The sequence below is a fragment of the Diabrotica undecimpunctata genome, chromosome 9 (assembly GCF_040954645.1).
Source record: "Diabrotica undecimpunctata isolate CICGRU chromosome 9, icDiaUnde3, whole genome shotgun sequence".
In the NCBI taxonomy this organism is placed as follows: domain Eukaryota; kingdom Metazoa; phylum Arthropoda; class Insecta; order Coleoptera; family Chrysomelidae; genus Diabrotica; species Diabrotica undecimpunctata.
Window position 1 is genome coordinate 36,020,106 of NC_092811.1, and position 124,547 is coordinate 36,144,652.

A 124,547-nucleotide genomic window follows, 5' to 3' on the forward strand; every position below is an offset into this window, starting at 1 on the left:
GATTACAAATTGATGACACAAGACTTACTCATTTCTATTTACTGTCTAAAGTGATCCACCATCCACAAGTGATATGTGAAACATATAATGTACAAGTTACCGTTAACCATTTTTTAATTGTATGCCCTCGTTTTGCCAATTTTCGTATCGCATTTAACATACCTAATAGGATAAGTAACTTTTTGGGCACCAATTTTTCAGCTGTAATTGTAATTTTTGTAAAATTAGAGGAATATTTTATAAAATTTAATTTTGTATGCAGCTATCTACAATAAACACATCCAAAAACCTGCTTAATCATTGTAATATATTTCCTAATAATTGCAACTACAAATCCATGAATGGTTTATAAAAGATTTATAAGTTTTTGTAAAAAATGAAATCAGAATTTATATATTGTATTATACAGCCTTAAGCTACTGTTACTTTTATATTCAACCCATTAATCATGTGAATATGTGAATGTGGTAATAAGGTTATCTTAATTCTCAAAAACAAAAACTATTTAATGTTTCTGTTGTAAAGTAAATTGTAAATGAAAAAGTGTAAACATTATTTATAGTCACGAGTTTAAAATAAAGTTTAAAATGAACTGTTTGGAAAGTAACACATTAGTTAACCATCTTTGTTTAGAATCAATATCTGGATCTATCGACAAAATACATAAAATCCTGACGGCTTGTGATTTGACGTTTCTATTAGCTTCCATCACTCTATTTGTAAGATAATTTATATAAACAGCGTACTAAAAACTTTATTTTTGTTTCTTTACAGTTGCCTTTATTTTTAACTGGATAGGATTCTTATTGTTAATGTGTTTCTGCCACACGATCGCATCGAGGTATGGAGCTCTGTCGGGCTTTGGACTGTCCTTGGCGAAGTGGACTTTCATCGTCCAACATTCAACCGAGTTGGCTTCAAAAGACAACAGTTGGTTGTGGTGGCTGATCATGACTTTTGGTAAGTACCAATGTTTTCGTTGCTATGATTGATTCAGAATACTTGAATTTTTATTTTTAGTTCATCTTTATTGGTGGAAAATATTTAGTAATAAAGGACCTAGTAATACACCAAAAAGTTAAAACAACATACATATGCACTAATCGAAACAAAAAACAGCATAAAAATAATTTGCCATTTTGATTTGAGCTTCTTTCTATTCCGCAACTACACAGTGGTACCGTCAGGTACCGTTCTTCACGACGGTTTCTCACAGTCGTTCGACAAACAGCCTTCTACTCAAGAGATGGGATTAAATAGGATAGGGAACACCCTGTATATTACTGTGTTTTTATAATCTACGTAAAACTTTGGACATATTTTGTATAAGATACTAGAAAAATGATTTTGAGTATTGATAGTTTATTGATATTCAGATGAATAGCATAATGATAAGAATGTTCAAGAAAGGAGATAAAGAAGACCCCAACAATTATAGAGGTATAAATCTAATGAACACCGCACTTTAACTTATCACAAAAGTCTTAACCAACAAAATCAATAAACTAACAACTTTATCAGATGAACAACAAGGATTCGCATCCGGAAGATCCTTTGTAGACGCTGTATTTGTATTAAGACAAATCACAGAAAAGGCCATCGAGTACAATAAACCAGCATATCTATGTTTTATAGACCTGACAAAGGCTTTCGATCGCATCCAAGACGTCTTACACCTACTGTATAAAAGACACATACCAATCAATATTATACAAACCATCGAAAACATCTACTTTCATAATCGAATACAGGCAAAGATAAATGGAAAATTAACACAGTGTATACCAGTACAAAGCAAAGTCAGACAGGGTGACTCGATAAGCCCACTTCTCTTTAATATAATAATGGACGAAATAATACAAGTAGTACGTAAAAGTCATGGTTACAGAATGGGGAACAAAGAAATCCAAATATTATGTTATGCAGACGACGCCGCATTAATCAACGCGTCTCTTGAAATTACATTAGGGGTTGAAAATAATATACAGGGTGGAAACCACTATAAACAGAATAAACTTGTTTGTGTCTTTATTTTCGAAAATTATAAAAAACGGTGGGACCAGTCAACTTTTAAATTCAAAATGTGCGCTTTTTAAACATAAATTAATTGTAAAAGGTGATTCACGAAAGTCTAGCAAAGTCCTTCTTCTTCTTCTTCGCGCGCCATATTAGAATTATTCGACGTTGGCGATCACCATTGCGAAGGCTTCTCGATCTGCTGCAATATGGAATAATTGTCCTGTATTTGATATTATCTGAGTCCATTCAAGAATGTTTTTAACCAAGAAACTTTTTTTTCTACAACTCTACGGCTCTCTATTTTGCCTTTAAGGATTAGTTGTAATATTTTATATCGACTTCCCTTTACTATATGTCCCAGATAAGACATTTTTCGATGTTTAGCAGTTCTCTATCTTTGTTGACGCTCCTTAGTACTTCTTCATTAGTTTTCCTTGCTGTCCATGGTAACTTCAGCATTCGTGTATCAACCCACGTTTCCAATGCTTCAATTTTGTTCATGATCGATACTTTTAGCGTCCACACTTCTGCACTATACAAAAGTACGGACGAAACATAGCACTTAACCATTCTTTGTCTTAGTTCTAAACTGAGATGATTATTGCAAAGAAATGACTTCATTAGCAAAGTCCATATATTTTATTTTTAATGAAACACGATGTATATTTTTGTTTTTAAAAGCTTCTTAACGAACTGATCTCAACGAAGTATATCATGTAGAATGTATTATGAATAATACAGGCGAAATTTTGAAATTAATAATTTATCACGCTTAAATAATGGTATTTTTTAAAATTAGCTAAATATAGACATTACAGACATTGGATTTTGTGAACATTTTTTTTTCATGAACAGCTGAAAACTTATTTTACAGTCCCCAATAAAGACTACTTCATAGCTTGGCAACCCTGCCCCCACGCCAGCTACTGTTTCTCTCCTAAGCTTCCCTCCTAGGAGAAAACAGGTTCCAATCCAGTACTCCATCTAATCCCCATACATCCTTCCCTTCCCACACCTCGACCGGAAAGTCGTTAAATATTCCTAACGAGGAGTAGCAGCGATCGGCAGTACCAAGATAAGGCGCATAGTAAATCATCCTGGGTCTGCTTATCATTGGATTTTTATAAGCGGAGCTATTTCAACGGAATCGTTGTGATACTGGCATGCAATAGGGCAATAGCATATTTAGTTCTCTTGCGGTGAGACCCAAAACTATATAGGTGTTGCCATTCTGGTCTCAATCAAGATTACAAAAATCTGTCATCGAATTCAAAGCTGTGGGCGATAGGATAGTTTTCCTTTAACGGGAAGGTAAACCACAAAAACCCAATATCGTGCAGGTTTGTGCGCCAACCATCACAGCAGATGACATAAAATTCGAGGAATTCTGCGAAAAATAGGAAACAAAAATTGCCAACATTTCAAATAAACAGTCGTTAACACTACACAGACTAACAACCTAAAGAATGTACTGGGAAAGTTCGGCACATGTCAGAGAAACGAAAGAGGAGACATTGATTAATTGGGTTTGATATCATAAATAACTATTCTATTATGAATACTCATGTACATTGACTTTATACTTAAAAAATTCCTGGAGATAGATCTAGAAATCAAATTGATTACATCCACACCAACACCAGAGGTGACGGCAAACGAAAAAATTAATATGGAGGAGGAAGAGGTAAAATAAGCATTAAGAAAATTATAAAACAGAAAATCACCAGGAAGGGGCAGAATACCGAACGAACTCCCGGACCAGATCTGACCAAACAACTATTAAAACTAATCCAAAAAATAATAGAACAAAACAAGAATAGAGATCAAGCATCCTAATAGCTCTCTTCAAAAAGGTAGACAAATCGGACCCAGATTACAGATAAATTAATTTATTAAACACAATACTAAAATTAACAAACAAACTGATAACAAATAAACCGAATGAAATTATAACACTAGCAAGTGCAAGAGAAATCATTAGAATACAACAAACCGGCATATCTATGTTTCGTGGACCTTAAGAAAGCATTTGACCGGGTCAAATTAAGGATCCACTTATTGAGCGCAAGAGAGATACCTTTAGGAATAATCAAAACGATCGAAAATATCTACCAAAGCAACATGATAAAAGTAAAAGTAGAAGAAGAACTAACTGACATGGAATAAGACAGGGGGATTCCCTGAGTCCTTTTTTATTCAACCTGATTATGGATGAAATAATCAAAAAGTAAGAACTAAAAAAGGATACCAAATGGGAGAAAAACAACTTAAAATAATCTGCTATGCAGACGACGCAATACTACTCTCTCAAAGTGAAGATGATTTACAACGTATGCTTCACCAATTTAATATAACCGCCAAAAAAGACAAAATGCATGGTTATAACAGTAAATTTAGTAAGATGTAAATTTGAGCTGGAAGGTCAGATAATAGAACAAGTGATGAAGTTTAAATATCTAGGCATCACATTATCTAGCTACGAAAGGCTCGAAACAGTAGAGGAAGATCGAGTTAATAGAGCAAACAGAGCCGCATGTTGCCTGAATGAAACAATATGGAGAAATAAAAATATCGGAAAAGAAATGAACGACAGAATTTACAAAACAGTCATCTGACAAATAATAATGACATATGCAGCAGAGAGACGCCCTGGCACAGAGAGGACAAAAAGGATGTTAGAAACAGCAGAAATGAAAACACTTAAAAAATCTGGTGGTAAGACACTATATCAGAGCTAGAAGTACAGATATACGACGTAGATATAGGTTAAGAACATCAAGAACTGGGTAAGAAATAGAAGAGTAGAATGGAACGATCAAATAAGCCGAATAACAACAAATGGAGTAGTAAAGACGGCAAGAGACGGTTCCCTGATAGGAAGACCACAAAAATGATGGAACTACAACCTACTGGAGGCACATTGAAAAACAGACAGAGTCATATCTACATAAAAAGAAGAAGAAGAAATCTGTAACAAAAATTATAAATTAATTTCTGGAACGTACGTAACGTGGGGTTAGATTGCAGTATTGCAATATTTCGTTATTGAAGTGTATAGAACTACTTAGTGTGTTTGAACTGAAACGTTTTCTTATGGCTACCTCTGCTCCTACACGTCGTAAATGCGAAAACAGCTCCAATTCGTTTTGTTATAATATGTGGCAGTTTTACCATTCCCAGTCAAAGGACAAACATCAGTACATTTGAAAGAAGAAGAGGAATACGGATATGGTGCAGATGAAAGCGACTCCAACGATGAAGATTTCGAAATTGAAGATGACTCCGTACATAAGGGATTCGAGCAGCAAGAGCTAAATGATTTGGTACGAGATTTGGAACTATCCAAAAAAAGCTTCAGAGCTCTTAGCATCACGACTCAATGAGAAACACTTGCTTGAAAAGGGAGCCAAGGTATCCTATTTTCGAACACGAGAAAGGGCATTTCTGCAATACTTTCAAACTGATGGTGGATTTGTGTTTTGTCATAATGAAAGTGGTTTAATGGAAGAATTGGGAATTTCAAACTATAACGCAACTGAGTGGCGACTGTTTATAGATAGCTCAAAGCCGAGCTTGAAGTGTGTTCTCCTCTACAATGGAAATTTATTTGATTCAGTTCCAATTGGCCATTCAGTTTGTTTGCGTGAATAATATGACGACATAAAGAAAGTCATTGATCTGTTGCAATATCACATGCACCAATGGATCATTTGTGTTGACCTTAAAATGGTCTGCTTCCTACTTGATCAACAATGTGGATACACAAAGTATCCCTGCTTTTTGTGTATGTGGGACAGCAGAGCTCGTGCGCAACATTGGGTGCAGTCGAATTGGCTGCCAAGACCGGACTTAAGACCTGGTAATTCAAACATTTTACATCAGCCACTGGTCGACAGAAAGAATATTATATTTCCACCTCTTCGTATAAAATTGGGTCTCATGAAGCAATTTGTTAAAGCTTTTCCAAGTGAAGGAGACTGTGTTAAGTATCTCGTGTCGAAATTACTTAGCCTGTCATTTGAAAAGATAAAGGCCGGAGTTTTTGATGGTCCACAGATTCGGCAACTTCTTGCAGATGAACATTTCGTGGTAACATTGTCAGAAAATTAAAAGAATGTGTGGTTGGCATTCAAAAACATTGTTAAAAACTTCTTGGAAATATAGCATTGAATTACGCCGACATTGTATAGCAACAACTCTTGGAGAGCTTCCAAAAGCTAGGTTGCAACACGAGCATTAAAGTGCATTTTTTACATAGCCACCTTGCTAATTCCCGGACAATCTTGATGCGGTGAGGGATGAGCAGGGTGAGCGTTTCCATCAAGATTTGAAGGTCATGGAAGCATGGTATCAAGGTAGATGGGACCTACATATGATGGCTGACTATTGTTGGAGCATAAACTATAGCTATAAACGAAAATTTTTGTCTTAAGTCTGTAAGTACTGTTCATTAATTCAACAATTTTATTTGTATGAACTCGATTTAACTTACATTAAATGTTTTGTAAACTGTAGATTTGTTACATTTTTATTTTATGTTTCTTTATATGCATAATTTTTGAGGATATCCTGTAGTTTAAAAAGTTGACGTGGTAGACCAAATCTGAGGTTATTCTCAGATTCAGACGACAAAAATTAGTGGAAAACAAGTGGCAGATCTAACTCAACAAAAAATGTGTTCCCCAGTGTTATGGTTAATTTCAAACAACAGAACTTCTTTCCAATGTCAACTGCAAAGTAACAACAACGAGAACTGATCATCGCCGATATCCAAGAAATGAGTATCGCCACGCGCAGAAACAGTTTTACATTGTTGCCGGTTGTATCTACATATAGATACAATGACAAATGATTAATGTCACCCCGGTAGACCAAGCTCACCACATTTTTCGGTAGTTCGTTGAGATCAGGTAGTTAAGTTGCTTTTAAAAACAAAACTATACAGGGTGTTTAATCAAAAATAAAGACGATGGACTATCCTAGACTCGCGTGAATCACACTACCGGGTGGTCCAATAAGATCCAGAAATAGGCCTAAATTCTGCACAAAGGTGTTCAAGTACTTTTTTTTTTATTTTTTCAAATAAATGGTGGGGGAGAGTGGAAAAGTATTTGTGGATAAAAACCTATAACTTTGGTTTGGATCAACCGATTTTAACGAAATTAGTGTCATTAGAAAGAGTGTGGATGAATTAATTTACATCTACTATAAAATAATTGCATTTAGTTTTATTTGTCATAGGTAGAGGGTATTTTCGAATAGAAAAAATTAAAATTTGTTTTTCTTCAAAATGTTTAATGGAAACACCTATTTATTGTAAATTATAATGGAACTGGATTAAATTTGTAACAAAATGGCGCAAACAGCATGTTAATAGCTTTTGTGGAATTCGAGATATGAATAAAAACGCATAAACATAAGTAAGTATAGTATTGACTCACCCTGTATTATAAATTAAATTAAAAAATAAGTCTAAAAAACAGAACAACAATATTTGTTGTTTTGTTTTTTAGACTGCATCCTTATCATGTAGTTCTCCAATAAGCTTTACATGAGAGAGATTTTGATGCAAGGCTGGATTACTGCAATTAGATATTAGGTCTTCTAGAAGAACAACCGCATATCATATCAAAGATTTTGTGGACAGACGAGGCTACGTTTAATAGTACGGGTGGTGTTAATCTGCATAATATGCATTATTGGGCTGAAGAAAATTCGCACTGGATACATGAGGTGGTTCAAGGTAGATGGAGTCTTAATGTTTGGTGTGGTATAGTTGATGAAAACATCGTAGGTCCATATTTCTTTGATAGAACTTTAAATGGCGAAACATATTTGGATTTTCTGGAAAATCAGTTGCCTGTTTCATTTCAAGATATTTCCTTACAAACAAGAAGAGATATGATATTCCAACATGACGGGTGTCCTGCGCACTTTTCCAGACAACCGCATGTCATGATGACAGTAAAATTCTCCTGTTAGTGATTCCATAGTAAATCATGAGAAGACCAGGAAAAAACCTCATAATACTATCCAGACATGGTAAGTATTTGGTCTAATATTTAGTTTACCCTCAATAAACACCAAACTCTGATTTTATATGTGTGTTATTTAAAAAACATAAATGATAAATCCTCGATATATTACTGGCTTATTAATAGAGGTATTTTCCTTTTATTAACTTTCTCTTTTAATATGGGTAAGCAGATCCTATTGCATTCTGCCGAGGAATTTGCGACACAATTGGTCTTATTTACATAATTAGAGCCACTTATTTAATTTTTCTTTCTTTGATATATGATTGAAGTTTATTTCGAATGTCACCAAAATGCCGCTATTGCCTGACGTATATATCCTGTAAGATATCCTGACAGGAGACATTATGGCAAAGAAGTATTTGAAAGAAAAGCAAGAATATTACGAGCAACTGGTAGTTTTCATCGTCCTTGTTTTAAACGACGTAGTAGAGGTATGACCGAAGATAATTAAATCAATGTTCTTGCTTTAATTCAACAGAATCCACATATAAGTAGTCGGCAAATCTCAATAGAATTCAACATACCCAAAACTACTGTTCTAAGGATTTTAAAACATCACAGGTTGGTATTTCATATTATAAAGTGAACGTTTAGGTCAGAAACTTGGAATTTCCTTTAACCTTTAGATTCAACTATTATTTTAATATTCCGATAAAAACGGTAACACGGCGCTTTTATCCTTTTATCCGTTTATTAAAAATACTTATGCACGATTTATCTTATGAAACAATTTGTGGGATTTTTCAAGATTTTTTGAGTATTAGTAAATATAGTGGTTTCTTTTTCACCAATATTTGTTGTTCTGTTTTTTAGACTGCATCCTTATCATGTAGTTCTCCACCAACCTTTACATGAGAGAGATTTTGATGTAAGGCTAGATTACTGCAATTGGATGTTAGGTCTGCTAGAAGAACAACCGCATATCATATCAAAGATTTTGTGGACAGACGAGGCTACGTTTAATAGTGCGGGTGGTGTTAATCTGCATAATATACATTATTGGGCTGAAGAAAATCCGCACTGGATACATGAGGTGCAGGAGTTCAAGGTAGATGGAGTCTTAATGTTTGGTGTGGTATAGTTGATGGAAAGATCGTAGGTCCATATTTCTTTGATGGAACTTTAAATGGCGAAACATATTTGGATTTTCTGGAAAATCAGTTGCCTGTTTTATTGGAAGATATTTCCTTACAAGCAAGAAGAGATATGATATTACAACATGACGGGCGTCCTGCGCACTTTTCCAGACGAGTTCGAGATTATTTGTATGCAAGTTATCCAAATAAATGGATCGGAAGGGGAAGTATATTTTCACGGCCAGCTAGATCTCCAGACTTAACATGTCTGGACTTTTATCTGTGGGGAAGCTTGAAGGACTTAGTGTACCAAACTCAACTAACCACGCGAGACGACATGAAACAGCACATTATAAACACAATAAATAGTATATCAACAGCTGAGATTGAAGCAGCTGTTATGTCTACGCCCGAAAGATTACATCTTTGTATGGACAACGGTGGAAAACAATTTGAACTTTTAATTGGACATTAAGTTTTAATGATCGAGATATTTGTATGATCTTTCACATATTTAATTTTAAGTTATAATAAAGGGTGAGTCAATACTATACTTACTTATGTTTATGCGTTTTTATTCATATCTCGAGTTCGACAAAAGCTATCAACATGCGGTTTGCGCCGTTTTGTTACGAATTTAATCCAGTTCCATTATAATTTACAATAAATAGGTGTTTCCATTAAACATTTTGAAGAAAAACAAATTTTAATTTTTTCTATTCGAAAGTACCCTCTACCCATGACAATTAAAACTAAATGCAATTGTTTTATAGTAGATGTAAATTAAATCGTCTACACTCTTTCTAATGACACTAATTTCGTTAAAATCGGTTGATCCAAACCAAAGTTATAGGTATTTATCCACAAATACTTTCCTACTCTCCCCCACCCTTTATTTGAAAAAATAAAAAAAAGTACTTGAACAACTTTATGTGGAATTTAGGCCTCTTTCTAGTTTACTTATTTAACACTCGGTATAATTGGGCATATTTCACAAAAAACTGGTTTTCAAATTTTTCTTCACAGGTTACGCCCCTAGCGGTTAACCCAGAAACTTGAAAGTTATTTCCAGCGATTTCTCTTGGCCACTTTTACTAAGGAATTTTTTCTCCTAAAGTTATAACATGAATAGTTTCTGATATATAGCCGAGAGATCGGCTTATTGGACCACCCGGTACATTTAAATAAGTGTTTCCACACTGTACAAATATTTATATTTATAGCAAAAAATTATGTACTAACATGTCTAATGTATTCATTTTTTATTTTTTAGGTCTCATCATTTGCATTCGCGCCATACTTCAATATCTGAGTATAAAAAGAGGATGGCACATGTTGTCGGCCAGTCACCAAGAGAGACTTTTATTTTTTTATTGAGCTTTAAAGAGCATGTAGATGTTTTCAAGTATATCTTTTTGTATACTTGTCACAAGTCTTTTATTGTGATTAGAATTGATTATATCAAGTTTTTCATTCCTTTTATCTACGGTGTTTTTACGTTATAAATTAATCGGCGTTGAATAGAATAGGTTGAACTGCTCAGTGTGCTCTTTCGTTAACACAGTAAATGTAGTAGGTCGTGAAATTGTTTACTATAGTTTATTTAATTTGCGTAGAAAAATGTAGTTTTAATAATTACTACATCCGGTTAAGAGAACAACATGAAAAATTGTGTAATAGTTCTAAAAATTAGTGTTTTTTAAGTGATTAATTCTAGTCCCGCTTTAATTTAATGTGCTTTGGCAATTGTTTCTCCGATAATGGCATATTCCGTTCCTGAAATACGATTTTGGAATGTTCTCATCAATTTATCGCCATTTTCATTTGAAATAAAAGTTTTTATGGAATGCAACCTTTAAGAATCTCTAGAAACCCAAAAAACTAGCTTTCCAATTGCTGTCTTCACTTTTTTTCATTCAAAGCTAGTGGTTTGTATAGACTTTTTTCTAAAATATCTGAAACATCTTTAATCATTGATCATCTAGGACCGTATTGTTGCAGTTAGTCGTCCTGACCGTAGATAAGGCTCACTCTATGTACGACCACATTGGCTTTTTGGATTCAGATCACCTTTTTTTTATTGTTATTTAAGAAGATACGGGCTCCGTATACACGTTTTCCAATTTTAGATGAATGTCTAATGGTGGGAAACTACCCACAAGAAATATTTTATGATAGTTGTTTGGACGTTTATTATTTTTTTTTTTCAAATTACACATGTTCTTGTTTACATTGGTAAAATAAACTGTTAGTCTGGTTACATTTAGAAATAAAAGTATGTGAATCTAAAAAATGGTAATTCAACTTGCAACAGTGTCATCTATTGATTAGTCCAAGAACTTTTCCTCTTACTCTCGTATTTCTCCCTACATCTCTCTATATCCCGACTCGAACTCGTAAAGCTCTCTATATTTCAGTTTAAAAATTTAAATTTAGATTTTTTTTAATTAAAAAAACTTTCTGAAGTTCTGAGATCAAGTTGACTTCAGATGAACTTGTCAAAAGCTTAACACAGTTTTTCTACTGATCGTCAAAGTATTTACTCGAATATTTTACTCGAATCGATTTGAAGACATGGACATTTTATTTATTTCCAATAATCCATAATTATAAAACTGTTCTTAGACAACTGTCTTAGCCTATTTAAAAATCATAAAATCAATGATTTATCAATTAAATGGCAAATGTAGTACGAAATTGTTTGCAAGTAATCCAAAATAGAGTAAATTTAGTGCCACTGAGGGAAGCCTATGACCAGTAGTGAACATGAATTATTGATTGGTTGGGAATATTCGAAATGTAATGTCTACCGTCATTTATATAAAACGATGAACACGTGAGGTTTTCTGTCATTAATAAGTAACAAAATGGTTTAGAACTCTCTAAAAATTTTGTATCTTTGGATGACTGGTATATTTATTTATTTTATTATTTCTGGATCAAAGAGCATGACGTCAATAAATTTGTAACGTAAAAATACTGTAGAACTGTTAAATAGTTCAATATTACAAGAAATTAGATAAATATGGATGCAAAAACGGTGTCAAAATTTAGTTAAACATTTTTTAAGAAACTTATTTGGATGTTATAGAGGGATATTTGCTATAGTAAATTATACTTGATTTACCGTGACTTGATATAGAAGGTAAGGTTTTTCTTAAAAATTGACATTTTTATCTTTACCATTCTGTTTGTCCTCTTTTTAGAAGTCTAGATAATGACTTTTTAACAAAATTATTTCTATAGATCCTTTAATTTTCTCTCATTTTATTTAGAAACTCAACAGATATTTTGAGCACAGTTATTATTTGTACTGAGTGATCAGTAACTATGTGAGCATACGTTGTTCTCTAATTATAAGTCATGGGATACGGCAGCTTCGATTTTTACTACTTTGTCATCCATAGTCAAAGGTTTAGCACAGCAGAGCAAGTAATGGTAAAAACGATGTCTGACTTAAATTGAAAAATAAATATTTAGCCAAAGTAGTAGATAATAAGTAACTTAAACGCACAATATAATTTGACAAAACCATAAAGGTAATCTAACATGATTTAGTAGGAAATATGTCCCCTTTTGGCTGCAATTACTGCTTTTACCCATTTTGACATATATTTTACGAGCTTCTGACAGTTCCCAGATATCTGCTATATCTTGTTGGAGCTTTTGGCTTGTTTTTCTTGGGTCCAATTTGCTCTTTCGAAGTAAAAATCTTTCATCTGCTGGTGTTGTTTTTCTCTTTCTTCCGCATTTTCCTCACATTTTCACGTCCATTGATCCCGTTTATCGTTTACGCTTCAAAATCTTTCTTACTACTCACTCCACAGGTTCTTGCGATTTTTCTTTGACATAGAAGTGTGTTCACTTAACGTCATAATTTTTTCACGCTTCCTAAGCGTAATATCCACGATGGAATTAAACAAAACAAACGCATTAACAACAAAATAGTACAAAACAACACAAACTTAGTGGGAAATGTCCTAAAACACCCTCAAATAAAAGGCAGAGAAAAGTAAGGTTATGTTTTCAATGCTTGGTCAGTTGGAAATGCCACTGCCGTGTACAGTGTTGCCAACTGTGAATATTGAAAAATGTCACAATGATCCGATTAATTTGCACAATGAAATTCGACATAAAACGTGACATAATATGTAACATTTGACATAAAACGTGACATCTATGGAACATTTCACGTATGTCAAATGTCACGTTTTATATAAAATGTCACATGTTGTGTGCGTGTGGAAGCCGTGGAGGTCAAAGGTCAAAGTGCGTTCAAGTGGCTTATTATCTACTCAAAGGAGTATGTGAGAGTGGAATAACTCAGATGAAAGTATAAAAACAAATTATGTCGAGTATTTTTTTTTTATTTTTCAACGTAATTTCCCATAAGCCCAATATATTTTTCTAAACGTTTCTCCAATTTTGTTCTAGTTTTAAACTATTCAACACGTGTTGGAATGGAATGTGAACAGACATATGTTTAGGTGATGACTTTCTCGTTTAACTTCAATGGTTGTCTGCTGAGACATTTTTTCAAATTTGGAAATAAAAAAGTATTCTTTTGTAGCTACATCTTTCGTGGACCCTTGTCTGCTCAATAATTTTCTTAGATGCTCAAAAGAGCACGTTTACTGCACGTGGTAATACCTGTATTGTTTCGGTATCGAAGTCTTCTTCGATATCATCTGTATTGTCTTGGCATTACCTTTTTACATTTATGTATTGTATTGTTAGGTTGCTTATATATTTGTTTGAATTGAAAGTTAAACTTTTTTCTTCAGTCACCATCATTTATCTGAACCAGTATCGCAAAGCTTACCATTTTTGAAAGCTCTCTATCATTTCATAATCTTTTTTTTTTTTTTTTTTTTCATTGTCAAAGTTTATGCTATCTATGCTAGGACTGGAGGTATTCGATGTAAATTAAATAAATTCCAGTTACTAAATATGAAGATGATTTTTTCCTTTTTCAAATGAGGACATTTTTTCTCAATTTTTTCCTCAACTGTAGCAACTTTGTTACTTCTCTTTCATCGCCGTTTTAAAATATTAAAATATTTGCTTTAAACTGCTTACACTATCAGGTATGTCAAAGTAATAGGCCAATAAGCGATTTTATAAATATTTTAGTTATACTCTAGATTAGGCAAATATTGTTGCTTCATTTTGTCGTAAAGATGTTTACGGTTCACTATTTTTATGCCAGAGGCACCAGATGTAGCTAAAATAAAGAAAATAACACCTTATTATAATCCCCAAAAACTTACATCGGTCAAACTGGTAGAATTTTTAACAAATGTATAGCAGAACATAAAAGGTCTTTCAATAATAGAAAAACAGGTTCAACGTACGCACTTCACCTTTTAGACCATAATCATTGTTTCAATGACGAATTTGAAACTCTTCAAATCCAAAATACAGGTCTTAAGCTATCTTTATTAGAATTTGTGAACATTCTGAATGACCAACTTGAGACAAACAAATTTTGTGGAAGTTTTGAAAACAAAGTTGTCAGTGTTTTATTGTTATATAAAATTAATTTCCATTAAGTAACGGTCGAATATATCACTTATTATAATTAAAAGATTTAAGTACTTTTCTTATACTACTTTATAGTTTTCTTAATAGTTTTCTAAATAATGAACACCCCTATATTTCGGGTATCTGCAGTAAATATATGTACTATACTATACAATCAACAGTGTTCTCTGGGAGACGGAGAGAAAATAACTAAATGTCTTAAAAACATAAAAATTAAATACAAATGTCACTAAAAATCGGTTTGCTTTTGATTTTCTAAAAATAGTATAAAATAACAGTAAACATTCTTTAAATATTTCAAGAAATATTTATTCTTAGCTGAATTATTCGATTCCAAAAGACCAGACTTAGAGACCAAAACGCTATTAACAGCTACTCGCGCGCGCATTCGAACGTGCACATGTGCGCGGTGAATAGTAAGTTTTTGTTAAGAGAATCCATCATCTGTCTCTAGGATATTTCTTGAAGTTTCACTTTTGGCCGGTTAATTATTTAAAATCTACGTGTGCGCGTCGTAACACCAACTCATTGGTAATGACATGCTGTGTTTACATCACACAAAACTTTGTGATAAAATTACACATGGCAACTCTGGAAATAATACCAACAGTTCCTATCATTTGTAGTCCATAAATTAAAAGTCAATTACCTGTTTTGGGTCTTCATAGCCTCCTTGATAATAATAGGATGTACTGGACAAAGATGGTCACTGCTTGGTAAAACTAAATTGAGTAATATTTTATACATTTTTAAAGCATCATTGTTGAATCCATATAAGTCTGTTACTGTAATAATGAACCATTTAACAGTTCTACACATGTGTATATTTAAATTTACTCATATACTATTTTCCATGTACATTAATGTTTATGCAATTATCTGTAGTTGTTAAGCACTTTTGGTATACAATGATGTAATATATTCTGCTCTAAAGTGTATATTACTACATATTTCTGTCCATGCCCAAAGCAAATTTGTTGCTATTTACTAGTTTATCGTGTTTTTATAGTTAGAGAGTATCCTAGATGTATGTTACAAAGGTAAAAAGTAAATTTCTCGGGATAATAGTGAACACATGAGTTTTTTATTTAAAAAATAAATTTATTTCTTAATTGTATATTATCTCTTTAGTTTAATAGATCCCGTTCCTTCAAATACCTGGTTATCTACCTCGAAGGTATTTAAACTGTTAACAATTCATACTTCAAATTCTAATTTCCTCCATTTCAAATCACTAAATTGAACTATGCCCGAACCATTCCAGCAATTGCTTTCTTCGGTATCGAGTTGTTAGCGTCTACTTACTGCTTGAACTATTCTTCTGAAAATAATATAAAAATGTGAACCTGGTTTTCGCCATCTTAACAAATCAACAGACAGACTGAGGCTTTACTTACAGTTCATAATATTTTAAACGGAGATGTAGACTCCTTATACACTTACTTCAAATTTGAATTAATGTAGGTTAACTATAAATCATTCAAAACGAATAATTTGTTGACGGAACGGTATTGAAGTTTATTGATTGTCAAAAACACATAAAACATAAAATTGTTTTAAATAATTACATAAAACAAGCTATCTGTCTGATCAAATTCCATGTGAAACTAATATTTTCAACATATGTGCCAACATAAAACAGTGATTTTACTCGTAGCAGTGACTAAGAAATTTTGCCCTTATCTTAGAAATAACCAATAGTTCATGTTACAATATTTATTAGCAACGAATGCAACTACTTCTATGGGCTAATAAGTTAACTCTGGGACGGTAATGTTACTGTTAGCTTCAGTGAGAAATTTTGTCAACACTGGGACTCTTCAAACCGGCAAAACTATCGGACGTTCAGCATTCATTCAGTGGCGTAGTTACTGCAAAGTTTTAGTTAGTGCTATCTATATTTAGACAGATTTACTCCAATAGTACTACTAAAATAGGGCTATGCTAGCCTTTTAATTGGACTATTATATCATTTTAAAACTTGACTGTTTAATTACATACTGAAAAGTTAGTGGATTGATAGAATTTTCAATCTGGAAGTGACAATGAAAACGAATAAAGAGCAGTTTAGATTTTAACCGTTATAGAAATATGCCGTATATTTTGTTCGACTTTTATTTTTATTTTTCAACGTAGTTTCCACTACAATTAACAGTTTTTCCATCTCTGTTCCAGCATTTCTATTGCTTCTCTGAGGAAAGGTTATCCGACCTCTGCAAACCTCTGACTTTATTGTTTGAAGAAAATCTTTTAACACGCAAGTATTCTTTCACTTTTGTAAACAGTCGGAAATCCCTTGGAACTAAATCTGGAGAAAATGGCGGTTACTTAACTAATTAGAAGCTTGCTTTAGCGATGCCGCTGTTGCAGTGGTAAATCTCTGACAGAGTACATGATTTTTATGCAACTTCCCACTTCCTTTTTCTTCTATAGCTGTTAAAGATTGCGAACATCAGCAACTCAGCCTACCAACCGTTAGGATCAAGCGAACTTAAATTTTAAACAGCGACTTCAGCACCGACGGCCTTGAGATGTAGTTGTTTTGCATATTTCGAGCTTTAAGTGTATATAAACTTCAACTCAGAATCGTATGCATTTCATCACGTAATTTTGGAGTTACATTGGCAAAATAAGCACTTGTAACCATGGCTCCCTTTTACAGGAAATCTAATAAAATTACTCTTGTGGCTTTTGAATATTTCGAATTCAAAATTGTAATTGTGTCAGAGCAATATCGTAATGTTGTAATTATGTCTGAGCAACGATCGACCTCTATCCACTTGTCCACTCCTTACTCTGTATTTTGGTCTCTATATCCTAGTGATGTATCCAAGACTCATTTATTGTCACTAGTCTTCCAAGAAAGTTTTCTTTTACTTGTGTATACCGCATTAAAGGACAACTGCAAATAAATCTCTTTTCGAGTCATTTTTTAATATTCGTGATACTTATCTTGCAGATAATTTTTCATTGCAAATTCAACGGTAAGTATATTATATACCAGATGGTGTGGCAAAGCAATATCTTCAACTATTTCTTTTATAGTCATCCGTACATGTTCATCTGTACACGACTGTACCACATTTAAACTCACCTACCACTTTTTCAGCTGTTTTAATGCTGAGCTATGACTCCCTCAAATCAGGCAACTACTTCAACAGGTTCAGGCTGGTAATTTTCTAGCGTGAGTGTATACACAGGTTAGTAGGTTAGAATGCAACGTGAACATAAATATTTATGTGCGCAAATGTATCGATCTTCCTATATTCAGGATACACGTATCAGGAGATGCTTCAACATTAATAATATTGGTACAAAATTAAAGACACTTCAAATAAAAATTGCAAACTTCCACTTACTAATGTGAATCATCGTAACTAAGAAAATGTCCCTAACTGTTTTGTCTGTTTTCTCATATTTATTTTTTGGAACTAGTTTAATTGATATATGTATATATATATATATATATATATATATATATATATATATATATATATATATATATATATATATATATAAGTAGTTAGGTATTATTGACTGACACGTTATGTAAAATAAAGTTTTATTTTGGGGTTGCAGTCATTAATAGGGCAGGAAAGTGAAACTCTTTGTTCTTTATCTAGCTTTCGCAAGTCTGCCTATCTAACATCACATAAAAGTGACCTTAGAAATAATAAAAATACGTGTGCATTAATAGATCATGCAATTAATAAAAATCATTCATTTAATTTCAATGAAACTAATATATTAAGACGTGAAAACCAATTAAATAAAAGAGAATTCTTAGAAATGGTATGCATAAATAAATATCAATGCGTTAATAAAAAAACTGATATTGATAAACTAAGCAATATCTATAATTACATTCTGTCTTACGAAAATTAATACTATAATTTTCTAATATTAGATTTTCTGACTATAAATACTATAATTTAAAAAAATTTAAATATTCATATTTGGCGCCACTTTGTACGTAACCATAATAACAATCAAGAGCTAGTTATCAACAACAAAAAATATAATAAACAGAAACGAGTGTCTTTCTGACATAAATCAAACATCAACATAATCAATGTCATAATGAATTTGTACAAAATTAAATAAAATTAAAATATTGTACTTACATAACTAAATAATTTTAATAAGTTAAGTTTTAATGTTTTGTAAATTTGAAAATTAAATGGATTAACCTCATGTTGTAAGTTTTTATACTAGTTTTATACAATGCTATTTAATTTTAATTTCATTGTATTTACTGATACCATATTTTAGCATATCCTGAAGAAACAAATAAATTTTGCGAAAGCTAGATAAAGAACAAAGAGTTTCACTTTCCTGCCCTATTAATGACTGCAACCCCAAAATAAAACTTTATTTTTTATATATATATATATATATATATATATATATATATATATATATATATATATATATATATATATATATATGTATATATATATATATATTGATTGAGCGTTACGGAGTTACTTGACCCACTCTTTAATCGCACTCATCGATCGACTGAATTGAATTACGTGCACATTCAAGTTCGAATCTTCAGATCTATTTAGATTTTATACTGTTGCGTAGAAATCAAGTATCTCCTTCTCCTCCTCTGTACCATCTCTATTGAGTACGGCAAAGTCTTGTCTCTTGTGGGCTTGGTGTATGAGAGCATTTCCTTCAGTTGTGGTCCAGTCTCTTATATTACTGAGCCACGATTTCTTCTTTCTTCCTATAACACGTTTTTCTTAAATGTTTCTCTCAATAATTAGTTGTAGTTGTTCGAATTCCTTGTGGCGCATATGCCCAAGATATGAGGTTTTTCTAGCTGACGATCTTCAACAGTTGTGGACGATTATTCATCCCTCAACTTCTACGGTAGTTATTTTCGTAGTACAACATGTTCGCAACATTCTTCTGTACAGCCGCATGTCAAATGTGTTTAGCTTGTTGATGTCGGTTATTTGAGTGTCCATGTTTCGCAGCCATACAGAAGCAGAAACTATATATTTCATTGCTGTCAGTTTTATTGGTATGGTCGTTCATGAATCCTGCTGTGGCCATTTCAATAATTCTTATCTGGATTTCCTTTAAATGGTCTAATTGGCAATTTAGTTCTCTACCTAGGCATATATATTTTTGAACGGTTTTCAGATAGATTCCATTGACACTAACATTACTAACTTTTTTGTTTTTTTGTTATTAATTTCCAACCCATTCTGGTGCTCTCTTCTCTAAGTATATTAATTAGTCTCTTGAGCTGTTCTTTATTTTCTGCTATGATCTCCTCATCATCTGTATACCTTATCTTAATAAAGTATCTGGTTGACTCGAATTATAAATCTAGTAAACAATTCACTTCGGAGTCTGTCAGTAAGTTAGTGTAAACCTCTATTGAATTAGAAGATACTAATGACAAAATATTGTATTAGAAAACAATTTTACAGATTATGCGTAAAACTTAGCTTACTATAGGACTTTTCATCAGCCGCCATGTTTTTCGTACAGACAGATTTATAAAGAAATATTTATTACATTATTGCTTATAAAGAAGGCTTTAGAAAATTTATAAAATAATATATGTATTGTCTTTAAATGATTCGAGAGCGTGTATCACTCTTACCTATTCCATAACAACCACGCTGCGTTGTTCCTTTTCGTATAGGTATCAGAATAATCGATTTAAAAAAATGCTAACTTAACTATGCTAATGAATACTAACTTAACCTGTTAGTTTACAAAATGTCTGTTCGAAAAAAATGACTGACACTATTTTTTGATGAAAAGTCCTATTGCAATAGCATGGATGAGTTTCAGTTTGATTTATCAACGACAGTTTGCCTTTACTTTTGAACACTCTAAACATTCGACTGCAGATCTTTTACATCTAGCTAAATTTTCTTTTATACTGAAGCTAACTAAACAGTTCTTGTTAGCTTTCCATGCTAAGTAAACATTATGTTTAAATTTAGGTGGTTTATATGAAAATTTTAACGAGATATATCCTGGATACTCAGCGAAAATTATCTAAAGCTCAAAACTATGGACGAATCATGTAGTAACCGATAATAAAGTAATTTTAATGCTTGGTCACATATTTGCTATATGCAATTATAATTTTCAAATAGTGTTTTGGCACCAAAGATAAATGTTTCTTGAAACTCAAGAAACTGACGTAACATTTGACATCAACATCCTATTTCGAATGATTCACTAATTTTGTAAAGAAAAAAACGTGCATGAAGTTACTCTTTGGTTGTAAATAGCAACTTACGGTTCTTTATTTCAAATAGTTATACGTAAATGATATACTAACAATAATTTGTTGTCCATGTTTTTCTTATTAAGAGAAACAGCAAATCGGATCGTAGTATCTTCTGTAGAGAATATTACAAATACATTTTTCCTCCTCTACCAACTATTGACTACTGAACAGATTGCTATTTTGTCTGCGATATCATGCACTATTCTCAAATTCCGTCGCAAGTAAGAATGGAATCCAAATTGCTCATCGTGTGCAATTTTCATTTAGCATTTTGGACACACCTTGTGAAAACCAGTGAATGAAAGCTTAACCGTTACGACTAAAACTGTAGCAGTTTCCGAGTGGAAGGGATGTAAAGAGGAGGACCAAAGTTAGGTACATGTCATTGTTAGCAGTCCTTTAGTAATACAAACGAAAGTGGTCGATATATTATCAAAATTAATTGAGCCAAATGTTATGTTATGAATTTCACAATTTATAAAAAATTTCATAATTTAATATCTAGAAAGACGTATTTTTGTAATGAAAAAGTCTAAAGAGCAGATTTACTGAAATTTTTTATAAAAATTGCCAACGATCACTTTTTTAAAACTGTTTTTCTGGATATAGAATATAGTTTATTAGGAACTATGTTGTATGGCCAAAGGTAGGCTAAAACATATAAATATATTGTTCCACTGGATCTGAATAAATGTAATAATTAATAAACAAAATATTAAATTATTGATGTATTTTTTTGTTTGTTTTAAATTTCCAATTTTAGCTTCTATGTTCAGTTTATTTGTAGGTCATGTGTAATTCTTGGAGGATGGCAGTGACACAATAGTAGCATTTAAAAAAAAAAAAAGAAACCGGAACTGAACGAGCTAAGTTCTGTGTGTGAAGTACTGCAATTTTCTTAATATTTCCGGGTATAATCAATCAATCAATAATGTCTTTTTATTTCCCATTAAAAAAAAATACAATTTTCTCTTTTAGTGACATTTGTTCTCCTTGGCACATGCCATCAGGAGGGTTGGCAAACTAATATTATTCCCTAATTAATATACAAAAAATTACACTAAGGCTCATTACATCTAACAAGTTCATTAAAATTAATAAAAAATAAATTAAGTAAATATTCATATAAATGTAAGTAATAAACTAAATGTGTATATCCTACTAAGTAGCACTTCGCCCTAGACTAAACAGTAATAACAAAGTATAACAGTATAACAAGTAAGGTATATATTGCATTTAAAATGATTGAATGTGTCCCTTAGAGGGGGTGAAAGCTGTTGATATAATAATAATAATAACAAGATAGTCAAGTTAGACAAGACAGATAAAAAGATAATAGCTATTCGCAAACAAATTATTAATACTAATTTTAAGTATTTTTTTTTTAAGTTTTTAGTAATTAAATAGGCTCACTAACTCATACCTATACGCCCATGCTTCCCTACAATAACCTGCTAACTCAGCCTTTCCCTGTCTCATCATTGTAACTACTTCCACTCTACTAAGTTCATGTCTACCCAACCACTTTAACCTAATATGTCTCAACACCGAACATTTTCCCAAAAAATGTATCACATCTTCCCTTTCCTTCGTGTTACACATTGAGCAAAACCTTCTTTCATCATTTCTGCCAGGTCGATCATTCAAATATAGAACTCCACATCTTAATTTGAAGAGCCATCGAATGTCCCCAAAATTTTCCATTTCCAGTAGATAATGCATGTTTACTCCTTCTTCTCGCAGTTCTTTGTAGAGTCCGCAAAAATTTGATTCGAGTGCCCTATTCTCAGCCTGACGCTGTATCTCCTTCTTTTTTTCTATCATATTCTCAATCATACTAGGCCAGCTTTCTGTCCATTCCCATTCACACGTTACCTCAATTCCAAATTTTTCCCCCATGCTCATCCAATCTTTCCACCAGCCACACCTTGCTCTTATCATTTCTTTCAAAAGAAATTTTGGCAACCTATCACTCGAATATCCTAGTATTTTTTTAACATATTTTTGATGTAAATTCATTGTATATAGGCTGACTCTAGCAATACCTGTCTCCAAATCTAACATAAAGTTAGGACAATACCTTGGACAAGAGAACATTTTTTTTATATAAAATCTTCTGATTATTTCCACCTCATCGTACTCAAAAATACCCCATACCTGAGACCCATAAGTCAAAATTGATCTTATCACCGACTCATACACTGTTACTTTAGCCAAAAAGGATATATCAGCCTTAGACGCTAACCTACTCCAACCTACTCTATTATACCCTATTTTCGGGTATAAAGAAAACTGTTATATTTAAAATTTGAACCATATAGTTGATAGAATACATATAGAATCGTGAAATTATGTTATAACCGCCTCAAAGTGAGTTGTACATTAGTTATTTTACTTTATATTATCTTGAAGACATAACCAACAAAGACACTATTTCCGTCAATTTCAATAAATATTCTTCCCTTGATACGAGCGATTAAACTATCAGATCCCGAATTTCCTGGTTCGTATAGGCAACCATAAATATTAGCGACTAAGCCATTATCGCGTCTGACTATAGGGGCGAGATGAAATAAAAAAATATAAGTTCTTCAACTGCAAATAACAGTAATACGACTGAAAATAACAGCCTTCCAGTTTCATATTTGTTGCTGCCAGATCTATACCTAAAACTAAGTACCCAAAGTAAGAGTGTTCCATATCACTGATAACACTCTTAAATCATTTGATTACGTCAAATCAATTGGAAATATTATTTGACCGAAAAACATCAACTTCGCTTTTATCTCGAACAACCGATTGTGAATTTACCTAAACAATATCGAATTTGTGGACCTATTACTCACAAATAATCCTGTTGTTCGCATAGGAGACGTAAACCACATTATAAGAAGACTAGATACACCAAACACAGCATAAAAAAGGCGGCATTAGAAGCTTTGGGGAAATTTGAGAAAAGAAATACCCAACACAAAGTAAAAATAAACAAAGAAACCAAAAAATGTATTGAGGAGAAGAAAATTCTATATATGAAAAGTATGAGCACCCAATCCCCAGAAGACACACAGAAGTACAAAGAGAAAAACAGAGAAGTAAAACGAAGAAGGACAAAAGAAAAGAATGAAGAATGGGAAGAAACATGTGCACAAATTGAACAACACATAGGAGGAACAAGGAATTCGGAATCCTGGAAAATACTGAAATCTTTAAGGAAGAATAACAACGAAAAGGTCCAAATACAATACATATCAGAAAAAGAGTGGGAAGACTACTATAAAGAACTACTCACAGAAAATCGCCCAGATTTCATAGAGATAGACACAGAACAGGAACAACAACAAAATCAGAATGAAGAACAGATTGAGATAACATTAATCGAAGTAAAGAATGCCATAAAGACTTTAAAAAACAAAAAATCAGGGGGCCAGGAGGAATCGTTAATGAATTAATTAAGTACGGAACGGACAAACTACACAGAATTATACACGAAATGTTCAGTAACGCTATAAACCTGAACGAAATACCAGAAGAATGGTCCAAAGCATATATAACCTCGATACATAAAAAGGGAGATAATAAGAAATGCGGGAACTACAGAGGCATCAGTGTGATAGCATGTATGGGCAGGTTATATGGAAAAATACTGAAAGAAAAACTGGAAAAATCTGTCTCAAATAAAATCGGAGAAGATCAGGCGGGGTTCACGGCAGGAAGATCTTGCATAGACCACATTTATACACTCCAACAATTAATTGAAAAAAAAAGTGGCAAAAAATAGACCAGTACACATGGCATTCATAGATGTAAAAAAGGCATATGACACGGTTCCCAGAAAACAACTATGGAACACGATGAAGGAAATCGGAATAACTCAGAGGTTAATAGAAGCCGTAAAAAACCTTTACAAAAACAACAAGGTAAGAGTTAAAACCGGCAATAAATACTCCAACGAATTTAAGACCACAAAAGGCTTATTGCAGGGATGCTCTACATCTCCGACACTGTTCAAGATATTCCTCCAACAAATATTAAAACCATGGAAAAGGAAATGTGAAGGGATGGGAATACCAATCCGGGACAACTTCTTGTACACATTAAGCTTTGCAGATGACCAAGTGGTAACGGCTCAAGATGAAGAAAATCTGTGCTATATGCTCCGAAAATTAGAAAAGGAATACACAAAAAATGGACTGGAAATAAATCTAGAAAAGACCGAATATTTAACAACAGAGCAAGAACCAGTGAGAAACTTGGCAATAATAGGGAAATTAACGGCACTGACAATTTCAAATATTTAGGATTCATACTCTCAAAAATGGAACCTCCGAGCAAGAGATAACCAGCAGATTAGCACAGACAAGAACATGTATTAAACACATGAACGGGGTACTGTGGGATAGACAGATTACCAGAAATACAAAGAAGAGAATTTATAACACCTTGGTACGTAGTATAATGACCTATGGAGCAGAGATTTGATCGCATCAGAATGAGGAGATAAAACGAAGAATGGCAGTAGAACAAGACATACTCAGCTACATCGAAGAAAAACGTTTAATTTGGTATGGACATGTGAGAAGAACAGATCATACAAGGTGGATAGCAAGGATTTCGGATTGGAGGATAGGAAGGAGTAAAAGAGGTAGACCCCGAAAATCATGGAGGGATGAAGTGGACGAGGCCATGGAAAGACGAGACCTTAGAGATGGAGAATGGCAGAACAGAAAGGACTGTAGACGTTGGCTGAAAGAAAGAATGCGGCGACAGCTGTAAAAATCCTTGTATAGATAGATAGATAGTTACACCAGCTAAACGTCTAGTTTTATTAAATATATGTCCATCTATTCCATATGAGCTTATCGGGTCAGCACTAAAAGATTATGGCCTACAGATTGCTTCACCCATCTTGTTCCTGAGGGCAGGAATTCCAGGGGACGAATATAACCAAATTTTTTTCCTTCCGTAGACAGGTCTACATAGTTCCACCGAATGATAACTACGAGATCCAATCTTCATTGGTCATTCTATTTGAAGGTAATGCACATCGCATATTTTTGTCTACCGATAAGATGCTATGTTTTCATGCAAACAATCTGGACATGTAGCTAACAATTGCCCAAATACAAATGTCCCTTCAGTTTCAACGGAAAATCCATCAACAACCGAAGAAATACAATCCTCACCTGTCCCTGGAATGAAGTCTTTTCGAATCCAGTAGATTCCAACGTAATAAACGTGTCAGAAACACAAGAAGAAATTTCGCCTGCAATGCCTCCTCCTTATCAAGAGACAAACAGAAAACCAATGAAGCAAGCTAGGAAGAAGTTAAAAAAAGCTTTATCTGATAGTTCCAAAATCACGGATGCCTCAAAAGAAACAATAAAAGACCGTGTTAGTACGTCATCACACTCTTTCTTTACTTCTGTAGACAGTTCTATAAGTTTTCTTGAAAATAGTTACGTTAGTAGTAATCTATTATCTGAAGCACAACAGTTTACACATCAAATCATTACTCTCTGTCCTTTTCTAGTAGATAGGTCACTAAAATACAGATCTACAAGAATATCAAAAAAATTAAACACGATTTTCAGTCTGACACAGCAGACACAGTGAGTATAAATTCTCTGTTATCACTGGAACCTCAGGATGAACAATATCTCTCAGATACCTCCCTACATTCCCAAAAATCCTCATTTTAGTAAACTTCAATCTAATTCAATGAAATTGTGATGGGTTTTACCCTAGACATGAACACCTTCAAAAGTTAATTTGTCATTTTGGATATCATTTCTTGAGAGCTGACTATCTTCGAACTAGCGGTGGAAGCTATGGAAGATATTCTTATCCAATGATCTTTACTCCACACATGTTCCCATTTGCACAAACCTAAAAGCTATCTTCTTCTTCATAAACCATGTCCTTTCAGAACGTTGGTTACCATCATAGCTATCTTAATTTTATTCATTGCCACCCTAAATAGCATGCTTGTATCAACACCATACCAATCTCGCAAGTTCTTCAACCATGAGGTTCTTCTTCGTCCTGGACTACGTTTGTCTGTTATTTTTCCTTGCATGATATTTTGTAGCAACCTATATTTGGGACCTCTCATTACATGTCCGAAATACTCCAGATTTCTCTGCTTGATGCTTTTTATGATCTCAGTAATCTTGCTGAGACGTTCTAGTATTGTGGAGTTTCGAATCTTCTCCACACAGGAAACTTTTAAAATTCTTCTATAGCACCACATTTCGAAAGCCTCAAGGCGATTTAGATCGATTTTATTCACAGTCCAGGACACCATAAAGTAAGACCGAGAACACGTAGCAGCGAAGTAGGCGGATCCTCCTACTAGTGTTTGCAGATCTTCTTGACTAGAAGCTAGGAGTACTGTATCGTTCGCATATCGCAAATTATTGATGACTTCACCGTTCACAATTTGTTTTTTGTTCACATTTGTTCTTTGCTGGGTGAATTATCTTCTATGTCTTCTAAGTGTTCGATTCTTGCTTCCACTTCCATACATTCTCTTTGGTTTGACTTATTATGACCAATTAGTAATTCATCAAAATACTCTTTCCATCTTTCGACTATTTCTGCTTATATTATTTCCTGCTTTGTTTTTAACGAATATGGGTTTTTGTTGGAAACCCCTTTTTTCATTTCTAGCCCCTTGATATAGGTTTTTTATTTCTTTATCTCTGTAATTCTCTTCTATTTCTTCTAGCTTATTTTCTATGTGTGTTGTCTTCTTTTCTCTCAGCACCCTCTTTACTTTTTGTCTTTGCTCCATATATCTATTCTTTGTCTGTTGTTTATTTCGTGATCATTTCCATCCTTAATGATTTTCTTAGTTCTATTTCTTTTTGGCACTCTATGTCGAACCAGTCTTTCCTCTTTTTATTCTCTTGTTTATTACATCCTTTTGCTGCTTTGTTCATTACTTGCTTTATGTTTTCCCATTTGTTCTCAGTTGGCTCTTCCATTTGTATCTTTTTTAGTTCTCTTTCCATTGTTTCCTCGTACATTTCTTGCTCTTTCTTTGTTGCTAATCGAATTAGGTTATTTATACATTTCTTTTCTTTTATTTTTGTTTTCTGGTATTAGTTGCTTAATTTTGATGACCACCATGTAATGATCTGAGTCAGCGTCTGGTCCTCTGTATGTTCTTATCTTCTTTATACATTGCTGTTCTTCTCTTTCGATGAGCACGTGGTCTATTTGGTTTTTAGTCTTTCTATCTGGCGATATCCATGTTTCCTTGTGTATTTCTTTTCTTTCGAAATATGTACTCATTTATATATAGCATTCTATATACCTAATCTCATTATGATATTTTTAGTTTTCTTCAAATTTCGGGAATACATTTAATTTTTGCAAGTAGAAATAAGTATTGAGTATTGAGTGATAATATAATAAAATTATTTATATTCAATAAATAACTAACAAAAAATATAAACCATAATAATATGTAGTGAATGTAACAATTAATGTGATATTAAGGCAATAAGTCTAAAGTAAATGTTCAAAATGTCTACCTTTATCGCTGTATATCCATAATTTTTTCAAGGGCATTATCTTATATTTAATAAACAATGGTTTGCAAGATTCCAAGTAGTTAACTTTTGCAATTATTCTTATTGCTTTTTTTGCAATTTAAATATTGTTAGGGCATTGCAAGAGTTTCCCCACAGAATAACACCATCGCTTAAAAATGACTGGAAAAGAGAAAAGTACGTTATTTTCAAGGTATCAACACTTGTAACAAGTTTTAACTGTCTGAGTAAAAATAAGGTACTAGAAAGTTTTCCTTTGAGATGGTCAAACCAAGTTAATGTGTTGTCAACTGTTATGCCCAACAATTTGACATTATTTTTTTCAACACTCACATCGAAGGTAGACGAAAAAATTAAATTTTGAGTTTTGTTATCATTTACTTTAAGTTTATTTGCTAAGAACCATGATTGAGCATTGGAATTTACATACTCAGTTCTAAAAGAACGATTTTTATCAGAAAAAACAAAAGTAGTGTCATCTGCAAATAAAACTGTTTTAAATGGAGCCATGAAATTGGGCAAGTCATTAACATACATAATAAATAATAGAGGGCCCACAACTGATCCCTGCGGAACTCCATGCTTTATCTGCTTAAATTCAGAACGAAAATTTCCGTACTTGACTGCTTGATATCTATCCTTTAGATACGATGAAATTAGTTCCAAAGGAGTACCTCTTATACCGTAAAAATGCAGTTTTTTTAGCAAAATATCATGAGAAACACAGTCGAAGGCCTTTGAAAGATCACACAGCGTTATTGCAGAGTGATTATGCTCCTCAAGGCCATCAACTATGGCACTCATCACATCTAAAAGTGCATGTGTTGTGGAACGATCCTTTCTAAACCCATATTGTGAACTAGTAAAAAAGTTATTTGTTTCTAAGTACGATATAAGACGCTTCTTCAGAATTTTTTCGATTATTTCACTGAATTTATAAATGATGGAAATTGGTCTATAATTGTCTACAAGGTCACGATCGCCTTTTTTAAAAATAGGAATAATCTTGGAGTATTTAAATGAAGTTGGGAATATCCCGATTGAAAAAATACTATTAATGAGATGTGTTAAAGGTTTAGTAATTATTTCACTAGTGCTTTTGATAAAAGATGCGATTAGCTCATTTGTATCAAAACAATTTGAATTTTTTAATGTTTTTATAACTGTGAATACTTCTTATTGATTGGTTGGAGACAGAAAAACTGAATTCGATGGAGCTGGAAATTTTTTATAGTTCAAAATTTTGTCGTCTGGTGTATTTGGAAGATATTTTATACTATTCTCAATAATTTCAACAAAAAAGTTATTGAAAGGGTCACAAGATATGTTGGTTGTTGAATTATGTAAAGCATTTGTTTTATTTCGCTCATAGTTAATTACCTTCCAACACGTCTTGGATCTACTCTTTGAAGTTAATATCAATTGATCATATGCCAGCTTTTTCGTTCTTTTCAACTGAGCATTGTAATGATTTTTATATCTTTTATATTCGCTGTAATGTACTGGGTTTAAATATGGATTGCTTGATGCATAGTAATGAAAATTATGCCGATTCACCGTTCTATTTTTGTGAGCCCATGTAACCTCATCTCCAAAAAGCACATAATCTAAAAAAAAATCGGTCTCTTTGCACTTACTGCTGAGACCATTGACAAAAAGCTAATCTGCGTTGATAATCATCGACTGTCAATTCTTGATGGAACTGTATGCGGTAAGGATGCAGTTCATGTTGACGAAAGATTTCTGCCGCCAAAGTTTGACTAATGTCATGTTGATGTGAAATTTCGCGAGTAATGATGTGGGAATTATACAGCTGTGAAAGATTTATAGAAGAATTATAGAAGAAGAAGATTTATAGAAGAATTATACAGCTCCATTTCCGTCGCTGAAAGCGACGGAAATGGATTTTTGGAGAAGAGCCGCAGGAAGATCTAGAAGAGAAAGGATTACCAACGAACGCATTAGAGAAATAATGGGAATCAAACGAACAATCACAGATGACCTAACAACAAAACAACTTATCAGGTTCGGACACATACAAAGAATGGACGAACAACGAATGCCAAAAGAAATACTAAAGTGGCAACCAGAAGGAAAGAGAAAACGAGGTAGAACGAGAAAAAGTTGGAGCGAAGGAATAAATAGAGAGGGCCATAGAAGAAGATCTATGGAACAACCGGTCTAAGTGGCGATTGGAAGTCGGAAAACTGCGAAGAACATTATAAACCGACAAGAAGTAGTAGTGATGTGGGAATCTTTAGTAGTAGCTATCAGTACATCATCTTTTTTTCTTCACTTAAAACAGTTTTAATTTTCATACACAACTGACCCAAAACTAACAAAACGATCCATTAATTTTTCAAAAAATCAATTTTTCTTATTCTTGGCTTCCTCCATTCAGGATATCACTCGTGATATATTCTGGATGCAAGTAAGCAATTTTTCGGACTTTCTCCTAATACCCAGATCATGTCTGTTAACTCTTCTACAGAAAAATTCATTTTTAACAATAAAGATAAGTCACACAGACCGATTAAAAAGGTAATATGAAAACTGTCATTTTTTCAAAGCCTTATTTTATCTTTGTAACTGACGCAAATGGCCTTTTACTTATCAATTTCTGCGCGTCACAATCGGCAGTTGGAATGTTTTATTAAAAATTCTTTGCTTAGAAGACTGTTGATATAACAATCTAAAAATTGTTACATCAATTGTATATTGTTTTGCTTTCTGTTTTGTGTGAGTTTTTTATTGAATAAAAATAATCTATAATATAATAAAAAAAAAAGTTATACAAAACATAATATCTTATATCTTAGAAATCTTGTATTTCATAAGGAAATTGATATTTCCATAATATCACATTTATTGACCATTATATACGACCAGCAGTGACATATGGAAGTGAAACATGGACATTGAGAAAGAAAGAAATCAATAAGCTATTAGTATGGGAACGCAAAATCCTGCGAATTATATATGGCCCTTGCAGGGACAGCGTGACAAATGAATGGAGCAGCAGATACAACAATGAAATAGAGACTCTCTTCGGGAAAGGAAACATCGTAAGATACATAAAAGCCAATAGATTAAGATGGGCAGGCCACGTGGTACGGAGTGATGACGACAGACTGATTAGCAATGTGTTTTGGGAAATACCAGATGGTAGAAGATCGACAGGAAGGCCTAGAAAAAGGTGGAAAGACGCAGTCAGGGAAGACCCGGAGAAGATCGAAGTAAGACCATGGGAAATAATAGCACAGGATCGGAATCAATGGAAGGCAATAGTAAACGCGGCAAAAACTCACGAAGAGTTGTAAAAGCCAATGATGATGATGACATTTATTGATACATTCTTCTTCTTACAGTGCCGTCTCCCTACGGAGGTTGGCAATCATAATGGCTATTTTTATTTTTGAACTTGCTGCTCTAAACAAATCAATCGATCTGCATTGATACCAATCACATAGATTCTTCAACTGAGTTCTGTCTTCGGCCAACAGATCTTCTTCCTTGAATCTTTCCCTGTATTATGAGTCTCAAAATTTCACATTTTGGTCCCCTCATCTGGTGGCCTAGGTATTCCAGTTTTGTGGTTTGTATAGTGGTGATCAGATCTGTTTCTTTACCAACCCTTCCCAGTACTTCTTTATTTGTAATTCTATCAGTCCATGATATTTTTAATACTCTCCGGTATAACAAGAGTTCGAAAGCCTCGATTCTTTTTAAATTGCATTTTTTTAATGTCCAAGTCTCAGCTCCATATAATAATATTGAAAATATATAACAGCGAATGGTACGTAGTCTGATCTCCAAATTTAGATTTTTGCACGTTAGGATTGATACATTAATTGCATATTATTATGGTTTATATTTTTTGTTAGTTACTTATTGAATAAAAATAATATTTATCACTTTATACTCAATACTTATTTCTACTTGCAAGATTTGAATGTATTTCCGAAATTTGAAGAAAACTAAAAATATCTCGGAATGCAATGAGTTTATGTATAGGGAATTATCTTCTTCTTTATGTGCCATCTTCTACCGAAGGTTGGCGACCATCAAACGATAGGTTTCTCTGTTTTGTGCCGCATGTATTATGTTCGCAGCTTCTGGTATTTGAAACCATTCTCTCAAGTTTCTCAGCCAGGATTTCTTCTTTCTACCCAAATCTCTTCTACTTTCAATCTTGCCTTCCACGATAAGCTGTAGCAGAGTGTACCTATCATTACGGAACACACGGACCAGGTATGACGCTTTCCTCCTTTTAACAGTTGTTAACAATTCCACCTCTTTACCCATTCGTCTTAATATCTCTGTGTTGGTCACTCTGTCTGTCCAAGGTATTCTCAGTATGCGTCGATACAGCCACATTTCTAGAGCCGTTAACTTCTTTATAGTTGCTGCAGTTAACGTCCACCCTTCAACTCCGTAAAGTAGCGTAGAGAGTACGTAGCATTTCGTGGCGCGCAATCGGAAGTTAACGCTTAGGTGGCGGTTGCTTAAGAGCTTTCTCATTTTGATGAATTTGGATCTTGCTATTTCAATTCGGATCTTAATCTCTACGTCTGGGTCCCACTTATCATTTACTGTATATCCCAGATATTTAAATCGGTGTACTCTTTCAATACGTTCGGCTTCAATATTCAGGTCGATATGTTGAATGTTCTTTTTACTGATCACCATAAATTTAGTTTTCTTTCTATTGATCTTCAGTCCAAATTGGTTGCCAGTTGTATTTACTCTATTTAGTATCATCTGTAAATCTTCGATATTATAGGCCAGTATAACAGTATCATCTGCATATCGAAAATTACTTATTGGTACGCCATTAATCTTGATGCCCTCGTTGTACTCTTCCAGTGCCTCTAGAAATATTTGTTCCGTGTACAGGTTGAACAGCAGTGGCGAAAAAATACAGCCCTGTCTAACCCTCTCGAAATGGTTACGTTTTTACTCACCATATGTTCATTCTTCATGTGGGCTGTTTGATTCTAATATAGATTTTTTATAATCTGGATGTCCTTAGTGTCAAGTCCTGTAAGATGTAATAGTTCTACGAGTTTGTCATGTTTGATAGTATCGAATGCTTTCTCATAGTCGATAAAACAGGAGTAAACATCTTTCTGTTGATCCAGACATTTTTGAATCAAGACTTGCATTGCAAAGAGCGGCTCTCGAGTTCCAAAACCGCATCTAAAACCAAACTGTGTTTTACTTATGCTGTGTTCTAATTTTGCTCTTATTCTGGAATGGATAATAAGCAAGAATACTTTAAGGGTGTGACTCATTAAACTTATAAGGCGATATTCACTACACGTCTTAGAATTCGATTTCTTGGGAAGAGGCACAAATGTAGATTTCAACCAGTCCGATGGAATTTGACCACGGAACCAGGGATAGGGAATTATATTATACATAAATTAAAGAGTATTATAAATACAATATTTCTAAAAAATAAGATATGGGGTGATCCATTTAAAAAAAATTGAGAAAATTGTAATTTTGTTTTGTAGTTCACCCTGTATACAAATTTTTGTCAATGATTTCAATTAAACTTAATTTAATAACTACAATATATAGTTTACCTTATTATGTATATAAAATAAATAATTGTTTATGTATTACTTCTTTATATACATGGTGTTGATTTCATAGGGATTTAAAAAAATGGTCATAACTTGTTAAATACTTTGTATAGTAATGCAAAACCCAATGCTGTAAGAACAAAAATTATGAGAAGAATACAAATTTGAAAAAATATATAGAGTGTCCCATTTAAACAATTGTATGTTTGCTATACAACGTAGTTACTAATCACTCTGTAGAATTTCACATAATTTCCAAGTATGGAGAATATCATTGCCTACATTTTTTCTAAATAAGTTTTTTGGATATTCTATACCATAATGGAATTATCGACCGATGTCGCAGTAAAAACTCACCCTGTATATTAGAATGTATGTAAAACAAAAAAAACGTATTAGTTTTTTTTTTCAAATATGAACTAAAAAAATGTTTTTCTATTATCACGGTGGCTCGTCCGAGTATTCTAACAAACTAGTTTCCAATATCAATATAACTCTACTTTTTGTAAACCATAAGGTTGCTTTCGTCTCTCCTGATGTATCCCTAATCTTTTGAAGTCTATAGCAAGTCACATGATAACGTCACTTCAAAATGTCATATGCCTTAAGTAGAAATAGGTCTATCTATCTATATAAGGATTTTTACAGCTGTCGCCGCCTTCCTTCTTTCAGCCAACGTCTCCAATCCTTTCTGTTCTGCCATTCTCCATCTCTAAGGGATCGTCTTTCCATGGCCTCGTCCACTTCATCCCTCCATGATCTTCGGGGTCTACCTCTTTTCCTCCTTCCTATTGGGCTCCAATCCGAAATCTTTGCTATCCACCTTGTATAATCTGTTCTTCTCACATGTCCATACCAAATTAAACGTTTTTCTTCGATGTAGCTGAGTATGTCTTATTCTAGTGCCATTCTTCGTTTCATCTCCTCATTTCTGATGCGATCCATTTTTGTCACTCTGCAGCTTCTTCTCATGAACTCCATTTCAGTTGCAGTGATTTTGGACCTGTTTCGTTTATTTATTACCCAATTCTCTGCTCCATAGGTCATTATACTGCGTACCAAGGTGTTATAAGTTCTCTTCTTTGTATTTCTGGTAATCTGTCTATCCCACAGTACCCCGTTCATTTGTTTCATACTTGTTCTTGTCTGTGCTAATCTGCTGGTTATCTCTTGCTCGGTGGTTCCATTTTTTGAGAGTATGAATCCTAAATATTTGAATTTGTCAGTGCCGTTAATTTCCCTATTATCGTCCATTTCCAAGTTTCTCACTGGTTCTTGCTCTGTTGTTAAATATTCGGTAATCTGCAAAGCTTAATGTGTACAAGAAGTTGTCCCGGATTAGTATTCCCATCCCTTCACATTTCCTTTTCCATGGTTTTAATATTTGTTCGAGGAATATCTTGAACAGTGTCAGAGATGTAGAGCATCGCTGCAATAAGCCTTATTGCAAGGTAGAAACAGGTATCATAAGTTATTTTGATGGTACACCAACATACTATAACTATTTTTTTAATAATACACTTGTATAGAAAATAACAGTATATAATATCTATTTGTTTGTTCCCTGATACATATCGACAGTGAATAGCAACATAAAATTAAAAATTTATTATATTTATAATAATCTAATTAAAAATATACTAATCGTTGATCCTATAGCTGCTCCTAGACCTATAAAAACGATAACTATAGACGAAGCTATCTCTTTTTCGTGTTGGTCTACAACCCTAAAAAAAACACATGTATTAACACATAAATCATGTATTAAAATAATAAAAACCAAAAAAAGTGGTACAATAGGCGGTACTGTAGACTAGCGCGAAGATTCATACTATGTTTCTAGGCTGACATAAGTCTAATTTAGCGTCCATTCTTTTTTTGATAATTTTTGTGAAAAGTTATATGTGTGAAAGCAAACTGATAGGACGGTAGTTTTTTAAATCTGTTGTCTCCTTGCTTGTGTAATAAAGTAATGACTGCATTATTCCATTAAAGAGTTTTTCCTTAGTATATGCATTCGGTGAAAAGCTTGGCCAAAGCCTGGATAATTTTATTTCCACCTACTTTGATCGCTTCGATCACTACTCCGTCATCGCAAGGAGATTTGTTATTTTTCATTTCTAAAAGTGTCCAACATATCCCGAACATAGGCAAACCAATCCAAAATTGGATTTATGCACATTTCCTTTCTGTTCGCCTTATTTTCCAAACACGTCAAGTTTATGGAGCTCTCAAAAATATATTGATCATGATTGTCTAAAAAAGGTTATAGTTTCTAAAACTAATTTTTTTGAGATCTCAGCGCCTTAATCGCAAATGAGGTTACTTATCAGTGATTATATATCCACGTGATATATTGTAAACCATAATTTTGAATAACCTCTAAATCACCACTATTAACTTTTTATGGTTGGTTTGCCATTTTTAAGTAAAACAGATGCTAAGGTACTAATAGAAAGAAAAATTTAATGCTTTTTTACAAACTTTTTGGATGTAAATCCAAAACCTTTGTAATTGATCTCTCTGATTTTAAACAAGCCCTAATAAATAAATGTGCAACTTACTTGGGAATTAAAATTTGTATAATATTTGTCATGAATCCATTGGTAAATGCGAATATGAATAAAATCAGTATATACTGGTAGTCCTTATTAAAAACAACTGCCAAAATATGGCGAGGCTGAGCATTGCATAATAAAATCAATGGAATGAAGATAATCCTCGAAATCGTTAAAATTATAATCACAGTAATGTTTCTTGGCTAAAAATAAAAAAAAAAATATTATTCAGTGCAATTTTGATATAATCGTTGTCGTTGTCGATATAGTCGTCGTTGCAAGCTTGATTTCAGTCACATTTCACGAGCAGAAAGAGAAAGTGGGAGGACAATTATTGTTTAAATAATTTGAAGAAAATACAAAAAACAACTTTAAAACTAATGTCTCACAAAATACTGTTTATGAATTTTGAGTACTACCAACTGTATTACCAACTTGAAATTGAGCGGGAAATTAAAAATATTATTTATAACATAAGCAATAGAAAGAAAATAGTATTTAGTAAATAGGTTTAGAAAAAATAAAACTGAATTAATTACTGAAGTTTGATCAAAAATATTCAATTAATAAAGAAATTTTAAAAAAAGAGAAAAGAAATCTCTGAGATGCAAAATAGCTCAGTCAAAAGTCAATATAAAATTGTAAATTTTGACAAGATTCTGGATCTCAGATCTTTTATTCAGATTGTTATTATCACTTTTGCTGATATGTACCATCTATTAATAATAATAGTTGCAGTAAAACCGATGATCATCAGTGACCAGTTTACCATTACTGATTTTTAAACTGTTTTCTCAAATATTTAATAATAATCCTTGTATCGGTATGTAAGTAATATTATTGAATTTCAATTTTCACTCAATTATTTTTTCACTTAATTTTTAATTAATCAATTTGAATTTATATTTAATAAATTGCACACTTTGCACAATTGAATACATTAATTGTAAGTCCTATTCTTATTTCTTTTACCTATTTTGAAATGGACTCACACAGGCAACATATTCAAGATTATGTATAATTATTACGTTGTCTTACCTTAAGTAATCTACCTGCAACAATCCTTCCGGAGTAGTCACCGATACTAAACAATAAGTACGCTATTGTAGGTACAAAATAAACATCTGAAAAGACAAAAAATATATTAATTGAAGTCAAAATATTATTGTAAATAGAACTGAATATATAGTTTATTTCACGAAAAATGGTTAATGATTGCAATAAAACCCGACCGCAAGTACCCCAGCTTAGTCAACATTAGTTGAGCAGGTAAGTATTCAGGTAAAATTGAAGCTACTGTGGAGTGTCGTTATCTTGTTTGTATAATAAAATCGTATAAAATTATAAAAACGATTAGAATACATTTTATTTCAAAAAGTTGTAAACATTTTAACAGTGAGTTTCACTATCAAAGGTTGATCTTTTAATGACCACAATAAATTTGTTGATCGTTAAGTATTTCTTGGAATAATTATACAGGTTCCCTCTATTCTGTATAATTTGTAAAATATATAAAACCGATGAGAAATTTTTAAATATACATTTTGTTTCATTTAGTTGAAAGTGTTACAAGTGTTATTAGTGTTATACCTATTTATACCTATAAAACATCATTATGTGGCGTCCGTGGAAAAACATTGATGGTGCTTCTTCCAGTGTTCCAGCAAAGAAAAAGCATTTATCTGCTGACGCTAGAGAAATCGTAAAAACAATATATACCTAGTTCTTTACTTACAAGAGGACTTACTGCTAATACTGCTGCCAGTGAAATATCTGATTTATCGAAAATACCTCTAACCACAGTGAAAAGAATTACCTACATTAGATGCTTTAAAACAACGGCTTACTAATGATGATACACAAATAAACTGTAGCCGCATTAGTCTTTGGAGGATTTTGTCTAAAATGGGTTTCAGATATCGTACAATTGACAAAAGGCAAGTGCTTATGGAGTCCCATCGTTTACAAAAGTGGCGTACTGAATATATAACTTCCATAAGAAAGTACCGTACAGAAGATCGACCAATAATTTATCTGGACGAGACATGGTTTGACACTCATGAAACACCATCCAAAGGATGGTCCGATTCTTCCAACAGGTGTCAAACAAAAGCTCCATCAAACAAAGGGAAAAGAATAACAATTTTACATGCAGGATCAGAAAATGGTTGGGTCCCAAATGCCTTATGGCTTTCTGCAAAGAACATTAAAGACTCCTGCGTGGACTACCATGAGGATACAACGGCAGAGCTTTTTGAGCAATGGTTTAAGAATTGTCTTATTCCTAACCTTTCTCAAAATGGTGTGATAGTAATGGACAATGCAAGTTACCACAGTCGTCAATTACATAAGTCTCCAAGTGCAAATAACACGAAAATTGAAATTCAAAACTATCTGTTAGAAAGCGATATATATTTTGAAAAAAGTTATTTAAAAAATGAACTGTTAGAAGTGTTAAAATCATTTTCTATTAAAAAAGTATGTTTGTGACGCATTGGCCGAGGACATGGGACATACAGTGTTACGGCTTCCGTCCTATTATTGTTTATTTAATCCCATAGAGTATATGTGGCACCAACTAAAATCAAATGTTAGATCACAAAATGTTTCTCCGACTTTAAGTGGTAGTGTAGTCAAATTAATAAGGAAATGTGTTGATGATATCTCCCCAGAAAGTTGGAAAAATTCAGTACGCCATGTAATGAACGTAGAAAATTCATGTTACTTTGAATCACATAATTAAACCAATTGTTATTAATCTTGAAGAGGATAGCGACAGCAAAACAGAATTAGGTATTTAGGAATTCATAAATATATTTTGGTTATTTTGGGTATTTTTTTTTGTACATATTATCTACTACTACTAAGGATTTCCACAGTTTTCACTGTCTTCCTTCACTCAGCCGTTTTCTCCAATTTTCCCTGTCATTCCAGTCTCCATCTCGCAGGGTTCTTTTCTCCATAGCCTCGTCGATTTCATCTCTGAATGACCTTCGGGGTCTTCCTCTCTTTCTTCTTCCAATCGGGCTCCATTCTGTGATTTTGTTTATCCAGCGTCCTCTGTCCGCTCTTCTGACGTGGCCGTACCAGGATAGTCTCTTCTCCTCTATATAGTCGATTATGTCTGATTGCACTCCCATTCTCCGCTTAATCTCTGCGTTTTCAATTCTGTCTCTTTTTGTAGTCTACAGCTTCTCCTCAGGAACTCCATTTCTACTGCTCTTATTCTACCTCTATTTCTCTTGTTTATTGTCCAGTTTTCGGACCCATATGTCAGGATACTTCTTGTCAGGGTGTTATATATTCTCTTTTTTGTCTTTATCGTAATGTTCTTATCCCACAACACTGAGTTTAGTTGTCTTATACAGTTTCTTGTTTGTCTCAGTCTGTTGTTTGTACATATTATCTTGTATATATTTTCCTATATTTTTTTTCAATTCATTTATTTTTTGTACATTATGTATTTATTTGTATGTATATACTGTAAATAGAACTATTATTACTTTACATTTTTAACGATATCCGATTAGGAAGAGCAAAAACTTTTAAACACGCCAGTTTTTTGCTGACAGTCCTAAGCCTGTAAAAAGTGTGAAGGAAAGTACCTTTCTGAATTTAGATCCATATACTACAATTATTCATGTAGAACAAAAAAACTACTTTCTTCATGTTAAAAATTGTTCAATTATCAAGTATATTCACTTGAACAACCTGAAAATACCATATGAAATAATTTAATAAATTTTTATAATCGCGTATTCGACAGCTACCAATGAAATATATTAAATAACAAACCTTCTGAAGTGCGACCCTGTGTACTTCGGTAGTTTATTGAGAGACTCTTGTATACACGATAGGATCAACTCAGGTAACCATTAAGCACTCAACCATTTTTCGTGAAACAAACTATAACTAAACGAGTTTTCGCTGCTTCATAGGTTTAATAAGAGTATTTTTTTGATGATGATGTCCACATGTTCATGATTCCATGATGTCAACCATATTAGCCATTCCAATTAAACAATTAAAAAAACATAATTGTATTTTGAGAATATAAGGTATATTGTATGAGAAAGAGTTTAAGGTGAGTATGCCCTTTCAACGGTAGGAAATAAGGAACATATTTAAAACAACATAGCAATATTATTAGGCGGAGCCACCAAACAAATTTCTTTTTCGCTTCTTCGTTGGAATCTCTATAAAAACAGACTTAGCCATTCCTCGGGTATTTCACCAGAAGTATACACGTCATTAAAAAGTTTAACTAGAGCATTGATGTGGTCCTCTTGTATCTTTGTTAAGGGTTCAGCTGGGAAGTTGTCTGGCCAGTTGCTTTCTTGATTTTGGCTGATTATATTGCATGAAGAACGTCAGATTTTAAAATTTTAGCTCCTTCTGGATTTACATTGCTCTGTATATTCAGCTTATCATCTTGAAACAATTCAGTTATATGGTTAGTTCATGTTTCAAATATTACTCCTTCATCAATAATAACTTTTCCTGAATTAGCTACTAAAGTACTAGTGTTTTTCTTATTTTACAGGCTAGCCAGTTCACGAACTTTCTTGTGCATACTGAACATGTCACGATTCTTTTCTAATTCTTCCATTTCTGAACATCGAACCGCCATCCACTTTTCTTTAGCCGCTCGTACTTTTTTTATTTCTCTTTATTTTCTTCTGTATTCGTCTGCCTTGCTACTATAGGCCGACTATACTCAAAAGTACTACGAAACCTGATAGAAAATGATATTAAAGACAAACAACTAGAAGAACAAGCGGGATTTAGGGCCACTAATGCCACTCCACTGCGGTAGCGGGTAAGTACTCCTCCACAATCCCAGTGGAGGATAGACTTACTTCAGGGATGCGACCCTGCCCTACGCGAGCCTTGATTGTCTCTCAACTCCTATGGAGAGAAATCATGTCCTAAACCCATTCCTACCCAATACCTACTATCCTACCAATTTCCCAAACCAACTCACCAACCCGCCTGGCAAGCGTGGTGTTTAAATGCCAAAACCCCTCAGCATGAATAGACATTCAAGAAAAGGGCCCTCAGTCCCCGGCAGCTCGCTAGTTCCCAACCAAGGTAGCGGTAGGATTCACGGACAGCGGGCAGAGGGTGCAAAGAATCTCCGGGATGTAAGAGGCTACCAAGAACGACGAACGCTGCACATAATTACGTATAATGTAAGAACCTTATCCAAAGATGAAAAAATGACGGAACTGGAGGAAGAACTCAGACATGTGAAATGGGATATTATAGGAATTAGCGAAGTCAAAAGAAGAGGTGAAGATCAGGTCAAACTAAAATCAGGCAACATATTCCACTATAATGGGGAAACAGAATCGACCACTGGAGGAGTAGGTTTATTAGTACACAAAAAATTACAGAAAATGATACAGAGCATTGGCTGCATTTCCCCAAGAGTTATGTATATAAATCTAAGACTAAATAAGAGATACAATCTGAAAATAATCCAGGTATACGCCCCCACCAGCGATTACGAAGATGAGATTGTTGAAGCCTTCTATGAGGAAATCGAAAGAGCAAAAAAGCAGGAACCGGCCCATTACAATCTGATAATGGGAGATTTTAACGGGAAACTCGGAAGGAAAAAGGACGAACAAGAAGTAGCAATCGGAGATTTTGGAATCGGAGTAAGAAACGAAAGAGGCGAAATACTTACCAACTTTCTACTGCAACACAAACTGTATGCAATGAACACCTTTTTTAAGAAGAAACAGAGTAGAAAATGGACGTGGGTTAGTCCAGATGGAAGAACTAAGAGCGAATATGATTATATAATAACAGACAAAAAGCAAATTATTCAAGATGTCACTGTACTTAATAAACTATCAGTAGGAAGCGACCACAGACCAGTAAGAGCTAGAATAACGATAAACCTACAAAAAGAAAGAGCAAAGATGATAAACAGTGGCAAACGCATAGTTTGGAATTCACCAAATCAGCCAGAAGCGTACATAAAAAATATAGCAGAAACTTTACAGAGTAATAATCCCAAACCTCTAAGTATCGACGATCATAATAAATTAATTACAGACTCGGTTAGAAACACACAACTCAAATTCTGCAAGAAAAATTACACCAAAAGTGAAAAGATTAGCAAAGACACAAAAGCTCTCATGGAAATACGACGAAACCTAAGCGAGAAAGAAAAGGGAAACAAAGAAGAATATAGAAAACTAAATAAAAGAATTTCAGCGGATATTAGAAGAGATATAAGAAGATATAATACTAATGTAATTACTCAAACAGTAGAAAAGAACAAAGGTTTAAAGATAATGAAAAGAGAACTCACACAAAGTAAAAAAGAAATATACAAGCTAGAAGATAAAGACGGAAAGGCAACAACAGATAAACAAAACATTCTGAAAATAACTAGAGAGTTTTATAAAGACCTCTATACCAGCCAAAGATCACAAGAAAATTTACCGACACGAGTAAAGACTCTCATAAATCAGGGATCGGAAATACTTTTACCCATTACTGTGTCAGAAGTAAGATCAGCTTTAAAGGAAATGAAGAACCATCGATCGCCTGGTGACGATGGACTCGTTATTGAGGCAATAAAAGCAGGAGGAGAAATTCTATTAAAATCAGTAAGCGAACTGTTTAATAAATGCTTACATGCGGGTACGATTCCTAAAGACTGGAACAATGCAGTGATAATCTTGTTACACAAAAAAGGTGATATTACTAAATTAGAAAATTATAGACCCATCAGCCTCTTGACACATATGTATAAACTCTTTATGAAAATCTTAACAAAGAGACTAACACCTAAACTAGATTTCTATCAGCCCAAAGAACAGGCAGGCTTTAGGAGAGGATATGGCACAAATGACCATTTGCACACCATAAAGATCTTAATTGAAAAATGCATCGAGTACAACATACCACTGGTTCTTGCATTTGTCGATTACGAGAAGGCTTTTGATACTGTAGAGTTTGAAACCGTACTGGAAGCCCTAAATCAAAGCCGAATAGATTACAGGTACACGTCACTAATCAAAAACATCTACGAGAACGCTACATCAAGTATACGACTACACGAAGACACAGAAAAATTCAGCTTAGGTCGAGGAGTAAGACAAGGAGACAATATTTCACCAAAATTGTTCACGGCAGCTCTAGAGTCAATATTTAAGAACACCCAATGGCAAGATATGGGCATCAATATAGATGGAGAAAGATTAAATCATCTGAGGTTTGCAGATGATGTCGTATTAATCGCAGATAACTTACAGGATACGGTTTCTATGCTACATTCGCTTAAAAGTGTGTCTGAAAGAGCAGGATTAAAGATAAACTTTAAGAAAACTAAACTTATGACAAATCTCGTAATGAGTGGAAATATAACTATCGACAATAATACCATACAACAAACAGACACTTACAAATATCTGGGACACGAGATCAAAATAAACAGAGACAATCAAACAAATGAAATACAGAGGCGAATAGGCCTGACATGGGCAGCATTTGGCAAACTAAGCCATATTCTAAAAAGTTCAATTCCCATGTGTCTCAAGCGAAAAGTTTATAACCAATGTGTTTTGCCTGTACAAACTTATGGAGCAGAGACTTTAACACTCACGCAGAAATCTGCGAATAAACTAAGAGTTACACAACGAGCCATGGAACGTGCAATGCTGAATGTGAGCCTCCGAGACCACATAACAAACCGACAAATCAGGCAAAGATCAGGAGTTCAAGACGTCATCGAAAGAACCACGAGACTTAAGTGGAACTGGGCAGGACACTTAGCCAGAACACAAGATGGACGATGGACAAGACTAATTATGGAATGGAGGCCCAGAAATTATAAAAGAAGCCGAGGACGACCACCGACTAGATGGACCGACGACATAAAAAGAGTAGCGGGAAACTGGCTACAAGCGGCCCAGTGTAGAGAACACTGGAAAGAACTGAGGGAGGCCTATGTCCAGCAGTGGACGGGATTGGCTGATTGATGAATGCCACTCCACTATGTATAATATTTTCACATTAAAAATTGCAATGGAAAAACGAGTGCAGAGAAATAGAGAAACTCATATAGCTTTAATAGATTTGGAAAAAGCATATCACAGTGTACCGATCTCCCAACTATGGATAGAAATTTCTAACTTGAAAATAAACCCAATTCTTATTAACGCCACTCAAAAATATTACGAACAAAACTTTGCAAGAATTAAAATGGGACAAGAAATCGTCTCTCCTTTTCAAACAACAAAGGGACTAAGACAAGGCTGCTGTCTGTCACCCACCTTATTTAAAATCTATTTGGACAGATCCTTAGTGAAATGGGTAAAAAAATATAGAAACATGGGAATAACGGTGGAAGAAAACAAGCTATATACTAAGAAGATATAACTGCAAGAGGAATATGAGGTGGCAGGTCTAAACATGAATATGACAAAATGTGAATATCTCTCAGTGGGAACATATAAAATATGTGACCTAGTCTTGGAAGACGACAAAATCAAAGGCGTGCAATCCTGCAAATATTTGGGGGTCATTTTCAACAAGAAGGGAAATAGCGCAGATGAGATCAGGGAAAGAATAAACAAGGGCAGAGCAGCGACCCGTGCCTTAAACTCTCTTCTCTGACAAAAAACAATTCGACGACGAGAAACCAAAAAACACATTTACGGTAGTATGGTCCAAAGTATTACACTTTACGGTTCGGAAGTATAGGACGTCACCAAAGCTAATAGAAACAAACTTATGACGACAGAAATGGATTATCTGAGACGAAGCTGCGGTAGATCGAAACTGGAGAGAGTTAGCAACGAATAAATAAGAAACGAAATGAAAATGGAGCGAAATATCAATGACGACATAGAAAGAAAACAATTAATCTGGTTCGGACATGTTAAAAGAATGCCAAAGTACAGATGGCCTAGCAAAGTATTGGAATGGATCTTTCCTGAAAGAAGAAAGAGAGGACGACCACGGATAAGTTGGCGCAACGATATTGATGAAGCAATGGCGGCAAGAGACGGGAAGCGGCGGGAAGAGGCAACTGCATATGATAGAAAAAGATGGAAATTGGGGGCGGAGAAGCGGCGACAGCCATAATAAATCCGTTATTATAATATATATATATTCGTCTGCCTTGTCCTTATATTGTCTTCTTGGTTCCATAAGGTCTACTATTTCTTCCGTCATCCGTTGTTGCTACTTGAATCTATTAGTTACACTATGTTCCAGTATCTTGGTCATATGTTCATGAAATAATTTCCATGTTTTCTCAACATTTTCGGTTGTTCTTATTTTTTTGTTGACATCTGAAAAAGTAAAATTCTTTTGCTAATGATTTTACTCTACTCTTACATCCGCGACTAAAGGATTGTGATCAGATTCAATATCTGCTCCAGGGTATGTCTTAACTCTACTGATAGAGTTCCTAAATCTTTTGTTGATTATAATGTAATATATCTGAATTATTATACGTGTTGGATTATCTCCACGTGCTCTCCAATTATAAAGAGATTGCGTTCTTAATGAAAATCAATGAGTCTATCCCCTCGTTCATTGATGTCTACTATATCATACTCCACTAGAAGATCTGATCTACACACTTTACCAATTTTAGCATTAAAATCGCCCATTATGTATGTGGTTTCATTGGATTTTAAACTTTTTAATGTAAACCAATTATTATACAGAATTTTTACTTCATTGTCATATTTTCTTTTTCTATTAGGTTAATAGAGCATTATTATGTCATTCATCAGAACAGGCTACTTTCCGAGTCAATGGAAAATTTCACAGATTATCCTGACACCAAAACATGGAAAAAAACCAGAAGGCCTAAAATCCTATAGACCTTTCAGTTTGTTGCCGATTCTATCAAAGGCATTTGAAAAGTTTCTATTGATAAGATTGATTCCAATCTCAGAAGAAACTAAACTTATGGCGGGCCACCAATTCGGCTTTAGGCTAAAAGTATGGGACAATCGAGCAGGTACACAGAATAGTAAAAAAATCTCCTACGTGCTGGAAAAATACTCTCAGTAACCTTCCTAGACGTCAGTCAAGCCTTCGATAAGGTTTGGCATGAAGGCTAAGATAAAAAAACAATTGCCATATCCTTTCTTTCCACTCATAAAATCCTACCTGTCAGATATATACTTCTTGGTAAAACAGCACGATGAATACACTCAGCTCCATCCTATCAAAGCACGTGTTCCACAAGAAAGTGTACTAGAACCTATTTTATTTCTGATGTTTACAGCAGACCTCCCATTAAGCAGTAACATCGAAGTTGCTACTTTTGCAGACGACACCGTCCACCAAAATAAATAGAAACTTGAGTAAAAAAATGGCGAATTAGTGTAAATAAGACCAAGTCAACACTTGTAACCATCACAATGAAACGAGGTGAATGCCCTCCGGTCACACGCAATGGCAAGCAATTAAGTAAGGCGAATGACACAAAATACTTAGGTATCCATAGCAAACGACTAACGTGGCAGAAGCCCATCTTTACCAAAAGATAACAACTGAGCATTAAATTTAGACATATCTATGATTGGTTGATTGGTCGAAACTGTAAATTAACATTGGATAATAAACTGCTTATATTCAAGGCGATTCTCAAGCCCACATATGGTATGCAGTTATGGGGCAAAGCTAGCAATTTTAATCTTGCAATCCTCCAACGCTTCCAGAATAAAGTAGTAAGGTCTATGGTAAATGCTTCATGGTATGTTACATCCTCCTCTATAGAAAAAGATCTGGACGTGCCTACGGTAAAAGAAGTTGTAACAAGTTACAGTATCAAATATGTTGAACGGATAGAAGTGCACCCAAATGTACTCGCGAAGCGGTTATTCGATGACAAGACTGAATTAATGTTTAACCAAAACCAACTGTATTTTAAATTCTACCTTAATAATTATTTAATATGTAGTTGTGATTCTGTTTTATTACTTTATTGCTTTTAACTTACATACTTTTTAAACTATTCACAATAAATTAGTAACATTTACAGTTGCTAGAAACTACATATAATCATCACCAAAATATGTCGCAAGCACGTAACAGAAACTTTATACCCAATACAGTAAGACCAAATGTAAGCTATGCTAATGCAGCGAGTAATAGACAACCTCCTGCTGCTCCTTCAGATAACCAAGATTCAAACACTATTCTTATGAAGTTTTTAGAAGAATTCAAAGCCATGTTTAATCAAATCTTGCAACAAAACAGCATGGTAATAAACATGCTAAGTAAACTCATATGCAAATAAAATTCTTTTTACGAATAGCTGAATGGAACGCCAATGGCCTGCTAAATCATAAGGACGAGGTGATAATATTTCTACAACAAAATTTTATAGATATATTATTAATAAGTGAGACACATTTTACAGAAAAATCGTATTTTAAAATACCTCATTATCTAACGTACCATACTAACCACCCAGACAAGACAGCCCATGGAGGTACAGCAATCTTGATCAAACAATCAATTAAACATTTCATGATGGAAAGTTATATAACAGACTGTATCCAAGCTACAGTAATTAAAGTGTGCTCATTACCATACGAAATAACAATAGCAGCAGTATATTGCCCTCCAAAGCACAATATTAAAAAAAAACGATTTCGGATCCTTCTTCAATACTCTAGGTCCAAAATTTATCGCAGCTGGTGACTTTAATAGTAAACACACTTACTGGGGATCAAGATTAATAACAACAAAGGGGAGAGAGCTCTATAGCTTAATGCAAGAAAATAAATACTCATATTTATCAACAGGAACACCAACGTACTGGCCAACGGACCCCAAAAAAAGACCAGACCTCTTAGATTTTTGCATCATAAAAGGAATATCTAACACCTTTATGGACATAGTTCCAAGTTATGATCTATCTTCAGATCATTCACCAATTATTGCAACAATTAGCACATGCGTTATTAACAAACAACCTACTCCAAAACTGCATGGACCTAGAACAGATTGGAACCTTTACCGAAAAATACTGGATGAAAACATTAAACTAAATGTAAGACTAAAAAGCCCTTCAGAAATAGAAGCAGCTACAAACAACCTTATAACCTTATTGCAAAACGCTGCAAAAGAAGCGACACCAAACGATGCAGATAAAAATAAAATCGAGAAAAGAATAAATATTCCATTAAAAATTAAAAAGCTCATTGCTGAAAAAAGAAGAGCAAGAGCCAAATGGCAACAAAGTCGGAACCCAGCGGATAAAACGTTTTACAATCGCTTAACCAATAAATTAAAAACACAACTAAAAATTGCAAGAGAAGAGTCAGTCAAAAAATATGTAACACAACTTAATAGATACGACCATTCAATATGGAAACCAATCAAATCATCCTTAAAACCTCAAGCAATATCCCCACCAGTAAGAAAAACCACAAACACACAGAACCAATGGGCAAGAAGCGATAAAGAAAAATCAGAATTATTTGCTGAACATTTAGCAACAGTATTCCAACCACACAACAATGAAGAAGATCAAGAAATTATTAATTATTTAAACTCAGAACAACCATCAGTAAATCCAATAAAATTAACAACACCCAAAGAACTTAAAGAAGAAATCTTAAGACTAAATATCAAAAAGTCACCAGGAATTGACCTAATAACACCAAAAATGCTAAAAGAATTACCAAAAAAGGGTATAGTAATCCTTACATATATATTTAACGCAATATTAAGATGTAATTATTGGCCTAAAAATCTAAAAATTGCAGAAATACTATTATTCCCAAAACCAGGAAAGGATCCAAGTGAAGTCTCATCCTATCGACCTATCAGTCTGTTATCAACAATCTCCAAATTACTAGAAAAACTTTTAATAAAAAGAATAGATCCAGACTTTACAGGCGCAGATTGGATACCAAATTATCAGTTTGGATTTCGACGAGAACACTCAACTATCCAGCAATGCCACCGAATAACCCATAAAATCAATTCCGCATTAGAAGAAAAGGAATATTGCCCAATGGTATCACTAGATGTACGTCAAGCTTTTGATAAGGTTTGGCATAAAGGACTTCTTTATAAAATTAAACAAATATTACCACCATTCTTTCGAATACTTACATCATACTTGGAAAACCGACAGTTTAGAACAAAATTAAATGGAGAAATATCCAAAACGCATCCCATTAAGGCGGGAATTCCACAGGGAAGCGTCCTGGGACCTTTATTATATATATTATATACGTCTGATCTACCAACATCACATAACGTAACAATTGGCACATTTGCAGATGACACAGTAGCACTTACAAGTCACAAACACATTAACATAGCTACACAACAACTCCAAGACTATTTGTATGAGCTTGAAAACTGGCTAAAACAATGGAAAATAAAAATAAATGAAAACAAGTCAACCCACGAACTTTTACTTTACGACGAGAAACACCACCACCAATATATATAAACAATGAGGAAATACCCAGGACTAAAACAACCAAATACCTAGGGCTACACCTGGACCAAACTCTGTGTTGGAAAGAACACATCACCAAAAAAAGAAAACAAATACAACTAAGACAAAAAGAAATCAATTGGTTAATTGGAAAAAACTCCAATCTGTCAATAAATAATAAAATTCTAATTTATAAAACAGTTATCAAACCAATATGGACATATGGCATAGAGCTATGGGGCTATAGTAGTAAATCTAATATTGCTATTATGGAAAGATGCCAATCAAAAATCTTAAGAGCAATTGTTGATTCACCCTGGTACGTAACCAACCAAAGAATCTATGAGGATCTCAATATCTCAACAGTGAAAGAAGTATACCAGCAAAAGAAATTACAATACATTCAAAAAGTGAACACACACTCCAATCCATTAATTTCCGCAATACCTCAACATCGAGTTATCAGAAGACTAAAGCGACGTTGGCCAACAGACCAGTAACATGGACCCGTGATTCTCTCACTGGAGGGGACCACATCACGCCAGAACCAACGGACAGGACCTAAACTCATCACATTAACTTATAGAATACATTGTTTTATTCTGATTGTTAATTTATTAGTTATAATAAAAAAAAAAAAAAAAATTTACAGTTGCTAAGTAGAGAAAAGGAACTCTCCACTGGAAGAGGCTCCTACACGCTACGTAAACAAACAGATTACTTTTTATTCTTTATTTTTGGATAGATTGTAATTTTAATTGGAGTTAGTAAAAAAATTATTGGAACAAAACTGAGGACATATTTTTCCAATTCCAATGTTACGAAAATTCCTATTCTATTTTTAGGTTGTGAATCGCCGTTATGATTCCCACTACAATACAATATACGATCATGGTATACGGTTATATATAGTTACATATATACCACGATTAAAAAAAGCGGGAAGCTATCATAAGCCATAGTTAGATCAACAATTACCAAGTGCGTCTAGAGTATTTGTGACGAATTAAACAAACAACGAACTATTACGAGATAATTAATAATAATTAATAATGTATAGGTAATTAAATAACAATCAAAACAATGTATAGGTTAAGGTCAAACTAAGGTTAGACTTACCCGCAACTTCCTTACACTAGTTTACGAAAAAACGAACAAAACGAATTTGATACAAGTGGATTAGTTCAATTTCGGGTTGCGTCTGTCGCTCTTATCGACGATCACACTCTTGTGACTCGCGAGATGCATTCCCGAGCGGTACAATAGGGATCGTAGGGATACAGGCAGGATTTGTAAATGAATGTCTGAGTAACTTTTTTTTATCTCAACCGATACCAGCTGAAAAAAATTTGTTATTGCTATGCATGTTATGCTGCGCCATATATGATCAAAGCTGGAGAGCATTTAAAAATATTTTTTTCAAATTTGATATACGTTAGCTGATTAGCACAGAACGACAAAGTCTGGCTCTATAATCCCAAAAAGCGAAAATGTTGTTCTCCCAAATTGCAGCAGTTTTGGCAAGGTCCATACCTCATTATGGAGAAGATCAACGATGTCATCTACCGAATAAGCAAGATTCCGAGCCAGTGTCAAAGACGCAACAGGGTTGGCATCCGTCTTTCGACGAAAGTTCGGTCGAGTTGCAGAACTTCAATGCCAAGAGCCAGCTCCCGGTAGTCTTGAAACCCCAAGATGCATCACGTTACCTTTTCTACCTGGTAACAAAAGACACTGCCCATGACCAACCTACCGACCGAGATGTATGGGAAGCCTTAATTCAATTGGGAGAGCACGTACTAGAGTCCGACGTGCAAAAGTTGGCCATGCCAAAGTTAGAGTGCCGCCAATTAGATTGGAGGGTTATCCGAAGCATGGTGGAGGAGATCTTTAAAGACACCGAAGTCGAGGTGTTAGTATGTTGCAATCCGCATAGTTACTGGTGCGGAGAGAAAATCGTCCCTTGTCATTTTTATACAACTGGAAGTTGTAAAAGAGGGTCCAGTTGCCGAGACCAGCATACCGTTCCAGTTCCAATCCCGGCAAGGTTCCAGGAGGAACCATCTTTTAAGAGGGGGGCAATGTTACGATAAATATTATGAGTCATAAAACGGTAAACATATTATTTCTAATTCTATTCTATGCTTAGTAAGTTCGCTGCTCAGCTGAAAAACCTGTCTGAGAAAGGTCAACAAAGCTGCGAGCCGCTATAAAATCAGTCTGGGTTCCCGTTCATTCGAGACAATTCGAGGTCAACATCCATGGGTGTCGAGAGATTCCAGGCTAACGGCTGTTTTGATATAAATAGAGGGACTCTCATGGTGTTAGGCAGTCTGAAGATAATATCGCGGCGAGTTTTTAAAATGTAACGAACGTAATGTAATTTATTGTAATAAATGTAAATAAATTATATAATTATAGTAATATAATATTGTACAAATAAAGACTTTAAATAAACTAAGCGTTAGAATGTATTTTGTAATAAATAAAGTTAATAAAGTAGACTAATAAACTCATTTTAATACCTTCAATACAAGTACTACTGCGTTATTTATTTATATGTATTAAATGCATAAAAGCATAAAAAGTATATTTTAGTACATATTTCAATGTTTTTTGTGCATATTTGCGTGCATATTTTAGAGTTTTTTAAGTGCATAGTTCCCAAGCTCTATTCCTCAGTAATTGAAAATTGTGATCTAGTCTCGGTTAGAATTTGACTATAGTATTGTTTTCAACGTATATATACGTATATACTTATACCTCAAATATAAGGCAATACAATTTGTATTAACATGAATTACAATACTTAACATAACAGTTCTATTGTTTCAATTCAAACTAGCAAAACTATTTATGTACTAAAAAAATTTACGATAAAGTTGTGTAGTGTATTTATTCTGTACAACACGAAACAATTAAATACGTGTACCTTGATTAAAGCCACAGGAATACCACTAATCATAACGTATGCTAACACCTACACATACTAGTTAACATAACAGGAAATTACTACAAAGATTGTTAATTATTTTCAAACAAATTAAGATAAATTTTACCGCCTTTAAACGTTAACCCATAGTGTTTTACAAATTATTCAAGATACGGATGATATTATATTGAATCGACAAAAGAAAAAAAAAAGAAAATAAACAGGGGAAGGCCGTGTAATTTGGACCCCTTAATGGTGAAAATATTTCCATTAAAAAATAATTTTAAATAAAAATTTTATGTGTAAAGTACAAGAGAATACTTTCTTAACCAAAGGTTGGAACTTACTTCGAATAAATCCACTGTATTTACTCGTCATCGCTTACCGAATATATCCAGTATTAGAATTGATAATCTGAGTATACCTGTCCAAAAATACTATACTTATCTCTGCGTCACACTTGGTACCAAATTAACATGGTAAGAACATATCAATAACGGTTTAATTAAATGCTTTTAAAGGTAGTTAACCATCACCAATGAGGCACTGAGCCTCAGGTTCTAATGTTTTATAGGGCATATATATACCAGGTCAATTCTTGACTATGTTTGCTTTTTATATGGATCTGAGAAACGTTTTATTTCAAACGCTTATCCAACACCATTAGTGAATAAGATTTTGTTTAATACTATCCATAACGAAGATATTTCACTTTCCTTCGCGACTAACAATGCTGATCCTGATGTCTTAAGTGGGAACCCAGTCTCGGATACTCCTATCAACAAATATTTTTCATTCCCATATTTCAGAGATATCACTCCGGGGTTAACAAGGATTCTGAAAAGTGTTGAAAATAGCTTTGGTAATAATAATAACAACATTAAACTTAATGTGGCTTGTAGATCAGCCCTAACTATTAATAATCTTTATTCTAAGATAAAAGATAAGACTCCCATAGAGAGGCTTAGTAACATTGTCTACAACATTCCATGTCTCTCTTGCAACAATTCTTACATCGGTTAAACATCTCAATTACTGAAATCACGTATTACACTACATAATGTTTTAATAGATAATATACATATGGTAGCTAATTATTCTCTTTCAGCCCTGAAGAAGCCAAATTAATCCTCTTTGGCGAAAACGTTCGGCGAAACAATTGATACTCATTACAGTCTTTCTTGCAGATTTCCCCAACATTTAAGAGTTTACTATATATATATATACTATATATATATATATATAGTATATATATATATATATATATATATATATAGTATATATATATATATATATATATATATATATATATATATATATATATAAAGGAGTACGACCGTCTAAAATTAAATACACAATGCAAGTGGGATAAAAGTCTCACTGTAAATCTGTAGCGAGGTCGTTTTTGATATCAAAAACAATATTAATCTATCCTTTGATGATCACGCATAATGTTACATATTAATCTTACTAATTAAACCACGGTCATTTTTGTTTTGTTCATATTACGCATGCCAAGCAACCAAATAAGACCAGTTGTAGTGATAAAAGCCGAACATCATTGTATTATCTACAAACTATTAAATATTTGTGTTTGACAAGCGCGAGGCCAACAGCGTCCACAATTGATTACAAAATACTACAACAAACTTTTTGAATTTTTGAGTTTGCTTTCGATAACAAAGACGCAATCTCATATCTTAACGACAATTAGTAATTTGTAATATTAAGTTGAAGGTTTTTAGTATTGTCGCAATAAGAACACGTTTTATTATTGTAATGACAACATATTTACATAATGAATCCTGGAATGCAAAGTAGTCTAATTTTTCAAATAAAATCGATGCAATATGTTTTCGTACCAGAAAAAAAATAAAGTCCGTAGCACATGATCAAAGTAGTTTGAGTAAATAAAAAAATGAGAGCATATGACGTCATGTTCTTAATTTGATCAAATCCTCTAAAAATAGAGGATATTCTATTTTTCAAGTTCAGTTTGAACAAACTTTAATTCTGATTGGTCAAAAAATGTCTAATCAAGCAGCTGATATGACGTTGATGTGATGAAATTCACTTTTCGGTTTTTCTTTGGATGACAGTGTGCGGTTTATGTCCCCAGTGTCTTCCCATTTTTTTATTAATTAAAAGTTTAAAATCTCTTGGAGCCAGGCACAATTTTTACATTAATTGATTTATATCGAGAAAGAATAAACAACACTTTTTTTACCACAAAGACCAACGCAAAGATCAATTATAGATTATTTTATAACCAACAGAGATACACATCCATCAAAAATAATCGACGTAACATGCGTGCGACATAACTCAGTGAATCATCCTAAAATACTTCACACCCAAGAGAGCGGCGCAAACACAAACAAAAATCAAAAGTCGAAGTACTAAATACGGAATCCACGGCGGAACACTTATATAGAAAGAGAATATCAGATACCGCTGCGAAAGAAATATTAGAAAACGATAAAATCGTGAAAAGCTGAGAAAAATAAAACATAATTAACGCAGCAACAGAATCACTTGGAGAGAGGAAAGTAACGAACACTAACATATCAAATAAGAAAACACCATGGTTTAGAGAGGAAGTCAAGACAAAATGTGAAGAAAAGAAGAAAGCCTTTTAACAATACAGAGCCACTATAAACGAGACAAACGACATAAACAAATACTTAAATTAGACAAATAAAGGGAACACTGGCAGAGCGTCTCAAAACAGATGGAACACGACTTCTATGCAACAAAAAAGATATATGGAGAATGATCAGAGGATAAAGAAAAGAGATGAACGAACTAATAAAAACGAAACACAGTCAGAAGGAAACATGGGTAGATTACTTTCGACCCCTATTTGCTAAAGGTGACGATAATGAACCACCAACACCAAAGGTGACAACAAACGAAGAAATAAATATTGAGGAGGAAGAGGTAAAGGAAACATTAAGGAAATTAAAAAAATAGAAAATCACCAGGAGAGGACAGAATACCGAACGAACTAATAAAGTACGGAGGACCAGATCTGACCAAACAACTATTAAGACTAATCCAAAAAATAATATAACAAATCAGAATTCCTCAAGAATGGAGATCAAATATCCTAATTGGAGACAAATAGGACCGGAAGAATTACAGAGGAATTAATTTATTAAACACCACACTAATGTGCATGTGATCATGTAATGACGCTATATTTATAATAAGGCAAGTGTAAGAGAAATCATTAGAATAAAACAAACCGACACATCTATGTTTCGTGGACCTTAAGAAGGTATTTGACCGGGTCAAATTAAAGGACGTTATCCACTTATTGTACGCAAGAGAGATACCTCTAGGAATAATCAAAACGATCGAAAATATCTACCACATCAACACCATAAAAGTAAGAGTAGAAGAAGAACTAACCGACCCTATTGAGGCTGGCAATGGGATGAGACAGGGAGATTCCCTGTTGTTCCTCTATTGTTCAACCTGATTATGGATGAAATAATAAAAAAAGTAAAAACTAAAAAAAATACCAAATAGGAAAAAAACAACTTAAAATAATCTGCTATGTAAACGACGCAAAACTACTCTCTCAAAATGAATACGATTTACAACGTATTCTGCATCAATTTAATATAACCGCCAGAAAATTGAATATGTTAATTGCCCCAAAAAAGACAAAATGCATGGTTACAACAACAAATTTACTAAGATGTAAATTTGAGCTGGAAGGTCAGATAATAGAACAAGTGATGGAGTTTAAATATCTAGGCATCACATTATCTAGCTACTGAAAGCCCGAAACTGAAGTGGAAGATCAAGTGAATAGAGCAAACAGATCAGCAGGCTGCCTGCATGAAACAATATGGAAAAATAAAAATATCGGGAAAGGCACGAAAGGCAGAATTTAAAAAACAGTCATCAGAGAGGACAAAAAGGGTGAAGAAACATCAAAAACTGCGTAAGAAATAAAAGAGTAGAATGGAACGTTCACATAAGCCGAATGACAATAAATAAAGTAGTAAAAACGGCAAGAGCCGGTTACCCAATAGAAAGACGGTCAGTAGGAAGACCACGAAAAAGATGGAACGACAACTTACTGGAGGCACATTGAAAAACAGACAGAGTCATGTCTATATAAAAAGAAGAAAATAATTATTATACCAAAAATTTCTTTTTATTTTCATTGTTAATAAGAAAAAACTGAATAATGAATAAAGCCCAAACAACTAATAAATAAGCAAAAGATACAATTAATTTCATTGACATACGTCATTAGACAACGCCAATAAAAATTTTATCAATTTGAATGATCCGTTGAAAGGTAGATTTTTAAAATTTGAACAAACTGTAATTATGACGTCATTGCGTCAGTTTGATTTAGGTCTGAAACTAGGTCTTTGTACCAAAAACAAAATTATGTAATTTGTTTTATAAACGATCATGAATTATGCACCCACAAGACATCAATGCTTGTTTTTTTCTTTCTAAAAGTATGTTCTTTGTTCACACTGCAAGCTTCACTTTTATTCGGGTTCATCAGGCAGTGCCAAATCGAAGACAGACTAATAGTCTGTCAAGAGAAAAACGAAAAAGACAGAATTTTTGACCAAATTTTCCACTTTACAAGATGTACATGCTAAGTAGCGCCGCGCCGTCTACTTTGGATGACAGAAAATAGACACGGGTGAATGCTTCTGAACTATGAGCAACTGCTACGTTCAAATATTTTAGTAGTTGCATTATTTCTTAAGTAGTCTCATCCTGACAGCTAAGTATGTAATTAATTGCCTAAGAAATCATTGAAATAGAATAATAGCAGTGAAAGTGCCCCGATCAAATAAAATGCTAATACACTTAAGTCATAATGAATTTCATTTCAGGTTGGGATATTTTTTAAACGAATATTTAGGTAATTAGGAGTATTTAGGAATCAAAATGATATTGTTAAAAAAGTATATGTTTAAAATAACGAGATCATGGTTTAAACATTAAAAAATATCATATCTTTTGCTAAAAAAGTGGGCTCAAATGCAAAACAGCCAAAACCTCTGCACTCCATCCCAATACCATAAACTACTCAAAAAAGACGAACGCGAAACGATCAAATAAGAGAACAACAGACAGCTTGGGTCATGTATGAAAATCAAAGTTTATTCTAAATTTTTGAGGGACGTTTACTTAATATTTTAGTAAAATACCGGGTCTTGTTTGTGGTCGCGGAAGTTTAAAATCCTTTAAATATAACCTTTCTAATTAGTTTTTTTTCATAGATTTACTTTTGACGAAGAAAAATAACTAATTATAAAATAAACGAGCACGCATTGTTGTAGTAATAGTCCAGTTACTGTGGCATTTTCCCTTTAAATTTTTTATAACTGCTCCGTTTTATCTGAAATTTTTACAGTGGATAGTAAATTACTCAAAAAATATAAGTTATATGGTGCCGATGTGTGCTTCTACCCCTGGGGTGGTTGGCACCCCATCTGGGGGGTTGAACTTTTTACACTCAAAATAACCCCGGGAATTAATAGAGAATCACATTTTAAACAAAAAATGTTATGTAAAGTTTTTTCGCGAAATCAATACTTTTTGAGTTATGCGCACTTGAAAAAGTAAACTTTTCGCAAAAAAAGAACATGTTTTCCAATGATTTTGTACGAATAACTCAAAAACAAAGCGTTTTATTGGAAAATCTATAATAAACAAAAATAAAGCTTATAAAAAAACAAAGAGATTGTTTTTTTATTAAGTTTTATAAGTATAATACTAAGCGATTTATAATTGTTTGAAGATGACTTTTTATTTTTGGGATACTATACTCGATGCATTTAACACCAAATATCGGAAAATGGACATCTTTTTTGATAAAAACTCATACAACACTTTTTAAAGAGCTAGAAAAAACCTTTAAAATGAGCTATGTTAAAAGCCATTTCGATTAAAACAAAGCGAAATACGAAGGAAAGAATTTGAATTACTCTAGAGTTAAAAAAAAAACGAGCAGTATAAGTAACACTATTTCGATCAGAATTGAAATTAAACGTATATCTTCTACAATTTATTTTTTTTTTAGTGTTATTTATAAGTTTTAAAAGTTTAGCCTGTTTAAAATGCGTATTTTTTGAAAAAATCAGGTTTAAATTAAAAAATCTTTTTTTTTAATTATCTAAGAATTTACATTTTTTCAAAATAAATCTAAGACTATAAGAGATACGTGAAAAATGGTTTTATACCAAAATGTAGTTTTTTTCTTAACAAAAATTTTGAATTTTTTATTTTTGTTGTAGCTCGAAAAATAATAGAGATATAGCCAATTGAAGTTTGAGATACAGCGGCTGACACACCTGTAATCAGCACTTTGGGCCTTAACTATTTAAAAAGAAAGAACTTTAACATATTTTAATCTACTTAGTCTTGTAGCTTTTGAAATTACCTTCAAAATATTTTTTTAATGGACACTGTAGCTTAAAAATTAACGGAGTTATTCTAAAAAAATTTTGGAGCATGTTATTTATATTTTGGAGCATTAACTTATTTTCTGTATATTATAAATGCTTTATTCAAGTATATTCGAAAAACTGGTAACAGACACACTAACACTCACACAAATATGTATATAATACATACATACATATATATATATATATATATATATATATATATATATATATATATATATATATATGTAAATATATGTTTATAATAAAAACATTATGAGTATACTTAATTTCTTTATTTAGACATTTACCAAAGGGGAATTTGTTTCGTGAGCATAGAGGTGGTTTTTAAGGGTTGAAAATAAGCAACCAATCAAAAAATATTTTATTGATAAGAAAGGAATTTTTGAATATAAATGTACATTAAAAACTTTTGAAGTTGTTTAAAAAGATTTTTTTATATATTTTGACATTGGGGGTAGTTTTTAAGGGTTGAAGTGTTGCAATCAACCAAAATTATTTTATATAAGCAGAGAATTACATTGTAGATGATATAAATGCACTACAAAAGCGTTTGAAACTGTTAAACGATTTTTTACAATTATTTTTATTAAAAGGGGTGGTTTTTAAGATTATTTAAGGGTTGACAATGTACACAATATCCAATATTATAATTGACAATATTTCAATTACCTAATTTAACACGATTTAGATCCATAAAATGCTTTAATATAAATTTTTTTCATTATTTTCAATAAGGGGTGATTTCACCCCCTAAAAATAAAAAGCTCACCTAGCGCATATATAACTTTTGAAGAGGGAGGTAAGATAAGACTAATTCCAATCTTTTAGCAAAATCGATGCAGTTATAAAAAATTTAAAGGTATTGACCTCTTTTCCTCCACAGTGACTGGAGTAGTATCACTTAATTTTTGATTACAATTTCTCCTGAATGTGAGCGAAAGATGAACGATGGTATATTACAATTTTCACCAATGTATATTCGCCAAATAGTCTAATTATTTCTGTATTTTGTATCTATAAAAGATTTTGCTGGAGTTTCTGAGATCCTAGCTTACCAATGAAGATTTTTCCTCCAAGAAAAAACACTCAAATATGTAAAACTTTGGAACATTTTATTAAAGAATAAAATGAGAGTATGGTGCTTAGTATTGCTTAAAAAACGGACAATTTTTTTACTGAATTATGTTGGTGAAAAAAATTAAATTGTCTATTTTGTATCAGTTCATCTTCTCCGTTAATTTCTGTTTCCCTTATAGCCTTTCTGATCTGACCTTCCGTTATATATGTTGTCACAATCACAATAAATTATTTCATGCTTGATCATAACCCATTTTTTAACAGTGCCGTAAAAAAGTTATCATCCGTTTCAATAATATATCTGAAAGTCATATCCATCTATCACAAATAATGCACATCATGATACAATATCAAATTTGTTTAAATATTGCATGCCGGAATAATATTTCACCAATTTAGTATTGACTGTTTGATAAATGACTGATAAATATACCATATGGTATATTAATTATTTTTGACTAAGTGGACACCGTTATTTTGATTACGATAACTCGGAAATGTCACTTTTATTATTTTAAATATTCTGAAAATAAAAATACTACACAAATAAAATGTATACAGGGTTAAAAACACTAGGCCATAAATTAAACTACATCACTAGATGCTTTAATTCTTCCATCATCTATTGTATCTCTCGGGGGAACCTGTAACCCTAGAGAGCGCGTCCCCAGGTGGCGGATAATGGAATGCCCTCACCGGCCTGTTTGCAGCTAGGCCGGCGGGTAGGTGGGAAATAAAATACCACCCGCGGACCAACAGGTGGGGTAGATAGGACTCCTAAGCCGTAGAGAAGGCAACTTATCTAAGAGAAGGATACTCTGATTTAAAACCCTGGTCCTCCAAGTTGGGGGTTGAGGCATCGGGCCAACTCCTCGGTACTCGGGAAAAATTATCAAAGGTTAAAAATTTCAGCAAAAAGCCTTGGAATTCGGACGGATTAAACTATAAACGAAATTCGCAAAGAAAATGGATTATGAATTTGGGTGCTTGGAACATACAAGGAATAAGGACAAGACAGGAGGAGGTCTTCCGTGAACTGAGTAAAATGAAACTAGACATCTGTGTATTAACTGAAGTAAAGAAAAAAGGAAGAGGAAATGGAAAGATAAACGAATACCTGCATTTCTATAGTGGCGTAGAAAAGAGCGAACGAGCTAAAAGGGGAGTGTCTATAGCAATACATCAGAAACTGAAAAAATGTATTAAATCGTGGCAACAAATAGATGAAAGAATTATCCTCATGGAAATTAAGAAAAATATCCATGAAATAGTGGTAATTGGAACATATGCACCGACGGATGACTCAAGGGTTGACAGCAAGGAAGAGTACTTTAACAAGTTAACAACTGTTCTAGCCACAATTAATAAGAAGAAAGAAATTTGGATCTTAGGTGATCTTAATGCAAGAACTGGAAAGAGCTCCAACAGTGAAATAATAGGGAGATATGGAGAAGACATTCTGAACGACAATGGTCAAAGATTAATAGATTTTTGCGAGGCATATTCTTGAAAATATTAAATGGTTTCTTCCCCCATAAAAATATACACAAATTTACATGGACGCAGCCTACCAGGAATTTAAAATCAATAAGTGACTATTTCATTAAGCGTAAAGATTCTAAACTAAAAACGAAGGACGTGAAGGTGTTTAGAGGGCCAGAATGTGGAAGTGACCACCATATGATTATTGCAAAAGTAATGGTGACATTTAAGAGAGAACAATCAAGTCACAAAATTGATGAAGTAACAGACGTAGGAACAACCATAGAAAACATAAAATATAATCTGGAAAGCTTTAAACAAGATTCGACAAAGTTCTTATATAAAATTAGAATAGCTCAGAAAATAAAAAATATAGAAACAAAGGACTTAGACCCTGAAAGTCTGTATGAGGTAATTAAAAAATATATTCATGAAGCGGCAAATGAAGCACTGGGAAAAGTTGAAAATCGGAAAAAAGGAAAACCTGAATGGTTGTCAACGGAACTAGAAGAGAAAGTTCTCAAGAAAAAACAAGCATATCACATATGGCTTCAATCCAAAGATCCTCAAGACAGAGAAATATACGCTAAATGGAATAGAGAAGTTAAAAAAGACGTGGATAAGGCGAAAAATATAAACTGGGAGGCTAAGTGTGATGAACTGGACAGATTTATGGGTGGAACAAAAGTGGCACAAGCTTGGAAAACATTAAAGCAGTTTGGGAAAAATGAGAAAAATGAAGACAACATTTCTCTCATAAAGTTAAATGAATGGGAAGAATATTATACGAAACTGCTGAAAGTGGATAGAGTAGAGTACAGATGGGAAAAGATAAGGGAATTAATAGACAACAGAGACGAAAGACAGGAAATCCCTATAATAACATTATCTGAATTGACGGAAACCTTAAAAGAGGTTAAAAACGGAGAAGCCGCAGGGCCTGGAGACATTCCCATAGAGCTGGTTAAATATGGGCCGACTGCACTTTTAGAATTAGTAGTAGACCTTTTCAATAAATGTATGTGTGGAGACCAGGAAATTCCTAAAGATTGGAATAAATCTTATATAAGCTCCATATATAAGAGAGGGAACAAAAAAGAGACTGTTCCAATTATAGAGGTATTAGTGTGACAAGCTCTGTGGGCCAGTTGTAAGGCAGAATATTAAAGAAGAGGGTTGAAAGACAGATACAAGATATTGAAGAACAAAGCGGCTTTCGTACCGGGAGATCCTGCCTTGATAATATATTCATCCTACGACAAATAATTGAAAAGCGTGTCAAAAGAAGTAGAGAGACCCATTTGGTATTTATAGACCTTGAGAAAGCATATGATAGTGTCCCGTTAAAGAAAATGTTTGAGGTCCTCGAAAGGTCCAGATTGGATTCGACGTATATCCGAGCGATATATAAATTGTACGAAAATGCAGTTAGTTGTGTAAAAATTGGAACCAGAACCTCAAATGAATTTAAAGTCACTAAAGGCCTAAAGCAAGGATACTGTTTGTCACCGACACTCTTTAAAATATACGTCCAAGAAGCATTGAGGAATTGGAGAAATAAATGTAGATTTATGGGCATCGAAGTGGGACAAGAAACTCTGTATACATTGTTGTTTGCAGATGATCAGGTGGTGGTTGCAACCGATGGGGAAGATATAAATTATATGAATCGAAAATTATTTGAGGAATATGCCAAATGGGGGGTTACTCTAAACATAAGCAAAACAGAGTATTTAAAAATTGGAGGAAATACCACAGATCTGAGGGTTGAAAACGCAGTCATAAAAGGCTGCAACTAGTATAAATATCTAGGAAGCATCATATCAGCAGATGGCAGAGTTAAGATAGATATACAAAACCGAATAACCCAAGGGAAAAAATGCATCCGAATACTGAATTCATTACTGTGGTCTATGGTGCCGAATGTTGGACGATGACAAAGAATGAACGAGATAAAGTAGACGTTGTGGAAATGGATTATCTTAGAAGGTCGTGTCGAATATCAAGAATGGAAAGAATCAGGAATGAGGAAATACGAAACCGTACAGGAATTAGAGATACTCTTTCAGATAGAATACAAGGAAGGCAATTACAATGGTATGGTCACGTGATGAGAATGGAGGAGGAGCGGTGGCCAAAGAAAGCCTTAATGTATGTTCCGCCAGAAAGAAGGAAAAGGGGAAGACCACCAAATTCCTGGAGAAGAGAAATTACAAAAACAATGCAATCTAGAGGCTTAGAAGAGGAAGATTGGAGAGATAGGAAAAGATGGAGGCTGAAATGCGGGAAGCGGCAATCGCCGTAGGACCCCCGTTATATGATGATGATTTATTGTATCAAATGCACTTTTACAACCTATAAATATTACATGAACACCAGAACATACACAAGGTAACTTGAACTTCTCCTGATGGACGAATAACGAGTCAGATTGATCACATCGTAATAGATTCAAGGCATGAAACAGACATAATAAACTGCAGAAGTTATAGAGGCGCAAACATAGCCTCAGATCATTGCCTAGTGATCTCAACATTCAGTGCTAAAATGGATAGAAAAAAATGAAACGTGTAAAAGCTGAGAGATGCGACAATTGCAGAGTGATACTTGGATAACATCAACAACAGGAAAAGAAATGAAAATGTACATGAAGAAGGCCACACAGATATATACTCCTACTGTACCAGAATAAGGAAAGACATTGAAACAGGAGCGAAAGATGAAATAGGAATAGAAATTTGTGCCCGAAAAATCATTGGTTTGACGATGCATAGAAGAATGCAACAAAAGAAAAAAATGAAGCCTACAGAAAGATGCTTACCCGACGAACTAGAACAACTGTAGAGAATTATCAGAAAAAGTGAAGAGAAGAAAAGAGTATACACAAAAGAAAAAAACGAAACTACTTAAATAAGGAACTTAAATATATGGAAAACCTCATAGAGAGAAAGAATTCAGAGCATTCTATAAGAAAGTTAACATCAACAGAAAAGAATTCAAGGCAACCACAAGACAATGCGGAAGTCAGAATGGCGACCTATTAACAAGAAGGAAAGATGTATTGAATAAATGAGTGGAATACTTTAACCAGGCACTTAATATAGAGGAAGAAGAAGAAAACCTGGAAGACGAAAGAGACGAGGTAAGGGGAACACACGAGAAGGAAGAGGAACCACCAACGATTCTTGAAAAAAAAAAAGATGCAATTAAAAAACTAGCCAGAAACAAATCACCCGGAATAGATAATTTCCCAGCTGAACTATATAAAGAAGGTGGCCACGATACCATAATGGCATTATGGAATAATTCTATGGAATACTAATAATGGAATATTGGAATACTTTGCACCATACACAAAAAAGGTCTTGGATTCAAACATCTTTGAATGCTCTAACCACATAGGAATTACGCTTCTAAATATGTAGCATTTTATATTGAAGTCGTCTCATATATGTTTGAGATATCTAAGAATGTTTTTTATGTAATTTTGTTCCTATCGTACGTGTTGGAACCCAAATGTTTTCAATTCTTTCTTAGCGTCGAAAAGTGATATAAATCATTTTAGAGTTGTTTATTATTTGAAAGATGTGTACTTTCTCAGCATTTTCTTTTAATGTTTTATTCGAAGTCGCCTTATAATTTTGGTACGTCGTAGAAATGGAATCTTCTGCGTTTTAATTCCTGTCAAGTGTTTGTTTATTTTCAACTTATATGAACGAATTTTTAAATTCGTCATTCGTACTTGGGTCGCCGTAGGTGCAGGTGTAGATTAATTCTTACTTGGTTCGCTGTTTGGATCACAAGTATGGATCCACAAATTCACCGTCGAGTTTGTGTTTTCTTGTTTTTGGCCCCTTTTCATGAAAATGTAACATGAAGTGATAGTAGCAGTTTTACGTTAGTTTTTGAAGATGGTCTCATGTTGCCATTGTGCTGTGCCTGTTCCAGTCTTTGAAGGAGACGGGGTTTCAAGGTTGTGATCCAGCCGGTGCTGGCTTCCTCCCTCATCTTCTTATCCCTGATCGTCATCCCGGATCTGCCCCCAGTATAGTTCCAGCATGTTTCCAGTTCCCGACCCCAGACATGCAAAACGAAGCTTAGTGAGGTTCAGGTAACTTTTTCTGTGTTTAAATTTTTAAGTAAAGACAGACATTTTTTTTTGAGAAATAATTGCTTTCGTAACAATTTAAATTTTTTTTTTTTAATTGTAAAATTTTAGAGTTTGACTTTAGCTGTCAATTTGTGTGTTCAGTTTTTTTTTTAAATTATTGTTAACTTATGACAGCTCGTTTTATTATTATATTGATTTTATTTGTTTTATTTTTAGAAAAGGTTAACCTCCATGCTATTTTGTAAGTTTTTGTAGCATCTCCTGAGTTTGTAAATCAGTAGATGACATGCAAGTTCTTTGTATTTTGTGACTATTGTGGTAATATTTTTGTATTGTCTTTTTTGAGTATTCTTGTGTTCTCTATGTTTTGTAACTGTTTGTGGTAAAACAGAATAAATGTTAAATTTTGTTTTTTAACATTTTGTTTATTCCTTTTTAACTAACCCTTTTTGAGTTTTATTTGAAAAAGATATGTTTTTTATGTTTAATAATTATATCTCCAGTTACAACTAGCTGTTGTGATGGTTATAATTAGGCACCTCAAAGTGGCGCTCTATATAAATTACTAGAGGTGTTTCCTGTTTCTTTCTGTTTTGTTTGTCTCAAGAGATTTGTATAAGTACCCATTTATTTCATTTTTTTTTTAAGTTGCCCCAATCCAACCCCCTTGTCTTTTACTTATCCACAACCCCAGCTCTCCTACCAAAACCCTGACTGCCGTTCGCACAAGTAGCGTTTATTTTGCTTAACCTATCTGCCCCCCATAGTTTCTATTCTCCAATCTTCTACCCCTTATAATGATACCCCTATGGTAGGCAAAATACTATCGTTACAAATGCAACGTATAAAATATTTTCCACAGTACTATGTCACTGTATGGCACCATCCATATGCAGAACGGATAGTAGGAAAATACCAGGCTGGTTTCAGAGGTGGTAAATCGACAATTCATCAGATTGCAACCCTGAAACAAACATTAGAAAAAATACTGGAATATGGCATTAATACTAATCACATATTTATAGACTACAAAGCAGCTTATGACTCTGTGAATAGAAGAGAAATGTTCAAAGCAATGAAAGAGCTAGGAATACCAAATCAGTTGGTAAATTTAACAAAACTAACTCTTGAAAAAGTTGAATGTAGAGTACGAATTCTGGGAAAACTGTCTGAACCTTTTAAAACAAATAACGGGCTGCGCCAGGGAGACCCTCTCACCTGTATACTGTTCTTTCTGGATCTGGGAAAAGTAATACGTATTTCACAAACCACAACCACTAATTCAATATATAATAAAGCAGTGCAAATCCTTATCTATGCTGATGATATCAATACTGTTGGGAGAACGGAAAACGCTGTACGATAAGCGTATGTAGCATTAAAAGAATCAGCTACAAAAATGGGTTTAATAATAAAAACCAACAAAACGAAGTATATGAAAATAAGCACGAAACCACAAATCCTACAACTACTAGTTATCTGTATTATTCTCTGTATATCTATGTATTTTGCAAAGCAATGATTCATATAAACAAGATTTCTGTATATAAAAAAATCAATTAATATTTATTGGAACCATGGCACCCCTTTAATATAGCCGAATATAAGGCGAATTCTGCATCCCTTAATTGGTTTGCGCACAGCTCACGTCTATTGCTATCTTGGGCATACAGTATACACTCGTTAGCCAATTAGCCATTAGGCATATGTATTAAGCCATTAAGTTAAAAAAAAAGTTAGCGGCTACTATTTACGCTGTTCTGTTCACGTGGCTAACACTATTGTTAACACGCTAAACACATTCTACACAAAGTTCCAAACTTTTCAACTTGTGATCACGATGGTAGACTAGACCCCTGTAATATTACGAAATTTTAACAATTAATGAAGTCAATATTGTTCTGAAGCTATTAGGTCATTATTATTTAAATATTAAGTCAATATTTAAATAGTAATGAAGTCAAAGAATTCCACACAAGATTTTGATATTTATTAACGACTAGTGGTTTTGTCGGTCGCGATGCGACGGGGAATTGCAGAGTATGCGGCACTTGGGCATGGGAAAATTTCAATAGCATTGCAAGCTAATCACACTCTGACGTCACACATTACGTCGAAGAAATCTACATTACTAACGAAGAATGACAGAGAATGATACATACTAACTAACTAACTAACTAATGAGACACTAACAGAATGATTCATTCTCTCTCCTGATGCCAATCAATATGAAGCTTCGCCGTTTTTTTAAAAAAAAATTTAAACTGTTTGTCCTTGTGTCGTGTAGTGTAATGTACAATTTTATGTTTATGACATTCTCAACAGTTTGTTGGATAGGCCAAAATTGACGAAATGCACCTGAAGATACTTTAGGAAGCGAAAGTACTTGGGCAAGATTTAAAAGTTCATTTATTCGAGCATTCAAACTTATATCAATTTAAAAACAAAATGTGCATTCAGTGTCGTTTTTTGTTGCTTGCTAATAATATTTTTTTTGTTGCATTGTAGAGCACCATGCCAGAGATGAGTCTGAGATGTCCTACGCCACTAGCGTTGCTGCATCACTTCCAGATGAAATTCAGGATCCATTAGATTTCTCATCAGATGATAGTGTTGCAGATCCAAATTTTGTCCCTGCGCAGTATGAAAAATATGATAGCTTTGCCAAGGACAGCGATACGGTAGGAAGAAAAAAGAGAAAAGCCAATTCAGAAGAAGATATAAATAATACTTTACTAGACCAATATAACTTAGACCGGAAAGTTCGCGAAAAAAAGTTCGTAAAAAATGCACGAACAAAGAAACGAGAAAAATGAGATAGGAGAGACGAAAAAAACGAAATGTTGGTAAGGCATATGTTACAAGAACTGGAAAAGAGATTAAAGAAAAAATTATGCAAGAGCTAAAATTATGTAGAAATAAGTGCAAGGAAAAAAGGACGAAGTTCGCTTGCAACTTTTCAAAAAATTCTAGGAAGCTACAATGGTAGGTTAGCATATATAGCTGCTCTCATGGATGTTAAAGAGAAGAGTTCTATGAGAATTAGGTGTTCTGACCGGACTGTTTTATGAAAACTTATAATATAAGTAAGAAATTCATAGAAGTTACAGTATATGGTTTTACATTGTTACATATATTGATGTCACAGCTACAATTTTAGTGTTAGCTTGAATTACAAAAGAAGGCACTGAAGATGATCTGATCTAGATCGAAAACGTCACGTTATACTACTGTATAAATTTTGACGACACTTTTTAAAAGTTTTAATTATATTTTTTATACCTAAATACAAATGTGAAATGTTTTACTTCTGTATAAGTTTTTAAACGATGGTATACAGCCAACTACTGGGATTTTCCCATTAATTTTTACTTAAATATATGTTGTACTTAAGTAAGCTTGTATTAACGTAATAAAATTTTCAATTATCCTCTGTGTTATCATTATTATGTTCAATTACAATGGGGGTAAGTCATATGCTTATTTGTGAAAAGCGAGGTAAGTCAAACAAATATCGCTTTAAACATATTTTGTTTCCAAATACTCGGCAAAAAAATGTTAATCCATTTAGGAAAAGTACATGTAAAAAATTTCAAGTAGATACAACTATAAGAAAAAATCATTTTTTTGTTAAATTTTTTATATTGTGTTGTTCCGTTTTCAAGTTTTATGACTTGTCCCCCTTTTCACGCGCAACAGCGAATTGATTAGGTGTCGAAAATGGGTATAAAAAAAGCAGGGTAAGAATACTAAATTACTAATATTTTTGTTAATTTTGCGAAAAAATTAATTACTAATGAAGTAGTAAAATTTCCGAGTAAGGATATGTAAATTATCAATTTGTAGAATGATTAGCAATAAACCAGTATTATTTCAATAATAAAATAAGATTGATTAAAACTCAGTAGGCTTAAATTTTAGTTGGTGGTTCATTTTTCTTTCCCAGATTTCGCTAGGAGTTATCGTCCCAGACAAACTACGTTTCCGTGTGACATGTCATCCTAATTGAAGTTTAAATATTAAAACCTTACTCACCATTCCACCTGTTTCCGTGTCCCTTTCCTTCAGACTCCACGAGAACAGTAACACCAGGATACGCAGCGATCGTGACGACGTAGGTGAAGAAAGCGCAAAAACAGTAGCCCCATGTTTTCCTTAAAATTTCCTTGTACGATATAATATCCTGGATCGATTCCCTTTGAAATTCATTAATTATCACAGACTGGTCAGATGTGTGGTACGTAAAAAATACAGATCTTGATAAAACTATGTACAGAACTATTCCTAAAGCTATGGTGAAATTTCCTATAACAAAATAAACTAAAGCGGTATGCGCAGAGGAGGCTCCGATGGCCAAGGAGGCGATTTGAGTTATGGCTGCAAAGACGCCACCCAAGGCTTGTCCTCCGATCACGGCTGTTATGTATATGGGCGAGAATTTCCCAACCACGCCTACTAGACTTCCACAAAAGATAGGACTGAAGACTGAAACAAAACATGGTTATTAGCAAATTTTACTAAACTACGTTATAGTTTAAAAAAACCATTTTTTCTCTTGTAGGAAATTGTCCAGTTAATTTAAAATTCAGATGTTTAAATTGTATGTATGTCCAATCCTCCCTAATGGAATAGAAGCTGCAATAATAACTTTTTATAGCAAAAAAATAATTCAGGAGTTGCATGCGAGACTGGCGATGATGAGATTATTTTTCGGTAGCATACAAGTAGAATATCTAGACAATATAATAAGAAACGGAGAGCAAGCTCGAGAACAGACTGGATTTCGTAGAGAATATGAAACAAACGATTATTTACAATGTCTGAAGGTAACGATTGAGAAAATTTTGGAATATATTACGCCTTTGGTACTTAAACCCTTACGACACAGGAACTTGGACCAATTCTGGGTACTAAATGACCAGAAAATTGAGCAAAACTGATTGATTTAAAATCTCTACAAAAACGTAACCGTAAGCCTCCACATCTTCTCCTTGCTCTAGTGCCGACTCCACTATAGTGTATTTTTATGTATGAGAGAGTAATAAAACAATAAATTATGTATGCAAATCCCTAAACTGTTGATACGGATGACTCAATGAAAAACAGATATTTGTCAACAAGTTTACAGAAGTATATAGGAAAACAATTTTAAATTGAGTATGACCACCCGGTATAAAGGTTGGAGCAGAATAGAATACAATAGTTGTGAGGGTTACTAATCCCTAAATAAGGTTGCCAGTGTCGGAGTGATGGAGGTTAACAGGTACTAATGAATTTGCAAGAAATGTAAGATGTTTATTTTATTGGTTATATATAACCAATAAAAGTTTAATAAGTACCTACCTATTTGCAAAATAAAGTTTAATTCTTTAGATAAAATAAAACGTTTTATTTTATCTATTTGCAAAATAAAGTTTAATTCTTTAGATAAAATAAAACGTTTTATTTTATCTGAAATGAGTGCATTCCACGAAGTAAGGGTTTCAACAATCAAACATTTAATTCTTTAATTCCAGGAATCTACGACAGTAATTGACTAGATAATTACCTTCTAAACTTATTCCACAGAAAATGTGATAGTGGGTTTTTCCATTTTGTATATAGGAAGGTCCAAGTGGCGTATTCAAAATTCTTAACAGTTCACTAAAAGTAAGTACTTCAGTTGCAAGGTGCAGTTTATTGTGTATACTAGTGTTATGGAAAATTTGGAAGTGCCGTGTAAACGCCGAAAAATTGGTCCTCTAACAGTTAATGAAAAAACATTAATATTTAATTGTTTTAAATCATTTACAGACAAACGTTTATGTGAAAGTGTTGATGAGACCGTTGAGTTAGTTAGCAGTACACTTGGTGTTGGGAAATCTACGATTTACAGAGTTATTAAAGAAGAGAAATGTGGTAGTTTTCAAATGCCACGTAATGCTCCAGGGAAACCAAAATTTCAAATAGAATATCATTTTAAAGAAGGACTTCGACGGAAAGTGCATGAATTCTTCTTTAGACAAGAATTTCCAACATTGGATAAAGTTCTTGTCTCAGTTCGAGATGATAAGGATTACCCAGAAATGAGTCGAAGTACGTTATGGAAACTTTTAAAAGAAATAGGCTTCCGCTGGAAAAAGAATCCCAGAAAGTCTATTTTATTAGAAAGAAGCGATATTGTCATATGGAGAAGATATTTTCTAAGAACCATAAAGGAAATGAGAAACCAAAAAAGAAAAATATTTTATCTTGATGAAACATGGATCAACGAAGGTCATACACCAAATAAATTTTGGCAGGATGAAACTGTTACAAGTCAAAGGCACGCTTTTGTAAATAACTTATCTACTGGTTTAAACCCACCATCAGGAAAGGGACGCAGGCTGATAATAGTACACATTGGCAGTTCAGACGGTTTTGTTGAAGGTGGTTTATTAACTTTTGAATCAACTCGTACCGGTGACTACCATGAAGACATGAACGCTGATGTCTTTCAAGAATGGTTCGAACAAATGATAGATCTTTTTCCTAAGAACTGTGTAATAGTAATGGATAATGCAAGTTATCACTCCAGACTTATAGAAGGACTGCCCACAACCAAGTGGTTAAAAAAAGACTTGCAGAATTGGCTGAGTTCAAAAAATATTACGTACCATCCCGGATCTATAAGAAAGGAACTTTATTCGTTGCGTGCCCTTCATAAAGAAAAATTTAAAAAATACGAAATTGATGAAATTGCCAAAAATCTTACTTAGATCCCCACCATATCATTGTGAATTAAACCCGATTGAACTGGTATGGGCACAGATAAAGAGTAAAGTTTCAAGAAAAAATACCACTTTTAAAATTCATGATGTTAAACAGTTGTTTTTGGAGGATGTAAATAATGTAAAACCTGAAAACTGGGAAAAGGCAGTAAATCACACTATTAAAGAAGAGGAAAAAATATGGAAGATGGACAATATTACTGATAAAATGATCGAGCCAGTTATTATAAATCTTGGTTCTGAAAGTTCATCTTCTGAATCTGATTTGGATTTGTAACAAGTAGCTGTAAGTTTTATATTAATATTTTTATTCATCTATTTAACATACCTTAGACGGTTTTAAAAACTCTTTTTCTCTTTTGTAATTTTTAAAAATTAAAAAAAATGTGAATTTTTTAAAACCCTTTTTAATGTAGGCCAGTCAGTTCTAATATAGTGTGTGATAAAAGAGGTCACTTTTGTTTACATACACATAACACTTTATAACACTGAAATAATTCATTTATTTTTTACAAATATTCAAAGTAATTTTTTAATTAATCTTGAGCACGCCCATGGAGTGGTCGGAGCTACCAGTTAAAATTATGCTAATTACTCTCTCGTTCATAAAAATAAAGTATAATGAAGGTTGGCTATAACCACTTACCTTGGTCTACCAAAACCCCGTTTTCCTTCGATATTACCCTTCATAATAATCAGCTGTAACAACTCGTACTTATCGTTTCTAAGTATGTGCCCCAAATATGCTGCGCAACACCATTTTATTCGTCATATGATCTGTTCATGGTATTTTTATAACTATCCTAAAAAGTCACATCCCAAAAACTTACAGCTTTCTCATTAAGTCAACATTAACAGTTGCATCGGCTTCATAATGAAGAATAGAGTGGATATAACATTTTACCATCCGAAATCGAATTTGCAGATTGAGTCTTTGGTTACTCATAAATTTCTTCATCGTCAAAAAGGCTGCTCTTGATTGCTCTATTCTTAATCGAATTAAATATCGGAAGAAATATTTTTGCCTTGTCAAGCAAACTGTTCACGATGATTTTGGACATGCTCGATTTAAATAATTTAGGAACAAAAATTCCATGCAAGGAATAATGATGTACAACGTATAGCTTCTCCTACCCAAATGTCAACCTCACCTCCCTTGTGATGATCTTGATCCTGATCACTCGGTGCACCCCGATGGATAACTAACAATCCTCCACTTACAGACCAGCTGCTATGGGTGGAAAAGTCAGTAAGTAAACCTTCTTGACCTAGAAATGAAAAATCATTTCTAATGGCGAACGAACCTAAAATGGGTACCAGCATGGAGATGCATGTAGCTACGAGAAACTAATGCAGTAAAGGCTTAAAAAGCATCTCTAGTTAATCATTTTGACTAACAAAAACATAATCAAACATTCTACGGATCGGAAAATAAAATCCGGCAGATTAGGAAAACCACACGACTGCAAGGCTTCCCCGTATTTTTTGTTAATTTTAGGAACGAGCACTGGAAGGAGGATAGTTTCATGGTTGAAAAATTTAAGGCACTGGTTCAAATGCAGTTCAATATAACTTTTCCGAGTAGCTGTAGTTTGTAAGTTTTGTTTTCGAGTAGCTGTTTGAGTAATGATATTGATGATGACATCCAACCTCCGAGTGGGAGACGACACTTAAAGAAGAAGAAACATTCGATGGGGAGATATTGAATCATTTACGCCTCGCTTAAGATAAAGTTTCAATCTCACATAACTTGGCGAAAGATAAAAACCTGATTAACACTTTCCACTCCAGTCTAATACACTGGGTTGCAAAATTAACTGGACACTCAGATTTTTTTGTTTTTTGTTGCTGTTTAGATCAAAACTTGTTAAATTTGTTTGAATTGTATTTTATGCCTTATTAGCGATAACGGTTTAGCCATGTCATTTATTTAAAATTAAAGTCATCGATGATGATAGTTGCAAACATTGCGGCAAGCTAGGTGACCTGGATCACATCTTCTTTGAATGTCCTAAATTTATTCAGCATTCAAACTCCCTGTATATAAAATTAACTAAATGCAATACATACGCTCCATATAATATACAGTCCTTGTTAGCCATAGGTTCTATAACAATATATAATTTAATTATAGAGTTTTTGTCAGACACATGCATAGCTTTATAAATCTGGTACTCGTTCATGAAAATTTTCATGAGCGTGTATAGGGTTAGACTTGTACCCTTTGTTTATCCTATATGTAACAATACCTTATCCGTGGTCCAGTATTGTTTGTCTGTTAAAATAAATGTCTTGACGGACCCCTAGACGAGAAGCGAGTGTCCTTTGTATTTTCCTTCGACGTGTTCTTCTATTAATTATTCGTCTATTTCGTTTTAGGGATATCGCTGTGCATTTGTCTGAGAGAAATAATCTGTACTTATGTGTATATACCTTCTTAAGGAATATATTATTACCTTTCGAGACTGGCTGAATGACGAAAGTCTATGCCACAAAAAAAACGATAACGGTTTTATCTTATTTGAACCTGTTTAGATGTTTTGTGCGAACAACAACACTTTTACGTTTTGTTATTAATGTGCAAAATAGTGGTTTGGATTAATTTAAGTTTTAGCACCAGTATTTGTTCAACAATTAAATGATGTCCATAGAAACACAGTTTCCGTTTATAACGTTCGAAGACGCTTAAATGAATATGGATTAAGGTCCAGAATACCTGCCACGGGACCTCTATGAACAGCAGATCATCGGAGGCATATAGGATATGGAGAAGAGCTGGTGAACGTTATCAGCAATGTTGTTTTACTCCGAGAGTTAAATTTGGTGGAGGTGGTATAATGTTATGGGCAGGAATTTCCCTAAAGGCTCACACAGAGCTTGTTACAATTCAAGGGGGCAATTTGAACGCTCAATTGTATATTCAGCAATGTTTGGAAGATCATGTAGTGCCATTTGCCCCATTTTTTGGAGAAAACTTTCGCCTGATGCAAGATAATGCTCTCCGCCCATCGCAAGAATAACACTGGATTACTTGGATGAAGTTGGGACTCGTTTATTACCATGGCCCCCAAGGAGTGCAGACTTAAATTCAATAGAGCATGCATGGGATATTTTGGGACAACGTATTCGACGTAACCATGGTGAATTTGAAACTGTGAATGATTTGGAGCAAGCAATTCGTGACGAATTAGATCAAATTCCTCAGCAGACTTTGCTTCCTTAATCCGAAGTATGCCTGATCGAATGAAAGCCGTAATTGGGGATCGTGGAGATAATACACTCTACTAAATATCGTTTTCCATAAAAAATGTTTATATTAAAACAATAGTAATTTTTGTTTCTTGGCAAGATTTTCAAATTTTTAAATTGTTTATTGCTTTTTTCTGTGTAACATTCTTGAGTTTTGAGCAATAAATTTGACTTTTACATTTTGTTTATTCTTAAATACTCAATTGGGAACATCTGAAACTTTTTTAAATGTCAGTTTTTAGGAAAAATCTGAGTGTTCGTTTAATTTTGCACCCCAGTGTACTTTAAAAATGCTGAGGCTGCTATAGTCTGCCTCATTCTGCCTTTGCAGTATAGCAGCAAATTACAAGCATACGATGTAGGCATGCTGAAAGATCTAATATGAAAATGAGCTCCAAACCACATTAAACGAACAAGTGATTGCGATTAGAGGCAAAACGAACGAAGAACAAAAGATCAAACAGAAATAGTCCAAAATTTAAAGGAAAATCAACTATTTAAAGGAAAAGCAGATAAATTAATCAAAAAAAAAAATTAGGAATAACTGAACATGGATTTGATGAGGACCTTCCTCAAAAGCCACAATTTGAATATTGAACAATATTGAATCGTGGACCTTGAACGAAGATATATGCAACAAATTTAAAGCTTTTGAGATGTAGCTGTATAGGAGAACATTCAAGATCCCGTAATCTGACAGAATTACACAAAAAGAGGCCTCCGAACTGAAGAAGAATCGAGAGGTAATGAATCCCATCACATTTTGAAAGCTACAGTTCGGACACATTTTGTGAAATTAATCCAGATATGCCCTCCTACAAGCCCATCCTCACCTACGCGTCGGAAACATGGACGATGACAAAGAGCGATGAAGAACGTTTAAGATGCTTTGAGCGTAAAATCCTCCGGCATATCTATGGAGGAGTACAGGAGTGCGGATTATGGCGTAGACGCTATAATTTCGAACTTTACCGCCTGTATGACAAACCTGATATTATTAGGTCCATCAAAATAAACCGGCTGCGGTAGTTAGGTCACATAGAGAGAATAAATGGGATGGAGCCATCAAAACATATTTATAACCAAAGAATAGATGGAGTGAGAAGAAGAGGCAGGCCCAGAGCACGATTTAAGGATCATGTTTGGAGTGCGAAACTGGAAAGTCAAGGCGAAGAATAGGAGAGAATGGAGACTTATACTTGAATAGGCCAAGACCCACCATGGGTTGTGGAGCCAATGATGATGATAATGATGCCCTCCTACAAACCATCCTGCAGGAAAAAATATTTGGAAGGCAACGTCCAGGAAGAAGAACATCCGAGTTAACAAAACCCCAGAACCTCGATCACCACAACATATGTGTAGGATTTCCTTGTTGCTGTATACTGGATAAAGACTGCCATGATGACCGCCAGCATTCTTCACAGATAGGCACATCAAGAAGAATCCGAATATATTCAACTTTAAAGTACCAAATTAATTAATTTTTTAAGAATATTGTTTAATAAACCGTTAAAATTAATTGAATTTATATGCAAACTTTGTTTCTCGAGTTGTATTAACATTAATATAATAAAATTAAGCAAAATATTCTTATAAAAGGATCACGTGAGCTTATTCACATCAACGTTTTCGCTCCAATCTGGCAAATATTGTTATGTCATCCCTAATTGCGGTCCTGTACGTCGTGAAACGAGGTACATCACGAATATTCCACTGACCGTTCTATCAATGTCTTCGTCCCCGATATCTTTCTGGAATTTCGTGTTATAGCATTTTATTACATAAGGCGCCGAGTCGGCCTTAGCGAAGTGTTTGTCAGAGCGATACCCGTGTGATTCTAAGCGATAATTATTATTGTACTTAGAATTTATGATTTTGCAATTTAGTGAGTTTTTGTAGCTTAGTGAGTTAAAATAAAATTAGGTAAACTATGTTTGCTTTACTTAATTCTTGAACCCACAGAAAAAAAGTAACAATATTTTACCTAAGTTCGACTCCAATATATGTTCTTCTTATTTTTAGGGTGCCGGTCGGTTCCGAACGTTGACGATCATTCTGACTGTGATGACTTTGTTGCTTGCTATACGGAATAGCTGTGTTGAGGTCTTTCTATACCATGCTCTAAGCCAGAATATTGTTCTTCGTCCTGGGGCCCTTTTTTCTTCGATTTTACCTTGCAATATGCATTGGAGTAGCTCATATCTGCCTTGATTTCTCATTATATGTCCCAAGTATTGCAGCTTACGCCCCTTCACGATATTGACCAAATTTGCGGTTGTGTTCATCCTCCGTAGTACTTCTTCACTGGTGACTTTGTCTATCCAGGATCCTTCTGTATAACCATATCTCAAAAGCCTAAAGTTTTGATTTGAGTTTCCGCCTTCAATGTCCACGTTTCTACTCTGTACAGAAGCACTGAGTACACGTAACATTTAAGGAGCCATATTTTTGTTTCTTTTGTTCAGGTCATGGCTCTTGAACAGAGACATTAATCGACATTTAATCTCCTGTGTATTGTCCCAATTGACTACATTATGATAGCAAGGAGGTATCGTAATGCTGTTAAATGTACTAAGACTTACCCAGGAGCTGATATAGGCTCAGATCATAATCCGGTAGTTACTGTGATAGAGGAGAGACCAAAAAAGATTAGAAGACCACACAGAAAGGCACTAGATTTAAATAAACTTAGAAACAAAAATATACGACAAGAAACAGGAGAAGAAATAAATGAAAACCTCCGTTCAGTGCAGCAACAAATTAACAATACAACTAACGTTAACCAAAAATTAAAGTACATAAATACAGCTATACAAACAGCAGGAAAGAAACAAAAACAACAACAAAGAATAAGGGGTGGATGACACAAGATATACTAGACTTGATGGAACAAAGAAGAAAGATGAAGAATTACCTAGACAAATACAAAGAAATAAACAAACACATAAAAAAGAGAATAAAAGAAGTCAAAGAGGCATGGATTAAAGAACAGTGTGAAGAAATGGAAACCTATGAGAAAAAGTACGATGCGTTCAATATGCACAAAAAAGTGAAAGAGATAACAGGAAGCATAAGGAAATGCCAAATAGGTAAACTTAAAGACAAAGACGGAAATTTTATTGTAGATCTAGAGAATAAAATAAAAAGATGGACAGAATACCTGAATGAATTATTTGAAGACGACAGAAACAACTTAACTCAGATAATCAATGCAACTGGGCCAGACATATTGAAAGAAGAAGTAGAATACGCAATAAGAAACGCTAAAAATGGAAAAGCAAATGGACCTGATGAAATTCCTACAGAACTGTTGAAGCTTTTTAATGATAAATCCGTAACCATAATATTACATCTATTCAATACAATATACAGTAGTGGTATAATACCTCAAGAATGGTTGCTGTCTACGTTTGTCACCATACCGAAGAAAACTAAGGCAACGCAATGTTCTGATCATCGAACAATCTCCTTGATGAGTCATCTGCTTAAAATATTTCTTAGAGTCATCCACAACCGAATCTATCAAAAGTTAGATATCGATATTAACGATACACAGATGGGATTCAGAAAACGAATAGGTACAAGGGAAGCTCTCTTTGCCTTAAACGTCCTAACACAGAGATGTCTAGATGTTAACCAAGAGGTACACGCCTGCTTTATAGACTTTGAAAAGGCCTTTGACAAAGTACGCCACAAATTACTCAAAGAAATCCTGGAGGGTAAGAACATCGACACCAGAGACATACAAATAATATTAAATCTGTACTGGAATCAGCGAGCTAATATAAAAATAGAAGACCAAACATCAGACGAAATAGAAATACGTAGAGGAGTATGACAGGGTTGTATATTGTCACCGCTCTTGTTTAATATCTACAGCGAACAAATATGCCAAGAAGCTCTCTCACGTGCAAACGAAGGGATAATAGTCAGTGGAGAAGTTATCAATAACATACAATATGCTGACGATACTGTGATAATGGCAAGAACAGCGGAAGATCTACAACATCTAGTTGAAAGTATGAATGAGATATGTAATAACTACGGCATAAGGATGAACGCCAAAAAAACAAATATATGACCTTCAGTAAGAATCCAATACATGACACTAGTATCGCAATAAACGGTACCCAACTCGAAAAAGTAAACGAATATAAATACTTGGGAACCCTCATCAATGAAACAGGTGACCAAAATCACGAGATAAAAAGACGTGGATAAAATTACAAATGAAGAGGTAATACGCAAAATAAATAACGATCCAGAAGTTATACTGAATATAAAAAAGAGAAAACTTGAATACTTTGGCCACCTGATGAGAGGACAAAAGTACACATTGCTACAAAATATAATGCAAGGAAAAATCCAAGGACGCAGACATCCAGGCCGTAGAAGAATGTCCTGGATGAGAAATTTAAGAGAGTGGTTTGGCTTTACCACTAACGAATTATTCAAAACAGCAGTAAATAAAATTAGAATCGCCCTAATGATATCCAATCTCCGATAGGAGAGGCACTCAAAGAAGAAGAAGAAGTATTGATCCACGACTCATTGATTATAGTTCCCAAGTAGTTGTACTGGGAGACACGTTCAATTTTTATTTGGACACATACAGATTTGCTCCGGTTTTGTTTTTCTTGCTGATGATCATTAGCTTGGTTTTGCTGGTGTTTATATCCAGTCCATATGTTCTACTTGTTTCCGTTAATTTGTTCATTAAGTTTTGCAACCCTTCTAAGGTATTGGAAATCATTATTGTATCATCTGCATAACGCAGGTTATTGAGCTTGACTCAATTTATTGAGATGCCTTCATCAATATCTTTTAGAGCTTTTTTATTATGCACCCCTATCTCACTCCCCTTAAGATTTTGACCTGATCTGTATATTTTCCATCTATTCGGAGCACCGCTCATTGATACCAATACAGGTTAGCTATTATTTTTAGGTCTGTTTCGTCAATCCCTGTCCTCTTCAGCACTTCCATCATTTGTTCATGCCTGACTCTCTCGAAAGCCTTCTTGTAGTCAATCAGGCATGTAAAAACATCACAGCTAACATCTCTACATTTCTGAAGCAATACCTGCACGTTAAATAAAGCTTTCCTCGTACCAACGGCGTTCACAAATCCAAAGTGATTGGGCGCAATTTGTTATTTACCGCAATTTCCGGTAAATTCTTTTGTGGATGACTTAAAAACAGCTTCAGCAGATGGCTCATTAGGTTTATAGTCTATAGTCTTCACAAACTTTTGCTCCTGGTTTTTTGGGCAATGGTACGAACTCCGATTTGAGCCACTCTACTGGTATTTTTCCTGCCTTGTATATTTCATTAAATATTTCAGTTATTATTTTTATTTGTTCCGTATCTAATAGCTTCAGCAGTTCAGCAGGAATTTCATCAAGTCCTGGTGCCTTTCCATCCATCATTTGTCTGACGGCTGCCGTTATTTGTTCTGGAAGGATTTCGGGACCTGAATTTTCTTCAATGGTACGTTCGTGCATTGTTTTAAGGTCGTGTAAAAGTTTCTCCAAGTATTCTTTCCATACTTTCTTTTTGTACTTTATAATCAGTACTAATTATAATAGTTTGGACGCCTTATTGGTATACAAAGCTGCCTTAAAAGCTATAGAACACAGTACTCTGTGCTTTTAACTAGTGCAAATATATGATTTAATATATTATAGAATGAAATAACAAACTTACCGTTCAGCAAAAAACTTGTCATCAATGTTATTACAAAAAACCATTGTTGCCCTAAAAAAGAAAAAGTACCCTCATACAGAGTTCACAAATACCACGTCACAATTTTCAAATTTTAGCCTAAGTTGGAATTTCATTAAAATTTTCTTCAAATAAATGGTTCCCGCGTGTTTGTCACATTTCAAAAGTACACTGAATAATTTGTCCGCGCATAATTCCATAACAAGGTATAAATAAAGCGAATACAGGAGAAAAATTAGATGTTATATTATACTATACATACAGTGGCGCACCCAGTGGGGGGTTTTGGTGGTTAAAACCCCCCAGGACCCTATTCCGACACTGTTACTCACACATTTTAAGGACTCAAAATGGAGGTAACATCATAAAAAAATTTCGGTGACCAACCAAAACCCCCCCAGAGGCAAATTCTAGGTGTGCTACTGTATACATACATTGTTGGTTATGTGCTAAATTTGAGGTAAATAAGCATAACAATTAAAATACAGTCATATAAGCTTAGACAAACATAAAAAATCATCACTTTCGTCGCGCATCAGTCTGATATCCAAGCGGGTTATAAGGCTTTGGTAAGAGCGTCAACTCACACTTACTAAGTGTAAAAACTCAAGAGTCGTGAGTTCAAATGCGGCCGGGATTAAAATTTTTTAGGGTGAAACTGCTGGAATAAACATTTTGCAAAAAATGCGTTTGGCGTGGCCCATCCTATACCTATCGGTTTCTGTACGGAAAACAACTAAATATACAAAAAATTTTCTTCACAGAAATATACAGGGCCAATAACACTACAATTTAAAAATAATGTGAATTATACAGGGTGCTCCAAAAAAGAGTGAAATATCAAAGTTATATTTTTATTTGGTGACATTTTTGAATTTCCCTCAAAACATAACCTATACATTTATTTATAAGGATTCCCTATACCTAATAAATATAATTTGTTTTGATTTATTTCGATTTTTATAAAAATGTAAGGTTTTAAAAAAATTAAATATCTACGAATCTACGTGCTTATTTTAAATGAAACACTTTGTATTTTATTAGTGAGTCGTGTGGAAAATTTACTAACCTTTCAATCTATATAAGGGTCTCCTATACCTATATCCCTTCATTTTTAAAATATTTCAAGATTTCCTAATTTGTAAGCTTTAACAAAATTATAATTAAGTACGTCGTGATTATATACAACACATCACCAAACACCGGAGATATACCTAGCCAAGATACTGTCTAACTGTCTAAACCTAAGTAAATTTTCCACACAAAAGACTAATAAAATACAGAGTGTTTCATTTAAAATAAGTAAGTTATTACAGCTTGAATTTTCTTATTGAATAATCTAATATTTTGACCTCCCTGTAAAAAATTTTGTTATAATAAACATCTGCTTAAATATTTCATAGTCTATTATTAAAACCTAAGAAAAAATGTGTCTCCTGTTTTTAGATTCGTAAATATTTAATTGTTTCTAAAACTTTACCTTTGTATAAAAATCGTAATAAATCAAATTCTTTCAATAATTTTTTTTCCTTCGAAGTTGCATCCATCTGTTGGTAGTTTTGGCAACTGTTTTATTTTTTTTAATGGCATGCCCAACTTTTATTTTTCCTTTTACTTCTTTGATTTTTGGTCACCTCACCTTTAGTTTCAACTTATTGGAATATTATTGGAAAGAATTTTCTGGGTGGACATAATTGTATAGCATTACTTGTATTAAGTACTCTTATATTTATAGTTCATCTGTTTGAAAAATTTCAATTATACGATTCAAAGATATTATAAATAACAGTACTGGCCCCACTAAAGTTCAATATTTGTAGCATCTATATTTCACCAGATCAAACTCTAACTAAATCCGAATTACTTAATCTTCTCCGACAAATTCCCTCACCTCGAATAATCACGGGAGATTTTAATGGCCATAATATTACATAGGGATCAAATAAAACAACACCGAGGGGAAATATGTTAGAAAACGTTTTTAATACTATGAACCTATGCCTACTCAACGATAGCTCTCCAACAAGATTCAATAAGACAAATAAGTGAGAAAGTAATCAATAAAAATAGAGAAATACCTATATGCTTTATTGATCTGGAAAAGGCGTTTTACAGAATACAAAGAAAGGACGTATGGAGGACATTAAAGGAAAGAGGAGTTGACAGGATAACAATTACGGTGAGAACCAACAACGAGGAATCCGAAGAATTTACTACAAGTCAAGGCGTCAAACAGGGATGCGTGTTGAGCCCACTGCTGTTCTCAGTGGTACTGGATGAAGCAATAAAGAAAGCCGAGAGAAGAATGAGACAACTAACATTAGGATACTGTCAAATGAAACAGACTCAACAATCAGAGCTTCTATTTGCAGACGACATGGTTTTGATAGCAGAAAACAGAGAACACATACAGAACAACCTTGAAATCCTAGAAGAAGAACTGTCAAACATAAATATGAAAATAAATACAGAGAAAACAAAAACAATGATAATTTCAAATAAGAGAAAGACACACGCAATACAATTAAACGGAAAACAACTAGAACAAGTGGAACATTTTAAATACCCAGGAGTAATAATTGAATCAAACGGTAAACAAGACATGGAAATAAATGAGAGAATTGGACGAACAGCGAGTCATGGACATTGACTGGGAGACAAAAATCTCGAGTCAATGCTATGGAAATGAGGTTCCTGAGGAAAATAGCAAACAGAAAGAGGACAGACAAAATACTAAACGAAACAATCAGACAAAACCTAAAACTAGAACCAATAAACGAAAAAATAGTAGAGGGGTAACTAAGATGGTTCGGGCACGTGTGTAGAATGTAGAACGAAAGATTAACAAAACGAGTGTTTGAAACGAGAGTGCAAGGGAAAAACAAACGAGGAAGACCAAGAGTTAGGTGGGTAGACGAAATCAGAAAAGAAGTTGAGAAGAAAGGATTGACATGGGAAAGCATAAAGACAACAGTGCAAAACTTAACTCCACCAGCCTTACACCTAACGGTAGAAAGGCTTAGGACTAAGTAAGTAAGTAAGTATCCCGATTATCAAAGCAAATAAAGATAAATTACACCCAGATTCATATCGTCCTATCTCGTTAACATATTTCTCATGTAAACTTATGGAAAAAATAGTTAACAAAAGATTAATATGGACCTTGGAACACAATGATCAACTTATCATCGAATAAACTGGATTTAGACCAGGCAGATCTACAAACGACAACATTATCGATCTGGAAAACGCTATTCACGAAGCTTTTAAAAATAACCAAAAATGTATGGCAATTTACTTTGACATAACTAAAGCATTTGAGACAGTATGGAAACACCGTATATTGAACATTCTAAAAAAGCTGGGATATCAAGGAAATATTTTGGCCTACATAAGCAATTTTTGAACTCAAAAAAATGGAATTAGAGAACAACAAAATGGAATCACACAAGGATCGATTATCAGTCCTACTCTATTTTTAATAGCAATAAACGATATAATAAAAATCATTGCGAAACCTGTTCAGGCAAGATTATATGCTGATGACCTGATTCTTTACATCAAAGGCAAGAACGTTAATAATATGGCGTCAATATTACAAGAACACTTAAATAAACTATTTATAAATTGGTCCCTAAGGTCTGGTTTTAGTTTTTGTTCCAATAAAACAAAATGTATACTATTTTCAAAGAAACATGTCGAGGATAAACCAACTTTATAGACGAAAGCAAATGATCATTTCCCGTTTACGACTTGGACATACCCAGTTTTCCCATGAACATGTGTTTAAAAAAGAAGAACACCCAATTTGTAATCAGTGCGGTTCATCCCTTATAGTGAAACATGTGCTAGTGGAAAAGTGCGAAAAGTTTAATATCCATAGAATTAAATACCATCTACCAACCAAAGACATTTTAAACTCAAATAACAATATTGATACACTACTTCTGTTTTTAAACGATTGTAATTTAATAAGTAAAGTGTAATTAATTGTTACTAAAACTAAAAGTGTTAATAAAAAAATATATATATATATATATATATATATATATATATATATATATATATATAAACAGTATGTATCGTTGGTAAGAAGTTGCATTGCTCTTTCTATTTTTTATTTTTATTTTCCCCGTTATCGCCCGTTCTGTACATCTTTTGGTTTAAATGTTTAATTTTTTATATTTTTGTTCGATAGTTTAATATTTTGTAAGTGTTTCTATCGGTTTTTTCCACTTTATTAAATATATGTTTATGAACATAATTTTTCCTACAAATCTTTTTTTATGAAAATGACACAATCTCAATTTTAACGCAATCAGTGCCAAGGAGATGGTAAGAAATAGCCTGTGAATCATTCAACAACCTTGATATTTCAAAATAATTGCTGTTATCACTATCAGTGTTGACAAAAACACAAAAATCCGTTACCGCAAACAACTATAATAGTTATCTCATTATTTTGATTTTTAACTTTTGCTTTCCGCATAGATAAGGCGAAAAGCTCGGGTTCGTTTGGAAAAATATTCCGATTAGATTTTTTTGCATAATCACTTTCATAAGATACCCCAAAATAAGGTTCAAGAGGTCGCCAAGGCGAAAAGTTGTTCAACTTTTTTTAAACAATTGTAAGCAAATTGTAACAATAAATTTTTTTGACCCGGACAATTTTTTTGAACTTTGTTGAATCATTCTGAACAAAATAGGTCTGTTGTAGTTTTTCTGTAAATTTGATTGTTTTCGAGTTATAAATAATTTAAAACTGAGAATTGTCAAAAACAAAAGTAAAAAAATTAGTTTTGAATTGACAAAGGACCTAAATTCAAGTTCAAACCTGGTTTTATTTTTTCCCAATAAGCATTTTGGGCCTATTTTATTTTAAAACCTTGTTTTTAATCGTTAATGAAGGGCTCATGACTGGATGGGCGCTCGGGCTGCGGCGTGTATGTGTATAAGAGAGAAACAAGATCTAGGGCACAAATGTTTGCTGGTTTAAACTCTCATTGTACTAATGAGCGAACGCCCTGCCATACCGTAATGTATACGCCCTGCCGTAATGTATAAATTAAAAAACAATGGTTTAATAGTTAATTATGCATCAAAGGTATTGAGATGATTACGCCCGGAGAACAACATAATGCAGCCAGAGGACCTCCCGCCCGAGGGATGGATGTTGCTCGATGGACATAATCATCCGGTAACACCAGTGGTACATACAAAATATGCATACAATACTTTAAGTTTTGGATTAGATATTATACACTACATAAAGCGCTAAAATCGGTAACATTGTCTCGTACGAGGTAATTGTAATTCTCGATCTCCTCCGACACCACGACAGAAAATGATTGAAAATCATTTAGTAGCATGTAACAACGGATGGGATGCAAATATAGTACATAAACTCGATAAAAATACACTAACCTTTATAAAGCGGCGCATTTGTATCGGTTTTTAATAATGTAGGTTATTTTTGTGGTTGAATTAAAAAATAAAAGTACATTTCTTTAAAAAGATAATAACCAAAAAAATATACTCTTATTGAAAATAAAAAAAATCCTAATTAAATAAGAAATAATTATTCTTTATGCCCTACAGAAACGATTTAAATATTTGATCTTCTACAGCTGAACAGTATCCCAATCTGTCATAAAATCTGTCACTTTTCTGGTGACACTCTTGAGTGTGACATTTTCTGCAATTTTTGAGGCAATAACAACTCTTAAATTTTTTAAAAATATTATGAATTGACTATACGCAAGTAATCAATTTCCAACTTAATTTAAATTAATTAATATTAAGTTAATTTCCACTTTAACACCCTGTATCTTTCTTAATATCAACATTTTATTAAAGCAATTTGACTTATATCGCAATATTTTAAAATGTAGAATCTATGGTTTCTTTTTATACAATTACTTAAGGACCACCCTGTATACGACGCAGCTGACATATCTGCAAAAAGTATCGCGAAACCCAAATTGTGTTTATGACACTTTTTCTTCGCCTTTAGTAGCTTGGTTATCAGTCAAACGAACGATGTATAATACCGCACAGTATAATGTACTAAAATATTCTCAAATAGAGGAATGTGGCAAACGGAAAAATGTAAGCTGTGTATTAATGCTATTATTTAATGCTTAAAAAGCAAAAAAAACTACTTACAACTATCAGTATTGATGTTCACGAATACCAGCGTTAATAACATTAAAGCCAACATACAACTAAGGGACCCCAACACTCTTTTATTAAGTGAAACTCTGAAAATAAACGGTATGTTAATACGTTTCTTAGGTTTTTTAGTTAAAACATAAAACTTTACATTAATACAAATTTTGTTGTTATTCTCTTAAATGTACTACCCTTCCTTATCATATTGTTCCATATAAATAAACCTGTATTTGAAACAAATCTGAAAACTTCGTTTCCTACTTCATGCTAATTTTATACTGTTTTTTAAGGTGAAAACTCTTATAACCAGGTGAGAAAAATGTACTATTTTATATGGGGAAAAATTTGGATGTGGTGTCAGCATGAAATCGGTTAATGTAATGTAGGTTACATACATCTAGGGCAAATCGCACAATTCGGTGATGTTGATTATGGTAGATCGGGGCTGGGCCCATTTATGAGCCCTTTAGACACTCAGACTTCCTAAGACGCGTCCATTGTATCACTTCTATACACGGAATAGGCCCATAAGGACCTAGTCTTCGGCGTTTCTGGGGCCCAGGCTGTTCCTGGCTCCCATAACTGCAATAATCAGCAAAAACTCCAAGGCTAAACACTTCCTGCCGCTCTGAACGTCTAATCCTTTAGTAACCTTGTGGTCTCACAGAAAGCCACAAGTCTGTTTAAGGGTAACTCTCTTATTTGGCTCCGTTGCATAAAGACCGAACCCAAGATCTACCACCTCTAATATGCCAGTGTCGGGCACTTCCAGAGGAGATATGAGAGGATTTTCTCCTCCAATCATATCCAATCAAATCAGATGAAAGTGCCGCCTCAGTCTACAGTGGCCAGTAAGTATACTGACCACCAGAGATCATCTTATACGGTCTAGAAGGAGAAGTTGGGCTGTAAGACTTTTGGATAGGCCCACTACGTGGAGCATAGCTTGTCTCATACCTCCAAAACTGGCCCAGGAGTCCACCTGGAACCTCCGCAGAAGAAGCTCTTTGAGACTACCCCAACCAGTACTCAAGGGCACCCCAATCACAGGTTCCGATCCCACCGGCAGAGTGAATGAGCCCTGTCTTGCCAGAGCGTCAGCCCGTTCGTTACCCACCACACTTGTGTCCCGGTACCCATACCAAGTTAACCCTATTGGTCCGCGCAACATCAGCAAGTGCTCTCTTGCACTCACGAACCAAAACCGGGCGCTGCTTCCAAAACCCTTAGCGCTGCTTGACTGTCAGAGCAGATAGAGATGACCCTGCCTGAGCAAGCCCTATCTATTACCTCCTGAGCACATACCAGGATCGCAAAGATGTCTGCCTGAAAGACTGATGGACGTTCTGGACCCATCCGTGAACCAGATAAGCCCGCTTCGATGGATAAGTTTAGTTCCATCCATTTATTCCGGACAGGAAATTAAACGAAAAAGGAAGATGAGAACTCAAATCATGCTGTCCTATACCATAAAGAGCACAGGACAACACAACTCGGTGATTCTTTGCTTATAAAAATGAATTGTCTACTTAAAGACCAACTCCGCCGCTGACAGAGTTTAAGCCCATTATTAGAAAGACGGACGATGGAGGATTAAGCGGGGGCTAACGATTCCTTCTTACAAAAAAACAACCAGTTATGAAAACGAAACACATTCCTCGGCTAAAAAAAAGTAATATAGGAAACTGGAACGTACTAAACCTGTATCGGCCTGAAACCGTAACTCATTTGGTCAAAGAACTTGAATCCAGAAACATGGAAATGCCTTACAAAAGATTAGAAGGACTGAAGAAGGGATAATGAAAACTAGTAAATCTGTAGATTGCATTTCATTTCAATTCGAATTTCACATGAAATGCAGAATAGTATTTTGCCGCTGCTAGCGTCCAAGCTGTTATTTTAATTATAATGACCAAATACTAGACTGCATTTCATTTCCGTTTGAATTTCCACAAGTGTTCCTGATGAGCAGTTAAATAACACGAAGCACGTGTAGAACAAGGGTGTAATTCGATTTGAAATGAAATGCAATCTTTTACTTTCATTTTAACGTCTGTTTTCTACGTAAAGAGTGAAAAAGATAGTGATTTTCAAGGGTGACCTGTAGATGCATGTCGGAGTAAAAGGATATTCCTAGCGTTATTCAACAGCCTCCAGTAAGAGGCTTTGAATTTGCGGTCTATCGAGGAAAGGTCTCCCGACTTCTTATTACTTCGTATAGATGCCGCTGCTAGCGTACCAGGCTGTTTCAGTAAAAAGGATTCAATAATCTGAAATAATATTCCATTTCTAATGTAAACTAGTGATCAGATGTAAGTAGTGCAGTGAGAGGTTGGGCAAATAATGCAGATTTTTTGATAGCTTTGTTTTTTATTTACAGGCAATCTTTACTTCAACTTCATAAAAATAGCCAAAAAGTTGTACATATAATAAACATTTGTAGCCAAGATGCTAGTATAGTGTCATCAATCAAAAGGAAAAAGTTCATTCTTCATCATTATCAATTGTATGGCTTTAGAGTATGTATTACTGTTGAATTATGAAAAAACTCACCTTTGACTAATAGCTGTATTGAGGATAAGAAACACCAAATTTGGGTAACATGAAGTTAGTGTCAGGTACGAAGTGAATTCAGCTTGAAGAGGCGATCTTTTAGGAGGAGCATCTCTTATGTTAGTTATGTTGCTTACATTTCTAAATTTGTACATCCAATACTGCAAAAAAAATTATAATGTGTTACTAAATATATTAATAACTAAATAACGGACATAATATAATAAGACATAAGATTAATAGACCCAAACAACAGACAAACAATAATAACCCAAGATAATTGTTATGGTTAGAATATTCTATTTTTGTTAAATTTTTGTAAAAATGGGGACATACCAAAAATAAATAAAAAATAAAAATATAGCTGGGCTCACAAATCAAACAAAATAATATATGGACCATAGTAACTACATAAATGAACAGACATAAATATATAATACATATATATATATATATATATATATATATATATATATATATATATATATATATATATATATATATATATATATATATATATATATAAAATAAAGTTTTATTTTGGGGTTGCAGTCATTAATAGGGCAGGAAAGTGAAACTCTTTCTTCTTTATCTAGCTTTCGCAAAATTTATTTGCTTCTTCAGGATATGCTAAAATATGGTATCAGTAAATACAATGAAATTAAAATTAAATAGCATTGTATAAAACTAGTATAAAAACTTACAACATGAGGTTAATCCATTAAATTTTCAAATTTACAAAACATTAAAACTTAACTTATCTAGTTATGTAAGTACAATATTTTAATTTTATTTAATTTTGTACAAATTCATTATGACATTGAAAAAAAAACATTATTATCAATGTCATAATGAATTTGTACAAAATTAAATAAAATTAAAATATTGTACTTACATAACTAGATAAGTTAAGTTTTAATGTTTTGTAAATTTGAAAATTTAATGGATTAACCTCATGTTGTAAGTTTTTATACTAGTTTTATACAATGCTATTTAATTTTAATTTCATTGTATTTACTGATACCATATTTTAGCATATCCTGAAGAAGCAAATAAATTTTGCGAAAGCTAGATAAAGAACAAAGAGTTTCACTTTCCTGCCCTATTAATGACTGCAACCCCAAAATAAAACTTTATTTTACATAACGTGTCAGTCAATAATACCTAACTACTTTATATATATATATATATATATATATATATATGGATTAAAGAAACTTTTAACATCAAACATAGTCACAAAAAGATCGAAAATATTGATATACAGAACTCTGATCAAGCCTGACCTCACTTACACGTCAGAAACAGACAATGACAAAAAGCGCTGAAGAAAATTTAGGCTGCTTTGAACGTAAAATTCTCAGACATATTTAGAAAGGCGTGCAAGAAAACTGATTATGGCGTAGGCGCTATAATTTTGAGCTTTAACACCTTTATATTGAACCTCCTATTGGTGGGTCCATCAAGATAAACAGGTTGTGGTGGGTAGGACACTTAAAGAGAATGAACGAGATGGAGCCATCAAAATACTTTTATAACCAAATGCCGGATATAGAAAAGACAGGCCTAGAGTATGATTTAAGGACCAGATTGAAGATGACTTATAAAAGAAGTGTAGAAATACTGGAAGAGTATGAAATTGGAAAACCAAGCTGAAGGATAGGAAGGAATAGAAGCTGATCCTAGAATAAGCCAAAACCCACCATAGGTTGTAGAGCCAATGCTGATGATGAAATCATTATATGTGATTGCAGACTTCAAGTGAGGCATTTGACCTGGTAAACATTTCCAAACATTGATCTAAAAGATCTTTTGTTTAAGCTACATATATCTGCCAGACCTGTAATAACATACGGATGCGAAACGTGGACCATGACCAAAGCAAACGAAGAAAAGCTCAGATGCTTTGAACGAAAAATACTTATATAAATATTCGGACCTCACCATGACATCACCACAAACCAGTATAAGATCAGAACCAATATCGAATTAAAAGGACTCTACAATGACGCCGATATTGTCCAAGAAATTAAATCACAGCGACTAAGATGGGCAGGCCACGTGCACAGACTGCATAACGAGAGACTTGTAAAACTGGTATGGGAGGAGATTCCCACAGCAAAAGACCATTCGGACGTCCCAGAATGCGATGGAGAGATAACATCCAAGCAGATCTCCGGAAAATGAACATTCCAGTTGACCTTAGGTTGATGGAAGACCGAACAAATTGGAAAAAGTTGTACAGTCAGCCAAGACCCACCCAGGGTTGTAGCGCTACGTGATGATGATGACATATATCTGCATCTTGCTCTTTCTGGGTAACAGTTTTTTACTGAGGAATTTATTTTTTTGAAGCTCTAAAAGTCCATAGAATTGATTAGCAAAACTATCAACACAATTGTTATCAGCAACTCTTGTACCTATGTCATGGTACCCAGAACTAGGTTACTTTGTTGGTCTGAGGTTGGCGTTTATGCTCTTCACTTTTCTTTTCAGTTGTTTTCTACTAATTCTGGGAAGTACTTATTGATTTGTTGTGTTGAGTTCAATGTAGTGGGCTTTAAAGTGTTGTGTTGAGTTCAAAGGCTGTAAATGCCTTTCTTATCTTTGATTTTATTGATTTTGGTTCTCCTTAATGGTGTTTCGGAGATTTGATATCCTTATTAATCTATGTAATGTCATTTATTTCATTTGTATTTCTGTTATTTCAATCCAAATGTTGCTTGAATTGATGACCTAATATCTCTTTGTAGCTACTACTATTTTTTGTTAATTTTTGCATATCCAATTGGCCATTATTTTTTACCATCATTTCCATTTCAAAGTCATTACTAATACAAAGATGTGCCATTACTAATCTATGATCAGCGCCTGTTGTGAAATTATACCAAAAGAATATATGATCAAAGTACAATAAAAATGAACACAAATAATATAGCAGATCATTTAAAAACTAGCTGCGATAATTAATATAAGATAGTAGCAAGACAATAAAATAGCAAAGGCACCATAGGAAGATAACAAAAAAAAATGTAAGGAATAGATAAAGAAATGAAGATATTGATCCTGAAAAAAAAGACTCTTCAAGAAAAAAAAGCTATGGTGAGTAGACATAATGAAGGAGATATAAAAAAATCTAGTATTAAAAAAATTATATGAAGCAGAGGGCAAAAGCTTTAGTGAATTTATCTATCATCAGTATCTTTGTAAATTTCACAGAACCGCTAATAAGTAAACTTGTAGTGGTTCCCATTGCTGACAGTACTCGAATAAGCAACACCAGAATTTGTTATTTATGTACTAAGACTATTTGAAACAGTACAGTCTGTAGTATTGTCGGTCTTTGCTTCCTTGGGTAATAGTTTGAATATGTTGGCATCAATGCGCCGATAAAATAAATTTTTAAGGTTGGTGACATTGACTAGTTTTATAAGTGACGTAAAAGTGCACGTTTTGCCGAAATTACTAAGCAAAAACGGTAAGTAAATAGTTTATATAAATTGGGTGTGTGACGTTAATGTGTATTTAAAGGGTAAGTCTTTTTAAGATCCATTAACATTATATCTATCCATTACAGATATCTAATATAGATCCAGTAATATAAATGAACGTATTTGTTGTTAAAATTACCTTATGTTAATAAAGTAAGGTTAGATAGGGGGTGTCAGTTACTGGTACAAGATCCGAGCGAGTATCCAGTAAGGGACACTAGTGTCAGCTATCGGGTTTCAGATGTTTTTATACTTTGAATGAATATTTAAGTCGGAAGCACGTAAATAACCCTGTAAATGCAACCAAAATTTTATAATTTTATGTTGTACCAATAGCTGACACCCATGTCTGATATTGGTTACTAACATATGTCAGCTACTGGGTCCAAATATTATTTGTTTAATAATTTAGATTTTCTATGTATTTCAGTTGACAATGCCGAAGAAATATTCTAATGAGACATTACGTCAAGCCCTGGCAGATATTGACAATGGAATACCTGTTTCCACAACAAGCAAATATGGGATCCCAAGAACGACATTATTAAATAAAAAAAAGTGGTAAATACCCTAGAGAATGCAGAAAGGGACCTGTTACAAATTTAACCCCTGATGAAGAAAATCTGTTGGTCAAATGGATATTTTATATTTCTGATCGTGGTTTTCCAGCAACAAAGCTTCAGCTCTAGACCTGGCAAAAAGTGGTATTCTTGCTTTTTACAAAGACATCCAGAGTTGACACATAGAGTCGCGCAAAACCTAACCGCTGGAAGGTCATCTGTCAATGAAGAAAATTGACGCTGCTGGTTTAGGGATATTAAATCGTACCTTGATGAGAATCATTATTATGACATTTTTAATGATCCTAAACGAGTATTCAATGCTGATGAGTCGGCTTTTTATATGAATCCTAAAGGAAGCCGAGTTCTTACACGCAAGGGAGATTCCACTGTCTACAGCCATCTACCAAATGACGAGAAAGAGTGCCTTACTGTTCTTATGACAGCAAACGCAACAGGAAACATTGCCCCAGGCATGGTGATGTTTGCTTATGAAAGAATTCCACCGGGTATATATCTGCTTCTATGCCAAAATGTTTTACAATTGATAAAAATAAAAGTGAATGGATGACCATGGAAACTTTCTATGAGTATATAACAAACGTTTTTTATCCTTAGGCTGTGGAAAATGAAATTGTGTTTCCAATTAGGTATATTTTTCGTTGATGGACATTCTAGTCACTTGACTTTGCCTCTTAGTGATTTCTGTACTGAAAGAAAAATTATTCTTATTGCATTGCATCCTAATTCGACACATATTACGCAGCAGATGGATGTAGCAGTTTTTAGACCCCTAAAATATTGCTGGAGAAATGAAGTAAACAATTAGAGAATACAAAACAATGATTCAAAAATGAAGAAGAAGAATTTTGGACCGGTTCTAGCAAAAGTCATACAGAATTCCATTACTCCAAAAATTATATTGAATGGTTTTCGTGCTGCCGGTTTGTGTCCATCCAACGCCGATGCAATCAACTACCAAAAATATTTCAAGTCAAATAATACAGAAATTAACAATAATCCATTCCCCATAGAAGAAACTCCACAAGAAAAAACATTTCAACAAATATTAGAGACCTACATTGACCCTGGCTTGTTACAAGAATTTAATGCAGCAGACTCGGATATGTGGAACAGAAATATACAACATTTAAGTCTTTTTCAAGTTCGGCTGAAGATCAAAAATGAAAAACAACTCAACACATTTATCGTTCCCAAAAAGAAGAAGACCGTTCAGATAATAAGGAGAACAGCTGGATAAATACATTACAGATAAAGATCCACAACCACATTTTGATACGGATAATAATCCACCAGGTGGTGATGTTGCAGATGTTGAGCTCGATTTTAACTACTTTAGAAAACTTACAACAGTCTCCTTGAAAAATCGCCTGAAAAATATATACCAATTGATAGAAAAATTCCTACTCCATTTAAGAAGGCATTGTTTTGGCCAGACAAACCATGTTCTAAAAAAACCAAAAAAAAAAAGAGTGGGTGAAAAGTTGCCTTCTGTTGCAACTTCCACTCAGTGGAAACAATACCATTTAAAGAAAAAAATGGAACAGGGATTCAAACAACAGGAAAAGCAAGAGCAAAAATGAAAACGAGACGAAAAGAAAAAAAAAACAAAGAGGAATTACAAGAAAAATTCAGATTTTGATAAAAAGATTCTGAAAGAAAATAAAAACATCTCTATCTGATAAGCAATTAAATTTGGAATCTGATAGTGGTGATGACATTCCAGCTATTGTTCCAACATTCAACAAATCTCATTTAAAAGAAGGTCATTTATGAAGATAAATACTTTCCGGGAAAAATAAAATAAGTAGAAGAAAATAAGGCGTTTGTTATGGTAAACAGCAACTTTAATTCGTGGAAATGGGCAAATAACGAGGATGCAGTATGGTATGATGATACTGATATTGTGGAGAAGATCAAGGAACCAGTAAGTTTAAATAATCGTGGAATGTACAGAGTTCCAGAAATAATAAAGTTTCCTGTTTTAATTAGACATTTGAATAAATAAGTTAATTTTTTTTTAATTAAATACCGTTTTTGATGTCAGGTTTGAGTATTTTTTTGGATTCTGCAAAATTTACAATGCCAGGTATGGGGGACAAAACATGTTAGTGTTAGTATTTAAAAATATTTTTTTTCTTGGTAAGTTTTATTTAAATCAAATCTCCTTTCATATATACAATTGGTAATAAACTTAATCATACATTTTGCTTAAGTGAACAAAAAAATCTGAGTAAAATTAACATTTTAATATCAGAAAATGTACCTTTCTGGAGTGTCAGGTACTGGTGCCTCTACCTTAATTAAGACAATATAAATTAATGGAAAAAAAACATTGTTTTATTTAACAACATACATTATTTTATTCATATTACATTAAAATCTCAAAATAATAGCATAATTGAAATGGTTGCTCATTTCTGTGAGAAGGAATTATAATAAACATAATTACAGAAAAAAAAACATGTTTTTTGCATTCTGCAAAACTTAATTATCAATAGAATGACTTAAGAAACAAGTGCAACAAAAAAAATGAATGCTGGATACAAACAAAAATGGATACAAACAAAATTTATGGAAAACAGACAATATAACAGGTAAAAGACAATATCACCCCATAATCAAGGAATTCCAATGTCAATATTAAATAGAACAACTGGTAAAAAAATCGAAATAAAAAACAAAATCAGATAAAAATACAATGAAAGTATATTTAAACACCAAAAAGTAAAAAACAAGTGTGGCAGAAATTAGAAATCATTTTCTATAAATGTAAAATATTTAATATAATACAAAGAAAAGGTACTTACATCATCAGCTGTTATAAAAAAATTCCAAGGTAATAAACTGACTATACCCAATATGTAAAATATGATATAGGTGGCATAGAATTTATCTATGGGTTCTGCCTTAAATAAGGGCTTGTCTTGGGGTAGAAGAATATCATTTCCATCATCTTCAGCGTCTGAATCGTACTGTTCTTGTAATAAAGGTGTCGTGTTTACTGAATAAGCCATATTATTTTAGTTTCCTAGACTACACTATAATATAATCATTTTGAAAATGATCACACAAACTTTATTTGTCACCCTGCGATAAGGGTCCCCTAGAAAATAGTTGATTTCTAATTTGGGGAATTAGAGAATGTATTTATTATCAGACAAAGCATGACCCTGATTTATATAAATATATTTCTTCCTAATGGAATTAAGTACACTACATAACAAATACGTGTTGATATTGATACTGACACTACTGACAGCTAATACAGTACTGACACTACTGACAGATGATAAATATGGTAACCTGGTTCATCGGAATTTTATTTAGAATTCAAAACGTCAGTTCTGTTTTGATTCTGATTGGAACAAATTCAAGATAGTGGTCCAGATGTTTATTGGTTTAATAAGTGTAGGCGTACAACCATAAATCTCTTGAGTAACTGTGTACGGCTAAAAACTAAGGAATTCTACCACCTACCACATTATTAAAGGATATTCAACCATGGGCGTAACTGTAGGGTAATGGGAGCTTAGTTCCCGCCCAGGATTTTAGCCAGCCAATTCTTTAAGACCAAGCGCGTGATATATTATGTAATTGTATTATAATTTATAATCACATTTGTGTAATTACGCACGTTGTGACATTTTATTTCTTAATGTAGAAAAGTAGGTAGGTACATTTAAATGTTATTTCTTATTTTATCTGATGTTCGATGATGCGTAGTTTGTACTTACAATTATTACAGTAGTTAACACTTTCTTCATAAGTTTACAATATCGTAAAACGAGGTAACTTTGGCACATGCGTGTAACTTCTTTGTAAGTCAGTGTAACTGACATCATTTGGAAGCTTTTACTTCGCATAATTATTGTGACTAGATTCCTAAGTATTTGTAGGTATCCACACTCTCGATTACAGTATCCTCAACCATAAATTTAATGTTTGCATCTGCTGATTCATAGTCATGATTTATAGTCATGATCATGCAATTAGTTTTTTTTTAATTCATCCTTAGTCCGTATTCATGACAGCATTCATTAAGTCGTTGAACTACATTCTGTAAATCTTTGTTGTTATCCGTAAAATGGATGAATTGACGAAGAAGAATATCTTGGCTTGCTAACCTGAGAGCATGGTATAGAAAGACCTTAACACAGCTATTCCATATAGCAACCAACACAGTCATCATATCCAGAATGATCGCCAACGTTCGGAACGGACAGGCAGCCTAAGAAGAAGAAGAAGAAAGATTCGTAAAACGCAAGTTATTCAAAACTTCGCTATAGATATATCTTCTATTGCATCTGAGAGGGCTCCTTTAAATACAGCTTTACTGCAGCCCTTGAAGAGTAGTGGTGACAGTACGCATCCCTGGCGGACTACTCTGTGTATTTTGATATTTCGAGTTGTCAACTCTTACCTTGGCAGTTTAATTCTAATATAGATTAGATATAATTTTAACACCACGACTGTCTATATAATATATCTAAGTACAAGCTTTTTATGTTGAATCTTATCAATTGTCTTTTCAAAATCTACAAAGCATAAGTACATGTTGTGATTCATATCCATGCATCTCTGGGCCAGCAGATTCAAGCCGAACAAAGCATCTCTTGTGCCCATACCATTTCTAAAACCAAATTGTGTGTTTCTATTCATATTCAAGAGTTTTAACAATTCTGGTGTGTATTATTTTCAAAAATGTTTTAAATGTGTGACTCATTAAAGCTATTGTTCTGTAATCTGAGTAGGATATTGCACTTCACTTTTTGGGTATTGCCACAAAGGTCGATTGCAGCCATTGTCTGGGGATTATGGCAGTCATATATTAGATTAAAGAGTTCAACCATTACATCAATAACCTCTTCATATTCTTCTTCTTCTTCTTCCTTCTTGTATGTAGGCTTTAAAGCCTGTTTTTTCTTCAATACTAGCCTTCTAAATTGTTTAAATTGTCGCACCATCTTTTTCTTGGTCTGCCAATACTTTTTTGTCCATTTGGTGACTTATCTCGTGCTATTCGTACTATCCTATCCTCTGCCATTCTACTAATGTGTTCGTTCCACTCCTGTCTCCGTTTTTTCACCCATCCATTTGTCTTCTATAGTGCATGCTCTTCTTATGTTTTCGCTTCTCTCCCTATCCAACAGACTCTTCCCAGATATTCGTCGAAGTATTTCCATCTCTGTTGTTTCTAGTAGTCGTCTCGTCTTAGATGTGTCAGGTCTTGTCTCCGCCGTGTATGTTAATATAGGTTTAATTGCTGTTTTGTAGATTCTTGTTTTTGTGTCTTGTCTTAGATGTTTGTTTTTCCAGATTGTGTCATTAAGAGATCCCGCTGCTTTACTTGCTTTTAAGCTTTGTTGTCGTACTTCTTCTTCGACATCTCCGTAACTAGTTATATCTATTCACAGATATCTAAATCTTGCTTCCTGCTTTATTATCTTCCCATCAATTTCGATTTTACATTGAAGTGGATATTTAGATGTTATCATCTTCATCAATGAGTTATAATAAATCGATGGACACATCATCTGGTCTGGTAGCTTTGCCTTCTTTTGCGGTTTTGATGGCACAGATGACTTCTTCCCGTAATATTGGTGGTCCGGTATCCTCTGTGGTTTATAATGATAGTTCTTCTTTTTCATCATTAAATAGTAATAATATCTCCTTTATAATTTTTAAAGATATTCGTTCTTGTGCTTTTTCTAGAACCTGTTATTTCTTTGATTTTTGAGCCACCTCCCTTTTGCCTCTCGAATTTTCTTCCTGATGTTATTCTGAATTTCTTTGTATTTATTCAGGTCTTTGCTTTATATTTTCTTCGTTCTTCCATAAGTTCAAGAATTTCCACTGTCATCTAAGGTTTTGTTTTTCCCCAAGTTGGTTTGAGGGTTTCTTTTCCAACTGATACGAGAACATGTTGAATTTTTCCCCATTTTTGGTCAATAGTTTTCTTTCCTTATATGTGTTTGAGCTGCCTTGTATCCATGATTTTCTTGGAGCTAGCTTTACATTCCTTAGTTTCACTCTTATTGACAAAACAACCGGATTGTGATCGGAGGATATGTCCGCTCCTGGATAAGTTTTGGATGATATTATAGAATTTCGATTATAGAAGATTCGATGAAACGTCTCAAATTATTAAAGAAGTAGCTAGACAAAACGACGAGAAACTCAAAAAGGTTTCTAAGATTCGACGAAGTATGTATTCAGAACAATGAGAACTTTGAAGAAGTCTCTAGAACATTCGATCAGATACAGAAAAATGTAAACAATGTAGAAGAGAAGATCAAACAATTAGAGACCATGATAACCAATATGAAAGTGCTACTACCAGTTAATCCAGTAGTTCTAGATCCGGTAGTGAAAGAAGAATCACCTAGAGACGAAACGACACATCATATGAGATTCAAATTGCCACCATTTGATGGAAAGTCTTCTTGGTCCATATCCCTTAGAAAATTTGAAGCTATTGCGACAGCCAATCATTGGACAGAACAAGAAAAGGCTATTTCCTTGACTGCTGCTTTACGAGATAATGCTGCAGATATCCTAAGATCGATTCCTAAGGGTCAAGAAAAATGTTACCAGACCTTGTTCACTCGACTAGACAAACGTTACGGAGATGCCCATCTACAACAAGTCTACAACGCGCAACTAAGAAGTAGAATTCAATGAGCAAGTGAGAATTCGCAAGAATTTAAAGCAGATGTTGCTCGTATAGCGCGGTTGGTTTATTCAGAGGTACCAGACAGCATTTTGGAAGAAATTGCTGTAGATACCTTCGTCAATGGGTTGAGAGATAGTGAACTACAGAAAGCTTTACGACTAGCAAGACCTAAAGTTTTAGATGAAGCGCTCGCCATTGCCTTGGAACACAAGACAGCTAGTCGAGCTTCACGGAGCTATCAAGTACGAACCTCTGAAGAGAACGACGAACAAAACGGTAAAGTCTGGAGGAAATCGTACGGAAAATAGTTCGTAACATGATGCCGAAGAGACGCAAAACCAGATGTTAGAATGGTGGCGACGTAGGTCACATTCGCCGTAAATTGCAAGAAAATAATACAACAGTCAGAAAGCTAGAACAAATCGAACACATGGTTGGAAAAAGTCATTCAAATGTTGATGCTTAGTCAAGATGGCCATACAGTGCAAATTGTAACCACTGTCTTAAATTAGAAGAACGACTTTGCCCCGTGAGGCGAACCACCGTCATTAATGATCAATGGCAGCCTCAATAGCTACAAGACGCTCAAGCAGATGATCCATGTATAAAAATAGTATTGAATTGGATGCGTCGAAGTGAAAGACCTTCTTGGCAGGACATTAGTGCATGTAGTCCCGAAGTCAAGTGTTACTGGAGCCAATAGAATCGCCTAGTGCTAAAAGATGATCTTCTGTGTAGAACCTTTGAGAACGATGATGGTACAGAATCTAAGCTTCAATTGATTGTACCTAAAAGTAAAGTGTCAGAAGTATTGCGTCAGTTGCATGACGGTGCATCAGGTGGAAACTATAGTATTACGAAGACTCTGCAAGAGGTTCGAGAACGGTTCTATTGGGTGAACTGTAAAGATGATGTAAGAAGATGGTGCCGGAAACGTGAACTGTGTGCAACCAGTAATGGTCCAGTTGGTAAAAAGAGGGCACCTATGAAACAGTACAATGTTGGTAGTCCTATGAAAAAAGTAGCAATCGACATTACAGGTCCACTTCCAGAGAAGAATGATGTAAATAAATATATTCTGGTAGCCATGGATTATTTTACTAAATGGACTGAGGCCTATGAGATACCAAATCAAGAAGCTGCTACCGTTGCAGAGATATTGCACGGTAGATATGGGTAAACACCTGTCCAAAGTTGTATCAGAACATCAAAGAGATTGGGACCAGCGCATTCATTTATTCCTAATGGCCTACCGCTCGGCCGTGAATGAAACTACAGGCCAGACTCCAACCTGCCTGATGTTAGGTCGTGAAGTTTGTTTGCCCTGCGACCTAGAGTTTGGCTGCAGACCTTCCGAAGAACATCTTGCAAGCGAAGATTATGTCGACCGACTGAAGTTAAGAATGAACAACATTCATGAACTTGCCCGACAACACATCCAGTTAGCCAGTAACCGAATGAAAGATCAATATGATTCTCGATTCAAAAATGAAAGCCATGAAGAGGTGATCTTGTTTGGATTTATAATCCACAACGTCGTCGAGGCTTGTCTCCGAAACTGCAAAAGACAATGGGAAGGTCCGTATGAAATTAAAAAGAGAATAAATGACGTAATATACCGAATTAAGAAGTTTCCGAAAGGTAAACCAAAAGTAGTTCACATAAATTGTCTTGCACTATATGCCGGCTCAAATAAAACAGAAGAAGCACGAACCCTTCAACATGAGATCAATGATGACCGGCGACCAAGCTTTAATGAATTTATATCAAATTACGCAGAGAGAAAGAGTGCTAGATTCGGCGTGACCACAGAAGTTCAGCAGGATCTTTTTAGTGTTCCGCATAACGTCTCTCTAGCCCACTGTGTTGCACAAGATCTTGAGATGGTCCTCGATCTTTGCTGTATATGGAGACCAGGAAGTCGTATACAGACAGAGCAAGCTACGAGAACCTGAAGAAAATCGTGTGCAATTATGACATCAAGAATTTGGCCTTACCCAAGATAGGCAATGCACTAGAAAATCTGAATTGGAAGATTGTCAGAAGCATGCTTGAAGTGATCTTCCGAAAAACCGGCGTACGATTTACTGCATTAATCCGAAGAGATCGTGTCCTTCAAAGACAGTAGAGGGGTTTCTATTGAGGGGTTCATGCAGAGCTGGAGAATCCTGTAGATTCCGCCATCCTGGGCCTACATATAGAGTTGCTGATCGGGACGCTCAGATCTAAGAGGGGAGCAGTGTTACGAACATGCATTCGGCGTGGCCCATGTAACGGTTGCATCTCAAAAGCGACTAGAACCTTCCAGCGATATCGAGCGCGGGAGAGATCGACCCGTCAAAGAGGCGAATTAAAGGTGGACTACTCCAGAAAATTCTAGTACATAATAACTTTTATATATTTGTAACGCTGTTATGACTTGAGTGGAGTTGATAAGATATTATAGTGCTGTAAACTTATAAATAAATATATTTATATAAATTCGAACCGCTCGTTTTATTTAATCACGCTACAATACATTGTTTTATTTCTGGTGTTACATTTTCCTGATTCAGGCCATTGTATATTTCTAAGCCCTAGTACATTAATCTTCATTCTGCACATTTCCGGCACAGTGTTATCTATGTAGTTTATCAGATATTGGTATAAACTTCTTACGTTCCATGTTCTAATTTTCAAGGCTGCTCTAGAGTTCTTATTTGTTTGACAGGAATTTAACTTGATGATGACCTGAGAGGCCCTGTCGTCTAAATCTGATTGTCTGATCGATGAATAACTTTTTGAAGGAGAAAAATTGAGAAATTAAGGTTTGATATTTAGAATTAATTAAATGACCATTGGTTTCTTTCTTATTTTCTGACAATAGATCCAAATTTATATGAGGAGAAGATTAGCCAAGAAAAGGGAGTTGGCATCTTGCTACGATAGATTTCGGGGGCTTCAAGGTTTAATTCATTTATGATTTGTCTGCATCTTTCATAAAAGGGAGTGTGGGATTTTGCATTCTTAATATTCGAGGAGCGAAAACTTTGGTGACATGGTAAAGAGTACCGCTTCGCTGCATATGTTATATATATATATATATATATATATATATATATATATATATATATATATATATATATATTATTGTGATATTTCAAGTCTTGGTGCGCCAAGCTATAATTAGCTAATTAATTTTTTTGATTAATTAAAATTATTTAAATGATATGATTATGACTCTATCACAATTTTTAATTCTTTTATCTCAGGGTTAAATTCGTGCTTCAATATCTATGCTATTCCATGTGAAAGGTAAGGTCCAGAGAATACCGGAATAATAAAAAACACATATGATCTAACACTATATATTGAAATAAAAATAATGAAATAATTCACACTCAAAAGTTTTCAATAAACAAATCTCATATAAGGATTCTCAAAATTTTGTTCTCCATACGTGAACAATCAAAAATTAATGGTACAAACAATATTAATTGAAATCTCAAAATCCCAAACTATTCTAACTCTCCTAATCCAAATATTTATATCCTTTCTAAATTACGTGTCCAAATCCTTGTTCCTTGTAGACTATATTATCTCCTCTCAACCGCTCCCTATGTAATCAGCAATCTTACATCAGATTGTTGCAAGTATATCGTCCTTAATGATCTCCTTCAAAAGCAAAAATCATTCAAATTATGATAGCCTTTCTCCTCTCGATAAACTGAATCTCTCGTTGGCCCGAGTGAAAAATTGACTCTTGGAATATCTTCTCTTTACGATAAACTGAATCTCTCGTTGGCCTGAACAGTGACTCTTGGAATATAAGTAGAGAAATATGACTTACAATATTTTGTTGTTTCTGCTTCTGTCAGATACACTAACTCCACAAAAACTCACTAACATTCAACACTACTGCTTGCTACATTTCGGGAACCGACAGAGAACAAACACTCTTCTTTCTTGAAGACTTGGAAACCAACTACCATATCTTTTCTCTCTCCTCAATCTCGCTAAACTTTCTCCCACACACTTATCCCACCTTTTTCAATCTCCGCCAATCACAACTCGTCACAATTCCCCCATTTCTTCATTTCGATAACAAACAAATTTTTACCTATAATTATAAATTTCCTAAAACTTATTTACAAATAATATTTTTCTATAAATCTTAAAAACTAACAAAAACCTCTTTCTATAATCCCTTCTATTGTCTTTAATCACTGCATTAATGGATTTTGAAAAACCCCGTTCAATTCTTTGGCTTTCACTTAAACTTATGCGGGTCACTTAAGTATAACAAAGAAATGATTGATGTAAAGCTTACATTTTGTTTGGTACAGGTAATTCAAGGATTTAATAACTTTCCTTCTCCGAAATGTTTGTTGGATATTATCCTAAATTATTTTAATTTTTTGTTGAACTTTGAAATATTTTAAACAAACCAATATTTTCTTGATTTTACATATCATAACAATATATATATATATATATATTATTGTGATATTTAAAGTCTTGGTGCGCCAAGCAATAATTAGCTAATTAATTTGTTTTAATAATTAATATTATTTAAATGATATGATTATGACTCTATCACAATTTTTAATTCTTTTATCTCAGGGTTCAATTCGTGCTTCTATATCTATGCTATTACATGTGAAAGGTAAGGTCCAGAGAATACCGGAACAATAAAAAACACATATGATCTAACACTATATATTGAAATAAAAATAATGAAATAATTCACACTCAAAAGTTTTCAATAAACAAATCTCATATAAGGATTCTCAAAATTTTGTTCTCCGTACGTGAACAATCAAAAATTAATGGTACAAACAATATTAATTGAAATCTCAAAATCCCAAACTATTCTAACTCTCCTAATCCAAATATTTATATCCTTTCTAAATTATGTGTAAAAATTGTGTTATCAATAAAAGAAAAAAACTGCAGAAAACAAAATTTTCTCTCTCTGATGATGAGTGGTCCAAATCCTTGTTCCTTGTAGATTATATTATCTCCTCTCAATCGCTCCCTATGTAATCAGCAATCTTACATCAGATTGTTGCAAGTATATCGTCCTTAATGATCTCCTTCAAAAGCACAAATCATTCAAATTATGATAGCCTTTCTCCTCTCGTTAAACTGAATCTCTCCTTGGCCCGAGTGAAAAATTGACTCTTGGAATATCTTCTCTTTACGATAAACTGAATCTCTCGTTGGCCTGAACAGTGACTCTTGGAATATAAGTAGAGAAATATGACTTACAATATTTTGTTGTTTCAGCTTCTGTCAGATACACTAACTCCACAAAAACTCACTAACATTCAACACTACTGCTTGCTACATTTCGGGAACCGACAGAGAACAAACACTGTTCTTTCTTGAAGACTTGGAAACCAACTGCCTATATTTTCTCTCTCCTCAATCTAGCTAAACTTTCCTTATCCCACCTTTTTCAATCTCCGCCAATCAAAACTCGTCACAATTCCCCATTTTTTCATTTCGATAACAAACAAATTTTTACCTATAATTATAAAATTTCCTAAAACTTATTTACAAATATTATTTTCTATAATTCTTAAAACTAACAAAAACCTCTTTCTAAAATATCTTCTATTGTCTTTAATCACTGCACTAATGTATTTGTAAAAACCCGTTTCAATTTGTCTTTTGTTTCACTTAAACTTATGCGGGTCAACTGAAGTATTACAAAGAAATAATTTATGTAAAGCTTACTTTTTGTTTAGTACAGATAATCCAAGAATTTAATAACTTTCCTTCTTAGAAATGTTTGTTGGTTATACTTTCTGAATTATTTTAATTTTTTGTTGAACTTTGAAATATTTTAAACAAACCAATATTTTCTTGATTTTACATATCATAACAAATCCCCGCCATTTGATCTGCCGAAAACTCTTTGTTAAATTTTAAAATGACAAAAGTTTTCCAGGATCAAATCATTTCACTATGTTATTAAAATCTACTTATGATACTGATAAATGTCGTGAATGTTAAAATACCCCGTATATTGCCTGTCTTTATACGGGATTGGATATATTTTCGTTTTAAATTTTTCCAAGTATTTTCCCTTCAAAGAAAGTTCATAATTTTTAGCCACTCGGTTTACTTTATTAACAAGATCTCCATGGTTTCTTAAAATCTTCTCTATGTTTTCTCCACAATTTATTTTTCTTTCATCCTCCTTTTGTTCATATGTGTTCACTGTCCATAATACTTCTTCACACAATTCTGGATTCTCGTCCATTAGTGCCATTTTTTCTTCTGTTTTCCTTTTATCCTCTAATTCCCTTTGGTATTCCGAGCACCATGTTTCTATTCCTTTCATTTCTCTGATGATACTTTCTTTTTCTTCCTGCTTCCATTCTGTTTTATCGTCGGTTGCCGACAATTCTTCTGTACCTTCTATTTCCTGTTTTTCTCTGGTCTCCATCTTATTTTCCTGCTTTCTTTTCGAACTCTTCTTCTTTTTCTTCCTTCTCTTTTTCTCTTCTGTTAGATCTTGTTCTTGTACTTTCGGTTTATTCTCTACAGTCATATCGATTTCTTTGTGTTTTTCCTGTGCATTGATCCTTCCAGAATTTGTTTTCCTATCTGTTTGCTTTTCTTCTCCTGTGTTGTCTGGTTCTGCTCTGATTTCCATTTTATTTTCCGCAAAATTTATGGTGATATCTTTTTTCCTCAATTCATCAATTCCCGCTATCATATCATGATTTAAGTCTTCAATCACCACACATTTCATAATATGGAATTTGTTTCCCACTCTTATCTGTACTCCCAAACCTTCGTTTACTGTCGTCAAATTTTTATTGTTTGCACCCACTAAATCAACCCTAGGAATCTTATACACAAATCTGTCCAAATTTAATTCTTTTACTAGTTTTTTATTTATTAGCGATATCTCCGAGCCAGAATCAATCACAATTTTAATTGCTTTATGTTTTATAAATGCATCTAAAAATATTAGATTAGAATTAGAGATTTGTCTTTCGTTTCCTATTGCTACATGATTCATCTCCCTTCTATTTTGTTGTTGGAAGCTCTGGTTATTTCTATCATCCCTTTGTTCGTTAGTATTCCTATTCGGAGTATTTTGTGCATCTCTATTCCTGTTGTGATTTTCATATGTTCTATGTTGTGTGTCATTCCTGTTATCGTAATTTTGTTGTCTATTGTAATTATTGTAATTTCTCGGCCTATATTCGTTTGTTGATCTGGGATGTCGGTTTCTCTGGTCATAATTTGATGATTACCTTCTTTCCGGTCCATTATATTGGTCATGTTGTCTTCTATTTCTCATTTCTTTTCTTTTCGCTTCTTTTAATTGAAGGAATTGGCACAAACTATCAATATCTTGATAGTTTCTCAAAATCACGTGATCTTCCAACGTTTCCTCAAAATGTCTGCTGATCATTTCTACCAGCTGTTCGGTAGAATATTTGTATTCTAGATATTTTGAATTGTTATATATCTGCAAAGCATATCTTTCTTCAGATATTCCCATTTTTTCGTGATATTTTCCATTCTGTAGCTCTTGGTTGATTTCTCTCTGTTTATTTTTCCCCCAGAAATAGTTGAGAAATTTATTTTCAAAATCTGTCCAATTTTCAAACTCATCTTCCTTGCTTTCATACCATAACGCTGCTCCTTCTTTCAAATGGTTTCTAATTGTTTCTTTGCAATCGTCAAAATATCTAATATGTTGTAATTTGGTTTTCAAATTTTTAACAAACGGTACTGGGTGTGTTTTCCGAATATCCCCGCCAAACTGTATTTTTATGTCACCCGGACTTTGGATGAGTACTTCTCTCCTGTCTCCCATATCTCGTTGTTTTCTGATATCCTCAATTTGTTTTTCTATTTCTTTCTTGTCTTCTTGTAAAGCCATTTCAAATTTTGTTTCTAACTGTTCTAATTCCTTTTTCTGTACAGTCTTAATATCTTTCATTTTAGTTTCTATTTCTTCTCTCTGCATCTCTAGTTTCCTCTCTGTTTCTTCTCTGACTTTTTCTAAACAGACTTTTACCTCATTTTCATATTTGTCCAAACGCTTTTCCATTTTTCTATCATTTTCTTCTAATTTCTGTTCATAGTTTTCCAAACGCTGCTCTATATTTCTGTTATTTAGTTCTATTGCTTGCCTTGTTTCCCGTTGGTTTTCTTCCATTGTTTGTTTTGTTTCATCCATTTTTTGTGACTTTAGTTGCATTAGTTGTAATATTTTATCTATTCCTGATAGTTCTTTTCTCTCCTCAACTATTGTCACATTTCCTTCATTATCCGATACTTCTTCCAAAATTGTTTCATCTTCTCTGTTATCCTCCTTCCTTTCCTGCATTTTAATTTGTCTCCTTGTGACAGACATGTTGTTACTTTTTGTTATTGTTTTTGTCCCCGCCAAATGTGAAATTTTACAACACTCTATATGTTTCAGAACACGACAATGTTTCTCCCCAAATGTATTAAATTTTCACGACAAATATCAAATATGCAATCAGTAAAATTCAAATAATTCAAAATAAATATCAAATGTACGATTGGTAAAGAAAATAAAATCAAATAATTCAATAGCAGTAAATATCCACTAACTACGATCAAGCAATAAATCAAATTTATATTCCCTGGAAAAATTGTCAAAATACTTTCAAATTCAAATTCCCTCAATGTTATATGTTTTTATCTCTGGATCACCTGTACTTATTCCAGATCTCTTTCCCTTCCTTCAAATGTAAAGCTGCGATATTTTCAAGCCCCCCACGTTTTGGAAGCCAGTTATTGTGATATTTAAAGTCTTGGTGCGCCAAGCAATAATTAGCTAATTAATTTGTTTTAATAATTAATATTATTTAAATGATATGATTATGACTCTATCACAATTTTTAATTCTTTTATCTCAGGGTTCAATTCGTGCTTCTATATCTATGCTATTACATGTGAAAGGTAAGGTCCAGAGAATACCGGAACAATAAAAAACACATATGATCTAACACTATATATTGAAATAAAAATAATGAAATAATTCACACTCAAAAGTTTTCAATAAACAAATCTCATATAAGGATTCTCAAAATTTTGTTCTCCGTACGTGAACAATCAAAAATTAATGGTACAAACAATATTAATTGAAATCTCAAAATCCCAAACTATTCTAACTCTCCTAATCCAAATATTTATATCCTTTCTAAATTATGTGTAAAAATTGTGTTATCAATAAAAGAAAAAAACTGCAGAAAACAAAATTTTCTCTCTCTGATGATGAGTGGTCCAAATCCTTGTTCCTTGTAGATTATATTATCTCCTCTCAATCGCTCCCTATGTAATCAGCAATCTTACATCAGATTGTTGCAAGTATATCGTCCTTAATGATCTCCTTCAAAAGCGCAAATCATTCAAATTATGATAGCCTTTCTCCTCTCGATAAACTGAATCTCTCGTTGGCCCGAGTGAAAAATTGACTCTTGGAATATCTTCTCTTTACGATAAACTGAATCTCTCGTTGGCCTGAACAGTGACTCTTGGAATATAAGTAGAGAAATATGACTTACAATATTTTGTTGTTTCAGCTTCTGTCAGATACACTAACTCCACAAAAACTCACTAACATTCAACACTACTGCTTGCTACATTTCGGGAACCGACAGAGAACAAACACTGTTCTTTCTTGAAGACTTGGAAACCAACTGCCTATATTTTCTCTCTCCTCAATCTAGCTAAACTTTCCTTATCCCACCTTTTTCAATCTCCGCCAATCAAAACTCGTCACAATTCCCCATTTTTTCATTTCGATAACAAACAAATTTTTACCTATAATTATAAAATTTCCTAAAACTTATTTACAAATATTATTTTCTATAATTCTTAAAACTAACAAAAACCTCTTTCTAAAATATCTTCTATTGTCTTTAATCACTGCACTAATGTATTTGTAAAAACCCGTTTCAATTTGTCTTTTGTTTCACTTAAACTTATGCGGGTCAACTGAAGTATTACAAAGAAATAATTTATGTAAAGCTTACTTTTTGTTTAGTACAGATAATCCAAGAATTTAATAACTTTCCTTCTTAGAAATGTTTGTTGGTTATACTTTCTGAATTATTTTAATTTTTTGTTGAACTTTGAAATATTTTAAACAAACCAATATTTTCTTGATTTTACATATCATAACAATATATATATATATATATATATATATATATATATATATATATATATATATATATATATATATATATATATATATATATATATATATATATATATATATAGGGATATCGGATAGCCAAGCGGGCTGGGCGGCTGGCTTCTCTTTCGCTTCACTGCGAGAGATGTCAGTTCAATCCCCAGCTCGGTGTACAGAAAACAAAAAGGCTAACGCAGCAGATTAAAATTCTAAATGAATCTGCGGCTTAGTCTAGAATATGCTGGTATCTGATCGGCCTAAGGTGGAGCAGTACGGCAAGATATAAGGGCTTGCGGCTTGGTGATACTCCTCCATAGATCCCTACCGGAAGGGCGTGTGCCGCCTAAATACCGGGTATATATATATATACATATATATATATATATATATATATATATATATATATATATATATATATATATATATATATATATATATATATATTTACACAATAAGGTTCAGTTTTATTCTAAACTATAAATTTTGTTATACGAGTATTGACAAGACGAATTTTGACAACAAATTGCATCATAAATAGAACATGTTCTAATTTTTAGTCTAGCACAGATATTGCATTGAAATATCCTGTGGGCATACGCAGTTGCACAATCTGTCTTGCATAGGTATCTCTTGGATAGCAATAAAATTGCATAATGTAAAACTAGCTTAAGTAAATGGGTTTAAGAGATCAATATTAAAATATACCCGGACACCATGGTCTGAGAGATACGAATATATTAGTTTGATAAAGGGAATGGACAGTCCAATAACGTTTAGCAGTTTGTTCAGTAGTCCGATATGCCAAACTTGGTTAAAGGCTTATGTCAAGAAATAAGCCAAATGCGAATTTTTTGTCATTTTAAAAATGTTATGCTTCACTGCGGGAGCCGTACAAATCCGCACTTTTTACACAGACATGCACGCACTATCAGGGATTTACTTGTAAAATCTTAGGATTCTCTTTCGCCGTATTTATGTACGATATTTTTTAGCAGCTTATTTCAATTTATTTTAGTTTAAGAATTCAATTGTGTGAATTACGGCCGCTGATAAACCTATTATTGAAATTATAAAAGTACAAGAGCGTGTGACTAGATGGTGACTAGTATTAGTATGACCGGTAAGTTGATAAATAATCTAATATAAATAATAGTAAATAGTCTGAGATTTTTGGGTGGCATGTTCAGGAGTTTATGTGTGTAGCATCACAATTATGGCAAAGGAGGGCCGCAAAATTGCAGCAGGAGATATATTGGGTTTTTTCACTCCTAATAAGAGGCTGAAAAATCTTCAAAAACAAAATTACTAACAGTTGAACAAGGTCTGTTACCTCGGTTAATTATTACTTTTCGTATAACTAAAATACAAGTAGGTACTCACTGTAAATAAATATTCTATTTAGAATTAACGGACATGGCATATTAGGTAAGGCTCCCATTGTTAAAAGATTTTTATTTACTACCTGAGATTTAGGAAAACATTATAGGATATAAATATTTTAATATTATTCAAATTCCACGAAAATGAAAGACTTATTGTTGTCAAAACAAATTTTTAAGATTATTTCTATAATACAAAGAATTTATATTACTTGACCATTTGAAATACCTTTTACGATATTAATAGGTATTTTATGAATATTCAAAGAAGACGGAAATTACAGACTTGATGATGTTGAGATTATTTCCGTTGTACAGCATTATGTACTATACTCGGTTCGCTATTCCCAGTCCGAACTGTCTGGTGAATTTCATAATTATTTTTTTACGAAGTTTGTTACTTTTTGACAGACTAGAAGTGGCTGGAAATTACTATACAACCAAGCACACGTACTCATAGCCAATATTAATAGTAAACTCACCAAATAGTAAATAAAATAGAACTTTACGAATTACCGGCAATCAATATTTATTTGGAAGGAAACAAGACAGTTGAAAATTAGTTTACGGATTTCAATATTTATTTATTTGCACCATATAATAAATAGTTATGTTAAATTGTAACAACTGAACTATATTTTTTAAATATATACTACCCAAAATTTTATGGGTTTAGTATACACTTCGACTATTTATAATAATTCTTCTTTCTTCAAGGAAAGAAGTCTGTAATAAAAGTTTATTTAAGCTGTTAAGACTGTGAGCTAGGAACTTTCGTGTTGCAGATTTTCAGCTATGAATCTGTCAAAATATGCCCTAGTCACTATAAGCACCTGATACTATAACAAAACAAGATAAGTCAACGCGCATGTTCTTGTGACGTAAGCCCGAGACAACTTTAATGACGGCAAGTTAAATGCTCATAATGTTAATTATATTGCTGGATTAATCGAGTTTGCTATCCTGTGTATTTCAAAACGTAGAGAATGATATTTTTATTTATTCATTGATGTAGTAGAGACTTTGTATATTATATTGTTATATAAATTTTGTGGTGAAAACATTCAGTTCATTTAATAAAATCCCCAAGCGCTAAAACATCGCCTGAAAATAGACGCAACAGAAGAATGGAAAAAAGAAATATATTAAAAAACATGTAAGTATTTTGGTTTTAGACACTTTAACAGCAGAGCAAATGTTTCTATAGATAATAATAAATGTTTCTATAGATAATAATATATACTAATGGCCATTTTAATAGAACTTGAAGTATCTAATACTTTATTTTTGATAGGTTTTTAAAAAAAGTTACTTTGGATGTATGTAGTATATAGTGAACTAGTGAACTGGAACATATTTTTCGTAGTTATAATGGCGACTGGCGACACATTAAAAATAACAAAAAATTATTTAAACTTAATAGAAGCTGCAAAATACAATAGTATGTAAATGTTAACGAAGATGTAAAATTACTTTTTTTTTAGATGTAAAATGTATTTTAAAACACGAATTCTAAATCAAAATATTTAAGATAATTACAATATCCGCAAAAGAAAAATCACAAAGATTGTAAAATGTAGACAAAGTTAGATTTCTTGGTATGATCTTTGACCAAAAACTAACTTGGAAGAAACATTTAGAATATTTAAAAAAGACATGTCAGCCTGGAATAAATTTGTTACGATCACTCGCAAACAAAAAATGGGGCGCCGGCTCTTCTACATTACTACATATCTACAAGGCTTTAGTACGCTCCAAACTGGACTACGGCTCAATTGTTTACAACTCCTCCAAAAAATCGTACTTAAAAACAATAGATTTTATTCAAAATACAGGCCTCCGAATTTCTTTAGGAGCACACTACACAAGTCCAATACAAACTCTATACTGGGAAACTGGAGAGATTCCACTCGCATTTAGAAGACAATATCTAAGTCTTTCTTATGCCGCAGCAGTATCGTCTAATCAAGATAATCCTGTTATACACAACGTATTCGCTGACCGCTTCAAAAGTCGTTTCCAAACTTCAAATCGAACTGATCACCCTTTCTATTACCGCCTACATACCTACTTGTTAACAATGGGTATCCATTTTCCAGACACCTACGATATCTCCTCAATTCAAACCCCTCCTCCTTGGACAATTCGACTTCCCTCTACTGACACCAGCTTATTGCGCCTAAACAAATCAGAAACGCCAGCAAGTCAAATTAATCAAGAATTTCTAAAAATATTAAGCAAATATGGTAGCTGTTTCAAAGTTTACACCGATGCCTCCAAAAACGAAGACGAAACTGGGGCAGCAATCTACTTATCAGATTATACAGAAGCTTACAAATTACCTTCATATACAACAACGTTCTCAGCTGAACTGTATGCGATACTAAAAGCACTAGTTCTGATAGTTAACAAAAATAAAAAGAGAAATATCATTATTACAGATTCTCTCAGCTCAATAATGGCATTAAACCAAGTCTACTGTAATCATCCACCACTCCTTCTCATTAAAAAGGAACTAAAACATGCAGAAAATATGAACATTAAAGTTAATTTTATATGGGTACCGTCACATACTGGAATCGAAGGAAACGGGGTTGTACCTAGATAAAATAGCAAAAAATGCACCTACTAACCCAAACGCAGAAGAGAATACGAAAGTTTTTCACACCGATCTGAAAGCATTCTTTAAAGAAAGGATTAATTCAATATGGCAGGATACATGGAAGAACTCCCCAACCAAGCTGTACGAAGTTGATAATCATAAAAAATAAATAAAAAATAAGTCATAAAAAATTCCCAAAATTTAACAATAGAAGACAACAAGTAACCTTCACTCGCCTCCGGATTGGCCATACTCGGTTAACACACGACTACCTACTACAATGTACTGATAAACCTGTGTGTGACATGTGTAAAACTGTCTTAACGGTAAAACATTGTTTATTGCAGTGCCCCAAGTACGATGTGCAATGCAAAATGTATAACATACCATCAACATTAAACAGTGCTCTTGGAAAAGACAGTAATACTAAAAATATTTTCGCCTTTCTCAAAGACTGCAAGCTGATATCAAAAATCTAATATTTTACTGTGTATAGAGCTAGTTTTATTTCTATTTATGTATTGCTATAGTTAAGATTCTATTGTTAAGTTCTAACTCTGTATCACAATCCATACACGCTAATAACCCTGCGTGGTTGATGCGTCATATAAGGGAAAAAAATAATAAAAAAAAGATTGTAAAATAAATATCTAATAAATGATATTCATAAAGTCTCAAGTATGACCCGCTTTTCCTTTATGGTCAAATTCTTTACATTTTGCCGGCCTTTTATATTTAATTTATGTTTTGTAGCAATATTTATTTTGTTTGTAATACACACAATCAAATCGTATATTCATATATTTCTTTAATTAATTTTACTAATTACTTATTAATTTTCAAACCACGGTTTCACAGAAAGTAACTATGACTTCTTAGTGCAGGATATGGCATCGAGGTAAGTATACTTACCGTTAACAGTTTAAGTTTCGAAGTTGTTCATTACAGTAATGGAACAACGTTGCCATATGATGAATCGTTAAAATATAATACATTGTCATATAAGTCCCCTGGCTTTGTCTCTCTATGACGTCATGCTCAAAGTCGATTAATTCTTGAATAATAAAAGCAATTGCTTAGTGAAATGGCTCGTAACCGAAAATATCTCAGCGAATGTGAATTATATGAAAGTATTCTTTAAGAATCTGTAGTGATGAATCTGGGAAAATGATAATGAAGAGACTCTACCACCATCAACAGAATTTAGTGAAAATAGTGCTTTAACTTTGGAATCTACTTCTCTTCAACAAGATAAATGTCGTAAATGTGGAAAGATTCCGTTAAATATAAATGCGAAAAGGGAGATCTGCAACCAACAATTCTTTAGCAATATAGGTACTGTCACGTACTGTGCCTCAATAGCGAAAACAATAAATAAATTCTTATTGGTTGACTGACCTGTCTACACCCATTTTTTCCCAAATTATGTTATGTGATAGATATCTATCATCTAATGCTGTTGCGTATCGAGTCGCGTATGTTACATTTTTCAGATAACAATACCGTTGACAAAGAAGACTCACTTTTTAAGCTGCTAATGGTTATAGACCATTTAAAGACCGCTTTTCGTAGATTTCTGTATCCTTTTAGAAAGTTTGATGCTTTAAGTATAAGGGAATATTAAACAATATATACCGTATAAAAGGCACAGATTTGGAATTAAATTTTACGTTTTATGTGACTGTGAGACAGGCTACATTTTAGACTTTAACATTTATACCGGGTCTTATACTGACATTAAAATCTTCAAAAAAGACCTAAAAATTTCTGGAAATATTGTATGTACATACGTTGATTGAGCCTTACTTGAATAAAGGCCATACGTTGTATGTGGACAACTGGTGAACTGGTAAGGCAATCCGCTTTTATTTGACAAGCTATATAAAGATAAAACTAACGCGTGTGTTACTTACCTATGTGCGTGTGGAAGGGTAAAATCAAATTAGACAACCTATGCCACCCATGACGAAAAACCTACATAAAGTCAAGTAGTTGGCTACAAGACTACATATGCAGGATCTGAAGTGGTTAGATTTTAGATAGACCTCCAGTAACAATGCTAAGACTACAACACTTCACTCCAGCAACATGAAAGATAGTGGTAAAAAAACCAAGGAAAATGTTTCTATCTAGAAACCAGAATATATACTGGATTATAATTGTAATATGGGGACTAGACAAAACCAACATGCTTCCCAGTAGTTAAGTAAAGTTATTTTTTCATTTGTTGGACTTATGTACCGCTTCGTGGCTTTGGGAGTATAGCAGGGTAGTCTGCTATATCTAGGGCCTACGGTATACAAGGAAGGTAACATGGCCAATGCTACGCTTCAACCGCCTATTATTACCCCTGGTTTTACCCAAGGTACTCATTTTATTCAGGCTGAGTCGACCTGGGGCCTATAGACATTTTTAAAAATGTCTAGTTGTTCTTGCCGGCGGTAGGATTCGAACTCCGAACCACCGGCGTGCGAGGCAAGAATCCTACCGCTTGCGCTACGCAGGCCCTGCGTATATGATAGTAAATAACTATAAAAACACTGTGATTATTTCATTTCAATTTTTGTGGGTTATCACTCAAAAAAGCTATATAATTGGTCTTAGAGTTTAAAACATGCTAAATTAAAAGCTAACATGCAGTTTTAAACAATGGTGCCATCTTGTCTTTTATTACTTCTGGTAAATGACAGTACAAATATAGTGAATTACATGTCATAGATTGTTCTGTACAAATTAGTCAGTGACTGAGTATGTGTAGTAGTACATGGTGATTGTTAGTTCCCTCTAAAGTTACTGTGATATTCCTAAGCGAGTGTGGAAAGCTTTAGGAGAGACAGGAACAAAGTGGCAAACATGTTTATTTAATATAAATATGGAACAAAAATGGTTAAAATGCTAACAAATAGAGAAGTAATATAATTACCTAGTACCTGTTTACAAAAACAAAGATGTTCAACAATTCCCAAACTACAGGGCCATAAATCTACTTATTTACACCATTAAAATATGGGTGAGAGTAGATTTAATAGACAAATACATAAAGTACCAAATATCTAAAAATCACTTTATGTAAGGCAGATCTACAACAGATATAAGCAAACCAAATAACAATGTTGGTTAGGCTCAAATCTATTTATTGTGTAGGTACTTCCCACAACCACTCTTTTTTTTTTTTTTTTCGTCTTTATAGAGGGGGGGTCTGGAATCTTCAAAAGACATCTTAGTCCAGGGCGCCGCCTGACTAACTTTAGTGCAGGATTCGTTCTTCGTACTCCCGGCGATAGTTCCCGAGGTACTTTAAAATGCCCTCTCGTCGCCGAGTCTACGCCGAACGCCTACCTGCTAAACCAGACCCTCCTCTGTCATCCAGCGATCCGGAAGCGGAATGGCCGCTGTAAGGCCGGCATCACTTCCGAATCACTACCTTTATTCATTCATTCTCCATTCATACACATCCACACTCTATTCATCAGCAAGGAGGTTCCCTGTCTCGTTCCAGGTAGCGCGTAGAAGACACTCATCGCTCCTAGTTCGGCATTATTTCCAGATGGGCATTTCCTCCTTCCCCACAGTCTGACTCACGCATTCCAACTCACACAGTGTGACCCACTTTTCTAGCTTCACCTTTCAGCATCATTCACTCTTACCTTTAGCGTTGGTTTAGCAGTCTTTCTTCCTCTTCCTTTTTCTTGATTACTGCACGGATATAGCTGTGTACACTAGTCCAAACTAATTTATTTTCAATCATTCTCTCAATCATTTCTCTCACTGTAACAAAATTCACACCTGTCTCTCTCTCCATTCTGTTCCTTTCCACTATCCATCTGCTGCAATCTAACATCGTATGTGTCACAGTGTCCGAGTACCCACAGTATAGGCATTCATCTGTATCAGCCTTTCCGATCCTATAGAGGTAGGCCCTAAAACACCCGTGTCCTGTGAGCACCTGCGTCAGGAAATAATCCAGTCGCCTGTGGCCACAGTCCACCCAATCTCTTATGTTTGGGATCAGCATTTTCGTCCACTGTGCCACATCTTCCGTGTTGTTCCATTCTTCTTGCCATCTTTCAACTGACCTTTCCCTTTCCTGTCTTTTCTCGGCCACAGTAAGGTTTGGACCTCTTCTCTCATACAGCTCTTTTCTTTCCACCGCCAAAACATGCAACGGAACACATCCAGTGATGGTCCATAAGGCTGCCGCAGACACAGTCCTGTAGGCGCATGCCACTCGCAACAGACTTGTTCTGTCTACTCGTGTCATGAGATTCCTACAGGCAGTTATCTCTACGGCCTCGCTCCAGACTGGTGCCGCGTAGAGGACGATCGATTGTACAACACCGTGTAAGACCCTCCTCCTTTCGGATTTGGGTCCTCCAATGTTCGGCATCACCCTCCCCAACGCAGCCGTACTATTCGCAGCCTTCCGGACCACCTCCCGCACGTGCTCTCCCCATTTTCCATTCTGGTGCAATGTCACTCCTAGATACTTTACATGTTTCTTAGGTGTTAGACATGCTCCCGCACATTTTAGTTCAATATTTTGCCTATTCCTTGTCCCCTTCAGAATGATGGCTTCGGTTTTCTCTGTCGCAAGTTTCAGTCCGTGCTGCGTCATCCATTTCTTTACGACGCCGCCTGCGTTTCTAACCCGGTATTTGAGATCTGGCTCATCCCGAGCCACTACCAGTACAGCGAGGTCATCCGCGAATGCGAAGGGGGTTGTACCCTCTCCGTATTCACAGTGCATAACCCCGTCATATGCCAGATTCCATAGCGTCGGGCCCAAGACAGATCCCTGGGGTACCCCGGCCGTCACGTCCACGATCGTGCCCTTTTCCACCATAATCCTTCTTTCGGACAGATACTCCGCCACCACATTCATCAGGTAACCAGGACATTCTCTCTCCTCCATTGCCTTCATTACCTCGTTCCACTGCAACGTATTGAATGCATTCTTAACATCAAACAACAGCAGAGCCGCCCAGCGATGTTCATCCCCTCTGTTGCGCAATGCTTCGAGTACACTCATGATTGCATCAATCGTGCTCTTCCCTTTACAAAAACCAAATTGCCTCCTTGATAAACCACCTGACTTCTCAATCATGTCGTCTATGCGTACTCGCAGCATCCTTTCATACAGCTTACTGATGCATGGAAGCAGACAGATGGGGCGATACTTTTCCCTAGCTTTGGGAAGCAGTATTAACCTCGATGTCCTCCAAGGCTCAGGAAAAGTTTGTGCTTCCAGCAGTGCATTCATATGTTCCAGAAGCCACGCAGGTTCCACCCGTCCTAGACCCTTCACCGCCTCAGGTGGTATCTGATCTAGTCCTGGGGATCTACGAGTCTTCAGTGAACCCAATGCCTCGATAAGTTCATCCATGGTAAAGGGTACAGCTCGCTCAGCTCCTTCATCCCTCCATACACCATGACATCTGCCGTCCGGAAAGAGCTCTCTTGTTACCTCAAGCTTCTTATCCATAGGCATTTCGTAAGGAGAATACGCATGGAACTTCTTCATGTCGATCTTGTACCCCTGACCCCAGATGTCCTCATCCAGCTGTTCACACAACTCTTTCCAGTGCCTTCTTTTTTCTGTACGGATTTTCCTGTACAGTTCCCTCTTCCTTGCGCGGTACTCTTCCTCGATCTCCTCGATGATCTCAGGGTTGATTCCTGCTCTACCTCTTGCTCTTGTTAACCTTCTTCTCATCGCTATACACACATTTCTTAGTGCCTCGATGTCCGCATTCCACCAATATGGCATCCTGTTGACATCTTGGCGACCAATCTTACTTCCCTCCATCGCTTCTTTAATGACTCTCTCCAGGCTTTCCACTGTCGGTGATTGACCCTGCATTATGCTCACTCTCCATTTAATTAGTTCCTCGTATACTTTCCAGTCATTCCCATCGCCGCATCTGCCCATCGACGTCCCGGATGCACGGACCGTGTTAGTGGTCCCCTTTCCAGATATCGAGAACTCAATGTATTGATGTTCAGTTCCAGTGTAGTCTGGCAAAACCTTCCAACCTACTGCTTTCGCCGCTATTTCTTGTGTCGCCATGGTCACGTCGATGTACGTACCTGTACCTCTCCTAACAAACGTAGGTTCCAGACCTGTGTTCAGAACCACTAGGTCTAGAGCACCCACCCAGTCAGTTAGTATCCTGCCGCGAGCATCGGTGATGGGAGATCCCCAGTCCGCTGCTTTTGCGTTAAAATCTCCCAGCACTACGTATTCTCCTCCTGTGTTTCCCACTTCCTGCATGATCTCGTCTATCTTCATCTCGTACTCGCCCACCGTCACGTTTGGAGAAATATAACAGCAGACCAGTCGCACCCCCTCCATCCGAACAATCACATATCCTTCTTTCGGCTTAATTTCATACACTCGCAGTTTCCTATTGTAGATTCGTACAGCAGCTCTCCCGGTCGTATCTACAAACCATCCTCTTCTTTTCACCGCTGTTGGATTTGGTTCCGCCGTCACCAGCACATCGATGTTCTTTTCTACTGCGGCAGTCTCAGCAAGATCATGTGCTAGTCTTGCCGTTCCCACATTAGTTTGGAGCACTCTCAGCTCTCGAGTCATGTTTTCTTTGTTTGCCATTTCTAAACCTTGGATTTCTTTCGCGCTCTCTTTTACACTCTCATACTCTTGGGACTAGTCCTCAGTTATTTCTATTTTCAACCAGTCGGTTGAACTTTGGGCATATTCTTGAATTTGCCACATGCCCATTCACGTCGCAGTTGAGGCATCTGGTTGTTTCTTCTTTGCATTCCAGCGCTATGTGACCCTCTTTGCCACATCGGAAGCAACATCCTCTTCTGTTCTGCCCCTTGCAGTGCCATTGTTTGTGTCCAAAGGCAAGACATCTCAAGCATCTCGGTATTTCTAACCTTGATTTTATCACTCGGCAGGATGTGTAGTCTACTTTTATTCTTTTCATTTGCAAGATCTTTTCGGCAACATCTTCATCCACATCGATCACGGCACTCATCATCCCTCTTACTGCGCCTCGTGTTTCGGTCCAAATTTTTATAATGTCACAGACCCGCTCTTTTCCAGCTGCTTCCTCTGTGGCCTTTTGGATCTCTTCCTTTGTTGTATTGGGTGGGATTTCCTGTATTAAGAGTCTTTTCTTCACGATGCCTCCTTTTGCCACTGCTCTCGACACGCATGTATTATCAGAGAGAAGTTTCTTCACTTCCTCTGCCTTTTCCCGTCCTCCGACCAACTCTAGTGATATTCCTTGGTCTCTAGTCTGTCTGATCCTTTTAATGTCAATGTCCTTTCTTCCTGTCAGCTTGTTTTTTACCTCTGTCATTAAATCCACAAAGGATTTTTCTTTGGTTTTATTGATGATTACGACTCCATTTTGTTCTTTGGACTTGGTGTTGATATTGGTCCACCTTCTTGTTGTTTTTTTACCTAGGAGCGTGATCGTTACATCTCTTCCTCTTACAGCCCATTCCATAATTTTTCTCGATGTCTCAACTCCCAGTGCTGCCGGTGTGTGGATTCCCAGGTTTTCTCTTCCCAGCTCCTCCATCTTCTGTACCAGTTTCCTGCATGTTTTCAGGAACTTCACCGGCACAGGTTCTTCCTTTTTGTTTGGGAGAAGTTTAAATCCATACTTCTCCTTGTGGATCCACGTTCCATCTTTATGAACAGACATCGTGACTTTCGTAGTTCCCAGGCCGCCCTCCTCATCCACCTCCGCTGGAGCACCTGGTAGCTGCGGAAACATAGCTTTGGCCTTTTCCATGGCTTTGTTGTCCTCGTCATTGTTGGTGACAAAGACTGCCACGTCTCCTGTTAATTCTGAGATGTTACCTTCTTTCACTATAGTCCTAGTGAAGACCTCCTCTGGCCAGTCTTCATTTAGAAATTCTATTGTTTCCTTCTCTTCCTTACATGTTGTCATCTTATTTGTGATAGCGTCTACCCTTCGTTTAATGGCTTCTGGATTCTCTAGATCCACTTGAACCCCCATTGTCGCCAACTTCTTAACTTTCAAGGGTTCCATGTTGATCTGCACACCTCTGGATGTCATGCATACAGACTTTCTTGGAGCCTCTTCTTCATTATTTTCCTCCACTTCCTCGATATAATCGAGCATCCGATTTCTCAAGATGTCGACCTCCCTCTTTATGGATAGCCTTGTATTTGGCACCTTTCTCATAAGTTTCCCGAGTTCCGCTACGCTGTCCTGGAGACGCTCCAACTTTGATCTAGTTTTGTAGTTCAGTGGCTTCCCCTCTTCCTCTAAACTGGACGTTTCTGTCCTGTTGCTTGGTTTTCTTTTTCTTGACCTCCTTTTTTTCCATTCATCGTCAAAGCTGCATCTGCTGTCTGAGCTGCTTGCTGCTTCGTCTTCCTTTCTTTCGTTTTCTTTCCTTAAAATCTCCTCCCTCATTTTATTTTTTTCTTCCTTCTGCCTGTTTTCCCCTTTCTCTTTTTCTCCTCCCTTTATTTCTTCCTCTCTCTTGGTTTGCTGATTTTCCCTTTCTTCCCTATCCTTCCTGCTATTTCTGTTTGTTTTATTTCTATCTACAATTTCTTCCACTTCTCTTCTCCAGTTTTTCTTCCCTTGAGTTTCATCCCTTTCTTTCACTCCTCCTCTTCTACTTTCTTCTTCATCTCCACTGTTCCCTTTTCCGTCTCTTTTATTTTTCTTTTTCTTTCTCATCTTTCTTCCCACGAGTTGGGTCGTGCTGATCGGTCCAGTGGGGCAGTGCGCCCTTACCCCACCAAGGCTGTTTTCCCCTCAGGTTCGCCACCTCCCTTGGGCATCGCTTGTAGCCCACTTTATTACCCCTGGGCCATGCACCTCTTTGGCACGATGGTGTTACACCTTGAGGTTAGGGAGGCGGTATATTAGGATTATGCATAGCCGCCTGCCCTATGCATATCCGTTTGTATGGATGTTAAGAATCTAAATTAATAAAAGTGTTAATTAATAAAATTGACTTGAAATTTGGTGGATGGCCGGAGATGAGCCACGGTGACCAATCCAGGCTCAT

General features: G+C 34.2%; 2 protein-coding genes across 2 annotated transcripts in view; one reads left to right on the plus strand and one right to left on the minus strand.

Moving 5' to 3' along the window:
• Ndfip (Nedd4 family interacting protein) overlaps positions 1-21,668 on the plus strand; it is a 63,137-nt gene extending 41,469 nt beyond the window's left edge. Inside the window, exons 4-5 of the mRNA XM_072543200.1 lie at positions 775-960; positions 10,407-21,668. Of these exons, the coding sequence (XP_072399301.1) occupies positions 775-960; positions 10,407-10,510 (290 nt within the window). The 3' untranslated portion in view covers positions 10,511-21,668. The remainder of the gene's footprint in view (positions 1-774; positions 961-10,406) is intronic.
• A 13,945-nt stretch (positions 21,669-35,613) lies between these two features.
• LOC140449837 (equilibrative nucleoside transporter 3-like) lies at positions 35,614-97,960 on the minus strand. Its single transcript, XM_072543201.1, has 8 exons — positions 97,488-97,960; positions 90,606-90,766; positions 88,047-88,141; positions 81,864-81,914; positions 70,193-70,642; positions 37,689-37,774; positions 36,657-36,853; positions 35,614-35,819 (listed from the first exon to the last, which is right to left on the minus strand). Exons 1-8 carry the CDS (start codon positions 97,692-97,694, stop codon positions 35,708-35,710), a joined length of 1,359 nt encoding a protein of 452 aa, XP_072399302.1. The 5' UTR covers positions 97,695-97,960; the 3' UTR covers positions 35,614-35,707.
• Positions 97,961-124,547: the final 26,587 nt, after the last annotated feature.

Bases quoted from the DNA above. Each gene is read 5' to 3' on its own strand.
- LOC140449837 (XM_072543201.1), bottom strand. From the start codon at position 97,694: ATGGCTTATTCAGTAAACACGACACCTTTATTACAAGAACAGTACGAT. The intron at 88,142-90,605 runs GTGAGTTTTTTC...GTTTATTTTCAG, and splicing joins AATACAGCTATTAGTCAAAG to AGTTTCACTTAATAAAAGAG. The intron at 37,775-70,192 runs GTGAGTAAGGTT...TTGTCTTTTCAG, and splicing joins ACACGGAAACAGGTGGAATG to ATGTTTATTTTGTACCTACA.